At 40.4% G+C, this 121,896-nt stretch overlaps 2 protein-coding genes across 2 annotated transcripts; one reads left to right on the top strand and one right to left on the bottom strand.

Annotated features, from left to right (window-relative positions):
• Positions 1 to 60,238: 60,238 nt before the first annotated feature.
• On the bottom strand, positions 60,239 to 102,276 carry LOC128971993 (protein FAM169B-like). Its single transcript, XM_054387753.1, has 9 exons — positions 102,201 to 102,276; positions 90,034 to 90,167; positions 86,053 to 86,152; positions 78,477 to 78,562; positions 75,485 to 75,659; positions 67,890 to 68,072; positions 65,393 to 65,521; positions 61,440 to 61,516; positions 60,239 to 60,463 (listed from the first exon to the last, which is right to left on the bottom strand). Exons 1-9 carry the CDS (start codon positions 102,274 to 102,276, stop codon positions 60,239 to 60,241), a joined length of 1,185 nt encoding a protein of 394 aa, XP_054243728.1.
• A 6,135-nt stretch (positions 102,277 to 108,411) lies between these two features.
• PGPEP1L (pyroglutamyl-peptidase I like) lies at positions 108,412 to 121,160 on the top strand. The gene is given in 8 exon segments (XM_054387754.1): positions 108,412 to 108,441; positions 108,444 to 108,486; positions 110,167 to 110,219; positions 116,180 to 116,296; positions 116,788 to 116,963; positions 116,965 to 117,015; positions 117,968 to 118,142; positions 121,095 to 121,160. Coding segments are annotated over 8 exon segments (711 nt in total).
• The last annotated feature ends 736 nt before the right edge of the window (positions 121,161 to 121,896 follow it).

Consider the following 121,896-nt stretch of genomic DNA (forward strand, 5'->3'; position numbering starts at 1 on the left):
CTGATTTTTCTTTGTGCCCACCTTATACCACTGTCTCCCCTGTCAGGCAGGACATCACACATCTGGTCCATACTGCCTAAGGTTGCAGGGAAGATGCTCCAAGCTGGGGGCACAGAAAAGCCACATAGTGGGTTTGTAGCTGATCCTTGTGAACTTGCATCATTTCAGCCACCAAGGTATCTGCTACTGCAAACCATCCTTAGAGATCCCCACATGCCATCTTCCCTGCCAGCCACAGCACAGCCTCTGTTTACTATTGCAACCCACAGCCAGATCTGGAACGCAGCTTGCTAAATCACAGTCTTGGTCCAAGGTATTCCATGGCTTGGACTAAACCAGCACATACACATCCTTTTTGTTATTCTCTCTAAGCTCAGTTCTGGGGTTTTCTGCATACATTAAACTGGAGGGGAAGAGAAAGCTGAACACAGTGTCTGTACCAGATTTTTTTCACTCTGTCAAATTGTGCTGAGAGAAGGAGGAAGGCAGATCCTTAAGTCCCAGCAGGAGTGCACTGCTGAAACTAGCTTTGCAACCTTCTCTTGCTTGCCAGTGTTTCTGTGAAGATCCTCTAGGTAATCTGCATGGAGCAGGCTATGGATCACCTGCAGTCACTTGTATCTGAGGAAGCAGCCGCTTAGCGGCATCTCACAGCTGTGAAGGGCCAGAGTTGCTTCATCGCAGCTCCTGATGAGTTCTGAGGTCAGCAGAAGTTGAGTGTCTGCTATACGGGGAAGCAGAACACTGCTTTGCAAGTAGCAGGGTCTCACAGCCTCTGCTCAGCATGAAATGCAGCCTGATATGTAAGCCAGGAGCATCTATTACCAGAGGTAGGATTCTGCTTGCATGAAAGGCAGATACTCCTCCTTCCCACCTCCTGCTTCACTAGGAACCATACTGCTTTCTTTCTGTAGTGTTTATACCTACAGCCTTTTCACTGCCTTCTAATTATGGTCACAGCTACCAGGCTGTGCTACTCATGCTGAACCCCACTGAACATTAACCATGTTGTACAGGGTCAAGGAAAGAGCATAGAAAGCGTCTTTACATATCATGGATACTACTTGCAAGAGGAGAGACCAAGTGAGGACCAAAATCAGCCTTCAGGATTTCAGTCGGTGCACTGACAAGAGGGATTCTGAATCAACTTTTGCACTCTAGAAAGATTTTCTTTGCAGCCAAAAGAGCTTTTTAGAGCCTGTACATAAGCTACAGTGCCCCATGATTTTTTCAAGAGGAAAACTGTGCTTCAAGATATTTCTTCGCATTTCTGAGCCAAAGCACACCTGCCTTTTATTGATCTACTGTACAACTGGAAGAGAGCCAACACACTCCTGCAGAGCAGGCCCCCACCAGCATGATGCTCCATCAAACACTGGCCACCTATCCATTGTCACGTAGCCTGTATTTGTCACTAGCCAGATCAATCCCATGCTGTTCAGCACATTTTAGGAACTCAGGCTAATAAATCATTCAAGTGCCTCTCACTTCACAGATGGTAAGTGCAGTTCAATGAAGGTAATTATAAAAAAAATTACTTCTGGAGCAAAAAAATCAAAACATGGGAATATCTGTCTAATAGAAAAGGCCTGCAAAGAGATTTGGGAGTTCTAATAATTCTGAAGAGCAGGTTAAAGGTCTGAGAGTCTGACAGTAGGTTTTCCCTCTGATTGACTGAATCGATCCTGTCCTCATGTAACAGCTCTGGGCTCCTGTATCTGTGAGATTTCAGGTCCTGAAAACAGTGGTGAGGAAAAAAAAATACATATACTGAGCCTCCTTATCTCATGATAATGTAGTGGGGTTTTCTTTTTTCAAACACAATATCCGTCATTAAGAAAAGATGATGAAAAGGTGGAAGTCCTACAGGGAGCAGGGCAAATACTAAAGCAAGATCTGAACTCTGCTAACAGTGGCAGATTCAAAGTGAACTCCCAAATTTCCATTTGATTTTTGTTCTTGGATTTTGACACAACATGCTGTGACTGTGTCATTGCAAACTATCACTTACATTGACCTTTCTACCATGCCAGAATAAAACTCCGTGGTTTTTAGATGATACACACAAAGGGAAGAGGCCCTTCTCAGCCAACGGCCCCCAAAGGTAAATTTACAAATGGCCAAACAACTCTCTCCAGCTAAGAGGCCACAGCCAGGAAAGTTATCTTTGTGCAGCCATCGAGGCCACAGCTACTGCCAGCTCTGCAATGCAAAACCAAGGGAGAGAAGCAAGACAAACTGGAGACAGCAGTTGTTCTGAAGCATCTTTTGTTCCAGGAGAAGCTGAGATCTGTGACTGTTCAGACCCCTGTCCTGACACCTCATTTCTGTTCTGACTTGTACCTCTAAATTCTGACCACCTCTTCATGTCTCCTAGTTCCAGCTTCAGCTCTAGACAGAGATATGGCCTGCCTTGCTTTTTCCAGTCTCCTTTATCTAGCAGAACCAGTTCAGCCAAATTTGGGGTTGTTACAGAATTAGTGGCCCAAATAATACAGAGATATAGAACCCAACAATATGTTTTTTATTTTTTCCTGTGTAGCATGGCAAAAACTAATTCAGTGACTGACAAAATTCCTGCACAGTTCAAAGCAAATTCAAAACAAAGATCTGGAGTCATTCGTTCACCATTTTCAATTTCACCTCAGTGAAAGATAAATTCATGTCCCTTAAGCAGTTTATGAAGTTAGTCTTCAAACTCCACCTACATGCAATTTCACACCTCTACACCCAATTTTAACAAACCCACTCATCAGAAAAACAAAAATCATACAAAAAGTCTTCAGAGGTTAGGGTGTTCACCTGATCCTCTTAGTACCTAGTAAATTATCATCTCCATCCTGACCTAAAGGCATTATGTTGACTATCCCAAGGGTAAAGCTTTGTTTACAAAGCACTAGATAAATAGAAGTGGCTGTGTCCCCTCCTTACATCTTTCAGAACAAATAAGACTTTTTTGATTGCAATCACAATTTGAGGAGCATGACATTCAGTGATGCATGCCATGTGACCTTAAATTGTTACATAAAGTAAGATGTACAGACCAAATGTGAAATAAGATTCCTGGAACTGTCAGGAGATGAGAAATATGCATAAATAAATTTGTTGAATGAATACTTTCCACAGAGCTTAGAAGTTCAACCTCAAGATCCTGCTTGTTATGAAGAGTCCTAACAGCAGTTAGGACATGCAATGCAACCACAAAAGAGAAGAGTTAAGATGAGGACAGTTTGGGTGAAAGCTGTCACTGTGCTGAAGGCTGGAAGAACTAGCTCTATCTCCCAGACCTTGGAACTTCTATTTTTTTGACACACTCTTAGAGACTCAAGAGATCTTACCTCAGATGCATCCTTGACGTTTGACTACACATCCAAACAGAATCAATACAGTTTAGAGAGCTACCAAATATGAGTTAGCATAAGTTTTGAAATTTTGTGTCTGAAGCTTTCCTGTTTAGTTTCACTAAAGACCTCAACTAAACTGCTGTATAAGCTGGGTAGCCTGAACTCTTAATTCTTTTGCCACTTCGACAACTTCCATTTAGTTAGCACCTTATCAGGCAAAGACATCTCAAGGGACTTCATGAAAGATGTACAGTCCTACAATCTGCAGTGCCAAGGCAACAAATGAAATTGAGGAAAAACAAACAAACAAAAAACCAAAACCACCAAAAAAAAACACAAACCAAGAAAAGCCTCAATTCAGATTTATAGAGCAAATGACAAAATGGGCTGGAGTCTCAGCAGGCATATGTCAGTGCCCAGGTTCTGTTCTCCATCTGCTTATACTTGAGTACACTAACATCAGGAAAACATTATCTTTTTAAGTAATGTTTCCTATTCACATTTCTACACATCAGAATTTTTTTTTTAATATTCAAGAAATAAAATCTGGAAACAAAGGTTTTATACTGCCGACTTTTAACTCCTTACTCCACTTTCAAGCGATCTCCAGAAGACTATGTGTAGTAAAAATCATTTAGCATTGCTCACATTGCCTCTATTTAATGTATTGCCCATCACATCCCACAGCAAGATGTACACAACTGCTTATATCTGGTGAAGCATTATGGTGAGTGGCACCCTTCAAATGAGAAATTAAACACTCAACCAGTCTGGATTTCTCCTGATTGTCCACATGGATATTAAAGATCTCATGACACTCTTCACAAAGCATGGGCGATAATGCTGGTATCTTGATCAATATTCACTACTCAAAACAGCAGGACTTTATGTCTTAGACCATGAAGAGCCATGGTCTAAGATGCTGGTTTCCCTCAAAGCATTATCAACATCATTAGTCTGGATTACAGGCACATTCTGATGCTTCTACTCGGGTTGTGTTCAGTTGAAACGCTCAGTAAAGGTTAAGGATTTCCCTTTGCCCTTGCCTGATTCATTATCTTACTAATGGTTCTGTTCAAGCAATGCCTTCAGGAAGGTAGCTAAAGCTGATAGGATACCAAAAAAATATTAGGACTAAGGTTTAAATTCAGGAGTCCCCTCAAGCTTGTCTGTTGGGCCAAACTGTTATTTAGAAGCACTGGTAAGAAAATAGACACTTCTAAAAATCACATTTTAAATGCCTTCTCTCATAAAATTATTTGCTAGGCATTGACCTCACAGCATTTTATTACACTCTTCATCCAGCTACATTAATAAAAATAATGCCTAATGTAGTAAATTCATGTGAAACATAAATGATAACTTTAAGAAAATCTTTTTCTAAGGGAGAAATGAAATTTTAATGACATCAAAGCACAGATTTGTAAAAAAAGATCTTGTGCTCTGATTTGATGAAAAAAAAAAAAGTAAAAAAAAAAAAGAAAACCCAAAAGCTAAGGCATCTCCCTGATTCATAACAAGGAGCCAAATAAATTCTACATTTGAAAAAACAAAACAAATCAAAAGAAAACCCAGAACTACCCTAAACCAAAACCAAAACAAAGCAACCACAAAACAAAAGGAAGACAGATTAGAAAATTAAAACCACAGTCTCATCTCACTAGTCTGAATAGCCCAGGTTAGTGAGTGCACGCTACTGGAAAAGATTCCAAGGCAACAGGGAAATAACAGTTAAAAAGCAATAAATAAAAATCTCTTAGCTTTCAATATATGGAATATGTAGAGAACAAAAAAAAGCTACAGAAAAAGGGAAGCTCGAGTTACATTTTCAACAGAGTTTCGCTGGTGTTATCTGAAGAACTATGCTTTTGCACCCAGATTTCCCCTCTCTCCAAAGATAACATGGAAAAGCTCATGGTTGTTGCTGTAGAAAACAATATCCTTGAACACGATTTCACATTATTCCCTTATTTTCCTCTTGGTTTATGTGATGCTGCTAAACCTACAATATATTTTAGCTCAGAACGATCTACTGGCCTGTCAACTTTCCAAATATCCATCAAGACATTTTTGTAACACATTGGGGCAAGGAAAGGGGGAAACAAATTTGAAGGACTTGTCAAAGCTCATAGTAATTTATGGAGTGAATGGAAAGTGCCTTTGACAGTAAGAAACTACTTGCCATGACACTACTTTGCTGTGAAATAAATAATACAAACTACACTGGATAGCAAACCTCTTGCTAGTGCCCTACCAGAGGGCTGTGGAATGTGTTGCCCAATTTGAACTTAATTTACACCACCTCTGAAAGAAGACTGCAAGAATCCTCTGAAAACCTCATTAACATTAATCAGTGAAAGTCTCCAGGAAAGGTAAGAGCCATCTTTACTCTCACCCTCTACTGAAGACACACATCATGTCCTACATTATTTAAGTATTACTCAGGTTGTTATAGCTCAGAGAACTACCAACAGAGGTCCTGTTCAGTTTGGCACCATACACACATATAAGGAGATATGAGAGTGATAAAACCTTCAGAAATTATGATCTGATCTCACAAGATGACACAGGAAGTGTTTCTGTCCCCCTGTTTCAAGGTCAAGAACTGAGAGTACTCAAGATTTCTAGCAAAGGTGGAAGTCAAGTCCAAGTCTCCCAAGTACCTCAATTATAATTTGAACTAAGTCAGACTAAAATGTCACACAGAGCAACAACTATTAGTAGGCAAATAAAGGCTACAGAAATCAAGAAAAACTAGGTCTGGCTAAAAATTTCTCATGTTGTCTAGGAGTGTAAAAGCTCTGCGGAGATTTGGGGTTTAATAAAAGAAGGCTTTGATAGAAATGTCCTTTTTCTGGGAAAAAAAATAAAAAAGATGGTGTGGATAACATCTCCCTGATAAATGTCTAGTCACAACACCACGTTGGGCAAAGTTCCTGCAGAGTACACACTACTTTAGTACTGTTATTATTTCTACAAAAACAGATTTGCAGCAGTATTGTCATGGAGCAGCCTAATCTTCCCCAGACTTTTTTGGGTCAGAAGTGAATATATACTACAGAGGTCCCAGCAAGCATTGCTGGGCAAGTTGGTGATGTGATGCAGGGGAAACACAAGGCTGTGATGCAAGGTGAGAGCACTTCAAAGATACAGGTAAGGACAAGTCAACATGGACAGAACAACCAAGGAACTTAGAGCCAGTCTAGTGAGATAATTGAGAGTGGCTCTGAAGAAGCACTCTTGTGGGCAGGCACAGACTGAAAAGGACAGCTGACTACAGTGTTTTGGGGACTTATGCCTCACAGAGTTTCTAATAACAAGCAATCATTTTAGCACAATGTTTAGAGCATTTAGAACAAACAAGACAGCTAATGCCTTTTCCACTCTTACACTGAGACTGAGGAATGTTGGAGGAAACTGAAACACCTCCATACCCGGTGAAGTGGAAAAGGGGTTACAAGTAGCTGCTATAGCTCAATGCAAGTATTACCCTGCTAGCACTGAAAAGAATTCAAGAGAGTCAAGATTAGGTGGCTCACAGAGCAGCCTGAATTACCAGTTTGTGGATTGTTTCTGAACACAGCTGAGGCTGGGATAAAAAAAAAAAAAAAAGAAAGTCAGCTGTAAGAAAAGAGTCAGAGATTCCTTTTGTAGGACCAGTGGCATGTGGCTGATTAGAATTGCAGGCAGCAGTTTTGGTCATTGTTTGCTCATGTTTTGTCTGTAAATCTGAAAACTGTAATAGCATTTCACACTCTTAATGAAGATTCAGAAGGAGGGGGGAAAAAAGAAAGAGTTTGAATGGCCCATTTAGAATGACCTCCACTTCTGAATCCCTTTATTCCTTATCTCTCTCATTCAATCAGTGAAGGCTATTAATGGAAACAACCCCATGTTTTATTGGTCCTTAATGTCAGGGTTGCTTTTGAAAATTATTCAAGAGATGCCAGTATGCAAGTCTTCTTCCTAGGAAAGTAACAGCCAGACTTGACTTCCAGTGCTAGTACTAAAGCTAAAAAACTGACTTCATCACTTCATCATGAAACCTCTGAGGGTTTCAAATCAGTTACAGTGACCCTAGGCTATGTTTTTATTTTCAAGCTTCAGCTATGTATCTTTTTAATTGTTCAAAAATTCATTGTTTAAACTGAGGTTTGATTGGGTTTGGACTATGTTTTGCATCTGTCAGCCTGAGGTCAGAGTTTTCATGAGTGCCTTTATTAGCTTGAAGGTTCAAAAAGTCACACAGGAACTGGAGATTCCATTAGTAGCAGGCAAACCAGTCTTTTAATATTTAGGATGCTGCTTGGGATCCAATTGTGTTTTGGTTTCTATGGAAGAGATTCAAGTCCAGAGATTCTGAATTGATCCACCTCTTTCCATGACTTTCAGATGTACTACCAGCCAATGCACCTTTCCCAGTATGTAGCGTATCATCCACCTCCAAACAGCTTTCCTTGTTCTCAACTTTAAGTGCAAAATGACAAAGCCTGTGCTTATCAAGGAAAGAGATCAGATAAAGTTCCTTCTCCTCCTCACTTTTGACTCTTATAAGCAGCTCCAATGCTTATAATGCACAAAGAGGTCACATACTGGTAAAATAAATAAGGAGTTCAAAATTAATTTCAGCAACTTTGAGTAGATTATTAGTATTCAACCATGAGAAGGAGGCTTAAGCAAAACAAAAATTACCTGGGAGACAAATTAATTCTCTGCACAGATGTGCATAGAAGTAGCATGGTTATGAAGCAACACACAAATATTAGGGAGAAGCAATTCTGAAGTCTGATAAATTATTGCCCATTTCTAATAAAAGCTCCTGTTTACAAGCTAAAAGCCAATTCAGGTAATATAACAAATAGGTAGAATTCTCTGCTAAGCTTAAGATTTATCCCTGTAGATGCAGAATGCAGAAGCTATGGGTCTTGTATTTCTTACGCACACACACTCAAAGCAGATACTCCCAGGACAATTTCCTGTACAAGAGTTCATGATCAAAATGGTGCATAACCCAGGACTGCTCATAACTGAGAGACTCCAGGCAGGTTACTCAAGGCTTTCTATGATAAGATTAATAACAGGGATCATACTGAGCCTGAAGCAATACAAGCAGGACCACTTTCAGTCTGCCACAATAGCTTCCTGAACTTTGGAAAAACCGAACTAGATGCAGAGAGGTACAGGAAATGTCAAAGTTGTCAACAGTTCATCAACACAGCATGTATTTTCAAGTGTTTAGGAATTCACCAGGCCATTTTCATATTAGGTCTCAGGGAAAATGGCTTATTGTTCACTTCTAGTAGCAGCAAGAAGAACATTGTGCACCGATTATTGAAAGGTACCTTTTGTTGCACAGAACGTCTCGGTAATGCAGGGTCAGAGAGGGGATGTTCAGTAGATCACAGAAGGGAAAAAATTCTGTCACTGAAGAAACACCAGTAGGTTTTGGATGTCACATCACATTCCTCCCACTTTCTGCTCCTGGAGGGGCATGAAGTCTGTTGACCTGCCTTCTAGAGCAACTCATGCCTCAAGTTTCAGAACAAAATTAATGACTCCTACCATATGTTGTGCTACACAATACAGTAAATGTGCTGAGGAAGGAGGTAAGATCAAGAAGCAGCAGCAGAAGAGACAGAGATATTCCTGTCTGCATAACTTTTCCCAAAGATCAGCAGTCTCATTAAACAGTTCAGTCTTGATACTCACTCACAGCATTTATTTCTGTGACAATAAGTTCCTGTGTTGCATGAGAAAACATTTATTTTTTCTGCCCCTATTCATTGTCATTGATTTATTGATTGACCCCCTTTAAATCAGTCAGTGAAAAATTATCAAGGGCGTTGGAAAGGGTTCCAGAGTGAAATAACTTGACATAATACAGCCTAATGTGACAAACTACTAAAGTCTGAAGAAGATGATATTCCTAATTCCAGGCAGGTATCAAGGGTGAACTGAGACAAACTCAGGTCCTTCATTCACACCTCTGTGACAGAGCACCATCCTGTCAGCTCATCTCCCGCTTCTGTCCCTCAGTAACATTTCGGTGTAAGGTGAACAAGGGAATTGATCACTTTAATGTTTACCTTGAATGAGAGGTTCTTTGCTGGTACACACTCCTGCTGAAAACCTGTAGTGAGGAAGCTACAACACAGCAGAGTTTACACAAGCTTTCTCCTGTGGCATTCAGAGCACCCACATCTAGGAGCTGGAGGACATTAAATGGTTACATTTGCCATCAGAGTAGAGGTGTAATGATCACTGCTTTTTAAGCACAGGCACATGATGCTCTATAGATTTTCACAGCTCCTCCAGCATATGGAGCATGTGCTGCTGCTCTCTCCAAGCTGCAATTGCTGACAGGAGCTGATGTTTTCACAGGTTGTTTTCTTCCTGGAATGAGGTCAAGATTTGAAGGGCCGCCAGGAAATAAAAAAGATCCTGCCTTTCATGCAGAACTTTTCATGCTTTTCTTAAATACCATGTCATACATTACAGCTCAGCAGAGCCTGTGATTGCATGTGCAAAGGTGGCTTCGTTATTTGACAGAGTATACTCAGCAAGGCAGATAGTGAGAAGCACACTGCTGTGCTGTGCCACTGTGAGAGCTTAACAACTTCAAACAAAGCCCAATGCTCGCTTGTCATTGAAACTCCTGATTCTCTTCACAGGATCCTCTTCATAATTAGATGAATGTTTCAGTCTCTTCAGACAGATGTGGAGGGGATAGCTACAACTGAAAGCAACAGGGTCATGCATACCACTTAAATGTAGCATGAATCAGAATTCATTACACAACAGTGTAAAGGGATAGGAATCTCCAAAGAGTGACTCAAAACCTGATATTAAGAGGCAATACAGATTTCTCCATAGGTTATGTAGGAAGCAAAGATGAACTGGCCTTCTAACCTATCATAGAATAGCCATGGACAGGGGGACCTCCCACTATATCAGGTTGCTCAAAGCCTCACCCCTTTCTCACCCCTTCCGTCACACTTCCAGGGATGAGGCTTTCACAACTTCTCTGGGCAACCTGTTCCAGTGTCTCACCATCCTCACAGTAAATGTCATAAATACGCTAGCCAAAAAATGTCTCTTAAAACAACTTCTTCCTAATGTCCAGTCTGACTCTACCCTGCTCTAGGGTCAAACCATTGCCCCTTGTCCTGTCACCACATGCCCTTATAAATAGTCCCTCCCCAGTTTTCCTCTAGGCCCCCTTCTGGTACCGGAAGGTGCCTATAAGGTCTCCCTGTAGCCTTCTTTTCTCCAGGCTGAACAGACCCGACTCCCTCAGACTGTCCTAGTAGGAGAAGTGCTCCAGCCTTCTGATTTTGGGCCTCTTCTGGACCCTCTCCAACAGATCCATATAATGTTTCACAATATTATAGTAGCAATTTGTGTTTGTTTGTAAGAGTGATTTCCTGCACAGAAAAGAAAGAGGAAGGTGTAGAACTGTTTGCGTAACACAGGGTTAGAGATTGCAATGGATTATCACCAGTTACATGCACTCGTACAGCACCGCATGACAAAGTGAGGACAAGGGAAAGCAGGTTTTATCACCTTGCCAAAAGTTGCAAGAAAATTCTCTGTGTCAAGGAAAAGTGCATACCTACAACTTATGTTTTAGCAACACTTAAGGATGGAGACATGAAAGAAGTAATTAGAAAGCAAGTTCAAGTACACACCAAGTCAGATAGCTTCTTTTACATGAGCTGTACAGGTTGTCAAGGTTCCTAGAAAATCCTCATATGAAAACTTCAGAAGAAAGAAAAGTCACAACTAGACAATCCTGCTGATGCAGGGGACAAAGTAGTTCAGTATTCCTGAAACCAAAGGCTCCATGTAAGACAATGAAATCCCCTATGTAAAATCCCTTTCCATCTGCAGGGAAGCAAGAGAGTGAAGGGACCATTCCATCTCACACATCTTATCCTCCCTGCATTAACACATGCAGAGTATACCCGAATACCCTTCAGTCCTTGTGGTTTCTAGTCCTGGAGTTAAACCTGCAATTGTAGCATTCCAGCAACAAAAAGGAACCCAATCTCCTTCCTATTCATTTGTAACACACATTACAAGAATGAAAATAGGTACTTGAAATCTAACCTGTCCTTCACCCTCATTCTTTCACAGCCATATGAAAAACTTTCCCACCACCCAAGCACTCACACAGTGTAGTAGTTTTAGACTATGCCTTTAAATTTTTCACAGATGTTGAGCAGAAAGTAGTAAAAATGTAAATAAATCACTATTGGGTGTACAAAGGAAAATAATGATTATTATAATCAGTTCTATTGGAGGGATACCTCCCATAGGATTTGGTTCCCAAAACAATCTTTTTCTCTCTCTTCTTGCTTCTTCACTGGGGAGATACTAACAGGCTTTGCTGACCTTGGCTGCATCGCTTTTATTTTGGTTATAAGTACCTTGGTAACCCAGGTGCTGCTCTCATGGTTTAAAGGGACTTTTGGAGACCAAGGATTTTTCCTTTAAATAGTAAAATTATGATTTTATTTCCATGTGCTTTGCATGTATAGAACTTCTGGGGTTTTGACTTGTAGCCTGAAGAAACAGCACATACTGAGTTTATTTTAAATGGTTTCCTTTTCAAACCCTCAACCCACTCTATCTAGGAGAGGGGCTAAATTGTACCCTTCAGAATAAACAAGCCTTGAAGCTTTCATTTCTTTCTGACTTATCTCTGATCTGTTTGAAAAACCTGACCAGATCTTTCTTCAGGTCTCACAAAAATTCACACCAAGAGAAGTAACATTGTCACAGCCTGTCAACACATAGACGCTAAACAAAGAACAGAACAGATCAAGAGAACAGAGATGAAAAGCTTTTGTGCCCCTCTTCCCAAACTAATACTCCCAAAATGTGTTTGGAGAGACGGGGAAGAAGCCATTGTTTAAGCTAACACATCAGCCAATGTGATTATTTAACTAACTATCTCCATCCCCAGACATATCAAAGGAAACACAATGCCAGCTGAAAGTATTATGTAGCCTCCAGTGATGTGAAACACATAAGCTCTAAGGCATACAGTTTGGCTGAAGACTCCAGCTGGCACTGGTAGTTTTATTGTACTGTGAAAAACATGAAAGTCCTCAGATGCCCTGCTGATTGTGGGATCTGAGAAACTTTCCTGTATCTGTGTGACATGGATCATTCTGCAATGAACACACTCCTCTTTCTTTTCCCCTCCCTGCGGACGCAGACACAAGTGCATGCACACTGCCCACAGGCTTCAGTCCAAGAACACTTGGGTTAGGAGCCCATGTGCCCTTGTGCTTGGCCAGGGGAGGCATTCTTTGCCCAAGCCCTACAAAATCTGGTACCTCAACTTTCACTTGAAGGTGCCTGCAGCACATGTCAAGACCATTAAAGGCTGTGTTTTGTTTCCTAACTTTTCACACCTTTTCCTCCCTTTATGACATGTTTATTGGCCTTGAAGGGTGAGGAGGGATAACATAGGAAACCAAAGTCTTCCATTCAGCCCTGAATCAACTATTGTGCCTGTCAGCCTTATTTAAAGGCCGGTTGCACTCGGCATGGTGGCTAGCCTGTGTGAGCAACTGGAACCATTAATCCTTGTTCACATCTGATTTTCAGTAAAATCTAAGCCACTGGGCCCAGGGTAGTTAAATGCAGCTTGGGCAATTAGAAAAGAAATAATAAAAATTACAGATTAATATTATTTCATCTGAAAATAAATCTGCAAGGGGTTTTAGAGACTAGTGCCTAGAGGATTACAGCTTATTTGTGGAGCTTTAGCAGGAAACTGCTAATTATGACACCTGCACAACTTTCCTTGCATTAGACCCTGGGGATGTGTTGCCTTGCCTATAGAACTAGCCAAAGCCTCGGGCTCTGAATCCACAGCCATCACCTAAAGTGAGAACAGAACAGCCACAAGGCATTTGCACCCAGTTGAGAAAGGCTATCACACAGTTTAAACTGGACTTTTCCTTCCCAGACAAACTACTTCAGTTTTGAATACCCTTCCAAGGAGTTTTACCCTTCAGGCTCTTGTGAAATCAGCAATCTGATCCATCACAACGGCTTCCAGTTGAAGGGAAATCCTATATGCAGCACTAGAACATTGCAGGGAAAACAGATTCAAACTTATGGGAATCAAAGCAAATCATCTAATAGATGTGCTTGTAAACCAAGGGAATTTCACACAGAACCAACATGTCACTGACTATTTCAGATTAAAAGGGACATGTGTTGCTCAACTCTTGCCTTGATCCTCTGGGTGAGATGAATACTCATCTCCAGACCTTAATCAATACAGTTTTAGAAGTATTTTCTAAAGCTGCTGTGCTTGCATAGTTCAGTTCATGCTTTCCAGAACAGTGTTCACTTTGGCAATGTAAGAAACAGGATATTGTTCAAGAAAGCTGCATTTGAGGGTTTAAGTCAGGCAGTGGTTTAATTAAGATAGACTTGCAAAATCAGATAAGCTTGTATGTCTTGCAAAAATTAAAAATTCTAAAGTTCTAAAAATTGCATGGACAGGTACATTCTGGTTAAGACTTTGAGAAGAATCTGCCTGAACAGGTTTTTCTACACTGCCCACTGGTGATACAGTAACGAAGCTGGTGCCGAGCACTGGTGTGTCTACATAGCAGGATCAGTACCTCCTGAGCCACATTTATGTATTAGCCCTCCTCCTCCTCAGCAATTATTATCCTTTCAGCTTGTGTAGGGCTCTTGAATACAGCAACAGGCTGTTGTATGTTCCTGTTCCAGAGGTGCACTGGGGTATTTCTGCATGGTACTTTACACCACAAAAAGATATTCTGACCACCAACATCAAGCGTGCGGTATTATAGGAGGTAGCTACATTACGAATCCTATCATGGCACATTCCCCACAGCACTGAGAAAGCCTCCTTCACAGTTCTTACACTGAAAAGCTATCCTGATGGCAAATAACGACTGACTACTATGCTTCTTTTGGTTTGTTTGTTGTTTTGGAGTTTTTGTTTGGTTGTTGTTGTTTGGGTTTGGTTGGTTTCAGTTTTGTTATATTTAAATCTGCCCTCATCCCAGAGAATGCAACAGGCACTCTTTGGAGCCTCTGAGGCAGGCTCTCATTTTATTAACAGAAACATGTCCAAGGTCATAACTGGTCCTGAGGTCTCACACAGTACCACGTTCAGCAGACTGTGAAGTTGTCTCCAAACAAAAACCTGCCAGTGCCATGCACAGACAGCAAAGTCTGAGCCAGAACCAAAGCTCTCATCTCCTGAGGTCCTGACACTCCTGTGTAATGTCATAAGGTGTCTCACTCTCTGACTAGTGGATTTGCGGCAAGTCTGCTCTGACCTTATTGAAAGAGCAGTATTCAAACAATGATGAAGCAGTGCAACATTTTTTTCCTGCTGGGGCAGCCAGAGTTGACAAACAGGTGGCAGGACAAGGTTAAGCAATGCATTTGTAGGAGAAAGCTCTCCTGGGTTTATTTTCTTGTCTCTATCAATGACTTTTTGCAAATGTCTTAGCTGCTTTTTATCTCAAACTGCTTAAAACATGGGAGCTTTCCAAGTAATAATAAACTCCTTGTCTTCAGTTTATAACTCCTAAAATTGACAGAAGCCTAAAACACTTTTTTCAAGCCTGAAAAGGTGGCAGAGACACATATTGTGTTCTCAGCTCAAGAACTTCTGTGGCTGCAAGAAGAGGGAGCTGCCAATGTGCTCGCAGAAATAGCAGCAGTATTTTATTTATCCCTGGAATGCTTGGCCAGTATATTTTGCACTGAAGGAGCCAATTTATCATAAGAAGAAGAAACTGCTACCTCCACCCCTTTTAACATTGCCCATTGCAGAGCATGTCCCAGCCCCAGGCTGTGAGCCCTGCCTTCCCAGCATTTATCTGACTCATGGCCACATCTACTGTAGGAGCACAGCAAAGGGCTGATACATCAGGTGCTCTGAATCCTTCAGCTCAAGTTTATAGAGCCTGTGCCTCCTCTTCTCTCCTGCTTTCCTATCACAAAACCTAGGAACCAAATACCAGTCAGTCCTATTGCACCCTCTCATCCTTCCACAGCGTGCAGTCACTGGGTTTCTGAGCATCTATGTTGTAACAGAGGCATGGGAAGCAGGGGGTTAGGAGTGGGGGAAATGTGTACACCAAATCCCCCATCTGCATCCCAAAACAACAACTTTGGGGGGTGGGAGAGGGAGTGTGGTGCACACAGCAATACAAAAAGTGGGTTTGTGCCAGGCTCATCAGTGTGGCAGGGTAATAAGGTCAATATGAAAACAACTGGAAGGCACATTCCCCAGTAAACATGTGCTGAGTGAAAACGGCCCGACCTTATGTTGTAGAATCCAAACCCATTGAGTCAATTGCCAGAAAACATGACATGACCTTTCAGATTCACTGAGCATCAGTTCCAAGAGCAGGCTGCCGTGCTCTTTTCCATTTCACTGCTGCCCCCGGAGGGCCTCAAGTCACCTGAAATAATAGCTTGGGCTCAAAATCTGCACTCCTTTAATGAAAAAAAAAAATGCACATGGCATCAAGTTTGACCCTGGTGGCAGATTTTTTATAAGCTTAGCTCAATTTCTTTAAACTTAACAACTGTGGGGGTTTATTTATTTATTTTGGTTTTTAACATCTTCCCAGAGCTCAGGTTTCCCCACAGGCAACGCACTTTTGGCAATGGAGGAAACTTCCTGGTTTTGTGAACGAGGAAAATAATTAACAGCTAATGAGGTGCTCATTCCAATCCACAGTTTCCCTCCCCAAACAAGAAAGGAAAAAAGCTATTCCAGTTGGAACACAATTTGCTTCACTTTCAAGACTGAGAAAAATATAAAAATGTATTTTTGCCCACAAACCTCCAAAATCTTACTTTAATCCACAGAACTCAGCCATCTAGGAAGGGAGTGAAGGTGTACAACATTCCAAGCATTAGCAAGATGAGAGTTTGTGATATTAAGTGCAATTCAAAAATGTACTTTCCCTCCCACTGAATTACTTTCCTTGCTAAATCCTCATTATAATTTTTCTCCCCTTTTTACTGTCTCCCTGACAGACTGGTGGGGCTGAGATCTGAAATCAACTTCAGCTTTTAGGTGAAATATTTATTTAGGGAGCCAAACAAGAAGCTTTTTTGGATACTATTCAGACTTCCCCCTCTTCTGTCAAAAAAGCAGAGAGGAGAGGCAAGGATCTGTGCCGTCTGGAAATTGTATTTATTTTGACTTGAGCTGTGCCAACCTGCAGTATACAAATACTCAGTCAAAACTGCCTACCATCTGTGTTTATTGCAGAGGAATAGCAACATCCAATGGCCAGTTAAATGCAGGTTAATTGCAGGATGTGGTGAATTCCCTGGAGAGCCAAGTACATAGTTAGCTCCCCTAGTGTAATCTCTTTCCATTACATAAAGGAAAGCAAAAAGAGAAAGAACAACAATGCCAACCCACAGAAGAGCTGGATGCCTCTCTGCACGGAGAGGAGGTATCTGCAGGGAACAATAAGGGTCTATTAAATCCTTTCATTGGCAGCGGAGAAGTAAAATTAATCAGCTACAAAAGGTGGGACAAGTGTTGCTGCAACTCTATTGAAGTTCATGGAATCGTGGAAGGGATAAATTTAACCCAGGATCTTTCAGCGTCTGCATATTTGAAAGTGCCTTGTTGAAAAAACTGTGCATTCTTAGAAAAGAAAAAAGGAATGCTAGAGACTCCCTGTGAAATGCCATCCTTTTAATATCCTTCAACAGTCATACGTTCACAAGAGCCATATTGACATTCAACATTTTATTTCCTTGCATTTATAAAGCCATCTGGCCAAGATTTTCAAAGCACTGATGAATTGTGGGCAGCAAACTTCTGATCTTAAAAGACCCAGACTGACAAAGGCAGCACTAAAATCAGTGCTCTGCAGAGGTGTCTCAGGTTGGGCAGGACAAGATGCAGATGCTGTAGTTCATTCTGGAAGAAGGAGAGGAACAGCCTCTGGCCCATATGAGCCAGAGCAAACATAGCATATCTGGAGAAGGAGCAAGGAAAAGGGATCTACAGCTTCCTTACAGTCACAGCCTGGGATATACAGACCAAAAAAGGTACACAAATTTAAGGTCTTTAGGTTAACCTTAGTCTCCTCACAGCTGCAGTTCTATACTCTGCATTACATGTGGCCTAAAAAGAGCCACAAAACCCTTGGGAAAAAAAAATAGGAAAAAGAAAAATATGGGGTATGTGGTGTATGCAGAAGCCAGAAACTCTGGGTGGTGCTAGAAGAGGAGCTGAGAGCTCCCGAGGCCTTTCCAGAGAAAGTCCTTCCCACGTGCATGCTCCCAGTGCCCACAGCGCACGGTTTGATGCTGCACGGGGATGTGGATCTCTCTCAAAGTACAAAATCACAGGAAGGCTTAGCAATTGCAAACTAGGACCACATTTAACTGGGAGGGCTGAAGAGAACAGAAAGGAGGAACTCGAGGAACTGAAGCAACCTATTCAATAGAGGAAAGGCTGAGCTTTGGCATAGCTTCTCCATGAATGCTGCAGCCACACCCAGCCCAGAAAGGCAGCAGCCTGCTTCCACGCGGACCAGGCCTTACTTAGCCAGGCTACAAAAAACTCCAGAGCAGAGCCTTGGGTGAGATAAGGGCAAAGGATGAGACACAACACTTCAGGTGTACTCTGCAGGAGATTGGTATCACAAAAAGCCACATTATGTCCCTGGCATCCCTTTTTGCTCCGGGAGAAGCAATTCACTTCAGCCTTAAAACACCTACTTCCCACCTCTCTTGCAAGCTCTGCAGCTGGCACACTGGACTGGCAGAAGCGTGACCCCTTCCTTCCACTGAAGGAGAAGAGAAGCTATGCACCACCCATGCACCACACGAGACTCAGAGGGGCTTAATGGGGCAGTGGGTCCTTGCTTCCCCCACCTACTTGTGTGCACTCAGAATTTCAGCCTCTGAACTGTTAGCCTTTGGGGGGGATTAATGTGTTTTCTCCTTCCTTTCCACATTGCCAGTGGCGATGTCCTTCTCTGAGACTCATATTTTTAGAGCATTTTTAGCTCTTCCTCCCTCTTCTCCCAGATGTCAAAGCTGCCATTAAACCTGCCTGCCCAATTTATAAAGCTGAAGGCCTTTCAGCCAAGGCTTAGTCATCTCACGCCTCATCTCACTGAAGCTTTCTCCCCTCCAGGCTTCTGCCCTCATCCCCTCCAGTGCATTTATCCAGAGTCACCTACCTTCTATGCCATCCTCAGATCCTTCTGCTTCCCAGCCAATGCTCATCACATCAAAGTTTATTGTTTTCACATTCAGCACCTTGCACTTCTTTTTTCTTTTTTTTTTTCCTCTCTCCACTTCCCCCTCTTTTCACTTTCATCCTGGCTCTCCTCAGCTCTCCCAGGAGGCAATTTGTTCATTACTTTCTTCCCATCTCATACCAGAGTTTCGTCTATATGCCAGAAACCTGACCAGGCTTCGGTACTCTACCAGGTTAGATAGTTCTTCTTCACTTTGAAACATTAAAATAACCATTACCACCACGAAAAATAAAATTAATGTTACACTTCTTTCCTTCAGCTACATCCCTGCCTCGTGTGCTCACACTAGCTTCAGGTGGCAAGCTGTTCTTCTCAGGCCTCAAACCTTTTGGGCATAACGTTAAGATTATACATGATGCTTACTATGTAATAATGGCTGTGCATGGTCTGCCTGGAAACTCCTTTCTCTTGTACTCATCCAAAACCATTCTAGCTCCCTGTTTCAAAACCAAATCTTAAAATAGCTTTCCATATTATACCATTTATAATGAAATCTATGTAAGAGGTATAGGGCTGGATTCTTAAAAAAGCATAAAGCAGTATGGCTTTGCTGAATATGACTGGTTTTATTATGTTGAGTAATCAGCTGGGAAGTTGGCCCTACAACCTAATGCTTGAACAGAATCAAGTCACTCATTCTGAGTTTAATTCAAAAAGCACCACTGCACCCTTAGGATTTTACATTGTCAAATCTCTTTCAGAAGCTGAAGAGTCAGAGAACGTTTCTCTTCGTACCAGTTTCTCTGTTCAGAACAAGCAGTAGTCAGAGGCTCCACATATGCTGGTATTTAAACTGCTGAGTCAACGAGCCCAGCTTTTTGGCCTGAAGCTGACACCTATCACCATGACCCATGGTGCCCTCAATTACCTCTTGAATTAAAATGGAGCATAGCAACATGTTTCCTGTCTGACTCCTTGGGTAGTCTCTCACACAAGGTTCCCAACTGCAAAGTTCAATATTAAACGCAGAAAGTTCCAGAGGCCCAGAGAAAGATGCTACAAGCTTGAGTTCCTACAGTGGATTCAGTTACAGTGTGCAAGGGACGCTTAAGCACGGATCCCTGGGATAAATGAGAGAAAAGGGCCAGTACACTCAGCATGAGTGAAATGAAAAGCAGTCTCCAGCCTGTGCCGGCCACGCATATTTTGAAAAGCATCCCCTTCAGCCATTACCAACAAAAAGTCAGCAGAAACTTATTTTAGAGTCTGAAAAGAGAGAAATTTAAAGCATTTGGTGGCACAATCTGTTACTTAAGGACAAGCTCATTAAAAATGCAACATCATTTACTGAAGGCAAAATGCAGACATGCACTTTTGCATGTAAAGCAAGCACTTATTGAATGACAGGAACACCTTTCCTCCTGACTGGAATGGGAAGGAGTGTGGCTTTAATTGTGCTGATGGATGGCTGGCTCTCTGAAAAAAACGTAATAATTGGAGAAATCAGTCCAAAACCTCACACAAACCCATAAGACCAATGACTAAGAGATTGAATTCAACAAGCTACAGGGAGCTAAAGCAAACTTAGGAAGAACTGTATAATGGACCCTAGGCTGCAGATACACCAGGGGAGAACAAGGGTGGATAGTCTCTAGGTAGCAGTCTGAGCAGCACAACTCTGTGTCTTTAGGAAGCAGTAAACTTGTGAAGGGAGAAGAGGGACCAGACAAACTGAGTTGCAAAGACCAATGTCAAGAAATACAGAAACAGGAGTGGGGGAAATTAGAAATCAAGAGAAGCAACATAATGGGAAGATGAGACTGAAGAATGCCACTGTGATTGTCAATCCAAATCAGAGGGAAAGGAAGGGAGAAGGATCTGCAGCAGAGGAGATTCATTATTCTCCTTCTTCCATCAAAAATACTTCTTTTGCCTGACCAACTTCTTCAGAGTGAAGTTGAAATGTGCTAGAGAAACTCAGCTATGTGAGCCAGCAGTTGATCTTGCCATGTATTTATACTGTAAATAAATTTCTGACTTAAATCAAGTAGTTACTCCTCATTTTGATAGATCAGGAGCAAGCCCTTGAAAGTGAAAAGTGCTATAGAAGCATGAAGCATTTTCTTAAAACACAAAGAATAGACCCTGAACACAAACACTTGAAGCTCACAGCTATCAGTTGCCTTGCTACAAAGAGCCATACACCAAGTCACTTGAAATGTTCACACATATTGTATATGCTCTGTAAAACCTCTGAAAGTAAATGCAATAACCATTAAAATAATCATTACCAGACTAATACACTCTGTACCTTCCTAGATCTTTTGTAAGATGGTTTTAATCTGGCCTTCAGAGCCCTGGGTGTCCATGGGTCTCTCTAAAATGAGGCTCTGAAATTTAACAGTAAAAATATAAAAACCAAGAGAGCTGTCAAAAGGCTTAAATCCAAGAGTGCCTTTCCAAGATGAAAAAAGGGGCAGGGGAAGACTGGTAAGTTGCAAAGGGTTGAAAGTTTGAGAGGCTTGCAAAAGTGAGTAGTCCAGTCCTGCTACAACTCCATGGCAACAGCATACAACCACTGCATGCATGGAAAAGGAGGGGTGACAGACAGCTTCTCAGTCACATAATATCATTTGCTGGTCAAAGAATTTACTGCACAGTATCTCCAATATCACACAAGATTCAACAGACTGAACATCATTCCTAACTGCTCTGGCTTCACTGAATACATCTCCAGAAAAATGAGATCTGCCAACCCAAGTCCTAGCCCACCTGGCTCCTTAACAGTGCTTCCAAGCTTTTCATCTGGCAGCTAGAGAAGCATCCTCTCTGTTGGCTAACTGGAGACACATACTAGTATTAATTCATTCAATGCAAGCCTAATAACAAAGTAGAGGTTTATAAAGAAGTCACAATCTCTTCCAGATTGTTTTGCTCCTTTAAATTGTCCCAATGTAGCGAATATAAGGCAACAATAGAGGAAAGTTAATAAAGGGAAGAAAAAAATGTCCTATTTCAACACAAAAAATAGAGTTACATTTTTAAGATAATACAAGAGGCCCATATTTCTATTTCTTTGTTTTGTGTCTTATCCCCCACTCCCTGTTCTGCTTCCCTTATATAAAAAAATTGAAAAAGTGTTCAACACAGACTGTGTGGAAAGGGAATGGAAAGGAAATAAAAGAATCAGTATTCCTGGTGAATAATTTGGCTAGAGGAAAAAGACAGATACAGATCAGATTCTTTTGATATGTTAAAAGCATCCCAAAATGCCTATGAACTGGATGCTTTTACACAAATTATCTTTCATCATAAAAGTACAAAATACATATAATGGACAGCTCATCTCTCTCCAATGAATATGTAGCCACTAGCTGATAAGATAATAGACTAAACAGTGACCTGTCACAGACTTGACAATCATAAAAGTAGAGTTTAAAAAGTTGGTTCTCACGTCTCAAGAATTTAATGGGGAGGCACTAAGATATTCTTCCAGCCTTCAAACTCTGTTCATACTGTTCTGCCTTAAGTACAGCCACAGCCCGCAAACCTGCTCTATTTGGAGAAAGATACTGTTTGTACATACACCTCTCCTACAGCCTCAGCTCCCAGGAATGACTTCCCACTTAACTTTAGAATGACATTAGCATTACATAGTTCCTCTGAAGACAAAAAGAAGAGGGGAAAAAAAAAAGAGACGAAAACTCTTTTTATTGAGTGCAGCAGCCCAATTTGTTTTATACCCCAATCACAAGAGGCACCCGAGGCATCAGTGGATGGATAGGCTCCTAATAAACAATAACTATTATTGCAATGTGCAAACCAGATGAACTGTTGAGAAAAGAGCCTCAGAACTGGAAACTCTTTTACTGACACCCTTCTCTGAGTCACCCCCAGGATCCAGCCCCCCATGGGTTCCGCATCTTTTCAGTGTGGCATGGTACCCATGAGGACCAAGCATATTCCTACATCTCCTTCCTCAGGCACTTTCTTCCAAGGCAGGAAAGACAATGTACTTTTGGCCTTAATAATTAATCTAGCAGCATCTTCATTCTTGTACATGCATCACACATTTCTGCTACTTTTCCCCCCTAAACTGCAAAAGAGGCTGTATCTGATAGCTTGATTCTTCTCTTTTCTCAGTATTTCCCTTTGGGATCTGGCAGGGGTCACATGCAGATAGAAAATACTTCTGTAAACAATGCAGTAGGTGAATTTTTTTGAACACTACAGATTGTTTTTACATAGCTCACTGTCCTACAAGATGTCATGTTAGGATTGTGTAGTTATTGGTAAATATTATCTTTCAAATCAACAGCCACATGAAAATTAACAGTGCATGGTGCTCAGCCCTCAGTACTGATGGGTCTAGGGTCTGGGTACTTCCCACAGGCTTCTACTACCAACTTCAGGATCTCTGAAAAATTCACTGATCCTCACGATCGCTATTTTAAACCCTGAAAAACAGGAAGATTAGCTAAAAAATTATCACATTAATGAGGATCTAGCAGCAGCCTCATACAGGTACTAGCATCTCTTCTTATTAAATTAATAGAAGCTCAGCTTTTAAAAGGCATTTACATGCTTATTTCCACTACAGAAGTAAAAGTAAGGAAAATAAATACACTTGGGGGCACAGACCTGCATCTCCCAAGCCTTCTCTTTTTCTCCCCAATTCTCACCTCTTATTGTTCAGCCATTCTGCCAGGCCAGCAGCTCTCCTCCAGAGCTATTAAGGGCTCTGTTCAGATCAGGTAAAGTCATACCTTGTTTTGAGACAATAGAGTCACTGGGTTCTCACACACTCTAGGAGCACAAAACCAATGTTTTAACTATTTTGTGGCAAATTAGCAGAAAGCACTATATGTCTGAAACCCCCTTTTACCAGTCTTCTGGAATATACAAGAATCTGGTCAAGCTTAGGCTGCCTGGGAGCTAGGTGAGAGCTTACGTGATCACACCCCTGGCTCGTTAAGACACTTTCACAAAGGCTTTTTGATTTCAATTGCACCAGCAGCCTCATGCTGAAGGGTTACTTTTAGAATCAAAGGTTACTTTTACAATCTATGAGCTCAATGCAACATGAGCCATTTCTTAGTCACAGAAGGAAAAAGACATAGTTTCCCCCCCAGAACCAGTGGGGTATCATTCAACATGGGATCAGAACCTGAATACAGCATTAACGAGCGTACCAGGTACACTGCTCTATAGTTGGGGTTGTGGAGCTTTGTGAAGTCCTAGCCCAAGAGAAATAAAAAGGCAGACAAAGGGATGAAGCTGTGGCCTTTCGCAGCTGAATATGAAGAGATATATTCATCCTTGGGAACCAGTTGGTTGGAAGGACAGAGGATTTGCTAGATTGTTGTGCAAGAATGCAATGCTGAGGTAGCAGTTGCCTCTGTATCTCCTACGACTGTAACTGATGCTGCTTACTACTATCAGCAGAGCCATGGCAGGGGCCACTTCCTGGTGTTCTTCATTGCTCAGGGACATTATTCCAGCAAAGTCTCTCTGGCTTAATTTAGATGGCTCCACAGATGAATTAAGATAATCCAGAGGTTTCCACAACTGGAAATTATGAGAGGCAAAGTCCAGTCTAAAAATGCAGCACTTTACAATGGTGCTAGGCAGGCTGGACAGAGTGTCACCAGTGACTTTTAATCTGAAAGAGGCTTAAAAGGATAAAGTTCTACTGGTAAGTACTTCAGAATTCATTCCCTCCCTTTTTCTGCCAGACCCTTGATTGTCTGACTTTCTGTAGGTCATGAAGTGTCAATCTTTCCCACTCATCCATGTGAGTAGGGATGGCGATGTGGAACCTGTGTGTTTTGCCACAGGGTTAATTATGGTGGCTTACGCATTAGTGTCACCAAAGTAGGTTGTGACTTTATGCTTTCTATTGCATAATTAAACTACCATCAGACATCAAGTCTCCAAAATATAACACAGCCCTGTAAGGAAAGGGAATTAAATATGAAATACGAGCAATACTTAAGAAAGGATAAATAAAAGCCCAAAAGGCACCATCTTCCATCCAGGCCTAAAACCCGCACTAAATGGTTACTCAAAGAAAGAACAGAAGCTTGTCAGGCCTAGAGTGATGCTTCCTCCATCTTCCAGTTTGTGGCAATCTGCCATTTAGGGGTTTCCTGAGCAAAAGGCTTCCTCTGCATCAGTGTGTTTAATAGCCCTTGCTGGACCTATTTTACATGAATTTGTCTAATTGCTTCTTGAATCCATATCTGTCAGCAATAAGTTCCACAACTGAATTATGCACTGTGTGAAAAAGCACTTCTCTTTGTTCTGGTCTAAAGTAGCTATCTGAAAACTCCCTTCCTTGCCCCTTTAGTCCTGTGTTATAGTAGGGAACAGTCATTCCCAATTCCATTTTTCCTGTCCCATTTATGACTTTGCACACACCTGTGTTACTTGTCTCTCCTCCAAGCTGAACTGCTCTATTTTATTTAATTTCTTCTAGGAAAAGTCATTTTATACTCTGCTCATCCTCGTTGCCTTCCTCAGGATCTTCTCTTTTCCTGTCATCTCTTTTTTAGGAGAAGATGATCAGGACTATAAGCTGATGACATGGGTGGATCATAAGTCTGTACGTTCCATAATGCCACTTTCTCTTTTGTCCTACTTAATCATACCTTATGTATTTTCCCTTTTGTTCTCTTCCTGCAGGCAGGTCACTTTTCTCTAGCTATGCTGTAAGCTCTTTGGGCTGAAACTGGCTTCTGATCGTGTGTTTGTACAGGACCTACTGCACAACTGGGAGCATCATAACAGACCTTCTCAAGGTAGATACTGCAAAGCGATTTTTATGCAGGTTGCCAGTCAAACTTAAACTTGCTCACCTCAGTACTTGCTGTTGGTGACTTACAGGCCACATGCTTGTGGGCTTAATCCCCAAACTGCATTCTGCATACAAATGATGGGTAGGTAATACAAATGGCATAGACCATAGAGACAATAGTAAATACTTAGGTTTTAGGCACAGCAATGTACAGGAAAAATCCATGATGAGCAATTAATATGCTCCAAACACGTCTTCCTTGCTATGGAACTGCGCTCACCAGAATTATACTTCTCTTCCAGCATGCCCCAGCCAAGCACAGTGTCTTCTATTCAAGTCAAGAAACTTTGTGGGCCAAAACTCAACCCTTTATGTTCTCAAATGCTTTCAGAGTGAGCACCATCTCTCCCGCTTACTCTTTTCCTCCAGCATCCACAGGCTCTGTGTCTGTACTTTGAAGAACACTTGCAAAGAATCTGAATAAATGTTTAGAACAGATTAGCTGTTGAGTATCTGTGTGGACATACTTATTCAGAATTAAAGGTGCCCTAATTCAATTTAACTTACTTCACTTCTGAAGTGAATTAAGGCAAATGTAATTGAGGCTACTTAAATTCTGATTAAGAGTCTTGACATCTGCCGCAAGTGAAGCTATATTATCCCCAGGGAGTTAATTCACCACCATAAGTGTAGAAACACAACCAACTGCCTAGTAGGAAAGCCAGAGAAAAAGGAAGTCATTAGTCCCTGAATTGGAATAATCACCACAGTGTATCTATGTTAAATGGGTAGCTAATTTGGGAGGCAACATTCTTGCATAGCAAAAAGGAAGAGAGACCTGCCTTGCTTAGAAGAACAGTCCTATAAAATTTTCCAGTTAAATTTGTATCTGTTTGTAACAGAGTTACCCTTGTGTCAGAATTCCAGAGAAGCTGGTTAAGGGAAAAAAAGAGATGAAGGGCAACACCAATCGAATTTTCCTTGCTAACTCATGGTTGTGTGAGGGTCCATCTTTATGTGGACATAGTAGAAAATGGTTTAGAGATAATCAGTTCACACAACAGATCACAGAAAACCCACGTGTGCCTAACTGTGCTTTTCTTCTCCGTATCAATCTCATGGGTAATGCACTTGTTTTCACCTGACTGCAGAACCAGAGAACCCTCAGACTTCTGCTGCCTTGATGCTGTACCTGTTCCAGGCCACATCTACGAATAACTATACTGCTAGTGACAGCAAGAAGCAAAAGCAGCAAACACTGTGTGAGAGTGAAACAAGACAGTAGCAGCCAAAGGTACCTTCTTTAGACCGCTACACAGCCTAGAAATCCTCCTCAATTCTCTCCCTATACCTGCAGTGAAGTCCTTGTGATCTTTAGTGAAAGCTTTCATTGTCCAAGTCCTAACTCATACTGTTCTACACTCAGACTGGAGGGGCATGCATGATTCTAGAGACAAATGAGAAGGAAAGCTGTTTAAGAAATCTAAGACCTCTTCTGCAACAGCTTCAAATCCAGTAATGAAAAACTAAAGCGCACTTTCTGTCCCATACAGTTTTCTAACTATATCTTCTAAAATTTTACAAGGTTTGACACTTATTCCTTCCTGTGCATCTCACTCCAACAACTGAATGGCCAGTGGAAATTTCTTCAGTCTTTAATATTCATGCTGTAAAAGTAGAGAATGTGGGCTCTGGCCAAGAAGTTTGCTTTTTCTCACTTCCTTCTTCTAGATTTCAGTCAGTTAGAATTGCACTGTAGAATCAAAGGTAATTTCAGAGGTTTTGTAAGAAATTTTCAGAAAAATCTGAAGGCTTCTTGCCTTCCCTGCAGAATTTCTCCTCAGAAAGACACTACAAATTTCCCAACACCTTTCAGCTTACTATCAGGTAGTACTGGAACCTTCCAACTTCTTAACTCATTTTAACTGCCTTTTTCTAACAATCAGATTTTTTTTCAATTAAAACCAAACAAGCAAAAAACAAAACAAAACAACCCAGGCATTTAAAAAATAGATATGCAACGAAGTTTGATAACATGGTAGGAGAAAAAAAAAATCCATGTCTGAAACCCAAACATTCCATTCCGAAAATTCCCTAACAATGAAAGTCCACTTTAACACCAAGTGAAAAGAGAGCAAAAGATGCTACATGGTATTTCTGAGAGATTTACTCCTCTGAGATAATGTTTGCTGACAAAGGAACAAAAGGAAAAGAGAAAACCCCACACAAAACCCCCAAAATCTAGAAAGAAATGGGGGAGAATACTGAAGAGACATAAATATATAAGTGATACAAGACCTTCCTACCTCATGCCCAGAACATTTCAGAGCAAGGCTAAGAATATGATTTTAATGATACCCATGTAGGAGTCAGTTTTCCTACTGGGAATTTCTTGCCTGACAAAGTGATCAAGGCTTCAGCCTCAGGTAACTCATGAAGAAATAACATGTGAGAAAAATATAATTTTAATGCCTTCTACCAAAACTGATGACCGGCTGTGCCCTCTATACTGCTGTCCTTAGTTCATTACTTTCAGATAATGGGGAAGTAGCTTTGCTGTGTGGTTGTGAGTGAAGTAGAGTGGAGTAGTGAGCTCAAAAGTGAGTTTAACAAAATTTTCCTAGAGCTCAACTGAGAAGCTTACTGGAAAAGCAGGGCTGAGGATCTAAATGCAGGAGGTGGATGATTCAGTAATGAATGGAAGGTTCATTTTGACAGCTTGGGCTTCCATCCAAGCTAATTTGTTTCCAAGCCTTCAGTTTGCCAACTGAAGTGGATGAGAAATAATAGGCTCCCAAAAATATTTCTAAGGAAACACAATGCCCATTATCACTGAGGGAGAAAGGATCTGCACGTTTCAAAGAGTGAAAAGAAATTTGAGATCTGCCAACTTCGGCCAGTTCCAAGTGACAGAGGAAGGAGCACTTACAATGTAGTGAAAGGAAAGAAGTAGAGTATTGTTAAATAAAATAAATTCAAAGTCATCTCAAAAAATAGACACAATAAATAGAAGGATGTTTCTTCCACAGAGAGATGATTTTATAGCTGAGCCCATGCAAGCAGGCCACGATAAGGAAAAAAGTTAGGGGCATAGGGAAAAATGAAAAAGAAATCAGTAAAGAGACAGTACACAATAAAATAAAAAATAACGAGATAATCTCTTTATGTTTGACTTGATCATCACAGAACTTCATATAACTGGTTTGGCTATTTCATAAACATTAGAGACTTACAGAATTCACACACACACAAACATTTTGTAGCTGTCACTGAAGTCAACAACAGCAAGGGATGCCTTGCAATTGTGGCTGGAGGCTATGCCTGGGCTTTCTTGTCCTGCCAGTCACAAAGCACCTGTATGGTCTTAGCCAAGACACTTAAACATATCTGCATCCAGTACTGGGCAGAAATCCCCAGCTTACCAGTAAGGCCACATAGCACAGCACAGTGTTGTGTTGGTTTAGCACCTCAAGTCAGGAAATGGAAAAGCCACGTTCTGTCCATGGATCAGCCAGATGCAAAGACCAGACCTGCTGAACAGGAGCCGCCTGTCTGCGCATCAGAGTTAACAACATATCCGTAGCTGCTTTCTGCCTTCCTATTCTGTTTCTTCATGTTTACTAAGGTGACACCTGATCTGGAAACAGAAGAGAAATAATGGATTTGATAAATACTTTCCAAAAAGTGGAAGTTTTTTTCAGAGTGGAGCAATGAAGAAGCTAGTTGTATGTGCAGTTAAGCAGAATAAGAGATTTTAAAGTGCTGAGATACCACTTCATGGTTCCAAGAAATACCTGTGGAAGCTGAGTACTCTTTATCACTTTTATGAAGAGGCTAGACATGGCCAGCACATATATAAAAAGCCTTTTGGGTTTGGTTTTTTAATTTATGAGAATACATTTTTAAATGGTTATAATTTGAAAAAATATTCCCTTATTATATTTTTTTTCCTACCCAAGGACACAAAATTCCAGCTTTCTGGAATAGTGGGGCCTCAGCTGCTTCAAGTCCTGCTCAGCAAAATGCTGAAGGTGCTTGTTAACCTTTAGCTTAGGTTTTCCTGACATTCAACAGCTGCAAAACGCACCTTCCTCACTTGTTACACACTTGATGCTATGAAAATCTTCTCTTCTTGCCAGTATTGTGCACAAAAGCAAACTAACATTTGCTAGGAAACTTGACAGCTTTTTGCTTGACACCATCTCTGTGATGTCCCAACAATAGATGACTACAGAATTGGTTTTCTTGGCCTCCTAAACATCTTCCTGATTTGAAACCTCCCTTTTAATGTAAGATTCTGATTTAAAGCCTCCTTTTAAATATGACGTACACTCAGCCTATATTTTGAATGAAGAACAAAACTACTAACTACTGTAATCCTTCCACTAGACAGAATTCTACATCTCAAATTGATTTAGATGCACTTTTCATGGTAGATGGTATTGAGGACCATTCCTAACAGATTTATACAAGTGCCCACTGTCTCAATTTCCACTGAGAAGGGAATCTAGCACTACAAGACATTTTTTTCTATTTCTAATACAATTGCACTATGAAGTTACTTAATTAAATGGGCACTCAAAGTTAACATGCTCCCTGAAGGTAAATCTAAGCTACAATGGGAAGGTATGACTATAGCTTCTGCAGGCATACCAAACCAATCTTCCACCTCATGAGCATCAGTAGTAACAAAACTACACCTGAGCAGGCTTCATTTCAGACTGTGTCACTGCACACACACTCACACAACCATGTCTTCTCTGTGTTTTTCACAGTAGATACATTAAAACCACTTACAGCAAACTCAGGGCTAGCATTGGACTATATTAAACATTTGAGAAGATAAGATATAGAGTCCCTTTCCCTCCCAATCACCCAGTGAATTTCTACCTAACTTAATCTCAGAGCCTTTACAACTGTGCCCTTGCTTGCCCCTAAAGCCGGCATCACATTTGTGTGCTCACTGGCAGCAGAGTTTCACTTTTAATAAGCGTGCATTGTCATACCTTACGTTTTTTTCATGCCAGTTGTTTCCATGGGTGATCACCCCTCCACAGCAGAGCCCAAGGGTTTATTCAATAGCTTGCAAATTGATTCTTCCTCAAGAAAAGGTACTGGCTGGATGCTACTGAAAAGGAAATAACACGTTTCCAGAGGTGAGATCATTTGTGTTTATTCAATAAGCTGCATTTTGACAATATTTGGTGATTGGAAATCCACATATTTTAAGAAATTAACCTTTTGGCAGAATTCTGACAGGGCAGGATGTTTTGCTCATAGATGAACAGTACCCTGACACACTTAAACAGATTAATATTTGTGAATTTTGACATAATTACTGATTTCCTCAACAGATTTAAAGTCTATCTTCATGTTAATCCAATTTCATGCCTAGCACAGAGCAAGCACAACAGAATGTCTTTTGTAACCTTCTGATACCATTAATTATTGCTACATTGGGAGTTACAGCATGGAACAAACAGTTTTTTAAATGGAAATCATTTGTCTCTCAGCAGGGAGACTCAACAGTTTTATTTCCTTCAACACCAAGCTGCATTCGAGTAATCTTGTTTCATGATGATCCTCCCTCAACAGCCTGAGAGTTAGTGGTGAAATCTCATCTGTTTTGTCCCTGGATTGGTCAAGTATGCTACCCATAAGGAGAGGTGTCTATTTCCTCTCCTAATTGTGGAGGAAGGGTTTTCTATATGTTAGGGCCATGCTTTCCCCAAGCTGTGGGCATTTGGTCAGGTTTCCTGGTGATTTTCCACAAAAGGAAATCCCCTAACTCATTAAAAAAAAAAAAAAATAGATTAATTGACCGGTTCAGTAACAAGCTGCCCCAGGACCCAATAAACTTTACAAAGGGTACATTCCAATTATGGCTGGGCTCAGCATGAACCTGATAAGTAAGCCAGCATAATATTTCTCTTTTGCCCCATTAATTTAACTCTTTCTCAGCACTTGTGGATTGACTAACTGCTTTTTTTCCCTTTGCCAGTTAGTTTGGACCCTATAGGAGCATCTCACAGCAATGTGATCTAACAAGTTCAATAAAACCAACCACTGACCTACAGTTACTTTCTTGGCACTGCAGTGGCCTTGTAAGAAGAGTTAGCACAGTGCTGCATTCTTCCACGCTTTACCTGGTGTGATGAAATTAATCCAGATCACAGACTGAGACAGGGGAGAGGAAAGCTGAACTTCTCACAGCAGAAACGTGATGGAGCAAGTGGAATAGCTTGCTAGCAGAGTACAGCTACAAGCCTGCCTTCACTAAGTGAGCCAGTTGGGAGGGAGTCTTTGGTAACAAGCATAACTGCAACAGTGGCAGAAGGAAACAGAGGGCAGACCAGTTAGGGAGACAAACCCAAAGTTATATTTGTTGGTTTATATTCTCATATGTTAGCCCACCACAGCATTAGGCAATAGAGACACATAAGAAAGAGTATCTAAGACTCAAATGTGTGACCCTTCCACACACATCCCTTTTTCAAGGCACTGTCTAGAAAACCCTGATGTTTGGTAACACATACAGGTCACATGTGACTAGACCTGGTTGGCCAAAAAGAAGAGCTCCAAGTGGTATGCATCTAGAGAAGGCCACATGCTTCAACTCTGTCTCTTCTTTGCCTATGAGGAGCATTGTGGAAGTTCAGGCCGAGCACTGGGTTGCCCTCAGCTACAAAAGCTACAAACCCTCTTTTGACCACACTGGCAGAATCTGGATATCGCTCAAAAAATCATCAGGTGTCTCCTCCAAAGTAAGGACACAAAGGCTAGGTGGAAGCATCCAGTGAATTGCATTGGCTCTGCAGAATCCTCAGCCTGACCCTGCTGCCACTCAGCCTGGCCTTGGTACTGAATCTAAGTGGTCCCCACAAATTGAAGACTACTAATACAAGACAGTCTTTAGTCAGAGAGGCTTGTTGGGAGAACATTCAGTGACTTGCTGACTAGTCATGTAAAGCCAATTTACACTACTGCTACTTTTAACACCTAAAAAAGCACAGAAATTTGTACAGAAGACACTTAAAACTGTTTGGACCTACGTCTATTTCTGCTGGGATTTAGAATAACATTTTCAGACATTTATTATGCCTAGCTTACACTGTATTTCTTATAGGAACAAGAATAGCTGCAATTATTGTTGTCAATCAAAGTTCCTCTGAAGTCCTCAGCTTTACTGTTTCAATAACTCATTTTTACCTGTGGCAAACGTCTCCAATAAACACTGGAAGCCTAATTTGCTGTTTGGTTCCCTTGTCATTTTCTGAGTCATCTTGGTGGAATGCTGTGAGGCAAGAGATTAGTTTTAGGACTTTTTTTCATCTTCCCTTTCTTTACATCTGAGAGGTGTTAAGAAGTTTGATTTCAGTAGCTCAGACATATTCGAGGCGTACTGCAGGTACCGAAGGTGCAATGAAATACAAAGTTTGTTCTACTTCACTACAAAGAGAATCCCTGAAAAACTGTTCCAAAGTCAGCCTTAGCACATGCAGGTGTGACTGTTATTGGTTTCACTGGAATTATAGCTGCTTACCACTGGTACCTGATTTAGCCACTTACAAGTAAATTCCTCAGCATCTTAGAGGGCTCAACTGTGATTGCACACCCATTGGTGTAAATCAGAAGTAATTCTACCAGTGATGCACAAACCTCAACATAAACATTAGCCTCCTAAAATAGCTAAGATGCCAAAAATAAACATGATACAATGCTGATGGATTTATAGGCAACTGACAGATTCCTCCTCAGATTCTTAACCAGGTGTCATGAAGAGGTGCTAATATAATTAAGGATGAGAAATGGATTAATAGGAAGAAAATATCATAACCTCATTCTCACAATAAAAGAGTCCATGCACTGTACTTACCCACAAACAGCACCATTCTTCTGGTAGCATGACATTTGCTAAAGCAAAAGTGTGTTGATAATTCTCCATAGTCCTATAGAGCACTCTGCCATGACTGCTCTTCAAAAGGCCATATTTATCTCCTGGGAAATATAGCTGTATTAATATGACATTTTGTCACAAATTAATCTTAAACAGGGGCAATATTTTTGACACTGAGTTGAAACTGGAACTGAAAAGCAGTTCAGGTGGTTAAAGTGGCAATATCCTAGCAGACTTATATTCCCTGAGACAATACTGTTATGGTGTAAGTACCAATGTACTGGGATGTGCCAAGAGGGAAAACTCCACAAACCTTCCTTCATTTTAACAACAGACATTCAGGATCATTGGCCTTCTACTTTTCATTACAGCTGATAGTACAGTAGTGCCCACTGATCCCAAACATCAGAGCCTATGGTGCCAGGTGCAGTACAGAAGAACAAACTTGTGCTCAAAAAAGCAGCCAAGAGAGACAATTAGCACCTCATCTACCATTACGGTGGCCTGCACTGTTCAACAGCAGACAAACAGCTTAAAAAAAACAGAAAAAATTAAAGTCATTTCTCATTAAAGCAATTTAAAGTGGCCTGGTCTGGTTTTTAATTGAAGTCCCATGGCACAAGTCAGTCCTGATGGAAGGGAATCTTTGTGAGAGGTGCTCCCTTTCCTCCAGTGGAAGTTCCCAGGCTTTGTGCACTTCGTTAGTACCAGGCCAATTAACACAATGTAATCTCACCACTCACACCCATTTCCCAACTCATTTGCACATAGCTTCCACCCTACAGGAATCTGGGTGAATTCATCAGAGGGATTTCCTCAGGAGCTGTTATACCAAGGCTGCTGTTAACCTTCTCTTTCGTATTCCTCCAAACTACAGGGTGCTGGTGGTCAAGGAAGATGACTGGTGATTTGGTTTAGCCCAGTAACACCTTATGGGTATTTCAGTGCATATCTTAGCTGCTCTTCACCAACTGTGTGTCATTTGCCTTTAATGGGATCATTTTCATTAAGACCAATGTCTCTTCCCTCGCTGTTTAACTTAATTCCCTCCTGAACCTGAAGGCTGCAGCCAGGGGCCATCCAGAAATATTTGTGTGATATGAAAGACTGAAATACCTTCCCTTCTGATCTGCTTAATATCTATCTCTGAGGTGTGATGTGAAGCCTGCTGGCCACTAGCAGTCATTAAAGATCTTACAGCACTTTTTGCAAGAGCAGAGGGTATTATTAACTCTAGGATCCTGGCCCTATTCCAGTTGGGATAATTACATTCTACCAAACTAAACTTCCCCCTGCAGTTTCAGATGGGGAACTTCTGTTCTTCACTTCCTCTTTTAATAATCAGTCACTTAGGATGAACTGCCTACACGTTCCAGCCCTGAGCCGAGCTGTGGGACTCAGCCCGTGGGTACACATGCTGGAAAATGCTCTGGGACTCGTTAGTAAGGAGGTACACAACATGTGACCTAGAAAACCATAAAAACACAGCTCCAAACTCGGTGTTACTGCAGGTTGATCGTAACACATGGTGCTGGATTTTATTTCTGGCAAATGCAATCAACATGAAAGGTCTGGGTATCTATCAGTGCTGGCCTCAAACTCCCTGGGCTAGCAAAGAGGTTTTGCTGATGAGCATTTTATCAGCTGCTCAAGCCAGCACAAGAATTGATCTGAGATCTAAAACCCAGGCCTTTCTACACCTGAGTGATCACTTGGCTGTATGGAGCATCCTTAAGTTTTTAGTAACAAGTGGATCTTCTGGAAATAGATAGCAAATACAATCACCCCTCATTTCTGTATTGGGAACCAGCAGCAAATATTGACCTGAGGGAAGGGGTTTTCACTTGAACAGCGAACCATGCTTTTTATCTAGCTGAGTTGCTTGCTCCCTCTAAGCACTATTAAATGAATGAAATGCATCTGTAGCAAGTGAAGGAGTCACAGGGGTAGCATTTTAATGTCCTAAAGAGGCAGAGGGACCAGAAAGAGACAATGTAAGAGTGGGAAGCACTTGTGCAACTTTTTTGAGAGGCAGCCCACCATGTATTCAGTTTTAAATGCTGATGGATTTTCATATTAAAAACATTCCCAGGAAATCTAAGTCTGGGACTCAGAAATTGAAGGCTAAATGGACTGACTCACTGAACTGTTAAAGAAACCTTGAAAATACTTTTTCTGTGTTCATTTGAGAGCAAACACACAAAATTCTCTTCTCTGAATTCCTCCAGCTTAGCATAAGAAAGATAATACACTGTAGATTCTGTTGCTCCAGGCAACTGATGAGGAACCGCTTTGATGTGCTTTGATTAATGCTGGCTTCTTTGATTCAATGATATTTGGTTACAGCTGCACTTTAAAAAAATATAAATCCTTACTACAACAGGGAAAAACATTAAGGACACTTGCTTGGAAAACACTTGGGCTTATGTTAAGACTTCTTATTCAAGATCAGAAAGTTTTGTTGCCAGTATTGCTCTCTCTCCTTTGAGCTCGTGACCTTGACTGCAAACCTGGACACCAGGTATGCTCTCCTCTGGCAGCATTTTCCATCTTTTAGAATGACACAAAAACAGAAGTGAAAGGGACTTTCCCTCACAAGCCAACTGAATGATTTTAGCACACATCTATCTACCTACCTACCTACCTACCTATCTCACTCTCTCTATACATATATATGATCTCTGGAATAGAGGTTTCATTGCTCCCTGGAATGATTTATTCTGGAATAATAAAACACTGTCAGACAAAGAGATCCTTTCAGGAAACATAAGGCCTCCAGAGAAATGCAGCCACTTCTGTAGTAAGCTGTGAAAGTTGTATAAAAATATATAGAGCACATCAGTAATGTTTGATTTAAAAATTAAAATGGATTATGTATCCAGTTGCTGTGGAAAGGGAATCAGAGTCAGAACAGCTGGAACCCACCAGGATTCCCAGACTATTCCACAACTTTGGGATTTTATCATGGTTAATACGAAGTCTAGCAGTTTTGTATTAATCAGACCAGATCACAATACCAAGGCATCTTAGTCTGAAGTCCATTTAAGAGTAGAAGAATCAGAGCCTGCAATCAGAAGGAGGAAAAGAGGACCACCTATTGTGTCTCATTCGCAGGACAGGCATGCTCAAGCTCTCAATCCAAGAAAACTCCCACATGTTTTTGAACCAGCTGTTGAAAAGTAGCATTTTCCTGAATGGATCAGTACAGCTGATAGATTAAAGGCTATTCTAGGATGAGCCAATCCCACTTTTATACTGCTCTGGGTTCCTCTCAGACTACACTGCAATGTGTCTATTGACAGTGGTTTCAGCTAAGATTTTTTCACATTTTTGTTGAGAAATACAAATTCCCGTATGCCCTACTTTGGTAGATTAAAGATTGTAGGAGGTCAGAAAAAAATAGGTCAGTGAAAATAACATTGCAACAAGAAATTAATTGCAAAGAACGTTTAATATGACAGGGGACTACATAAAATCCTATTATATTTCCTCACTATCTTACTCAGTAGTCTGTACTATTGCTATACTCAAAGGCCAGGGCAGTCTCCCAGGGTAAATTGCTACATTAGTTTGACATTTCTGGCTCCAATTAACCTTATATTTGAGCTATTTTCTGATTTTTTTTTTTTTTAATCTGTGATAAGGTTATGTTTTTTCTATTAGAGTATCAATTGCTTAATGGCCTGCTCCTGGTGCCAATCCCTCTTTAAACACACCCCAGGTAAGAAAATTAGGCCATAGTTTGACAATATATTGCTTTTGGCAGCAGGACCAGCCTAAGGTGTTCCAAACTCTCCTTCCTTACCCCTGTCCTCACAGAACAGCACAGTGTCTTTTCCTTTGCACCCACTCAACTAACTGCTGCACTGCAATCCAGGCTTCACAAGTTTGCCAAACTCCCTATTCTATCAAGCCTGGACTGTGAAGGAAACAGAAGAACAGAGAGGATCTCTGACTTGACAAGAAAAGCAGAATCCCAGCCTGCCCCCTTGGACACTGCAGTTAGTCTTGCTGTAAATGTTAAGTATGGACATCACAAAGGCAGGTACAGAGAGGATGTGTAGCCAGGTGAAGGTCCCTGAGCAGGATCTCATAGCAATGTTCCACAGAAGAGATCAAGGCCAATAAACTACAACTGTTGTGGCTCTCATCTGATTACCTTTTGTAGATAGCAGTACAGGGACTTACAGAAACAAAACACTGCAGCTTCCCCTGTGGGATGGGCACTGCCAGAGCCTGCTCTGTTTCCTCAACCTTTAAAGTGCAGTTTCACTACACTCCTGATGTGGTACCACGTTACTATGAGGGACGAAGACTGCCACTCCTTCCTAACATACCTTAACATTTGCATCCTAGGGGATCATGCAGGAATGGCATAAATTGGATTAGAGGACTTTCATGTGCAAAATAACCTTGACCAAGAAGAAACAAGATTTATCTCCTAGTCCATGTATTAGTTCCCAATAATGCAGAAACAAGCAACGTAAAAAACTCTCAACAAGGAAGAAGCAGGACTAAGGTCTTGTTTATACCTTGAGCATGGTGTATAAGCATGTTGACTCTGATACTACTTGCAGCTATTACTAGCATTTTGAACACATACCTCCAATTCAGAAAATACTGCCAGGAACACACAAAAATTTGTTGAGAACCAACGAACCCTGCCCACAGCTATAGATCCAGAGAGACTGGTATCTTCTGGGGGCAAATCAAAGAGAAACAAGATGAAATTCAAGCAGCTTTCTCTGTGGCCACTTGCCCTAATAATGTTCAGTCAGAAACACCAGGAGTGAAATTAGCTTCCTCCCTCTCTGCAGACACAAGCGTATATTCATTATTTCTACTTCACCAGAAAGTAATTCTTGGGAACAAATCTTGGCCTTTAATTTGCTGGCAAGTATGAAATTTTGAAAGCATAAAATTCAAGCTAGGTGACCTACAGTTTGGCAGAAGAGTCGGTTTTAATGCTTTAATCCCAACTCTGATGTAAACACTTACATTGATGAATGCAAATTTGTTAGCAAGGAGCATTTGCCCAAAACCCATCTCTCTCAAACATTCCCAATGTCAAGCCTGTTTATTTTAATATTTCCGGAATAGAATCACTCAGGAAGTGAAAGATCTTAGATTTTATTTTTATATTCATATTAATGTATTTCAGATGGAAAGAATAATAGCTAGATTTTGCAGATCCATCCAGCTCCAGTACGAGGCGAGGGGTAATAAGACTGCAGAAAGCATCATAGAGACAACTATAGAAGTGTGAGAGCCGAGATATGGTTGGCAAGGAAACCACAATTTACAATAGCCTGGATTTTCATATGCAGAATCCACAGCACTGTAATGTTAATTACCTACAGCAAGGCAACACTCTGCTTCTGAAGTCACTCCATTGACTACTACATGAGCCAAACTAGACAAACACCATGTACTTCATCACCACACAGAATTTCTCTGATAGATCCAGTGACAAAATTCTCCTCCTTTATTTCAGTGGGCAAGCATCAGGACCTTGAGCTTTATTTTATTTATTTTAATCCATTTGTAATACCATTCAAAACTAAACACTGCGGCAAAATCCACATCATGAAATACAGTCCTCTATTAAAAACCACAGATTTTGGAGATCCACAGTGAGAAAACAATCCCTGCAAAAGACAGATAAATATCTGTATTTAAGTTAGATGACTTAGTAAGTCACAGTGTGGTCTTTAAAAGCATGGGAGCTCTTGAAATCATGTAACAAAAATGAGGACACTTACTAAGGTGCCTAGAGAAAGTTCAAGTTGGAAGTGAAATTTTAGTCATCAAAAGTCCCAACAAAAATGATACTCCCGAGCTACAAAAATCATTCACTCCAATCCTGAAACCCTGGTCAATACCATACTAAAATGGAGCCATGAGGATGATTAGAGGACTTGAGCATCTCCCCTATGAAGAGAGACTGAGAGCCCTGGGGCTATTTAGTCTTGAGAAGAGAAGACTGAGGGGATCTGATCAATACCTGAGGGGTGGGTGTCAAGTGGAGGGGGCCAGGCTCTTTTCAGTGGTTCACAGTGATAAGACAAGGAACAATGGGTTCAGACTTGAACATAGAAGATTTCACCTCAACATGAGGAGAAACTTCTTTACAGTGAGGGTGACAGAGCACTGCAACAGGCTCCCCAGGGGGGTTGTGAAGTCTCCTTCTCTGGAGATTTCCAAAACCCACCTGGATGCATTCCTGTGTGGACTATCCTAGGTGATCTTGCTCTGGCAGGGGGTTGGACCTGATGACCTTTTGAGGTCCCTTCCAACCTCTGATACACTGTGATACTGTGAAAATAAGGCATACAGAGAAATTATTGAATCCCATTAAAGCTATTGTTGAAACCTGAAGCACAAGTGAGACTCACAGCCTGTGTGGAGATGTACAAACTTAGAGCAGCCTGCAGGCAAATTTCAGCTACAGTTGCTCAGAGCAACTGGCTGTTGCTCTCTCCCTGCCTCTCAGGACCTCAGAATCAGAGAGCTGAATCCCCAAATAAATAAGTTCAAATTTGGAGAAACCTTTCCAGAACTTGAGTCTACACCACATACCAACAGTGCATTTTGAACCTAGCAGCCTGAGACAGAGACCCTGCTAGCACATCTAAAGTCACAAGACCCTGCCCCCCGTGAAATCTTGCTGTAGCTGACCCCTGACCGAGCAAGTTACTCCTGCCAGGACACAAGGACTCTGTTGGGCTGTGAAACCCAGTGCCAGAGCCAGAAGGCTCCTCGGCCCTCCCTGCTCACCACTGCCCAAGATCAACAGAGCCAAGCATTATGTAATCTTCTGCCAATTTGCATTGTAAATGCTGTAAGAGCACCACTTCATCCATCTGGAGGTTACTGGCATATCATTTATTTATTGTGTTGTCAAAAAATTACCTTCAGAAATATAAATGCTAATCTGACTGTAAAAAGATTGCATCAATGCAGAGATTCAGACTGGGGGATGTTTTCTACATTCATTAATGCAAAATAAACTGCTGTGTTTTTCAGGAGCTAAGGATCAAGGACTGTCTTTTACATAATTAAAACTCTGAAATTTTAGTATTATCTTCCCTACACAAGATTCAGATTCAACAAACACCTCTATGATTCTTAATTGTGCAGAATAATATGGCTGTCCGTCAGTATGATCTCTCTATCCTTTGATGTTTAAATGGATCCTAGTATTCTGAAGGCAGTTTCTGCAGAACTGATTTCCTTGGCTTTATTTTAGCTAGGTTCATTTAAAGGGCAAAATATTTAAGCATTCAGCTTTTGACCCAACTAGCAAATATTTAATGTATGAATTAAACTGGACAGGGCTTTGCCAGAAGCTCTCTTCATGTTTTATTTCTGAAGCTATTTTTACCAACATTTAATTGCTTAAATGTAAGGAGATAAAGACATCTCTGACAAACTGTGTTTATTGAGCTAAATGCCATCAAGGAAAGCCCTTTGATTTTTTATAATGGGTTCGATGCACTTTGCATCTCTGGCTTTATTCTGAAACACACGGTTACAACTCTTGAGGATGATACAGTAGTTAATATTACCACTAAAGAAATGTACAAGTGGATGGACACAGGAGGCAACTTGACAAAGAGGTGGATTGATAAACTGGAGGCAACCTTCAATAGGCTCTGAGGAAGTAAAAGAGTGTTCTACACTTTCCAGTTACTCTCCTGGCCTTTCTGTATATATTTACAGAGGACCATTCTGCAAAAACCATCAGCAAGCAAAGAACAGCCAGATACCTGCTTAAAGGTCAAGCCAGAAGTAACAAAACACAAATTAAAAGGGAAGCCCCTGAGTTTCAGTCTCCCTTCCCTGCCCCCACCAACCAGGGGGCATTGGAGACCAGATTGCTGAGAGCCAACAAAGTAAAAAAAAAAATCTGGATAGCCAAAATGCCCAAATAATTTGAGATACTAACGAGGAACTTTGGGAAGAAGAGGAAGGTAGTGAGAAGGAGAGGATTTTAGAGAGAGATTTTAAGAACAAGTAGCCAAAGCCTGGAGACAGCAGCAGTAGAATGACAAAACCAGGCCACCACTGGGTGGAAAGGACATTGGGAGACAACATGATCAAGCAATTAGCAGGTGGAAGGGGAAGTTAAGGGTCAAAATCAATCTATCAAGGGGCAGCAGGGAGGTATTAGCACTCTTCATTAACCAATGCAAGAGGAAACTCACAGTCTGCTGTTAGAAAATTGCTGCCAAACATTTGCCTAAACCCTGTACTACCTGCAGCATGCTCCAGAATGGCCCAAAATTTTACTGTGTGCCAAACATTGCTGCTTCTGCTACACTTGCACATTTTTGAAGGGCAGCAGTCTTCTTTTCCCCCAGTGGGTGGAAAACAGACAGGCAGTCTGCTGTGATAACTGGCTTTGTGATTAGATAAACAGGGAGACAGACATTCCCCAACTATTTTCAGTCTGCAGACCATTTTAATTAAACATAATGGTCCTTACACTACCCAGCCATCTTGAACCACAATTTCTTTCTTTTAAATTGTTTTTATCAAGATTTGTCAAGGCAAAAGGAGCAACACATACAAACAGTAAGCTTGAACTAGACCCATGGGGCAGGGGTTTTCCCCCAAAGAGATAAGAGGAATTTATACACTCTTCTGATTTTAAGAACACAACTGCGTCTCTGTCTTTCTGAACTACCCATCCTTTGATGTTCAAATCCATCCTCAAGTACTGGACAGAGCACTGCAAAACTGATTTTCTTGTCTGTTTTTTGTGGGGTTCATTCAAAGGTCAAAACCCCAAGTATTCAGCTTTTGACCCTAACTAATCTGACAGGCAGTATTACAGACAGGAAAACTCTGGCTATAGTAAAAAGACAGAACAGCATGTGCTGAGCTAAACTTCTACACTGTGTGTCCTACAAAACAGACTGCTGACCAATTTCTATATACTATCAGGGAGAGAGCAGTGTGGTAACAGGTGAATTCCTCCACCACTGCCCAGTCACTCTATGGTGCCCCTGCGGAGGCTGAGAATACTGGTGATTTTTGTTGTGGGTTAGTGATCTGTAATTTAACTGGAGACATTCATCATTCAGAAGTCACAGTTGAACAAGCTGCTCAATGATGACCTGAGGGCACTCCCAGTCATGAAACCAGACTCAAGACAGCAAGCTGAAGATTTAAACACCCATGTTTAGTTTACATCCTGTCTCTCTCTCTCTCACTGCTTCCATTGTTTAATGAATGGGTTGAGACCTCATGCAATGTCCTTCAAGAATCTATAAAGAGCTACATGAGTTGAGCCATCAAAAAAGAGATTATTAAATACAGTCCACACTGAGGATCCACTCACATTCATCATAAATGGACAAAAAAAAAACAGTGCCCAAAAATTGAAGACCAAATACAGTGATTTATTGCACAGTGCTGCATTAATCAACTGTTCTCCTGACTCCTTAACAGGCCAGTTCTCAAATACTATCATTTCAATAGCAATTGCAGAGCTATGTGCTGTCTCCAGCAAAAAGGAAAAGGGGGTGGGGAGAGAAGCAAAAGCTTTTCTCCAAGAGGCTTCTAAATCCATTTTCAGGCAGGTCCCATCAAGACTGCTGAGAGTTTTCATGGAGAAGGGCTGGAAGTCAATAAAATTCTGAGAACATTTCATGTCCAGCACACCATATGAGGGACTTTTGTGAGTAGACGATCAGGCATCTTTACAACTATCTAGTTACCATGCCCATCTAATTACCTATTGGAAAAATCCAATTCATCATCTGTCGTCTGCTTTCAGCAGGAACAACACTGCTGTCCACTCCAGCTTCCCAGTCAGAGCAGACTGCCAGGAACAGCAGCAATAATGACACCTCTCCCCGCCCTCACAGGAACTCAACACAGAAATACAGCTGCTGGGATTCTTCTGCATGCTTTTGCCAGCTCTCTTGCCAAGATCTAGCTGCAAGACAGAGTGGACCCAGAGATGGCTTCATTAAGTGAAGAAAAGTCCAACCAGAAACACCACCAAAAAACCCCAACAACAAGACGTGCCCTTTCTCTCACACAGTTATGCAAAATTTACAGCACTATGCCAGAAAAGCTTTAGTCAAAATATAAAATAAGGCATCAGAACTCTTAGGATTATGCTCCTGCCACTGACCCTTGTGCAATTCACTCATCTATGCCTTGGTATCCCTTGTCTAAATGGGGGTGACCAGTACTTTCCCAAGGCTTGGTGGTTTTGTGAGGCTTAACCCTTATTAATATTTGCAAAGTAGATTGGGATCATTGAATGGAAGGCTGAAAGGAATTTTCAAAGCTTTATTACTGGAAAGAAATATACTGGGGGGAGGGGGGGGAAATATCCCAGTTAGGAGCAGAAGACTCTGTTACCCTTCTTGATGTGGCAGTATTCAACTTGCTGGGACCAGTTTAACCCTGTTCCATAAGGCTGTTCTCTAGCTTGGCTGACTGAACAATTATGCTCTACAACCACCTCTTTTCATACCCACTACAAAAGGTGAGCAATATTTATTGGTTCAAGCAGGGCCAAGGGCTGACATTAAGCAAATTTCAAGGGTTATTTGAAGTTAATTGAGTTTAATCATGTAATGATTTTATAATTAGTCATAGTTCCCAGTGTTGTACTGAAAAAGTCACACTTAAAAATTATTTAAAAGAAAATTAAAGCAAATTTAGAATAAGCAGAAGGAAACTACATCAGTGATTGGTGGCACTGGGTGAGCAGGTCAGAAAGTGTGCTGGATAAATGCACTAACTGCTTTTGAGTGCAATGAGCTGAAGTCCCAGCTGGGGACTTGCACTAAGGGTAAGGACAGCAGTAAGTTTCCAAAAGTTAGTTCTGCTGACTTGGTGGCATTTGTCACAGGCAATGAGTTAGATGAATCCTGCCCCAGGGAAAAAGAAGCTTCAGAGTCTTTCCACCTTGCTGGAGCCAGGTCCACTTAGTTGATCTAAAAGCAAAGGGCAGGAAATTGTGTTTATAATTCCTTCATATAGGACTTGCCAATGGAAAAGTATACTCCTGAGTTACACAGGAGAAAGTAAGTTCTACAATGTAGTTACTCTAGAATTTCAAATAGGTACTTGGAAGTTGAACCTGAAATTCTATTTTATTTTTTATTTCTAAAGATTCCTGTGAAAATGCCGTGCACAGCATAAATGAGGCATAAACAAGTTCAGTATCAGAGAGTTCAGTGATGTTATGACAACAATCTGTCATCCATTCTATCCTCAACTCTGCAAGACATAGGCATATAACCACCTGTGGAAGAGAGCACTTCAAAAAGCAAAACTAAATCTCTGCTTAGGGACAAAGGACCTGGTCAGGCATAAAGAAATCATTGGTCATACAGCTGACTACCTGCTTGGGAACAAGTCCCACTGCTCCTCACTTGCTGCTCATCCAGGACAGCCTTTACAGCAGCATTACCTGGACTTGGTGAGCTGGGTTTCACCAGTGATATTAAAGCACAGCATGTAAGGGTGGGAGTTTGCTGGGGGATTAAACACCGTGTTTCTCTCTTAAGGGTAGAGGCAACATGCAAGTCAGCCTCATATAGTTTCATATGGTGTGACTCTCTGAGTCTCTGCATACCATGAAAATCCAGTCACTGAAAGTTAGCACATTCCTAGAAAAGAAAGCCCATTGTTTTCCAGAGAACTGGTATGGCTGCTGCCAAAGTTGGCCTAAAGGGCATAAAAATTAGGCAGCAGCATGGGTATCACCTGCACATGTGACTTTTGGGGTTCAGGAGAAGGTCAAAACATAAGACTCTTAGAGAAGCAATAAAGTGTTTCCCAACAAAAGAAACTGTGCTCTGGCCCACCTCATCTCACCATGGCAAAAGACTCCTCCTAATGTCCCTTTTGGTTCTGCACTACTTCTCTCTAAATCCACCTCCCAGGACAGCTTCTAAAATCCAGTGTCTTAACTCCATAAGGCAGTCTTTAAAATGATGAGGCTAACAAAGGCATCTTTTCATTTTAAACACAATCTTATCCACAGCATTCTTCATCTCTCCCTATAACCATAAATAATACTAGTTTATTACTTAATGATATAACTTATTTACTATTTAAATGATTTATGTAGAGCCTATAGCCTTATCAACTATTACGACAACGATTCAAAAGCCAGAAGCAACAAGAAAAGGAGATGCTTAAATAATTAAAAGCCTCCTTCCTTTCATGAGAGGGTGTTTTTCTTTCTTTAGGTTTTTAGCTCTCCTACAAGTGAAAGGGCAGAGTGCCATTGGCTAAATACTGGCTTAGGAAAGGAAAAACAATAAATCAGAATAACCACTGTTACTGCAGCTCTTGTCTAGCCTTTCCCATCCATGCATCTATCAGGAGGTTAAGTACCACAGGACCTATTTTACAGAACGTGAAACTGAGGACAAGAAGGTGATACAAATGATCTATGGTCACCCAGAAGTTCACTTGCAAAGTTGGGCATGAACCTCTTTCTTCCATCTGCTAGCCCAGAGCTCATCCACCAAGCCACCCTGCTTTCATATTCTTTTCTTCCTGATGTTTCTCCTTTCAGGATTCTCTGCCTTTTCAGCATTTACCAAGTTACTTCTTTACATTCATCTCTCTTTGAATGCCTCTGTTCTCAACTTCAAGTATTCCTCTTCTCCCTGGTAGCCTTTCACTTCAGGTTTACCTGCCCTGGCATTCACTTTTTTATCCACCTTTTCCAACAGGTTTTATCCTCTACAACCAGGCAAATACTTGTCAGTTCATGGAACAAGTGGGTAATTGAGCAGTTTTAAGTGGATTATCATTGAAATGACTGATTCTGCACAATGCAGAAAGCTCAAGGCAGCATCAGGGCGCTTTGCAATTTAAGCACTGTAAAGAGAGAGAAAATATTTTCAGATTTCACTTTAAAACTTTCTAAATGCAAAGATGGAAGCTGATTCCCCAATGGCAAGGCATAAATACATGTTGTAAACTCAAATCACCAAATGTTTGCCTAGTTCTATTAAGGGGAACAGATGAATTATCAGAAACAGGCTTTAAAGAGCAGCTGGAGCAATAAAAAGATAATATAAAAATTTAAAAGATATTCTGGACTACTCTTCAAACAAGCCAAAAAGGCAGAAGTTCCTTGACACCACTCTTGAAGTGCAATGAATGAAGTAGATGGACAAGTATCTCCAAGAGAAAACACTAAATACTTAAACTCTGAGACCTCAAAGTTTACACCTGTGTAGTGGAATATTCACAAAGACAGCACTAAGAACTCATGGTCCTAGCTGGAAATTCCTAAAGCCAAACCAAACAACTCTTTAATCTAGGGATCCTCTCTGTCAATTTAATACAATTTAAAACCAAGTCTTTAGAAAGGATTTTTTTTTTAACTTGTCACTGATTTCATTGGGAGTACAGAAAGTTAAATGCTTATGGACATTTCAAAGTCTTTTTAAAAGTTATATATATTCAGGACACATGACTGAGATTTGGTAAACATTCAATATCCAGCTCTGCCACAAACTTTGTGTGACCGTTGAAAAGGCATTTAGGTCTAAGCATCTACATTAGGAAGCTAATCCAGCTAGATAATGCAGACAGGCAGAGACAGGCATCAAACAAGTGGGGATGCAGACCACCTAAATAATACATAAAGATATTATTTTCTCCTACCTTTTGTCTCCTCTATTGAATATTGCTCGTTCAATGATGCATTATCTTTATGGCATAGACCTTTCTTCCACCCCAATAGGATGCCAATTTCATATACCATCTTGAAATACTGCATTAATACAAATAAAAATGCAAACTCCAAATTGTTGTATTTATCTCATCAGAGCTGCTTACATTCAAAAGATCTAGCTGTCACAGTGAACAGCTCACAAGCAATCTGCAAATTGAAAAGGCAAATAAATGTTTTGTTAAAAGTTATTTGAAAAATGATTCTAAAAACCACGGTCAACACAAGAAAACCACAGTCTGTTCAGTGACCCATTGAGAATATAAAGAGATATGAAGTTTGAACAAGAAATCCACAACTTCATCTGGCAAACTACCTTCTTTATTCTGAGATATAGCAAATAAAGGAAAGCATTTGTGAATAAGGACTGTTCATGACTGGAAGCAGGTACATTCGATATGGTGGACTGAGAAAGCAGACTCAGTCTGCTGGAGACAGACAGTCGCAACAATTGCCGGTGTCAAAGAAAAATCTGGCACCTTGTTAAATATTAATAAGCTTTCAGGGTCAAAATGTTTAGGTCCTCCCATCTCAATCACTTTCATTTCTACTTCTCAGAAACCATTCAATTGGAAATACTTTTTCCTGTCTTGCCCCTCCCCATCCAGCGTTCTTACCATGCAGAATCAGATGAAAATGGACAGTAAATGAACTGGCAGCCAAATGATGTTTTTCGTCTTCCCTGCCTTTGCTGGTGTGCATCCTGTTAGCAGGGCACAGAAAACTTAAATACAAGAAAAAGAACAATGTGAAGAGTTGGGTTAGCAAAACTCTGCTGCATTTTCTGCAGGTTAGTGTTATTGATTACTGACACCTAAGGGTCTGACACATAATCGATAGACCTCATGACCCACATATGTGACATGGCCTGTGGGGGCTTTAGGAACAAGAATGAACATGGCAGCTCGGTCCAAAGCTTTTCATATAATATTTATTTATTTGCAGGCAAAGTTGTTTCTACTCAAATTACTGTCATGGTGAAAACTGGTGTCAGAGGGGTTTGCTCATTTCTTGTCCTGGTACCTGAAGACCAAAGAAAAAACAAAGCAAAAACAAAACAAAAACAAACAAACAAACAAAAACACACAAAAAAAACCCCACCCAAAACTTAGTGAAACAAAAATCTAACTCCACATCAGCAATCTAGGAGCTGAAACTCCTTTTCCCTCACAAATTTAGTTACTCACAATGAGAACCAGCCATGTGAAGGAGAAAGAACTGCTTGAATAAGAGAAAGAGGCAGAAGGTGTTTCATTAGCTTACCTTTAACTTTCTGTAAGGTGCTAGAGTAGCACAGACTGGCGTGGAAAGCACCATTTTGATTTCAGAAGACTGGAGGGACTCTTTTCTGGTGCACAGTCCTCAGAGGTAGATGGTGTAAAAAGCTTCTGTGCTGCAGTTGGCAGACCGAAGTCTTCTTCAAACATAATTCATTGTTTCATTGCTGTCTTCTCTCAATACAACCTGGTCACTCAGGATTATTGCTGGGTCTCAAGGAGCTACATCAGATGTGCTCATTTTTCTATTTTTTTTTTCCAGCTGGGATTTTACTCTCCCAGAGCTTTCCTTTTTCTTGCAGGTCACTATCTTTGCAGTTTCTGTACAAGTGTTGTCTCTTCTCAACATTGTTTACTTTGTTTGTGGAGTCACTTCTATCTATGCAGTTTTCAAAGAAGGCAAGTATCAGAAATTCTCCATCTGGATTTTCAGATATTGCTAAAGTTTTTCCTTACCTCTGCAAATCTTCTAGTTCATTCTTTTACTGCCTGAGGGGCACTTGCCATAAATTAGTCATTGCATTGTTGTTGCACTATTTCAAGACCAGCCCATACACATAGGCCATATGCAGGCTACTTATGATGGTACCTACAATAAATGGAGGCATGCAACTGCATGAGCACAATGAACAATAGAAAGCACTCATTATACAATTGGTGAATCCTGGCTAGAAGAAGACAGAAAAACAAGGAAAGTTAAACACAATCAGATGGTCTGAGTATGGCTGTGGGTATGCATCTTCATACACATAAACTGATGCTATCACACAGCAGGGTTGACATCATGGCTGAAGATCAGCATTAAGGCTTAGCCTAGTCTCATGTTACTGGAGTGCTCTGCTGCACAGGGGCCTGATTCTTCACTGCTTTGAAAACTTCACCATGTAGAGCAGGTAACATCCTGCTACAACTAGGCACCCTGCCCAATCACAGAAAATTAATTCTTCCCTGGATATGCAAATCCATGCCAGAACATCCTAGAGTTTTTCCACAAGTGAGTAGTGGCTTACCTACAGTATCTGCTTCTTTTCAAGCCAGGCCCCAGGAATCACTTGGTGGGGCTCTCTGAGGCCACAGAACGCATCCTTGCTGTTCTCTTCCCTGTAGACTTTTCACCCCACTTCTGTCACATTGACACTTTCCTGGCATGTTTTCTGACCCAAAGCTTTGTGGGCTTTCAATTTTTCTTCCAAATTTCTGGATCCAAAGAGTTCCCACCAATAGCAAATAGCCAGGACAGAAGCTAAGATGCCACAGCAGTCCTTTCTTACATTAAATGCACTACAATAGCACCTAATCTTGAAATACCAGTCAGTAAAAGTCAATTGAGAGACTTGTCAACAGCCTCTCCACAACCTTGTTCTCTGTGCCTGCTTCTCTGTAATGCTGGAAAGATTTCAGTTCTAATAAATTCTTTGTCAACATGAGCAAAGTTTTTATAGGGCAGTGAAGCATGTGTTCTGTAATGCTTGTAGTGTACTGCACTGTGTGTTGCAGAGAGGCAAATGCAGCTTAAGATAAAGATAAAAATGAAGCGTGGGGAGGGGGACATACAACTCACTCACCTGGTGGCATTTGAGCAGCCACAGTCCTACAGCTGTTAACTACAGTTCTCAGGATATTAACCATTCCAAATGCTCACTAGAGAGCAAAGCTTGGCAGTTCAACCCTTTCCACTGGGATTCTTTCCTGAACATCTAACTCCAGCGGTTTTTTGCCCCCCATTAACAAAAATCATCGATTCTTGATGCTGGGCAGCTTCACCTCTACGTTGTGCTCCACTCCAAGCTGGCCACATTAAGGGAGGGTGGCATGCAGCATTCTTAGTCTGTGAAGTGTTCTGAATCCTTCAGGACAATTTAGCCCCACACATCTCACATGCAAACTATCTAGTGGTTTTTCACCTCTAGTTTTCAATTTCTTGCTAGAAACTGTCATTTTATGGAGAGACGAAAAACACCCCTAAGTAAGTCAGAGGCAAATAATAACACCCATTCAGTTCACCCCTAGAAACTTGATGAAGATTTTCTCTTTCCACAAGACCTAGCAATACCCTGCATGAGAGATGGCCTGCTGCTATTATTTTGGAGGTGGAATCTCTCTGTTATTTGTGTGGTTGGGGTTTTTTTTCAGCCTTCCTGCTGTAGAAAATTTTCCATCAGCTCCTGGTAAACACTGTTCCTGTTTTACCCTGTTGTGCCACATGGGGAAACTCACTGCTGGGTGCAGGATCTTCCTGGTATCTATTTTGCACCTCTGTGAGTTTTCCAGCAGCCAGCAATAATATAAAAGATCACTACGGACTGTGATATGACCAATTACAGCAGACAGCAGTTATTTATAGAAAAGTCAGCAGCACTGAAGCTTTAACACCAACCAGCACACCCCTCTGCTTCCTATCACTTAATGTGCATGCTAGCATCCTGCAACGCCCAGCATAGCAAAGAGTTTGAAGGCAATTACCTTGGTACCTCACAAAACTGTGGAGACATGTGGCATATGCCCACAGGACCAGAAAGCAGTAGCATTTTACATACACCATCTCCTCGAGCTGCCACAGGGTATTTCATTTTCATAAATCACTGACCCCAGATGACACCTCCATTCTGAAATCCTTGTCTGCCCACTCAGCAGCACAGCACATTAGGGCACGGCACAGTCAATGTGTGTAAGACCCTGCAACACGCAGCTTCTTGACTCCTAGCTTTGTGCAAAGAGTCTCTTCTCATCTTCTCCAGGACCTGCTACAAGCTCTGTCCAAATATTACAATGCAAAGAAGACAACATGTTAGCTAGGTACCTTTCTGAACTTCACCAATAAAATAGAAACTAGTTGATACAACTTTCACTCTGGAAAATTCACAGTGGTGAAGTAGGAGATGTTACTTCCAGGTCCTGTACTGCCTCATTGAATCCCTGCTTCAAGACAGATAATGCTGATGGGCCCCATCATGCAAATGACCATTCTCGGAGCTGATATGGAGGATTAGGGCTGTTTGAGTCCCGCAGTTTGTAACTCGGGCACCTGACACCAGTCAACGAAGAAATCTGGATTCAAAATGGAATTTTGAATTACTTTGCTTGTGGGATATTTTATACACTAAGAAAGTGCAAACCCACCCTTGGAAGCGGAGGGGAAGAGTTCATGGACCCTTTCTGAGGTGAGCATTTATAGCAGAGTGGAATGAAATGCAATACTGCCATCTACTGCCAGACATGAGAGCATCCCCTCCGCATCTGATACATGATGAGATCAATGTTTCAGGACAAGGAATCTGTTAATCATAATGAAAATGTGATCTTGGCTGATCCGAGGTCACATTACATTAATACAGTCTTCAAAGCTTTTTTAATAATACAATTAACGATTTCTGCCTTACCATTACAAGAATTAAAGACCAAAATGCTTAAGGGGTATTGACCTATTCAGTTTCAGTTTTTAAAATAACCTCAAAGCAACATGGACTTTTTCCCTTTTTTTTTTTACCCTTCCCTCCCCTTTAAACTCCCAGAAACATAATTCTTGGATGTGTTGTTCTATTTGTGTTCATGAATATCACACTTTAGAAAAGACTTGGACAAGCCAGTAGAGGGGATCTCTATTCTGATTATCCATCCCCTTTTATCTTGTGAACCAATAGGACAGCTCACACTACAGTAAGAAGACAAACAACATTAATTAGGAAGGTTGAAACTACGGTTTGATGCAGAAAGAGACTCACTTCCACAGAGGCACTTTAATTCCTTACTTCCCTTTCTCCAAGCTAACAGTCTCATTCTCCTCCTTAACTTACCATCTCACTTAAGCTCTCATCCATGCCTCTGCAAATGACTTGGAAAGCTTTGAAAGAATTTAATAAAGCCCAGAATACACCCTGGCTAATTTTTGCTCATAATGCATTCAACTCAGCACCAGAAGTCACATAATTCAAATGTCATTTCTCAACAAGTCATGCTATCAGTCAGCTACTAAATTTGGCCTGAGCATCCCTGGCTTCAATATGCTCCCTTTGCAGCAGCATACAGCATGGGATGTTGGCTCCCATCGCTACCCACCATCAGGGGTAGCCCACCAGCAGGGCTCACACTAAGCAGAGGCTGTGGCCAGAAAGGCAGGAATGATGTGTACTGAAATGGTTGCTGTATGAGTGAGGTCAGCATCAGAAAGCAGTGACTTGGTGAGTTTCACCCTAGATGAGTTTGTGTTCAGGAAATATTTTAGCCAAACTGGCATTATATCATGTGTCTCTGTATCAGCTGAGTTCTCTGCTGTGCTTTGGTGCTTTCTTCCAGTTTCTTACCTTTTTTCAGGCATTATATATAAAACCTGGCAGTCCATGTTTATTTTTAAGTAAGGATGAGGTGATCCAGGGTAAGTCGTTTGGAATCGATTGCAGATCCTGGCAGGATTTTGTGAGGGAAAGCAGAATGGTCTACACCTCCATTCTACTCTGGGCAGAACCACGCCTGTGCATGGAAAACTGCAGATGAAACAAGGGGACTGTGAAAAAATTGGTAACAGCAATTAAGAACAAAACTCAGCCCATGTCATCCTATATGAGCTTATTGTCCTGGGAAGGGATTTGGCAAAGGTGATTCTTTCTGATCAGCTACACCAGACCACTGCTACAAACATAAAGAATCGGAGTGGCTGTAGCATTTCTGGCTAATACCAGTGGTTTTTTTCTCTTAGCTAGGGCAGGAGATCCTGCTTGTCCTGATCCTGCTAAATTGAGAGGTGAATTATCAGCATAAGTCTTACCTCCCCTTCAGATCCCATTGCTAGACAGGGAGGGGACAGGGAATCATCTGTGTCACTGTAATTATGCTGCATCCAAGAGACTGGCTGGTCTAGGACACTGCAAGGCAAAAATCCAGAGTCAAAAATCAAGCACATCTATCGCTTGCACCTGGTGTTAGCTCTGTCTGTGGTAGAAATCTGCCTTCCCATTCCCCTGCAGGACAGCAGCACACTCTGTGAGCTTAGGCCTGCAAGTCAAAAGCCAGGCAAGGACAGAGCACAGCATGGTACATCCATGTTGGAAGCCAAAGGCTCTCTGAAGCTCTTGGTCTCAGTGACTAGAAAGACTTGAGGTCCCTCCCTCCCATCCCCAGCATGGCAGAGCAATGTGCTTTGCTACATATTTGACAGCTCACGAGGATATTACCCATCGAAGTGCTACTGTCTTTGATACCTTAACTGTTCAGGCAGGACATGCTAAATATCATCTTGCAGAAACTTCTGATGTCTACAGGGAGCAAGACCCCTTCTTGACCTTTTCTCTTGCTATTGGTTTTGTTCTGTGCTTCTGAGAGCTGCTCCTCCATTCCAGATGCACAAAAGAGGTCAAACTAGCAGAGGTGGCTTGTGCCAAAGGCTTTGGCTTCTACCAAGAGACACTTTTAAAAGAAAGATATTTGTGCTTGTGACATAGAGCGAAGAGGGATAATGCGTCTTTCACTCCAATTGATTTACCCACCAACCTTCTACCCAAACAAGGATAAAAGCAGCATTTCAGTCTGCATGACAGCAGATGGGCTCTGCATGTACCACAAGAGAAATAAATTTTAAAAAGATTGAACCAGCCCCAAGATCTGGAGTGGGTGGGGGAATCAGAAGGCTCTTTTACATCATGGAGCTTGAAGCTTTTACATCATGGAGCATTTACTTAAAATGCATCTTAGTTAAGATACTTATCATAGGCTTGGAGGAGAGGGGATTTGCCAAGCAAGGAGAAACTCAAACAATTAGCTGAACTAATCCTTTTAGGAAGGGTTTTTCTCTTCTCCCTCCCCACTTCTTGCAGAAAGCTGGGACACAATTACTGGTTTCAGGTAGAAGGACTGAGGTTATTCTGCACATCTGTTTCTTTTAAAAGCAGCATGAAATTAATGCTGTTAAGCCAAGCCATTCCTGTTGATCAGAGGGCACACATAGCTCTGAAGTGTTTCTGTTCTCATGGTCACTGACCTTTAACATACCACAGTCCAGAGAGGGTGAGCTATTAATTTACAAATCAGATGCTGGTGAATGAATATCAACATCCCCAAATGTATTCATCAATCTCTGATCATCAACCTTCAGAATTAAAGAAAAATAAAAAAAGTTCAACTTCTAAGTGTCAGGTGGCTGGGAGAAAAGAATTCAAGAATTCTTCCAGATGGAGTTTATTGATCTTACCAAAATGAAGCCTGCAGTTTAAATTAAAACTCTAAAGATTTTTTCAAAAAAGCACTACCAAAAAAAAAAAAAAACCAAAAAACCAAAACAACCCAACCAACCACTAAAGAACCCAACAACCTTCAAGAGAGAAAAATTCAATAAAGCAAGGATAAAGCCCAAGACAAATAGAGAAGATTAAACTGAAATTTTACCATGGAGTTAGATTGCAAGAAGAAACAAATTGAAAAGCAGGCTAATTACAAACTCCTGATTTTGTCTCCTATACACTTAAATTTTATTGCATGCTCACCTGTAACAAGGAATATATAAAGGGAGGCCTAAGCCAATACCAAACAACCACAGCTGGATGCATTCTTTGTTTATGCAGTCAAGCAGTAAATTGAACAAAGCAGAAATTCTATTTGGACATGTTAATTTTGTCTTGTTCTGTAACATCCTTACATGCAAATGTAAAGAAGAATCTAACTAGGAACTGAGGTTTAGACTGCTCTTTACTGAGGTTTAAACTGTTCCCTTCTTTATCCATAGGAAAGGACACTAAAATGTGGATTTTAACACCTCTAAATGACTCCAAATCACCTCTTGTGCTTTACTGACTTGCTAAGGCTTTTTATATGAACACAGAATAAACCTCAATTATGTCAGCTAGGCACTCAGCTCTGAGGATACCACTGAACCTTTGTTTTGGACACAGTCAAGTTAGCCAAGTTAGTCTCGTTTTCACACTGAGTTCAGACAAGTTAGCTGTTATTCCTACTTCAGCATCTACTTATAAGGCAGTCTCTTGGATAGCTCACTTCTTGTAATCAAATAATACAAAAGAAAATTGGTTATTTAGAAGTGTTTATTTTCCATAAGTGCCATAGTAGAAAGAAGACATCAGAAGTCTCACAATATGACCTATAGCAGATCCTCCAAGACTTGTCCATGACTGTCCAAACTCACTCCATAATGCATTCAAGTCATCACAGAGATAGAGGGAAGAATATTGGTCCAAGTTACTGATACTCTAACCTCTAAGACTTGCACAGAACTTCTACCATTTAGCAGACATGTATCGTGGCACACTGATTGGAGTGTGATACTGTAGGCCTGGAGAAATGGAAAACAACCCCAAAAGTAGAGTTATCATTGGGTTTATAAAGAACAAGTGACAGAACAGAGAATTACTTCTTTGAAACGTTTGTATCACAATCTTTGATTAGGATGAAGAGTTGCCTTTAATATACAACTTAATCTTTGCAATGAAATCTTGTTTTATAATTAAATGAAACATTAAGCTTACTTAATCTGCTCTTCTCTCCTTCGGAATGGTCACATATAAAACACAGTAGCAAAGCAAGAAACTCTGCTCCAGGGCAAATATAGACCACCCTTGCTTCTCTAATGCTGCAAATATTAAGGGTATATTACATGGCAGCTGTCAGTACATGAAAAAAAAGTCAAAGAAAATGCTCAGGAGTACTCGGAAGCAAAGTATGTAATAGGCAGGCAACGGACAGAAATGGGAAATTAGATGCTCATTATTCGTTGAACAACTGCAACAGAATCATCTCTGGGAAGCTATGAAATACAACATTGAAAAATCAAGCTCAGGCTTCCTGACAAGAGGGCAGGAGCATGAAGAGGCAATCTAGGTGCAGTGTGCCCTTTGTGCTACTCTATGGTTTCATATTGGCCTCACAAATGTTTGGAGAAAAAAAAAAAAAAAATCCATCCAGGGCCCACTGGAGAGAAACTCCACAGATGCAGTGAGACTGAATGGCAAACACAAGACAAGCTTTACCACATCCTCATCCTCTTTTCACTGAATTGGTAACCTTTCTGTGAAGAAGTCAGCTAACCAGTGAGCTTTCTGTGAAGAAGTCAGCCAACCTGGGATGTATTTCAAACCCGGGCACAATCCTGGAGCAGCCAGGAGATGACGACAACGTTCAGCTATGTAATGGTGCCATCTGGTGGTAATAGTAAAGATGACGCCGGATCAACATTTTCAGTAGTACGATGCGACCATTGTGGCCATTAAAGACAACACATTAGAACAGGTATCTATCAGTTCCTCCGCATTGTTTGAGTTTTACGGGTGGGGTTGGGTGTGTGCACGCACGTGTGTGTGTGTGTGTGTGTGTGTGTGTGTGTGTTCAACATTAAGATGTCCACAAGCACAAAAGAATCCTGTGATAATTTGCACCCACTGGTCACAGCAGCTAACCTGTAAAGATCAGTGTGATTTTAACTGCAACTGAGTCTCTGATGACGTTTGGGCTTCTTAGAGGAATGTGGACAACTGAAAATCTCTGAAAGGACAAGAGGAGTGAATCAAGGTCAGGAAAAATCTGCTTCACTGAGACAGATCCAAAAACCAGTGCTATTCATTGATGTCAGGATGGACCACAGGGTATTCATCTCCACACTGAAAGAATGTTGATTGTACCAGAGCCATAGCTCAGCATCAAACAGAAAAGCAAAACCCATCACAGGAGACTAGAACAAAATTAATTCAGACTAAAAAAATTTGGTGCACTTGTAAACACAAAACTTCAGAACAACTTGCCAATGAATGTGGAAGATTTCCCACTGCCCAACATCTGAAAAGCAAAACCGTCAAATCAAAACAATCTTTCTAAAAAATTAATTGTTTTAACCAAAACCAATGGCCTGTGATACAGCAACCACGCATGAAATTGTCTGGCTTACTTTACATGTGAAACATCATGACAGATTAATGTAATGAAGTTTCTTGCCTTAAAATCCGTATGTTTACTTGTCCTGAGAGCCATTCAAATATTTTCTTCAGCTGGCACACACCCAGATCACTGCTAGCACTAATGCTGATGTCTAACATCTTGCTGGTAGGCCTGACTTGAGTATCTGTGCTTATGAGAACAATAATAGCTACAGACTTCCTTTCAGCAGGTCAGCCACCTCACGCACACACACACTTACCTCCTCGTCTCCTGAGCAGAAACACCGTTCTGTTGAGCCACAGCCATCAGAGTATAGATTCAGAGATTAAATCCAAGGCTTTAAAAACTTGACTCAAAAAATTGGAACGCTCTTTCAAGCTTTTGCCAACTTCTCCAGCAGTCTGAAATCATCCTATCCTGCAGTAAATGCAGATTTCTTTTATATAAAAGATCTCCCACTGTGAGAAGAAAAGTCTGTGCTGTTGGGAGGGTGTTTTTTTCTACCATGTTCTATTAGGACAATGAAGATATGGATCTGTTCCTGCTTCAGACCCTCTCAGGATTCTCGTGATTTCATTTAAGAAGCACTTCAGACTGCCAAGAATGAGTTGCAAGTCCAAGCTTCAAAATTAATCACATACCTTAAAGTGCTAAATGAAAACAACAACAAACAATAAAAAGAAAATCCATCACTATTCAAACTAATGCTGTAAGCCAGCATTTCTGAACTAATATGGAGTGACTTTGTGTCTTCCTGCAACATGGAGCCCAGGAGTTTAATATTATTAAGTAAGACCTCAGAACTTCTGGCTCTGGTTCTTTACTGGATATTTACAATGGGCAAATGACCATATCCTCTTATTCTACTGTTTCTGCTCAGTGTGTTTCATGTGCCAGGCAAGGCAGATGAACTGAATGTAGAAAACCCCTAATTGTCACAAGTTTTGATTAGAAAGATGATGTGATCACTTTTTTTGATGAGCAGTACCAAGCCATCTGCCAATACCACCTCATCAAATGCACCATTGGCTTACTTCTAGAACATGCCCAGTTGCTATCATGAGCATTACCTAAAAATAATCAAAGATGACAATTCTTATAGAGAGGAAAGAGGCAACTTTTCTATGGGAACAGCAAGAAACATGACTGTTAATGCAGCCAGCGGATTGCTGGATAATAGAGAGTGAAAACAGAAACATAGTCTGAGAATATTGAAAAGTGTCCCCAGATATAGAATCAATTTAATCAAACTGAGTATCTGCCCATTCCACACAGTACCTATGACCCCTTTTTATTCTAATACAAAGTCATGCAGAGTTTCCTGAGACCGCCTTAGATAAAATTTTGCTGAAAGACTTAAATCAGATTAAATTTCTTAATAGTCTCCACTTGCTGGAACAACTCCAGTTTACCTTACCCTGACAATCACAATGTAGGCTGTTACGTGTATACTAGGCCTGAGGCCAGTTTGCTAGGCTGCTGCAACTCAGGAATCAGCTTTTGTGAGGAGAGATACAATCATTTTCAGTCATGCTTAGGAGCTGCTGGTATTGCAACTATTCATAAATATTGTTGGGTTTTTTTATTATTTAATCATATATTAAGTAGGAAAATAACAGGAGAACACACAATTTCTAGAAGTCTTTATAGCATGCCCTTTGTGACTTGATTAAACAACAACCTGAAGATAACTGATTATAAAGTTAGTCCTAAAGGCATTCTCTTTGAGACAAGAGAACCATAGCAACATGATTAAGGCTGGCACAAGATTCAGTGTTTGAATTCTCTTGGCAAACTCTTTTAAGTTCCAATTATAGCTTTTTTTATTATCATTTAAAAGAGATGCCTAGAAAGGTCTGATTTCGATGTGTGTCAGGCATATGGATTACTGAGCAGCTCAACAGGGGAGGAGTTACTTGGATACATGAGTAAATGCCATGTTAAATCACAACCTTAAACAAAACAAGGGTGACAGAGCTATGTGTGAGCCATTATGCCAAGCGGGGGGGAACATACGTCCCTACAGTGTACCTACAATGCCTACCCACAGAACTGTCTCCTGGGAAATGCTGGGTTCGTTTCTGGAAAGAAATAGCTACCTCTCCTTGTTCCAAGGTATCCACTTCAGAATTGCAGGCTGCTGGATCTGTTCAGGTTTATCAAGTCCCTCCTGCTGTTCACGGCTGAGCCTACCTCTTTGCAAAGTCTCCTCTGCCACTGGACTAAAGAGCTGACCCTACAGCGTTTCACCTGGTATCATTAATACAACATTACAGCTTTAAAAATTCCCCACTTAAAAAAAAAATAAAAATTCTAATACAGAACCAGCCTGTGTTGAAACAACAAAATTTCTTTACCAAACCATATAATGAGTAATCTAATTAAATATGTTATACATCCAAGGTGATTAAGTGCAAAACATTAGGAAAGAGCCTACAGAAAATAAATCATGGAATATGTAATCTACACAAAGTTCTACAGCCTGAATTTACGCACAGCACCATCACAGTGCCTGAATTTAAAGGCTGTTTAAAGCCTGTAGCTTGCTCACTCTTCTCTGTATCAAACTTCTGTGTTAATGGAGTTTATATGCCAGCCTATCCACCATAGGGTTTAAGGCAGATTTTTCTGCTAGAAAAACTCAAAGGAAAGTAACTCATGATCAATTGTTCTCTCTGAAAGGAAGGTTACAGCTGTCATTCCGATACCAACACGTGTCGCAGCATCTCTCTTCCATAATGCAGGATGTGGTTTCCATAGAAATATCTTCATACATCAGTATCTACACACTCTCCAATTATTCCCTTTTGGACATCTCATGCAATCCAATAAAATCTTTTCAGAGCAGGGAAATAACTAGGCTCAACTACAACTTAATTACTTGCTGAGAAGAAAAAGAAAAGGCCAATTAGGAAACAAAAACTTTATTTAAAACAAAACACAAAATGGAGAACATGAGTCTTGCAAAAATATTATATCTTACCTGAAGAAATGCCTCCAGTATTACAAATTATGAACAGTCACAATTTTTGAGAACACACTGAGATTTTGCCGATTTTTATAAGTACAGTTATGGTATCATTTTAACTTGTTTGGCAGCCTTGTCTCCCACTAAGCCCCCAGGGCCTGCTCTTTTTCTGAATCCTTTTCTGAATCGCTGAGTATTGCCTGCACCATGTTCTAAGTCCTCTTGATCAGGACATGGTGAGTTTAGAGTCTGTGCTGCTGCTGTGTTGTCTTTTTTTTCTGTAGCATCTCCTGCCACTTTCTCAACACCATGAATGCATTCAACATCCTGAAATAAGAAGCAAGACAGAGGGAACACCAAATTATACACAACCAACATAAACAGTGACTCGATCCCAACAGAAAATGCCTCTGTCAACCAAGGCCACCATAACCATGCAAGGCAAGAAACTGAGCTGCATTGTTTGTATAGAACAGCTTCATTCCCGCTGCCCCTTCTGAGTTCCCAGAAGTGTCAGCACAAAGAAAACCGGGAGTACATGGAGCCTTGATCTGGCTGGGTGGGCTCTGCAGCCATGACCACAGCACATAACGCAAGAGTGTGCACCACAGGGGCCAGTGCTGTCACAGCTTCCCCAGGAGACCTATGTCTGAAGAAAACAAACTGATTTAATTGTGTGGCAACCCAAATGTGCCAGGGAAACAACCCCTACAGCTCTTTGTTTTGCTTCCACTCCTCTCTCCTCTTTCTTTGTTACTTGAAAAATCTTCATTACTGTGATTTGTTTTCTCAGATACATGTATCCCCTAACTAGATTTAGGCTTCATTCAAACATCTTGGCCTGCAAAAAGCTAAGTGCAGTCAGATCTGCAGCTCAGTAGTGGGATGGAATAATTAGAACCATAGAGATCTTGGCTTAACCATTCTAAAGGTGTCACACTCAAGCCCCTGTGCAGGCACAGGAAAAGCCACAGTTCAGTTCAGAAAGCCACTGCATTGGTAAACCTTGGAATTCATTGTATGCCAGCTTGGTTACAGTTCCTTCATCTCAGTAAGGATCAAAGTAAAACATTTAGCAAAAACAATCCTGTAGTCTTTACCCTCTCAAACAACTATAGTTGTATAAATTAGCTACACAAACCAATTACATGTGTGTGTATAAATATTACCTTCATAAACCTGTGAGTAGTAAAATAAAATCACCTATAGCTGTCTTTGATGGTCTCATATTTAAACCTCACGATGACTAAAAAGGGAAAAGGCCACTAATTAAAGTGACAAAATAACAAATTAATCACTTTACCTTATTCACCTGGTCCACAGATGGTTCTCTGGGCTTACTGCTTTGAGCATTCTCCATCTGAGAGCCCTCTTCAGCCTCTGGAGAAATGGGGTGAATAATTTTGTCCCAGAAGAGATTAAATGGTAAAAAATGTTAGCAGACTTCCATGGCAATTTTAGGAAACACAGCAGAAAAAAGCTCTTGCCTCACTTTTGTCAATTAACCAAACCAGGGTGGCCAATGACACTACCACAAAAGACTAATATGAACAACTAAAATGCCTCTGGGTTGTTATTAGCCTGAGTGTTGTGATAAATCGATCATCTATTCATCTCTTACAGCCAGAAAACCTATACTGCTTCCTGCCTTTCAGAAACACAGATACTCTGATGAATTCAGGTAGAGGATTAGGAGCAATCATTTGAAATTGATTCTAATTCTTGGTCAGTCCACTTTTTCTTTTTTTTTTTCATTAGTTCATATTTCCATGCTTCATGATTATGACTAAACTACTTCAAAACAGCTCCATTTACTGTTTGGTCGATTTAGCACCTAGGACCAAATCAGTTAAGTTATTTCTGTTCCCAGAAGAGAAATGTTACTGTGCTCAAGTGACTAAGATTATTTGCTGTAAATAAATGTCTCCATTTTGCAAACAATGAGAATTAATTCAGAAATAATGATGGCAGCAATGTGTGACAACATGCTAGAGAGCTTGATTTTTATAACCCTGTGAATGCATGCAGGCAGAAACGTGTGTGCAACATCCAAAGAGCCTGATCTTTATAGCCCTAAGTATACATGCAGGAGAAGTGTGTGTGCATCTCTATGTCTATATATGAACATCAGCTGCAGCAAGCAGCACTGCAGTTTAGCTGTACGGCCACTAGATGCAGCCACATAACCTTGCAAAATTTAAAATTCTGACCTCAGGATTACAGACACCTTTTCTGGAATATTCATGATTGCAGAAATCTTAAACATTAATAGGATTAAATCCTGAATACTGGCCTCCTGAAAAAAATAAGTATAAGCAGAATTTTCAATTTTTCTTCTCAATTATTTTGCTCCAAAATATAGCATTGCAAATGTCAACAGGGATCTAAGAAATCAGAGCAGAGTAAGACTTGTCTGTTTTCATGGTGGTTGCCATAGATCAGACTGGGGCTGACAATATTGAATTACATTGTGTTTTGCTTTCTACATAACAGAGTAAGCAGGAATGAAGCACTATGTTTCCAAGTGACACCCTAAAGATAGAATCGTAGACTGGTTTGAGTTGGAAGGGACCTTTAAAAGGCTGTCTAGTCCAACCCCCTGCAGTGAGCAGGGGCATCTTCAAATACAACAGGCTGTTCAGACCCCCATCTGACCTGACCTTGAACGCTTCCAGGGAACCCTACCACCTCTCTAGGTAACCTGTGGCTGTGTTTTACTGCCCTCAGGGTAAAACATTTCTCCTTTTATCTAGTCTAAATCTCTCCTCTTTTAGTCTAAGACCATTGCTTCTTGTTTTATTGCAACAGGCCCTGCTAAAACCTGTCTCCATCTCTCTCACAGGCCCCCTTTAAGTACTGAAAGGCTGCAATAAGGTCTCCTGGAGCCTTCTCTTCTCCAGGATGAAGAATCACAACTCTGTCAGCCTGCCCTCACAGGCGAGTTGTTCCAGCCCTCTGATCTTTTTTGTGGCATTTTCTGGGCCCACTCCAACACATCTATGACATTCCTGTGCTGAGGACCCCAGAGCTGGACACAGCACTCTAGGTGAGGTGTCACCAGAGCAGAGGGGCAGAATCACTTTCCTCAACCTGCTGGTCATGCTGCTTTTGATACAGCCCAGGATACAGTTGGCCTTCTGGGCTTCAAACACATACTGCAGCTCATGTCCAATTTTTCATACACCAATATCCCTAGGTCCTTCATAGTAGAGCTACTCACAATGCTTTCACCCCTCAGCCTGCATTGATACCTGTGATTGACCCTCATGAGGTTCACATGGGTCCATTTCTCTCTAGTTTGCCCAGGTCCCTCCGGACAGCCATCTCATTCCTCAGGCACGGCCTGGTGTCATCTGCAAACTTGCAGAAGACCTAAATGACCATGTGTGTTGGAACATGTAAGTGTACAGCTCCAGTGGTTTCCATTCTGTGCCACATCCTCTTCCTCTCTGTGTCCCCACACCACAGCTCTGGAACACGAGTTTCTCTTTACACATACAGTAAGCAGCATGCTACATCAGACAATAGTGGATTCCTTCACTCAGAAAATGATTCTGCTTTATGAACTATTAAGAAATATCAAGAAACCCTGGAAAATTCTCTTATTTCCTCATCAGCTATCAGACAGAGCTATGCAGGAGTGATGCTGCCTTTAGCTCAAAGCAAAACCAGGAAAAAAACCCTAATTTTAGCAGGCACTATCTGTCCTGTGCTCTCCCTTGGTATTTCCCTGGGTACATGATACGCACAGCACTGGGATAACACAAGCACAAGAAGCACACGAGTAGATATCATTTGTAAAACAGATATACTAAAGGTATTACAAACTGTTTTAAATACTGAATTTATAGTGGATTTACTTTCCAGTGAAGATGGGTGGAAAAAAGCCTGTTCAGTACACTCAGTGTAAATGAAAGTGATGCCCAGTGTATTGCACACCAAAGTGGAGAAGGTAAGTTAAAAAGCTGGGGTTTATTATATATTTCAGTGCCCGACAAACTTGATTCTGCTCCCTTCCACTGCAATTCACAATTCATATAAATTGAAAAAACACACATACCCATTTCTGGCTGATACTTTCCTTCCTTCCTCTTTTAGTAGGTATCAGATACCTCATTTACATGAAAAAGAACTGGTCAAAGCAGTTCCCAGGCCTTACATATAGTTTTTAGTGACAGCCACTCTGGTGAAATTATATTTACCCACAATTTGGGTTGTCTTGGTTATTTTTGTAGAAGATGGCAAAAAGAAGAAAGAAAAAAATGAAGGCTCCTCCCCTCCAGAATCCACATTCTGTTTGCTGATCTGCTTATAGTTTTCTTCAATTGCCGTTAATAAGCTGAATTTAGCAAGACAGATTAAAGGAAAGAGCAACACACCAGTTTCTGTTGGTTTAAAGCACGGGGAAGATAAATATAATGGCATCAGAGGCACCCAGCCTAGGGCTAAATTCTGACTCAAGTCTCCTGCGGGGTGCTGCAGACAAGATGAAACACAGTGTCTCAACTGAAGGTCCCCAAGCCAATACAAAGCAGGACAGATGTGGGAAGGCATGTGAGCAATTTGCTCTGCAGCACTCCTTGCTGCTCTCCCAGTAAGAGAAAATGTGTCCCCTTCTTTAGGAACCCAGTGCTTATCACAGCTTGTGTCCACGCAGCAGAGGGGCCTGTCTGCATCTCCAGGCTAGATTACATCAGTAAGACCCCCACGTGAACTGCCAAAAGGTTTTCCTACTCTGTCACTACCTTTCATGAGTACATTCCCAGCAAGAAGGATTTACCCCATAGGAGAGTACTTTAAATCTTCCAAAAACCGTAATGAAAATGTTTGTGTTTTCATTTAAGCATTGGTAGCAAAATTGAAGGCAATTAAACACATTGCCGATTTGCCATACAAATTTCTTCTTTGTAACAATTTCAGAGAAATAAACCTCCCTCTATAACCCAAACACTGTTGTGCAACAGGAACTTCTGGGGCTAACTTCTGCCCTGCTGAAAGTGCACTGTAATGCGAGTTAGGGCCATTTTAAGCCAAGACTCTTTGTTCAGTATCTCTCAGATGTTCTCTAGTTCAATTTCATTACCTCATAATTTCTAAGCAGTGTCCTGTTTACTGGGAAGAAAGCCATGAACTGGACTGCAGACTCAGTAGTTTCTCCATGTGCAAATAAACCACCTATCTACTATCACCCTTGGGTTTATCCCTTATCTTTATATAACTAACATGGCCAAGTTCACACTGTTTATTTTAACTCACTTCCCAAAGGGGATGACTCCATCTGAATTTTTAACCAGATATTCATTCGCTGGCTCCAGTCTCCTGGTGCTTCCACCTCCCACAGTCGCTTCTGCTCCTCAGGATAAGTCTGCAAGAATTTCTGAAAAACTGAACAGGAGAAACCAAGGCATGAATGAACGCAAAACACAGTGGAAGGAGGAGTGTATTCTAGCCTGGAAGTTCTCTCAGACATACTTTCATTAGTTCCCTTGGAAGTCTTTTTATCTCTTTTCCCATTTTGCCCCCCCTCCTTTTTTAATTCTTTTTCTTTTTTCTTTTCTTTTAGCTGGGGCTTTTAGGAAAAGTCTGTGTGAAATGACCTAAACAGGAACAAGTGGATCCTGTCCATCTCTTTCAGTCTATATTACTTCCTTGTGGGCACAAATATACAGGACTTGAAATTACTTAGCCCTCATCTTCTGACACTGCATTACAGAACTATCTCCAGACACTAAGCAGGTTTTAGACTAACAGCAGTGCAGGTTTTTTCACCCTCCTACCCTGAAATGAAAGCTCTTTCAGTATTTTCCAGCTTTAACCATTAAGAATGCTACTCTAATTTCTAGTTACAAAAAAAACCTTTGTATCAGTTAGTTCTTGGGCAAATACTTCCCTCCATTTTACCACCTCTACCCTATACCCCATTGCTGGAGTTTCTTTCCCTCTTTCAGTGTGCAAAACCGGAAATAGGAAGAACTAAGAGAAGTAACAGGAGTACCTAGGTCAGACGTATGATTACCTACAGAAAACATATTCCCACAGATTATCACTGTCAGTACAGGCTGATCATTTGGATAAATGATCAAATTCAGCCTTGCTTACATTCTCAAACTGAAATCTGTCTTATTTAAAGGTTTCCTTAGGATGTCTCCAGAGCCAAGAGGAGGCATATATTTATAATTAACAGTTCAAAAAATTGAAGGAGCATTCTTGTATTTTCCTTAATCATCATTCTATCAGTTCCATCAGCTATACTAAGACACTGATATGTACACAAAAAAGTTATTTCCATGCTTCCTCTGTCTGTTGTAGCTCATCATAGTATTGAATGGAATGGGCAATTTATCTTCAACATTCAGGTGAGTTTAGCAGTGGGATGTCAAAACAAAACCCCTAATTTTGGTATGTAAACAGTTGCCTTACAGTAATGAGCAGATCACTGTCATTCATTTCATCCAAGGAAATCCAAAATCAATTATTTCAAGAAAAGCTACTTAAAGTAACAAACATACCAAATGAGAAATATCTGACAAATGTGGGTTTGCTTCCTTTTAAGCCCCTATAGCACATACTAACGAAAACCGCACATTTAGTACACAGATTTAGAGGAAAAGTTTGCTTCCTTTTGTCAAAGTATGCGATGGTGGTTGTAATGAAATTAAAAATAGGCAGTGACTTCACAATACTCAAAACTTAACTTGCAGTATTAGCATTTTATAAAAGTAGGACCCTGAAATCCTAATTGGAACATGTTACAAGTCAAATTTATTCACTCTAAACTCAACTGAGATGACAGCACAGTCTTGCAATGTACTCCTAGTGTTAACAGATAAACAATGCAGCTTTCTGATCCAGAGTATCTAAACCATTGATGCCTGCCATAGGGAAAATGGAAATTATCAAGAGAAGAGAAAGATTGTCGCCAATACTATTCCTTCCAGAATTTAGAAACAGCAGTACCTTAGAAACTCCAAGAGTACATTTGTATGTATTGGGGTACATCTGTATACATTCAATGGCACACACTGAACAAGAGAAAAAACAGAAAACAATCCAATTCTGCTGACACCTGTAGGAAAAAGTCTGTGAAGCCAAAAATCAATAGAAACATCTCCCAAGAAATGATAGTAAATATTGTCATGCAGAGAATAACTTTAGGTAAAAATGCTTTTATAAAGAGAACAGTTTTATAAATAATATGAGCACAGATATTTTCTGTAAATTTTACTAGCAAAACCAGAAATTCAGCCTGAATACAGAGAAGACAGATAACTACTTAGTGATCTTTTAGAAGTGCCAGATGCTCCGACAGTAAATAAAAAACAAGTGCCTGGACGACTGAGCAGAGCCTAGGTATTTGCCTTATCAAATATAATTTCTTACAAATGCAGTATCTACAAGAGCATTGTGTGCATGGTGTAGGTTTGACAACATCTTTTGAGTCTTTTTCCTCTCTGTCATAAAATGGTAAGGCACTGTCTAGGGCAATGACATAGTTCTATTTTTAAGAGAGAGCAAGACAAGAATGCAAAGTGTCAGGCAGTATGAGGTTTATGCTTCTCATTGTATTACATAAATATTGGCCTACCTTTCCATAGGATATTGCAAGAAAAGTAACTGCTTGCATGCTAACAATGGTCCAGTCCAGATGAGTGCACTGAACTCTTACACAGTTAAGAAAATTCTACCAAGACCATATTGAAATTCATACATTATGCATGACCCTTACCTAACATTTCCACATCAAATGATTTACCTTGATACATGGCAGCAGAAATAGGGCAGCTGATCCCCAAGGCATCCTCAGCCATGAAAGATTGGCAGAAATCATGCAGCATTTTCATCCCTAGGCCACCTCTTCTGTACTTTTTCCGGACAAATATAGTATCCAAAACTGGCAGCAAGTAACACTGACTGGTTGTGCCATCACAAAGGCTCCCTGAAAGCAGACAAGTGAAAAACAGATGAATTTGAAAACACAATTGGTACTGTTGCACTAACTGCTGTGTGATTCTAGCCACAAATACTGTCCTGATATCTTTCCCCAGACTATGAGGATGACCTCAACTGAGACAGTAAAACACCTTGCAGGAGGATGATTTGTGCAATTAAACTGAGAAGATATCCATAATGTCACTTCCAGGACTCATCATGGTATTGTCCAGACTCCAACTCTTCATAAACAGGCCACCCAGGTACACAGGCAACCTACACAGACAAGTTCACTAGAAGATGTAACTGGGCTACAGCCAACGAGGCATAAATATTCTGAATTTAATCTCAGTATATTCCTTTAGCTTTTGGCTATTCTGGTAAATCATCCCACAAACTCCTTTTATGAAATCCACTGAACTATACAATGTAGTATGACCTAAAAGCTCAGAAGATCCAAACTGTCAGATGTAGCCAGATGGTGGGGAAGGCTTTCCAATAACATTCAGGCTAGCAATTTAATGACCACAGGGAGAGAAGAGAAGCTTTCTTGGCCTCTGCATACCTTGCTGTTATGCCTTTTCAAATGGTATGATAATAGTCTTAAGTAAGACTTGACTGGCCCCATCATTTATACCTCCTTTTGACTTCTACTGTTTAGAAAGTTATACAACCCTTGTACTTGCGTATTCAGTCTTTGATCTCCTAGTTCAGTAAATTCTGTAGAGAATTGTATAAATTAATATTTCTCTTTCAGTTATCTGCCAACACATATCCAGGAGTGATCTTCAAACCTTTATTGGTAAAAGAATTATAGAAAGTGTTTGGGTTGCTGCACCTGAAACTGAAAACAGATCCTTAACTGCTCATGCTCACAGTGCTCTAGAACAGAAGAAAGGAAGTCCAGCACTTGCCTCCTTCAGAAATCAGAGCAGAAGCTGGGCAGCCCCAGCAACTCAGCACATAACAGGAAAGCAAATGACCACCGAAAGAGGAAAAACTGTATCTGAGAAAGCACCAAGTAGAATCCAAGTGACAGCTAAACTCATGGCAGCAGCTTAGGTTCAACCTTACACTGCAGCACACAAAAGTCACACCTCTGCAGGAAGATGAGCATAGACGTTAATTAAGGCATTTTGGTATAAAGCCATAAACTACTGAGTGGTGCATTTTAAGGAAGTACTGTAAGAGCTCCTTTGTAAGTGGCTCAGTTTCTCCCGAGTGGTAATTTATCACATTGGTAACGTGACTCTAATCCATTGCTTGAACTACTACTGTCAATGTTAAACTCAGGTTTTCACTCAAGGATGGTCTTTGCTAGTAAACACATTCAGTCACTTGAAATTACGGGGACATGACATAATGCTCAACATGTGGACAAAATACAGACTCAAGTATAAACCTCCAAACTATTAAACCTCAGTTCTCAGTGAGAACTGTCAAAACAAAATTAGAACCAATGGATTAATTTTGCAATCGGGTATGGTAAACTTAAACTGGAATTAAGGAAAAGTTGATTAAGAACAGATACTTGGGGTCCAAAGATGTCCTAAACAACTTAGGGTCCTGTGGCAGAAGGTACGTTAGCAATTCACTGTACAACTTCCATTCAGTGCAGAATACCTTGAAAACAGAACCTCAGACTATTTGACAGTACAAGCATTCAGCCCTGAAATGAATGACCAACATCAGTTCACCAACTTCCTACATATAGGAGAAGGTCACCACGGAAACATCTTACTGATATATTTTCATTTCTAGAAAATAATTATTTTAGCAGCATATGCTGTTTCTGTCTAGGTATATGAATGTTTAAACAGAAATGGATATGCAGGCCTTTATAAAAGAAAAAGATTACATTTTCTTACTTTGTTGCTTAAATCCCATCGAGACCTTCTCACTTTTCCGCCTTACCACTTACTATTCAGTCCAGTTTTCAGTGTCTTGAGACATGAAACTTCCATCACTTCACTTAGACCTATTTCCGAGTTTCACAGATCTCCCACTAAATGGCTCTTCCTCAATTTCAGTGTAAGACTTTTACTTAATAGGTTAATTTTTTCTTTATCACATCCTTGCCACTATCCTAAACTGAGGGCTACTTCTGTTCCTTGAGTTAGTGTCCAGTACATTCTGTGGATAGTTGCCAGGCCTGACTTTAATTACTCTTTTTTCTAGGATGCCAATTCAGCAAAGTGTACATGACTAGACCCTTATTTGTCAACGCTGGAGCTCTACATTTAGCAAAAATCCATATCACACATACTCAGCCATACAACAAGAGTATGTAGCTATGTAACCAATCCATTCAGATCCAGGCTCGGTCTGCTCCTGCTTAATCAGAGCACATGCTTAACTTCAAACACATGTTCAAGCACGTTGTTAGAACAGGATAGGTTTGTGGTGGTGTTTATAACCTTTTGATATTTGTAACACATGATATGTAGTTACTTTCTTTTAAGGAGCCAAAAAAATGAGTATATCCCCAGTCCCAGTGTAGGCTGCCAGCCCAAAAGAGATGTTGGATTCCAGCAGTGTTGCGCCATACACTTTAAGAAAGGGACAAAGCTTTAAGGATTTCTGCATGCTGCAAGTGTCCTTGTAAGTTTATTATTACCTCATATAGTCTGTCACCTATAAATCCTGATGAGACTGCTGCGCAGCAATCCCAGGAGCTGAGTGATTTATGTTTGCACTCCTAATTTTGCGTTGAGAAGACAACAAAAGCTTGTAATGTCTAAAGGCACTGTAAATAAAAAAAAGCATGAAACCATTCTTCACCTTATCCCTGGGAAACATATTAGAGGAGTCATAGCCTATGGCCATTTGAAATAAATAAAATAAACAAACAAACCTTTGAAACAAAGGCCATTTTGCCTCTGGTTCCCATCCAATAGCAAAGAAGTTACCATAAGCTAATGGTGGCCCAGAACTGACCACTCGTCTCTCACACATTTGGTTCAGAGGTTTGGTTCATTGTTGAAACCCACAAACAGATGAGTTTGAGGTGAGGGAGGAGACAGGGGAAATAAGGGCATTGGCAATGGAGATGGAAGTACTCATACAGTCTGCCCTTTGAAAGCCTTTGATCTGTTTGGTTAGGTCATGAGTGCCAAATGACCAACTTATGAGCCAGCAAAATGGTAAACAGATATTACAAGGGCAGGAAAGCAGACAGTCATTAGCATTCCCAAAGAGCCACAAACCATTAAAAAACAACAATCCAGTCCCCACATCCAACACACCCAAACAAAACAAGGTTGTGCATACTGACTATTTCCCTGCTGAACAAGGTGGCTTGGCACACACATGTTTGGACAGGCCTTAAGCAGGCTGAGTGCTTATGTAAAGGGTGGGGAATATTTCTGCTGAATAGATCCCAAGGTCAACCCATTGTGTGAGTTTGTATGTGAGAAGGGGAACAAAGGTTCTGGCTTCAATAAAATGTAATGAATTCATGTCTCGACTGGTATGTAGTCATTTAATTTTTATTATAGCCAGAACCTTCAGTCTGCCTCAGAAATGCACATTAAAAACATTATTGCTAGAAAACAGAGACAAAAGCAATTACCCAACAAGATTTCAGCTAATTTTCTTTCAGGTTAGCTTCAATTTGGATTTAATTTTTTTTTCTCAAATAAATGTACGTAATCGGTGAAAAATAAAATCCTATTACATTTTAGTGATTATTTGCAGAGAATACCACCAGGCCTACTAAGGTATTAAAAGCAATTTGCAAAGGCTGGTATTAAGAAAGGCGTGAAATGAATTACAGCTTGGACAGCCACTTCCAAACACCACCTCTAAGGCTTTGGGGCAGCAGAAAGCAGAGACTGGGCCAGGGTTGCTTTGCTGCCTACTTTGTATCAGCATTGAAGGTTTGCAGTCAAATCATGTTGTGGAGCACCTCTGAAGAGTAAATGAGAAGCCAACAATGCATTTACTCCTGGTTCAACTGCATGTTTTACAGCCTACAATTTTGTTAAGGCTGGTTTGACGCACAGCACAAAGACCACCACTTCTGTCCAAGTTTTCACTACTACAGATTGACAAAAAGGGCACAACAAGCTTGGGAACGGACAAGCCTTGCCAATCTGACTCTTGCTTTTTGTACAGCAAGTGGGCAGCTCCTCTGTTCTAGAAATTGTAACAGAACACAAACCGTAGGATAGTAAATGTTATGAAGCTGTATATAAAAGAGGGGGCTTGATTTGTTTTATTCTTGAAGGAATTAAGACACTCTTGGCTCATAGCACCCTCCAACTTCTTTACTGATTTATTTGCATTTTGAATCTTTTGCATTCTCCTGACATTTATGTGCAGGTGCTACAAGTCCACTTCCAGTAATTACTAGTCCTCAGTAAATAAAAAAAGAAAAACTTTCAGGAAATTACATGGTCTCATTGTATTAAAAACAGTGTCAGTAACTGTGGTCATCAATCCTACATCACAACACGAAAGACCTTCTTTTGAGGTTTTCACATAGATTTAGAGCACACCAAGAAAAAAAAATCTGAAAGAAACTCTTAAAAGAATATAAACTATATATCAAACCTGAAGTATCTATACGACTGGTTTCTGCAAAATATTTCATTTTCAGGTTGCTGTCTGCAAAGAAAGGCACAGGGAAGGTCACTTCCTGTGGTACCTTCAAGTAGCTACATTCAGTGAGGTCTAACTCCTCAGCTATCTAATATGAAAGCTGCTGACATAGATAAAATTGGAGACATTTATCTTGGCATGTGACAAAGTGTCTCATCAGCCTCATTAGTGCCTTAGTACATCTCATCAATCTTTATTATACCCAGTGGTAAATGCTGCATGCCTATCATTGGACAGGAACAGGCACATACCAGAGAGGCTAGGTTGGTGATCTGTGTAGTCATGAATAAATTTTTGGTTTAATAAAGGTGTCTAATGCTCATGAAAAGTGATAGCCTTGAAGAAGAGTCTTCTGTTTATCTACACAACAGGTGCAGGATGGCCAGTGTCACTAGCTGCCAAATTGTCTTGACAGCTTGACTTGCAGTTACTGCATCTTCAAGCAAAGCAGGAGCACAAGCCTATCTGTCCTTTAACTAAAAAATCAGAAGAGATCCAGTTCAGAATGTTCACAAGATAGATGTGTGGAACTGGACCAGAATTACAAACTTTACTTTGTACAGGCCACCTAGGAACTGGCAAATGGAAATGACTTTACAATATTGCCAAGATAGTTAATTGGAATCACTGAAGTCCACTGAAAATCGAGTTTGCGTAACAGCATGCTAAATCTGTAGCAAAGCTACAACAGGCTCTCTCTGCCTTGGTCACCATCCCTATGATTCACCCAGATGACTTATGTTTGAAATAGCCACGCTCCACAGAGCAGTTCTGGATTATTTGGCTCCACTGAAGCACGTTTATTGTCATACTGCAGATAATGGAAAATTCACAGATGAGAGTCTCAATTACCTAGTGAAAATAAATCTATAAAGAATGGCCAGGTAATTGCAGAGCATGGAAAAAGACAGTCAGAATCCCATAGTAGGCACAGAGGAAAAGAATTTCTTCCTAGGACCGGAAGCTGTAACAGCACAATATAAAGTCCTGTACTTAAAGCTGCCCCTACTAAATATTCTGATCAGGAAAGTAAGAGGAAAAAAACTTACATTATGATAAAAAATAAGTTTTAAAAAATATCTAGAACAACCATGTGAAATACAACTTCTAAGAGATTTATCTCATTCTGTTTGAGGTCTAATAAATCCATGGCTCTTCTAGAACATAGAGAGAACCAGAGCACGACTGATATGAAATGGAAATCACAGAACTTCAGAAAGAGGAATTATTTTCTAAACACATACAGAAAATATCAAAAGGAGGCAAAAACATCAGTTTCAAGCTTCCCGAAAAGGTTCTGGCAAAGGACTGCAGTTATTTGTGACCCATGCCCAGAAAACAAAACCACTGGCAAGAAAAGACAGATGCTGACAGAGCTGGACTTGAAGAATTTCTGTTTTATGTGGACCTGGTTTAAACCAAATTTGACTCTCAGCTTACTCAGGAACAGTTTCAACTTGGCTAATTCTCCACCTATAACAGACTACTGTGCAAATTTATTTTACTGAAGCACGAATCATTAGAGCCCATGTAAATGTTTCTTTCCAAAAACTTTGCTCAGAAATATTTATGGACTTAAAGGAAAATGTACTATGGCAATTGAAGTGTTTGCCAGTTACAGCACATGTTCACCAGCACGTGCATAGACATATACAAGATTCCTTTATCATAGGCGGAGACTTAATAGTTGAGTAGCACTGTACCAGTACAGTGGTGTACAAGCTACACCCCAGCATGAAAAAGGATTTGCACATACCAAGGCAGCAAAAGAGCAGAATATTATTGGTACTGGTCTTTGAGACCCTATCAGAGAAGGCATCATCAGACTGTTCCCTGGAATCCAAAGCAATCTGTATCTGTACAGTTCCCAACATATTTCTTCATCTGTCCTTCATCCACCTTTTTTGGACAAGTGACAGCTGATGGATGACTTGAACAAAGCATTTATCTCCAAAGATACAACCTTCTCTACATTTAAGTTGCTGGAATCAAGATGTGTGATGGTTTGAAACTGTCTCTTTAATTTTTCTTTGCAATGTTGAAGCAGAGAAAGTGAAAGATTGTAAATAAGTCACTATTGGGTGTAGGAAACCAAACATACACAAATCTTAAACACAGATGCTATATGGGTTATGTACTCAACTGCATCCCCGGAGGTATTCTAAGGAAGCCTTTTCCCCTCTAGACCGGTTAATAGCAATGTACCTGCACTAATACAAACTTGTACCAGTGCAGATATTCCTAAAGAATCAAATACATTTTGTTTCTTCTCTATGTTATGTTAATCAATTAATTATCATCCTTTAAACGAGTAGTGCCACAAGTGGACAAAGCACGTCAGGACTGACCTAGTTCATACATCTTCCTCTACACAACACAGCCACTGCTCTTCACTCATTCAAGGATATCATCACTTCTCACCACCAGCCTCTCCTGATAAAGTGTTTTTTTCACTGTGATCTGCTCTCCTTTTTTCAGGAGATGCAGCCTTCCATTCTGTGGGTAGGCCCCACATTCTTTGTTCCTAGATGTATGTCCTTCCCCTTGACTGCACTGAAACATACTTTATTGGAACAAGCCAGTACCTCAGATCACTCAGTGTAACCAAGAATAGAGTTTGGAGCCATCGTGTTTAAATGAAAATAATATGGATGACTTCCAGATTCTGGGAAGGTCTGTTCCCCAGATTCATTCTGAGACAGCCTTGATATAAAAATGTAAATGAGAGACAGAATTATTTATACTGAAAGATAAACAAAAGGATTACATTTCTAGCTATTAGGAACCAATGGAAACGCATCTCTAAAATGACCTTACCTTTCCTCTTGACCGAGTAAAAGGCGACAGCTTCGCCATTTCTCCAGAGTATCTTGGCACACTCAGTGGCAGAGTGAGGTAGAAAGAACGCATCATTAGCTGAACTCCCTTCCAGCATTCCAAAAATAATGTAGTTCAGGACAAAGAGAACAACCCTTTCTTCAAATGTCTGGACCTTAGAGAACAAACAAAAACAGACCAAATAAAAATGAAGCAGAGAACAGTATTTTGTGTTTCATAAAAGGCTTCAAAATTAAAAAGGGTTGGGAAGGAAGAGGTCAGAAAACAAGTACATTTAATTGGGGGAAAACACCTCATGAATTAGTTCAAATATAGTAACGAAACCAGGTTTTCCCAGTATTCCACCCTGTAACCAGAAGGCATAGAATAACTTAGAAACAATTTATAAAGCTTGATATATCTCCTGTTGTCACACAGAAATTCTAAAGCAGCAGGAATTATCTTGATTGCAGTCACAACCAACTGGTCACAGGTTTGCAAACAGGATCAAGGCAATCTAATCCTACCCAGAAGTGAAATAAAGAGACGATTCACTATGTTATGCTGGTTATCTCTCCCCTGCTACCTCTCTCTTCAGGGCCAAGACCCCACCAAGACACTATAAAAACAAAGAATAAATACAGCCTGTCCCGAGCCCCTCACAACCTAGGTGTAAGACAACAAATTAATTTTTGTGCTGTGCTTCTTTACTAGAGGACCAACAAGACAGGATGATAGAGGAATATAAAGGAATAAGACTATATTAGTTATCAAGATGAAAAGTGGTACCAACAAGGTATAATACAAATGCTGAAAAAGAAAATGAGAGTTTCCACACACAATGACAACTTACCACCTAGCAATGAGTTAGAAAGGGCAAGTTTCGTATTTTCAGATACTTTTTTTATTCCCTGTTGACACAGGAAATGCTTGAAACCCTGTGTTTCTGCTCTAAATTCTTGTATTTGTACCTCAAAATCCCTCCAGTTCAATTATTCACAAAAAGTCTAGTCAATTCAGTGACTAATTAAATTCTATGCATGGCAGATATTCAGGGAAAATAAAGGAACTGAATAATTATGGACCAAAGGGGACACAGAACAGAGGGTTGGGTAGGAAACAGAACTGACTTAAGGACCTCATGGCAACAGAAAGCTCACATGCAGTAGGCATCTGATTTCCTAGTTGAAAACAGATTACAGGCTACCTAGATCCCTCAGATTATGAAAAAGTACTTGTATCCTAGTAAAATAATTTTTCTGGGAAAAGAATTACAGATTTATAAACAGATTGTCTTGGGGGGCAATCACTGCACACCTGAAGGATGGCCAAGGAATCAGGCCCAGCCAACATGGATTTAGGAAGGGCAGGTCCTGCCTCACCAACCTGATCTCCTTCTATGATCAGGTGACAGCCTGGTGGACGTGGGAAAGGCTGTGGATGTAGTCTACCTGGACTTCAGCAAGGCCTTTGACACTGTCCCCCACAGCAAACTCCTGGCCAAGCTGGCAGCCTGTGGCTTGGACAGCAGCACTCTGCATTGGGTTAGGAACTGGCAGGAGGGCCGAGCCCAGAGAGTGGTGGTGAATGGTGCCACATCCAGCTGGCAGCCTGTCACTAGTGCTGTCCCCCAGGGATCAGTGCTGGGCCCCATCCTGTTCAATATCTTTATTGATGATCTGGATGAGGGGATTGAGTCCATCATCAGTAAATTTGCAGATGACACCAAGCTGGGAGCAGGTGTTGATCTGTTAGAAGGTAGAAGGGCTCTGCAGAGGGACCTTGACAGGCTGGACAGATGGGCTGGACAGATTATAGCATTCAACAAATCCAAGTGCTGGGTGCTCCATTTTGGCCACAAGAATCCCATGCAGAGCTACAGGCTGGGGTCAGAGTAGCTGGAGAGCAGCCAGGCAGAAAGGGACCTGGGGGTACTGGTTGACAGCCACCTGAACATGAGCCAGCAGTGTGCCCAGGTGGCCAAGAGAGCCAATGGCATCCTGGCCTGCATCAGGAATAGTGTGGCCAGCAGGAGCAGGGAGGTCATTGTACCCCTGTACACAGCACTGGTTAGGCCACACCTTGAGTACTGTGTCCAGTTCTGGGCCCCTCAGTTTAGGAAAGATGTTGAATTGCTGGAGCATGTCCAGAGAAGGGCAACGAGGCTGGGGAGAGGCCTTGAGCACAAGCCCTATGAGGAGAGGCTGAGGGAGCTGGGACTGTTTAGCCTGGAGAAGAGGAGGCTCAGGGGAGACCTCATTGCTGTCTACAACTACCTGAAGGGAGGTTGTAGCCAGGAAGGGGTTGGTCTCTTCTCCCAGGCAACCAGCACCAGAACAAGAGGACACAGTCTCAAGCTGCACCAGGGGAGGTTTAGGCTGGAGGTGAGGAGAAAGTTCTTCACAGAGAGAGTGGTTGGCCATTGGAATGTGCTGCCCAGGGAGGTGGTGGAGTCACCATCCCTGGAGGTGTTCAAGAGGGGACTGGACGTGGCACTTGGTGCCATGGTTTAGATAGTTATGAGGTTTAGGGTGACAGGTTGGACTCGATGATCTTTGAGGTCTCTTCCAGCCTTCTTGATTCTATGATTCTATGATTCTATATTAATTTCATGAAATAAACAGAATATCACATCTAGTTAGATGAGACACTGTTCCAAAGGGTGCTAACACCTCCCATCAGACAATTAAGTAACATTAATGTGAGGAGTTAATGCAAACGCAGTAATTCCTTTAGTAGGCAGTAAGGGGAAACTAAAAACAAAGCAAAATAAATTTCACAGGTGAATCAAATTGCACACAGAAAATTGTTTAGAGAGGGTTAATGTGCATGTCATTGTGCAATGGGAGATATGTGAAGTACTTGGCAAGCCACATAGGCTAGAACCCCCAGGTTATAAAGCGCGAGCTATAAGAGACCAGAGACAATTACACATGATTGTTCTAGCTGGGAAGTTCCAGGTTAAGGTAAGTGTTTAAAATAGCATCCTTACCGAAACCAGCCCATCTCTAGACAGATCAGCTGTCTTTACAACATCTTCAACAGGCCACCAACGCTGGTTCAGATAAACGGCCAAAACTACAAAAAGACAGCGGAACACATTACCTGCAAATAAACACAAACTTGGTTCCCAACCTTTCTACAAGCAGCCTCAGATCTACTTCTGCCTCCATCTGACTCCAGTTTGTTCTACTGTGAGACAGTAGAACAACAATTGTATTACCATTTCACCTCTGTGTCCCTTGATCCTCATTTTCAGTACCACAGGCGGCATCAAGTGAAAGTAATTTTGCTCCGCAATTGGTGTGACAACCTGGGTGTGACAGCCTGGGTGTCATATGAATGAAGCACTTCCTACATAACATCTGTCCAGTAGCACAGTAAGTTTCAGTGGCATCTGGACAGAGAGTGGTACAGGCTTTCCCTTGTCCACATGCACACATGCCTGTATTTCCACCCATGCAAATCAAACACAAAAGTTTTCCTATCTGCTTTATGAAATCACTTTTCAACTGCCTTTGTGATTGAATTTCTATATATCTGTACCTTTATAGAGTACAGACTCACAAATCTCTGCATGGACAGATATTGACAGAAGTTCAAATGCACACAGAGAGGTTTCTATCAACAAAGGACAGATACACACCCACAAAAGTAAGATATACTTTGCCCTGAAGCAAAAATGTTTGATAAGCCTACACGTAAGTCAAGTCCTTGTGTAGGTGCTATGCAAAACTTGCACCCCACTTCTTCCCATCCTTCCTGATTTTTTTACGTATGCAGAAACAAGTATTTAAGCCCTGCTCCTACATGTTCATCTACAGAATTCATTGCTTGCCATTAGATTTACAAGGGAAATTTCAAAGGCTATAGAACAGATTTTAAGGTCTTATATCATGTTTTTGAATAAACACAGAAATTTGATCATTTATGACCACCAATGCATCAAATAGCAAAATATTCCAGTAAAAAGAACTTTTATTGTCTGTACAGTGGTGACATCCACCTAAAGTACATGGCCACAGTTTCAGGATTGCCTAAGAACACCAGTGACTTTACTATCTTCAAATAGGGCAGCTAGTATCCCCATTTTTAGACAAAAAGAGAAGTGTGCTGCAAAGAACAGCAGACATTCATGACTCTTAATTCTATGAGAGTGCACAGTCTACTGGTTTTCTAAGCCACCCAACTAGGGACAAATCTAAGTTAAAAACCATCTATGAGTTAGAGACAAACTCACACACAAGGAAGTGAAATGGCTTTAACAGGATTCATCATTTACCTGCTTTAGCCTCAGGTTATATAAATGACACTGGTATGCACAGTTTATGCATAGGATAGTTTCGCTTTTTGCTCCAGCCTCAACCAGCTCCCACTGGCTTTAAGGCTGGAGATTCTGCTTAGCTAACTTATACTTCAAATAAATTATTAAAGCATGTACCAAAAAGCTTTGTATACTAGGTTAACAACAAAGAAAGTATTGCACGCAAGGGCAGATGCCTGTTTATAGCACCAGATTCAATTAATTAAATGTTATGCACTTACTTGCATGACATTTTCATAATTTCTGTGATGGATTCCATTTTTTCCCTCAGTCCCTTCACCCTCTGCTTTCAAACAAGCAGTGGCTGCTCTGTTACACATCCATGAAACACACAGTGACAAAGGGAGCCGAGTCAGACACTAACAGGGTATAATGGGCTGACTTTAACAGGAGCTGCAGAGAGGTTTAGCACATAGATCAGACACACATAACACCCTTAGTAAAGGTCAGAGAAGTTTTTTTAAACTTTGAGGAAAATAGGAAGATGCACAACCATCTTCTAAGGAGCTACTTTATAGAACGTTTACTGTGCTATTCAATAATTTAAATGTGTGGAAGGGAACACTAGTTGACATAGCAACAGTCACATCACATTACTTGAGCAACCTTATCTATATGGATGCCTTCCTTGAGGCAAAAACATTCCTCCAGATTTCACACAAACATATGTACTTTGCTTTGTGTTATAATTTTTCAAGTCAACATCTGGTCTGCAGTTAAATCCATCCATGCTTCCCCATATTCTCATTTTCGTTCTATAATCAACTTTGAGGAACACTTTTTCAAATGCAATCGTATTTGGTAAGACCACATGTTCCTTCACTCTCCGTACCCAGTCTTGTTCCTTCCAAGACTTTCAGTTTTGTTCATTTCATAAGAGATCAACTTATAGCCAACAGTAAGTTACACACACCACCTAAACCCTGTGAATCGTGATGTAGATGATTACAACGATCGTAGGACTGCAAGACTTGATGTGCTTGATCTTGCAATTGCACACCTGTGTGCAATGCATCAAGTCCAATACATTTCAGATCACAATTAATGGTGTTCATCCATGCTCAGCTGAGTGGCTTGCCCTGGAAGCTCTAGCTTGCTAAACCTCAGCACTTTGATTGATTGAAGTCAGGCAAACATTCAGAGTGCTGCAAGAAGTTGAGAGGCTGTGAAGCACACGATTCTATACCACTATGGATATTTGGAATGCAGCACCAAGAAACACCAAGTTGAATTAGGCACTAAGCATAATGCAATTATGATTACGAAATGTCTCCTTTTGCTAGGCAAACATGGATCCCTTCCCAGCACAGGTCTGGTTTATATTTGTATTTTCTAGGCTGTGCTGGCCAAATGTTCCCACACTGGTGTGCAACTATTTGAATGAAATGTGCACATCATGACTCTACACATAAAGAAACAACAACAAAAATCCCAACAAGCAAACCAGCATTAAGCTTGGTACTTCATTTTCCCCAGCCTTTGTCTGAATCGCTGGAATGGCATCCCTCAGTCACAAGCTAAAGGCAATACTATATATGAGAGAGGCCAGTTAAGTTCGTTCAATAAATATAGAATGTACTAGGTTCTTTACCTTAGAAAAAATCACCTTTACTTTAATTGTAGCAGTATTTCAGATGGATGGCACACTTAGAGAGCCTACTTTTGCCAGATTTCCAACTTGGAAAATGGTAAATTACTCCAACAAGCAGTTCCGTGTAACAGAGCAGGCTCAGAGATCCTACACTGAACTGCGTTCTGCAGCACTGGGCATACCCTGAAGAGTTGTGTTCCCCACATTCCTGTCTTTAAGATGGAATAGGAGCATTTCTCCCTCCTAACAGTCTTATCAAAATAAATACATTAAAGCTGTGGAGGCATGCAGATGCTGCAGCAATGGCAGCCATTCAGGTATCTAAGACAGATATCTTTCCTGCAGCCAATTACACTTTCTTCTACAATTCGAGTTTTACTCAGTGATTTGTAGCAAATGTCTTGTGATAAATGTTCCATGGTATCTAACAGTTATTGTAAATTGTTATATACAGCACACAGAAACCGGCACAATAAGGTATGTTTATTTAGTGTTATAAAGACGTTAATCACCCATGCTATGCTCTGTAAGCCTTTACAACACAATTTACATGCTCGTAAAAATATCTGTACAGATATACTAACAGAACAGAATACTCAGCCCATCAAAAATAAATTAAAAATGCACCCAACCAAGACCAAGTTCTAAGGAAAAGCTACCATATCCATTTTCTCTTTGAAATATGCAGGTCATTTCAAACTACAAGCTACACATTACTTCTGGACAGCCCATCTGATCAAGATTAGATATAAATCTCAGTGCTGGAATCAACCCCTTTAACCTATATTAAATACTAATGAAATATCATCAAACTTTAAAGCCTTTCACAGGCAAACTTGTAGCTAAGATGCTAAATTAAGTATTTTTCCAGAGTCTGTATTATCAGAATTTCAAACAAAAATTAACAGATAGACAGTATTTTCTTTAGGAATTGAGGGGAAAATAAATACATTACAGTGGGTATTATTTCATAAGTATTACATACATCATTTTATCTATGTAACACTTGACCATTACAGATGTAAACAGAAATGAGGCTGAAAGGGGAAATCCCATCACATGTGAGCAGAAGACATAAAAGATATACAGAGCTTTCTCACTGAGATTAAGGTACTGCTCAGGTGTGTGGTTAACTCCAGCAACTGACAAGGCTTTGTACAGACTTCATTTTAGGGGGTAAGGGATGCCTGGGAGCCACCAGGAGCAAAAGTGGAAATGTTGGACCACATCTGAAGGAACTAATCATGTCAGGGATAGAACTGGAAAAGAGAAACATTCACAATTTGTAGCCTGGTGTTGAAAACTAAAAGCCCATTAGAGGCTGGAGCACATCAATGTGCTTCTGGACCGCTCCTAATTTCATTTCAGCCCAAAGTAATCCAGTTCATCCACTCTGAGACCACTCTTTGACATGAACTGAAGCATGGGACATGGGGATAACCAGAAAATTTACTCCTAAGAGGACCCCTGGTGTGAAGTAAAACTAAAATGCAGACGTCCCTGGCAGCACATGAGTAAAGGAAGACATCAGCTACAGCAGGATTATTTGCCTCTCCTGTCTGCATGAAACTCATGTTCATAAGAAAAGTTTTTTCCTCAAGAGAGGAAAAAAAAATCATGCAACCCATTCAGTGTTTTAACTTTCTGTCCATCTCCTTCAGTGACTAAGTTAATAAATATTTTTTTTCTGTGAAGTAACTGGTTTTGAAACAATTCCATCTGTTCACTAGTCACAACAAAAGGTCATACAGGTAAGCAAATCCAGACAGACTCACCACATTAAGACAGTCTACTGCTTTAAAAGTCAATTCCCAATCTCTTGAACTGTGGGAAAAATATTTGGACAAACTCTTCAAATATATATATCCATATGTCTAGGTATGCACACACACACACACACCCCCCAGCAGATTTTAGAGAACTAATAAAAACTATTAAAACTGATCTAAAGAAAAAAAACATCACATCAGATTCATTGTGTGTAGGAAGGCTGGCCACATGTTTATAGCATATAAAACCCAGAACAAAGAACTTCCAGTAAAATCCTTTAAATCGTACCTTTAGAAGGAAATATTAAAAGCCAGATGATGTAGGCCTTACTTAAATAGACTCACTGATCCCTGTGACTGCTTCTGTGACTATGGACTGGTGACTCAAGCTGAAGTTTTGCAAGGGGGTAGTCTTGACTGACAGTAGTCAGTCAGTCTACTGCTTATAACATAATAAGGTGTTTATTCTGCTAGGTTTAACCTTTTAATGTAGATAGCTATCATGTAATTTAGGCTTCATTTCGCACTTCCTTGAGATGTTCCTGTGGGAAATTATTTTTTCCTTGTGTACCTGTATCTTATTAATCCTTGTTCTTCCTAATACTATTAGATAATTTAGCTGAAGTTGTGTGCTAAATGCACTGCTTTCACCTGCATTATTTAATAATTCTTTCCTTTTGCCTTGCCCTTGTCAGATTTCCATTCTTGTCATGTAGCTTAAACTAACTTACTGCTGTTTTCAAGCACATTTTTTGCACGACTCACTAGCTACATACACACAACTGCACTCAGAGAGCAAGTCAGCTGTCCCACACAGACACTTCTCTCCTTTGTCACACCAGTGCCTATCTCCCTTTAGAAAATTGTTAATGTAATACATAAACTAGTGGAAAGAAAACAACTCTCTATCAAGAGTTTTAGAGGGACCAGAAAGTCTCTTGACTAGATTTATAACTTGTAAAGGTCTCCTACATTCACCTATGTGAATCACAACCCATTAGCAAATGTCCAATCAAAATCATATGTAAAAGGAGCAGGAAAACATTGCAGAATCTACCTCTAACCACAGATGATTTGAATCCAGGCTTTGTCCTTACAAAGAAATTTCCCGGTTACAGGGTTTGGACTGAAAAATGAACACTCACTTATTCTAATAGTAACTGTTCTAGGAGTGTAAGATTGTTACATGACACATTTTAGAACTTTACATAGAGTACGAAACATGTTTGCTTTGCCTTTGTTGGATTAAGAATACTGGCTATTAAAGCCTTTCAAGCATAGTTTATAGCTTATCCTTTTAGAAAAGGAAAAAACAACTATGCTTTTAATGACAGACATCATAAGTTTGCTGCCACATTTGGAAGCTGAAAGTTTAACAGATTTCATGTGTTCTGTACCCCCTAAATGACACAACTAGTCATTTCATAGGTTCCTGTCTTTGCTGTAGAGGTTTCAAAAATTCTGCACCCTTTTGCTTCACAACAGCTCCAACGCTCCTCATTTAATCTAGGTGGGTCACAACCTGGGCTTTAGATACTATGCAACTTGGAGTTTGCTGTTAATGACAGTGGTATCAAGAGTTGCTACTTATTTTACATTTGCATTTTTTGACATTCCGTACTCAAACACATTTACTTAAGAGAGTAAGTAGGAAGAAATCAGTTTGTGTCTGAAGATACTGTAGGAAAGCATGAAGAATTCTTAATGAAATACATAACTAAGGATGCTTCTAGGGATGCTTGCTAGGCTGAACAGATAAGTACTGCTGAGCTTGACAAGTCCTTGAGCAATCAAGAATGTAAGGACAGGAAGATAGAGGGAAGCAAATTGGTCAAGGCTGGCCTTGGAGCCGATGAGGTAGGAGAATCATGCTAAACAAGCTAAGGGGCAAGAGCAAGGTGTCAGCTGCATACATCAACGAGTTCCAGGAAAACGCGAATATGTTAATTATTTCTTGGAAAATTAGTGAATGTGCACAAAATGTCAACATACATTCTCTGTACAATGCTCATTCAACACACGCTTGGGTGAATTGATCTTCCTGTGTCTCTGGCATGACACAGAATTCATGCCAGATGAATTCAGAGAAATGCTGCATTGGCCGTAGAGAGTTTCTTTGCGTATTTGGTAACACTGTGATCCCAACAACAGCAAGATAAAACATAGCTACAGTTATTGATCAAATCTTAATAACCTGTTGATACTCTAAGCAGTGACTCATGCAACACCAGTAAGTACATGCTGACTTCTACTGCCTGTCACACAGTTGTAGTGCATCCCTGACACATGGCTGTAACAGGAAAACACCGGCACTACTAGCAGTGAGCAAGACAAAGCTGGCAGAGTTTAAAGACAATTGCCAAATAAAACTGATTTAACTAAATTCCTGAGTATGGTTTCACTCCAAATTTACTCCTCACACATCAGTACTGGTAACAGGAGTCAATTAAACCTAGGACTGAAGATACCATAAAGTGAAGATACCATAAAGTAAAAATAATAGGATTAAGAGACAGTAAGACCTACATTTGCTCTTGTTTAAGGATTTCAGAATTCTATTCAAACTATAATGCACGGAATTTCACATTCAGTGAAATTAGAATTAGAAAAAAAACAAATCACAAGCCCTGAAAGAATAACATTTACCTAGGGCACTTTTTCAAGAATCAGTAGTTAAGCAGAGAACTTAAAAGCCCTGATTGTCAGTTTTCCCCCCCCCCCCCACCAATCAGTAGCCCACCCACACAAACCCCTGACAGGTAAATCACAACTATTTTGTATTCAAAACAAACCCCAAAATATTTCAATATATAAACTAGCAGACCATCTTTAAAATAATGAAGTACAACTACTCAAATATCAAAATATTTTGACTAATTCTAACCTGTCTCTTTATCCTTTGGATCAGCTAACAGCAACACTTTGCAAGCAGGATTATTTCGGTAGAGAGGGACAAAACACACACAGGAATCTTCAAGTTTAACCTAAAAAACAAACAAGCCCTGTAGCCGTTTGCACTGCAAAGTTCACAAGAAGTAACATTTAATGTGTTAGAATCCATTTACAATACATTTTACTAACATTTATAGTATAAGCTTAGCACAACAGCCTCTCAATCCTGAACTTCAAGGCACGGAAACATACATAATGTGTTAAGTAAAGTTAATTTAAAAGAAATCAAGCTACCCAAGTTAGGGAAGACCTTAGCGCTGACTTATTATAACTAGTTCAGGACCTGGCTTTGAACAATGTTACATGCAGACAAATGGTGTTATGAAAGACCAGACACATCAAATAAAAGCAAATACAACTTGTGTTTCTTACAGCATCGTTCAGCTGAGTATTTGTGGTGTTTTGCAAACAATGAATTAAGCCTTAGGGTACAAGGAGTATCAAAGCATTAGGGCAGTGCTTCGGCAGTTTATCTGCAAGGCACAGGGAGGGTAGATAATTGGCACAAGGTGGTTATGTTGTAGGCAAAGCTAAAATAAAAATGCAGCTCTCAAGCTCTCAGTCTTAGACCAAACTTCTAAATGATGTGGCACATAAACACAAAATTACTGTGCTCAAACAGCTCTATATGCATGGAGACGATGATTTCCATATGAATATTGCAAATGCTCTCATGTAAGTTTAGGTACAGGCAAAGAGCGTGTATAATTTAGCACAGTATGTACTGTACTTTCAAAAATCTGGTCCATTGTGTGTATGTGGGTGTGCCTCTCTCTAATTGCACCCATTTGTCAGTTTGCTATGAAACTCAAATCAGTCACGTGACACATTTAATATTTCTCAGTGCATGGAAGGAATACTATGAATATGGATTTTTCAAGATAACAACTTCAAGCTGAAAGCAGTGTTCAATAGATTATGAGTGCTTGAATATTGGGATCATCTATACAAACACTGGACTGCAAGAAAAAACACTTGAAAACTGCCTGAAATCTGTATTTATGAGTTTTATGAAATCTCAGTCTCTTCTGGGGGTTCAGCCACGTTTTGCAGGCCTCAAATATAACAGCATCAACGCCATTACGGCACCTAGGAGCACTGCCGGAACAAAAAGGCCAGCACTATTTCCAATTCTGCTATGGCTGTCATTTTGGTTTGTAAGGTAACTTGCTCTTTTGCAGGTGCAAACACCACCAGCATGAGCCAAGCATAGCCTTCCGTGTATGAAAGCTGCCAAGAGGCTTCCACCCTGACTTGCAATAATCCTTGCTATTTGTGTACTGAATGCTTGACTGAAGACCATGCCATACCAAAAAGAAGTTCTGTGACCTGAGCAAGTAGGCTGACAGCCACTTAACACTTGCTAAATAATTATTCATGGTTGCCACTCCTGCCACTTGAAACCCGCTCTAATTCAGGTGCACAGAGGGAAGAAAAAGCTGGTAACTGCAGCCATTATTCAGACACCAAAATCATCCTCCTTCACATTATAGTTATATAATAGAGATTGTTAGCTGAGATGTTCTCTGGGGATAGGAGCTTTACCTTATTGCATTTATTTTTAATTACAAAATATCAACATTCTTTGAACTATTTATTATAGAGTATAAGAAAAAAAATAGTACAGAAAGAACATTACCCTTACTCATGTCCTTGACTAGCTGTCTGACTGCAGATTAGATTAGACCTGAATTAAATGAATGCAAAGAGAAATGTGTTGCTATGAGACTCAAAGCAGTCATGTGATTTATTTAAGGTCTGATGACAAGCCACAAAAATCAAGACAGTTCTGAATCAAAAGACAGTACTTAATCACACAGAACCTACAAGATGGTACAGGGAACAGGCCAGCATGGATTTAGGAGGGGCAGGTCCTGCCTGACCAACGTGATCTTTTACAATCAGGTTACCATCTGCTGAATGCAGGGCAGGCTGTGGCTGTAGTCTGCCTGGACACCAGCAAAGCCTTTGACACTGTCTGCCACAAGAAGCTCCTGGCAAAGCTGGCAGCTCATGGCTTGGATAGATTCACTCTGAAATGGGTCAAGAACTGGCTGGAGGGTGATGCCCAGAGAGTGGTGGTGAATGGCGCCACATCCAATTGGTAGCCAGTCACTAGTGGTGTCCCCCAGGGATCAGTGCTGGGCCCCATCCTGTTCAATATCTTTGATGATCTGGACAAGGGAATTGAGTCCATCATCAGTAAGTTTGCAGATGACACCAAGATGGGAGCAGGTGTCGATCTGTTGGAGGGTAAGAGGGCCCTGCAGAGGGACCTTGACAGGCTGGGCAGAGGCCAATGGGATGAGATTTAACAAGGCTAAGTGCAGGGTTCTACGCTTTGGCCACAACAACCCCAAGCAGTGCTACAGGCTGGGGACAGAGTGGCTGGAGAGCAGCCAGACAGAGAGGGACCTGGGGATGCTGGTTGATAGTAGGCTGAACATGAGCCAGGAGTGTGCCCAGGTGGCCAGGAGAGCCAATGGCATCCTGGCCTGGATCAGGAATAGTGTGGCCAGCAGGAGTAGGGAGGTTATTCTTCCCCTGTACTCAGCACCGGTCAGGCCACACCTTGAGTGCTGTGTCCAGTTCTGGGCTCCTCAATTCAAGAGAGATGTTGAGGTACTGGAACGTGTCCAGAGAAGGGCAACGAAGCTGGGGAGGGGCCTGGAACACAAACCCTATGAGAGGCTGAGGGAGCTGGGGTTGTTGGGGGAGAAGAAGAGGCTCAGGTGTCACCTCATTGCTCTCTACACAGTCTCAAGCTGTGCCAGGGGAGGTATAGGCTGGATATTAGGAGGAAGTTCTTCACAGAGTGAGAGATTTGCCATTGGAATGTGCTGCCCAGGGAGGTGGTGGAGTTGCCGTCCCTGGAGATGTTCAAGAGAAGACTGGATGAGGCACTTAGTGCCATGGTCTAGTTGATTGGATAGGGCTGGGTGAGCAGTTTTACTGGATGATCTTGGAGGTCTCTTCCAACCTGGTTGATTCTATGATAAGCCAAAACTCCACCTTTAACTGATCTCACTGTGTTCCTATTGCAGGAACATACACAGCACTGCCTGGGATTTGGATATGGAGGGATCTGGAATCTTTGCATATTCAGGTTTGTTTGTATTTAACCCTACACGGTCCACTAGAGGGCATTAAAAGAGTATTAAAAGCTGGTTGCGATCCCTCTCAAAGACGAAGCCGCCCACCTCAGTGTTTTTCTGGAAAATACTGCATATTATTTCCTAAATTGTAGAAAAGCCAACATATTCCAAACAATTATTTCAACTCATCCTCTTACTGGTTTGATAGCCCAGTAACAGTTAGCTCAGAACATCTTTTATGATCTAGAAAATGCCCAGAAGGAAAGGTTTCCTAGTTCAGAATTTTTAATAGGTCTGCTCAGTCCTCTCCAGTGCACTCCCCTCATGTGGCTCAGGAATGAATCTTAAAGCATTAGCACCTAAGCTGTTAATACCATCTATCAAAGGCATCTGATCAGAACTCCTTTGGGAGAATCTTTATTTAAAATTATCAATATAAGTATTGGAAAGACTAGAAACAAAAGCCAGACTGTATCACAATGGCTGTGTAAACTGGACAGTGGAGGCAGAATACAGAGCTGCGCCATGGTATAAACATCTACCAAGTACACTTTAGATTCAGACCTTCAGGTCAATATGCAAAGCTCAGCTAAGTACTTGACACCCTCAGCCACACTCAGAGGGTTTTAGACTTGCAGGTTAAGTTTCTCTCTCATTTGCAGCACGTAAACTACTTGAAATAATGCAGAATTTGCTGATTTTAAGAGATTTGTAGTCTGGCCACATCAATTTACCCTTATTCAGAGACAGACTGAGTACAACCAACAAATTAGTTTGCAAGCATCTAACTTGCAGCACGAAAAACATTAGCTTACTACCTCTTCTCCTCCTGGGATCAGAAAAACATCATGAGTGGATGATGATTTCTTCAAGAGTTTTTCATAGTAGATTTCAGCATCTGCTTGCAGAACCTCTGGGTCTCCTGCTAACGTATCTACCAAGTAAAGGCAACCTGTAGTTAAAATAAAATGCAAAGTATTTTTACTTTTTAAATTAACTAAGAAACATGCATTTTAAAACCTGTTTCCTCAGCAGCTGATTGGTGTAGCTGGGCTCTTATTGTTCCCATTGAAGCCTTTTGTGTAAAACAGTAAGGCTGGAATAAAAACCTATCTATATGTTATTTACCTCTTGACAAGCAATTTTACGAGGTAGAACCACAACAGCATCAAACCACATTTGTTTCCTTTGAATTCAACAAACATAGCCTCAAATTTCTCTAGGTGTAAGTTACTTCAAAGTTGGAAGAGAAAAAAAAAAAATCTTCAAAATACAGCCTGAGTTTTATTACTGTCCAAAAATATAACAGGAAAAGAATTCCAAAGCTTCCACTCTTTCTTGGAAGCCTGCCCCTTTATGGGTCAGTCCATGATCTGCTGTTTATCACTAGTTTTCTCTTTCTCTTCTTTTAGTAACTTCAGTTAGATACTTTCACAACAATGAAATAGTGTCAAAAAACATTTACTTACATAAGAGTTGCCAAAATAGTAACCATCACATTTTGTGCAAGGTAACTTTTAATCCATGTGACTCAATGTTAAAGGGTATTCATGCAAGGTATGTGTTAATTGCATGCAAACAAAAATTACATACACCTGATGCCTGTTAGCTAAATGTGAGGTCTAACTTGGTGCTGCTGAGAAACAAACCAGACTGATAGGTGGTTCATCACCAGCCCAAGATAAAGAACATCAGAAGATAGGTAACAGTATTCTGCCAGTCTTCTATCACAGGCAGGAAATAGTTTCAATTTAAGAGGCTTTCAATCACCAATTTACACCTGCAACTCCTGTAAGCCCCAAAGTGAAGACAAAATCTTCTACCATACTGCTATAGTTGGAGTCTTAGTTCTGAATCCTCCATTTTTAATCATGGTTTGTTCTCCCACAGCAGCTTCTGTGACCCACGTTTAACGTGAAACAACCACACCAATATTAAGCACAAAGTAAATGACTGCAACAATGAACAGTCTTATAAGGAACACTGCAAGAACTGTCTGTATTAAGATTCAGAAAACATAAATTATAGAAGTACCATGTTGAAAATGATACCTTTCAATGTAAAAATGGGAGCAGGGGATTTGCAGTACTAGGTCAAACTATTCACCCACAGTCCCACCATCCCCCCTCTGGTAGCGATCCAGCAAAAAGGTAAGAAACTACAACTGATCATTCACCACCACCCAGCACTGTTTAAAATGCTTTAAACACTATTTTCCTGCCCTTTGCAAGCAATCAGCTTACATCTTGAAGCTCAACACCAAAGCTATGTAGTCAGAATGCTAAACAGCTATTCTGTAAATGGTTTTCATATTACATTTGTATGTGACAAAATGGGAAAGAAACCAGTATTGCTTACACTGGCAAGTTGAGTTACATTATAAAATTCCAGCCAGTACTTAGCAGTGGCTATTATGTTCTGCAGCAGTCTTCCCCAGTGCTCTGTGTAACATTATCAAGAAAAACAGCCATATAAAGTAAAGAAATTAAAGATTATTATTAAAAACTTCAGTAATTTTCTGAAGTAAATTTACCAGTAAATTAGTTCATTGCCAAAGAGCAGCATATAAGGCTTCAGCTTAGCACAAAGCAAAATATTAGCCATGCTAATAAATACTATTCATGAGATGCTGCTTACAAGACTACATCCTGACAAAGCAACTTATTAATCACAATAATGTTTTGTCTTCACTGAACCAAACAACTAATACCTTCAAAGTTACCCTAACTTTCTGGTACATCATATGCTTGTATTCTAAGCTAATAGTGACCATTTGAAGGATAAAATAACGTCACAGATTAAATAACAATGGATTAGGGAGAACTACTGAGCAATTCCATTAATACAGCTTTCCCTGGAAGTACTTTTTTCTATTAAAAAAATAAACAAGCTTTTAGACTTTCATTGAATTTGTCTAAATCTAACTATTTTTCATGAAGAAAATAAAGCTGTCATGGTTTCTGTATACAAGGGAACAGGCAAAGACAGTGAGCAAGACTGAGGTTCCATTACGGACAATACAGAGCAGAAGTCTAACTTTAGGTACCTTGGAGTGTCCTTGAGAAGCCAGTTGTGCTGAGGCTGGTGTTTGTGAACATCCTCCCCAAACCTGTTCATGCATGTACATACCACTAATGCTGCTCAACTGCCATAGGCAGGAGAAAAATCACTAGTTTGATTTGGGGCTTTGGGTTCTTTCTAGTTAACTAACGTGTTTCTCAGTTTTTCCCAGTATGAAGTGAAGAAATTGTATTTGCCCTCCTGTCCTTTTTGTGCTCTTTTTGCTTATATGGAAAATCAAAACAAAACAAAAAAACTCTCTGCAAAATCTAACCATAACTGTTGCTATTAGGCATTTGAATACAAGAATTATTGCTAGCTAACAGAATGTTACAAAGGTTCCAAAATCAAAGGCAAATAATTTAACTTTGCTTTAAAAGCAATGCAGCACTACTCTCCTGTGACTGCTTCCATCTGAGGCCCTTTATCAGCATCTTGGGATACCAAAATTGTGACATTCCAAGGACAGCTTTTTAACCTTTTTAAACCTGAATTACAGGATTTCTTTCAAACTTGGTCTTGGTAGACTGTGGCAGTCAATCTGCTAGGCACCCAGCAAGCCCTTCTTTCAGACAGGTGATGTGCACAAAGGGTTACCATCTGGGGAGGGAGGGAGCGAGGAAGGGGAGAGTGAAGGGGAGCAGAAGTGGCAGTCATAAAAAGGGGGCCTCTTACTGCAGCCGCAGAGGAGGGACCATAAACCATAAGGAAAGTAAATTTAGACCCTGAGGCCTGCTGAGCTAGAGGGATTCCTGCCATCAGTGCTGAAGTGGCTGCCATCTTAAATAGCCAATGCTACCAAACAAGGTCAAGGCCTCACCTAGGGCAGGTTCTACACTGCACTGACAACAAAGGTTTACAAACAGGTACCAGACCTTGGCTTTTACAGGGCACCAGCACTGAGGGTAAAGAAGGAGGAGGTGAATGCAATTCCACTGAAAAAAACTCCTTATCTAGAGAAAAATAAATGAGATCTGAATGGGCACATTTCCATTTCAAGCACATAAAACAGATTTTAAAGCAAAACCTAACACTGCTTCCGCTTTTCCTCTCTGTTGTTTCCATGGAGCAGTCTGGGCCACATTCGCAAGTGAGGATGTGTAAGTGCATCTCCTCTCACTCTAGTGATCTGCCATCAGTTTTCACTAAGAATATGATTTTAAAGTGAAAAACTACAGCTAAAACCAGCTATAGAAACAAATAGGCAATGCCCATATCGCATCTTTATGAGATATTAACCTCCAGCAACTGTAGGTACCTCAGCCTAAAATACTAGCAACTCTGCCAGTGAGGCATAAACTAAGGCTCTTGCTTCAGTCCTGATCCCTGAACTCAGCTTCTTCAAACCCCACTGCTATTCCACCTCTGATCTTCTCCAGAAGAGAGATGAATTTTATGATAGTTTCATGACATGGACAAATACCCTTCTTGAGAGGTTCGAGTTCATTTCACTTATGATCCTAAAAGATCAATACGTGGGAATCCAGCCAGATAAGGTTAACACGCTTATGTTGTGTGTCAAGTAGACAAATAATAAATGCAATCATAAAATGTTCCACCTTAAACTGGAAATTAGTTTTTGCAGATTAAAGTCAGACCCTCATCATTACAGATTCAGCAAGACTTTCATTCTATCAGTTAAAGTAAGCAGGAAATATTTTTCCATGGGCAAAAGAATTTACTTTCAATACAACAGAAAACACATGGTGCCCATGCACTTGTATGTGGAATTCCACAAGCAAAACTACAGATTGCTCTAACGCCTGAAGGTGAATGACATGCTTCAACCTAATCAGATATTCTGAAGATTCTTTGTGTGATGATCCTTCTATATCCTCTGACACTAAATCTTGCACTGTAATAGAAATAATTTAACTGGAATATAGATAACCACAGGCTTATCTCATTCATATAATGCTACAGCAATTTAAATCACCATTATACCCCTCAAGCTCTCTTTCATTAGAGCAGTCATTTTAATAAACGTATTAATTTTACTATTTTGCCACTAGCTAACTAATCAGCTACAACTCTGTCTCTTTGTAAATACGTTTTAAGGTTCCATTAGTATGCATTGCCAAAATATTTAAGTCCTTTTTGACCATGATTAGGTATTTGCTTTCACTTTTAAGAAATTTCTATTCCTGCATTCATATGTAGCTTATTGTTTCCTTACACCAACAAAGTTCATGACGCAGTTTTTTTCAGCCTAGACACACCACTGGGTTGATTAAGATGCATTGAGGTAGTGCTGGTACTCCCAGAAAGACTTACTTGTTGAAAAGCCCATTTCAGAGATTTGTAAGACCATTTAGGATGCAGCCAGATTGTAAAGCAAAATACATCAACCTCACTGTAGATGAAACATGAAAAGTGTTATGTCTGAAGTGAATTAATCATTTATCCTACAACTACTTTTTCGTGTTCAACAAACACAGAGGATGATACTACACGCATCCATTAAGAATTGTGTGTTTACAAAAGAGCCATCAGCCACTGCAGAATTTGTATTTGGACCATGCGTCTTTGCACATTTGTACAAAATTTTACAGGTAAAAAAATACGTAAAATACTTGTCTGATCTCTAGTGGTGCAGAAACAAGACAAATGAAAAAAGAACTTAACATTTCTAACTTTCAAGTTTGATTATTTTGTATCCATTTTTGCAATTTCTAGTGCTTGTAAGTAGCAGTACTGGTTTAATTTTTTACTTCATTTTCAATTTATTTCACAACAAAATAATTTAAGACTCTTCACCAAGTTTTAAGTGTTTCTGACAGTTTTGTCCAAGAAATATTTTCCTTTTTTTAAAAACAAACAAAACAAAACAAAACAAAACAAAAAAAACACTTTGAGACAAACGGGCACCAACATAAACTACCAGTATATCATGTCACTATTTAGGAGTGAGTGTTCTTGTAATTAAACCAGGCAACCCAGACCAAAACTTGAAAGATTTATTCTTAACACAGGTGTGTTTCTGCAGCCCCCAACAAATCACTTCACTTTCTCTCTGGCTTCTTATCAGTTAAGTGTATGTCTTATCTACCACTTCAAAAGGGTGTTTCCCTTATCAGTACCTCTAAGTCACAACATAAAAAGTCCAAGAACTCATATAACATAAATCGTTCTCTGCTCTCCTGTGTCTGTCACTGCCACACTACAGCAGCAGGAACCATGACAGTGTCTAGGATCTAAAAAGAATTTTTTTTTGCCTTTCTAAAGCATGTACATATTAAAAAAGTGCTTTCCTGACTCCCAGAGGAGTCAGAGCTGTGTGTCAAACAGCAGTGCTTGACATCAACTCTTCTCCTTTCCTTCTTATGAGCTTGAACGTCTCTATGCATGTGGTTATCATTAGACTATCATATTTGTTTAACCTTTCAGAGGAAGGAAGAGGTCTTTGGCACATTCCCGCAAGAACAGACAGAACCTGACTCTCATATCCTGAATGTAATTGAGCAAGTGTATGTCAAAATCCCAAGTTCTAATGTAAGTGAAACTTCAGTATCATAACAACATGTGGTGGCAATGGAACTAGTGGGCAAGTACCATGGTGTGATGTCTGTCCAAAATGGTGAGGCAGCTCTTAACCACATGCTGTACATCACTAATTAAAACAATGTTCTTCCCCACTGTACTGCTTTTCACCATTACTAATAGAGAAATCACTCCTGGAACATCTAAGGATGAAAAAAAAATATCCATTGGCATTAATTTCTGTTTCAATTCAAAAATGCCATTTATATGTTACTTGCTCTTCTATCACAATGGCAAGTGCCAATGGCAAGGAGGGTTTCAGAAGACAAACTAAACAAGTTTCTGTCTGCAAATCATTTTCTGTTGTGGAATCAATAAATGAAGGCAGAAGGGAAATAAATAACTTAATCCCATTCCCAGTTAAGTAACCAGACAAATTAAGTAGATCAGTTCACCTGTAGCCATACATATCTCTACTGCAAACTGCCACTCAACTGCAGGGCATGCCAAATGCAGGATGCTATCGTATTGGCTATCCCAGTACTGCTAGCACATTTTTACTACTGATTTCAGAAAAGGGGAGAAAAAAACCTTTAAATATATACATATATATATATAGCAGATTGTAGATAAGCAAAGGCAGAGACTAGATAAACCTAACTGAAAAATATCAAACACCTTCAATTTCCAACTTCAGTGAGTTCTGAAGGCCCTCAGAACCTCATGTCGAGGATCTATAAAACACATTATTTTACTTATCAAAACTTAATCTGCAATTTATGAAATGGGGAACAAGCAATTAAACAATTGATGTAATTTTTTAGCTCTCTTTGAAACAAATACTCAGATGAAACATTATGACGTTTTCAAAGCTAGAAAAGCAAGTGCATATTGAAGGGATCACACAATGGCAAGTGCATATTGAAGGGGTATTTGCTCCACTCTAATCTGCATCTCACCCATACTGAAAGGTCCAGCAAACAAGTTCCAGCAATATCTATTTTTCCTCAAATGGATCTCTAGCAGTGTTATCAAAATAAAGCCACACCCAGCTCATAGTACAGATAAATTAACATACATCTGTGCAAACAGGCTACCCTCTGTCATATTACACACAGAATGCACATCTGGACTGGCATGAGTTGCACAAAGTTCTAACCTAATGTAATTGAAAAAAAGCTGAGGTATTATGGCCCAGAAACGGGGTTTATAAATAAAAACTGTAGCATGCTGTTAAACCATGGAAGCGCTACCAGCTGTAAGTATGACATACCAGGAATTCATACTGCTGCACATTTAACTCTCTTCTTCACAGAGCTTAGATGCAAAAAAAATAAAATAAAGAAGCAGCAGCTTACAGAAAAACTCAGAAAAGATGAAGTCTTGAAGAAAAGGGACATTCAGGATTGCAATTAATTAAGGTTTGTGGTCACATCAGGTTTTCCTCGAGGAAATTCTATGGATTCAGTGGGAATGCTGCTAATACCTCTGAACCTGTGAACATCAGATTTAAGTTCTTACTATGTACTGTTTATCATACAAACAAGAAATGGGCAGAAATGTTCCTGGAAAACTCTTACTCCAACTACTAAGGGCAGTGGTATGAATTTCCTTACATATGTAAGGAAAAAAAAAGAAGAAAAAAACAACCTAAATTTTTCAACTGTTTGTCTAGTTCCAAAATGAAATAAAATATAGAAGAAAAATAAAAAATCTTTCCAGAAGGACTGTGTCCATATCAGTGACTTTTTTCCAGCAGTTATATCAGCGCTATATCTTATTTTATCGTATCCATAGCCAAAGTAGCTTTGTCAGCAGAAGTTAATAGTCCAGGCCCGACCTCAAATTAAGGTCTGAAACTTGAAATTGAAGCAAAGAAGAAATGGGAATGACACCGAAACACATCACTGGAGTGCTTTCATTATTCAAAGAAGCTGATTTGAAAGGAAAATGACAGAAAAGATTCCGTGACCAGCAGTAGAACTTTTATGAGTGACAAGTTCAAATATAGGAGTAGTAATGCAATCTTCTACAAAGATGGAATTCAGAAAGGAGGATGCATTGGTCAAAAAAATATCATCCTATAACTGAAGGGAAAAGAAGAAGATAACATTTCCCATAGTGATAAACAAGAAATAGTGAAACAGCAGGAAATGACAATTCATTTTGGCAAACAATTGCTTCACTTCTGACCCAAAGCAAAGATCACTTGGATCCTCATATGAAGATGATTTCATCCCACAGGGAGAAGCCAGACAGACTGACAGGACAGTTTCAGGAAACAGCCATATTTTAAGACCAGGGAACATTTAAAATTGTTACTGAAACACTTACTGTCACAATCAGGGCTACTACTGAAATGTCACTTTAAATATGTATCCCTATTATCACCATTATTCAAAGCAGGTACGGGAAACTGAAGGTCACCCTACACACATCTTCATGTCACACCACCTATGGCAGTAGGTGTGGCATACCAAGAGCACCTGGAAATCTTGGTTTGATGTCATAAAGGACAATGTTCCCCAAAACAAAGTAGCAATGAAAATGAGACAACTGCCTAGATTTTCAGGGGTACCAGTTTCAGATACATCATTTGAGTTGCTAATGCATTCCATCTCCCAAATCTACTGCTCCTACCAGCAGAGTGTTTAAGTCTGCCTAAGAAAACCCAGCAGCCTTTCTCCAAATTACTTGCAAGGAACAATTTATACAGCCAGAATAATCTCAAAATAATGCAATTAATTCAAGAGGAAAAAAGGAAAGAAGAAAAAAAAAAATCCCTTCCCACAGTAATTTCCACTCTGCTAAATTTACTATACGGCTGCAAATTAATCACCTGCCCTAGCTATCACAAGCCTCTTAGCCTCTCTCAGAATTTGCTTTAATAAACAGCTGCAAGTACTGGGGGAAATATGTAAACGTCTCTCTTGTGCCATTGTGTCAGCTATTCTACATGCCCTTGAAGGTGCTCCAAAATCAGCATGGCTCTGCTTTTCCCTTTTTCTCCTTTTGAGAGGAGGAAGAAGCAGAGAAGGGAAGACTGGTTGGCAACAGAGGGCTAACTCTGTGCTTGCTGTGCTCTTGACAGTAAGGCTGAGAATGTTCGAATTCAGTTTATACAGGCTCTTCTGTAAGAACAAAAGAAACCACTGCTGGTGGTTAAAAATTCAAAAGGTTTTGATTGCAATGGCTTGACAATCAGCCAAAGATATGACTAGGGGGAAAAACACAGCAAGGCAGCTATGACCAGAATGGAAGAAACAAGGAAAAACACATGGCTTGACTTCAGAGCAGAAAATTGACTTAGGCTTTGCATAAACGACAGCATACCTCCAAGCTTGCCTGATCTATCGTCTGCCTGGAATGAGAACATGCAGTCTAAAAGCAGGGCCTATTAAAAGGCATAATGTTTCTAAACAGCATCTGTTACGTACTAATAAGCATTACTTAAAGGACACAGGCCTTAAATTGCTACCAAACGTGCATTTATCTGGAACTGCTGCAAGGCAATCACTACCAAAATGCCACATGACACCATGGGAATCTGAATAATATAAAATGTTTTAATTTTGTTTGGCTTGAAATCATTACACAGAAAAAAATATGGAGGCACTTTCTGAGATTTTGAAACCGTGCAGCTTCACAGGAATGAAACACTATCAAGAATTACATCAGCGAAGCCATTTGCCATCTGTTGTCAGTAATACTATAAAGACCAGCAATCAGCCAGCAGTTCCAAAGGTTACAAACACAGTATTTTTAAGCATCTACAGACCTCTCAATAACTGAGCAGGACAAAGTTTACTTCAGCTATGTGCAACCTGAGGGTCTGCCAATCACTTTCCAAGGACAACACAGAAGAACTGAAAATTGACACAGAAAGCATTTGGGAGTCTCTCAGTACACAACCTTTATACTATGTGGAAAATACACAGCAGCCTGTTCCACATAGGTTTTTACAACATGCCCACAATCACAATGTCTGCACACCTCCCACTTGCAAATTTAAACCAGCTAGACTTTCTCTTATGTTTGTTTTCTCTTACTTTCCCCCAAGGGAAGGAGTGTATTCACTGCAGCACTATTATGGAAAGGGACTGATGTTTGTTAGCTGGGGTTTGGACTGATTTTTTTTTTTTCTTCAAGAAAGGTAGTTAGGATTTTGTTTCCTGTTTTCTTGCCTTCTAGACCATAACTACATATTTATGTTATGTAACTTGCCTTACCTGTGGCATGGAAAGCATACGGGTTATGACAGCCCTTACATCTGAGACACATTTTCCTCAGTCTGAGTAAAATTCTACCTGTTCCACACATGAGATTTTAGTTATACTTGAAGGAGTACCATTGTTGATTAGTCTCATCTTTGAGTAGCTTTTCTAGACTTGGGGGCCACATTCATGATATGTAGTGCATATATGCTACCTGAACACCATAGTTTCACCTTCCAGACTGCTGGTCTCCTGCCTGCAAACTGATTAAAACGGATTTAATGGAAGGTAGGAAGATTTCCATCTTCCTAGAGAAATAGAGGGAAATTTAAGGCTTCATTAATGCAATTGTTAAACTAGACATACAGGTTTCTCATCCAGTAACTCACTATTTCTCAGGCTCCAGAGTTGTACATACCTATACATTGTTACTCACTGAATGTCCTTCCCAGTCTTACTGTTACATGGCTAACACACAGAAATCAGACTTCCACAGTGTTCTAAAAATCAAAAGATTTTGTGACGAGGCTGAATTCAAAACAAAAGCCTCAAGTTCTAGGTCAACAGCTGGACTGCCTCTCAATAGCAAGGTCTGCCTAGGACCTGTAAATGAGCTTAAAAAGCCAGAAGTGTGATCAATCTTACCATGTGAAAACCAGGTACAGGAACAGTCCTGGAGACCTAGTTGTAGCATCTTAATTACAGCATAACATAAACTGAAAAGCCCAATTTGCACAAGAAGAGCTAATGGCTCACTTCGTTATGCTCTTACAGTGTATTGTATACTCAACCTACTGCCAATTACTTTAAACATAAGTATATAAAATTAAATAAGTCAAAACTCAGATGATACCTAAAATTAATAACAGCTGTCCCAAAGGAGGAAGGAGGTGGAAGAAGAACTACTCTAAATATTTTATTTGAGAGAAATTAAAAGTCGGGGGGAAATGTAAACATCAGCTGAAGTAACACAACAGTATAACATTTGCTTGGACATGAAAAACCAAGTCCCATTCATATAGAGATATTTTATTTAAAGACATCAGCAGAACTGAGTATTAAAAAAAAAAAAAAACACCCTACAAGCCTGTAACATTGCTACAAATATTTTACTTTCATAAGTGGCTGATAGAAGGGAGAAAAATAGAGCAATCTGACTATGGTGCATTTAGCCATGAGGAGGTAGAGGAACTAATGAACAACATTATTTTACTAAAGGGGATGAAGGAGGCACTTTAGATAAATGGCAGCAACTCAACGAGTTTCAGAACATAAATTCACTTTGCATTTACCTGCTAGTGTGACAAATAAAGAAGAGTATAAAAACAGAGCAGGAGGGAAAGCAATGCAAAAGCTAACTGAGGTGATGCAATGGGCTCTTATCCAAACAAGTGCATCAAATACAAATCAAAAACAGTACCACACACCAGATTCCTTGGGAAATACGTGGTGGGGCATGTGCAGTAGATCCACCTGTCCTAAAATCGGCTTCCTTACCAAGCACTAAGAGCACTGCCATTTGGGAACCAACATAGTGTTTGTTCATTTCTAAGTCCACCATGTACTGAGTAGCAGAGTAGCCTCTATTGGCCTCTGCTAGGCAAGCTCCTCTTTGCCTAATGCCACAAACAAGTAAATTAACTCCTGCTGAAAGGAAATGAGGATTGAGTTGCTTTTTTCCCCAAACAAACAAACAAAAATCATTAGAAACCAGGTATTTCCTGGTTTACAGTCAGCTCATGGCCAGCACATAAAGTTTTTACTGAATACATTTCAAGAAAGGGTAAAGAGTCTGCAGAAGAGAAAGCCTTTCGTATCTCCACACCAAAATAATCCAATTCTTCTTCTGTGCTTCGTTAAACCACGCTTTTGCTCAATTTGGGTAAACACTTGCTGATGCTGCCTGAGATTTGGCCTTAAAAATGTGTGTTTCTTGTGCTATATTCTCTCTGCTCTTCAACAGATCTCAAGTACGTAGCCATTAAAGCCTTAAACTCGTGCACCTATGCTGAGACCTCCAAGCACATACTGGAAACAGGAGTCTGGAGACGAGCGTATCACAGGCATCACGTGTGGAACTAAAGCTGACAGAAATCATCAGGCCAGCTCCTCTCTGCTTCAGAACAGGTTTGGACTAGCCTAAAACCTAGAAAAGTTCCCTGTATGGCTGGAGAAAGAGCAAGAAAACCTGTAGCAGGGGATTAGTCTGCTTTGTGCAGCGTGCTCCTGACTGTCTCCCTCAAGCGATCCTATGAAAAGCAGGACGCAGGGAGCACGGCCATGAAGAGCCGGGGTTCCTCCGGTCATGACCGCAGGCGACCAAGCAAAGTTTTCCCAGAAAGGCCGAGAGTTTTGCGGCGCTTTGGCCGCTTTCGGAAAGCCTGCCCGCGGGGAGCCCGCCATTTCGCGCCGCGGGCTCCTCACAAGAGGCGCGAGTTGGCGCCGGCGGCGCCCCGAGACAGGACAGCCCGAGCGGGCGGTGCGTCAGCGAGGCACCATCGTCCAGCCTCTGCGGGTGGGCAGCCCGCCCGGCAAAAGAGCAGGAACGGGAAGCAGCGAAAACGAGCGGGACGGCCGCCGTGAGAGGAGAGACGGGGCGGGAGCGAAAGAGGCCAGGCCGTGGGGCAGCTCCCTAGCGCTCTCCCTCCCCTCTTACCAGCGGCGGCTCTTCCTCCTCCCTCGGCCTCCATCACTTCCTGTGAGGCGGATTGCTACCGCCGCGGCCCGTGTCCGCCTCGGAGCGCGTAGCGGTGCGGCCCCATCGCGCCGCAGGCAGCCGTGGAGGGCGGGCCTATGAGGGGTGGGGAGCAGCTGCCGGGTGGGCCAAGGTTCGGCTGACAGGAAAAGCGGCGGTCGTGGGATGTCTGGGGAAACAAAAGGACGGGGGAGGTGACAGCAAACAGTCTGGCGAAGTTTGTGTAGGAGCCAAGGCGGGAGAGGCGAGGGGAGGCTAGCTGCAAACTCCCAGCAGAGCGGCCGCGGGCTGAGGCGGCAGCCCTCTTCCTCCGCGATCACGGCCCAGCGGGTGGCAAGTGCCAGCCCAGGGCTACAACTTCACTTGATCCAACTCTGAACACAAGTTCCAGCTTCTTCATTTAAAAGGCACAGAATCACAAACCGTAGACCGAGCTCCAGCTTTTTTAAACTTAGACGGCAGAAGCAGAAGGTTTACGAGGGAAAACAAGTACAAACCCGGCCTTTTTATAGCATTCTTCAGCCACATACAATAGTGAGCATTGTCACTGTGAAGGAGGCTTTTAAAATACCTGGGAGAGAAACCTGCTATTCGTTATTGCAAATCGTAAAAACAAGGTACAGAGATGAAAACAAACACGCAGTCTAATTTTCAAAATTAGAAAGCAGAATGCAGTCGTTTGACTTCTGGATCCTTCCTACACCAAGTGTATGATCCCTTAATTAATATTAAAATAGCAGATACAATATCAAGTCAAAGAGGTGAAAAGTTCATGGAAATAACAGTACATTTTTACAGAGAAACAAACTAACCGTTGTGCTTTGGCGATCCAGGAACACTTGAGTGTCAGCACAGTGATCAAATACTCCCTAGGGTTGCTCCTTCTTTCAAAAGGTTTAAAACACACAATGAAGTAGATTTGTATTTTCTTATATTGGTGGATGTCTCATGACCACTTGAAGCTTTGTAGCTCCCACCACTCCCTGTATCACCCTCACCCAGAAGTTTAGCTGTGCCAGGCCTAGTTTGATGCAGTATTGCTATGTAACATTGTCTGGGTTTTACAGAGAAAATTGTTAAGCTGTGAGAAAGTACAAGGGCTAAAACCATGGAAGATTAGAAGCTAAAGTGACAGAAGTGCTGTTGTTGGGATAACAGTAGTTAGATAGTGAAAGAATGAAGATAAAAGATACAGAAGGAAAGAAAAATAGAAACTGGAAAGATAACTCAGTAATGCCAAGGATCAGCTCATGCTAACAAATGTCAGAGACCAACTTTCCCCAGCATATAGGAAACTTCCTGGCCAACTAAGACTCATCAGTTTTCTTATCAGGAGTGGTAAGCATGTTACTGTTTAGCCTAGTAATCTGTTAGTCCTAGCTATCTATTTTGCATGTTAGGTGATACATAATTGCTTACATTGTGTGACTTTGGCCTGTTTATGCATGGTAAATGACACCTGAACAGAAGCAACCCATTGATCCTGATTTGCATGCTCTCCTGTTTGTATGCTTTCTACCTGTTTTAATTATAAACAGTTGAAAATTAAATATCAAAAATCTGTCCACACAGAGCAGTGGATTGCTAATACTGCAAGACAACCAGAGCTGAAATTATAACAGCCACCCATCAGCCTGGCTATGTTTAAATTATATACTATTTCAAATTTTCCCCATTATTGCTAAGCAGTTATACAAGGAAGGTATAAATTGCAGAAGAACAACATAAGGCAGCAACATAAAATATAGAACACTATCTGACACCACCCCCTCCCCCCCAAAGGTAAGCTAAACTGCTGTAACATTTTTCCATTTACCATTTCAACGGAGTTTGTTACAGAAGAGGCATTGGTCCAGAGGGAATAGTGAACTTTACACTGAAATGTTTGTCTCCTCTCTTTCTGTGACATTGCATTCCATCTGCCTAAAGACCAGCTTCGGTCTTTCCTGAGAATCGTTTATTTTTATTAGAATGGAAAAGAAATACAGTGTTAGATCCTGAATTTTCTACTTAAAATCCCATTACAGTTAAATGTTAAATAGCATAATAGCATAATGGCTTGATCTCTTCCTCATTAAATGTTGAGCAGCTGAGAAAAAAATTGGAATATATTAAACACTTTCACTTGACAGTTTAAAACATCGGTCAATGCCTGCCAATAACAAGGAATAAAAAAAAATCTATATGTAAGTAATAATAAAGGAGATAAAAATTAAAGAGCCATTTCTAAATGAAGGCCATATTCAGTTCTGGTTACTGTCAGTAAAAAGCTATTCAAGCAGTGTTCTGGCAGTTCTGCAATGTGGTCAGAATGCATTTGCAGAAAATCTATTTTCTCTTGCTCAGCAGTTCAGATGATTTTTAAATGTATCAGACAACTGTACAGAAAAATATTCAAGGTGATAACCAGGACTTTCATAGCTGAGTTGTTACCATTTCTTCTTTACCTCAAGATGACTGCCCTCCCAGTCACGTTTGTGTATAGCAAGAAGAAAAACAACTGGTGTTTAGCTGAGTCAGCTGTGTCTGTGACTTGCCTTCAACTATCCGGGGCCTGGTTTCTTAATTATGGATGGGGAGATTAATTTACACAGACGTCAAATATTCAGTGACTTGTGTATCTATTGTCATGGGCACACATGCACATGAGAGTGCTAATACTAAAGCCACAACCATAATGTCACAAAAATTTCAGAAGTAATTTTGAATTCAGCTAAAGAATTGTTAGAAGAAATAAAAGGTTTCATTATTTAGGCCTAGCCAGAAGATTTTTTTTCTTCTTTCTTCAACTACCATATTCTTTACTTTCTGCTTGTTGCAAAAATGTAACACAGCTGCAATATGTGTGTTATTCCTCCAAGTGGAATACTATACACATAAAACTTGGGAACAGAAACAATCAGTTAAATCAGTGCAAAAAAATAATTTCAGTGCACTCCGTCAAATTCCTGGTTTACTCAAACCACTTGCACTTGCATAAGCATATAGCAACTCTGGAAAAGTCTTGAAATTTTTACTGTCACATTAGCAAACCCCTGCTTATGGAAAAGGACTAAACTGTTGAAGACAATACCTAATCAGTCAGTTGTGGGATGTTTCCCATACCCCCCATTTCAATCAGCTCCTTCATAAACGTTTAGGGAAGTAATCTTCCTTTATCTGTATTTTTCTACTCTTTTGCCAGTTGTGAAAACTTTCAAAACTAGTGCTACAGTCCAAATATGTTTCAGATGGCATGGATCTAGCACTTAGATCTACAAAATACAAGAACAGCTAATAAAATACCTAGTATTTTATTCAAGCAGTCAAGCAATATGCTTCATATATTTATCTATGAAGCAGGTATAATGTCCCAAACAAAATGCATAATTTCTCATGTAAGAAATTAATTGAGTAAATATAGATCTTAAATCTTGCTTTATTCTTAGCATATGCTTTGTTCATTAGGGCACCTTGTTCAACAGAGTCCAAATTGGCAATAACTAAGAGAAGGCTGGTATGTTGTTGTCCAGTATCATAGGAATTTTACTAACCGGTCACGTAGAAAAATTAATAAATAAAAATCTTAACTGACACAGAATTTTAGATGTAATTCACAGATGTCAGTGGCAGATTTTTCCCTGTTGAAGGCTGCAGACAGTTCTGTGCTCACTGTATTATCTGCTCCTTCCAGAGCTAGCAAAAGTTAGTTTTACAAGTTGCATTAGTCAGGAGAAGAAACGGATGGTGGAATCTCAGGGTCTTTTCATTAAAAAAAAAAAAAAAATCCACACATTTCTTTGTGTTTTAGCACAGGAGGATTTAAATGACAGACATAGGCCATTGCTCCCAACCTCATTCAGCCACTGCCTCATCCAAGAGATTTCTTCAGAGATTTTTTTTCCTTAAGGTCTCACAATCACCAGCTCTCTTGAGATTGTATAGTGGCTTTCTATTCTTAGCGTATTTCTCCCCTCCCTCCCTCATACACACACACACATACACTTCCTACTCAAAACAAGACCCAGAAAAACCCTCTGCCCACATAGTTACAATTCTCAGGAGAACTTTCATATGCTTTTGTTTTGGGCAGTGACAATGGGCATATGTTTTGATTTCAGGGCCCCCCTGCTGCTTCTCATGCTTGAGTTTAATGAAGACAGACCAGCTATTGAACTTACAAGTTTCAGCAAGCTATAACCCAGGGTCTAGAGTCCCTTTGACCTTGCAAGTTGGAGTGAGATTTTTTTTCACTTGCTGCTTATTCAAGGATATCACTGAGTAAATGTTTTGGTTTAGCAAATACACACATTTTCTTGCTGGTGTTTGGTTTTAAAGTGGAAGATGCTTGGCCACTTTTATAAAGAGCTTAAGATAAAGATTAGTACATCAGATAACTGCTACGAAGAGGCAGTTACCTCTGAGTAACCAGTTAGCCCAGAACAAAATTACCACTGAGTTTAAGTCAGTAAGAAAAAGTCCAAGAACAGTGGAAATGGACAGATATGTTTTTGTAGCTAAGTCATTCCTCATGATTAAAGTGAATTACACTGTGCTAAAAATAGAACAGCCACAGAGATAGGGAAAAACATGACTCAATTAATTTTCTGTTTACTTGTACATAAACAGGTTTATGATGCAAAATATTGCTGGCAAGAAGTTTGAGCAGTTCCAGACAGGCAGCTGATCAGTCAGCCTTCTATCTTTGATACAGAGACATAATTTTTGCTCTGAAAGTTACATGAATCACAAATCATCTCTGTCCTGTGAATCCAGGCACATTACAGTTTGAAGAAAAAAGAAGTGCCCCCAGTGAAGAAGTCTGCCACAGATAAAAGAATTGTAATACTGGTTGGAACTGAAAGACAGCAAGATTTCACTTTCTGGAGCATAGATTTTTATGGATTCAAATTCCAGCACTGTGGTTGACTGGTAAGATTTTTATTTTATTCTTCTTTTAGCTAGAGGTGGTATGCACACATGCTTGATCTCTGTCATAAACAGTTCCCTGGAGGGAAAACCAGTAGCAAATGGTCATACTAACAATTCCAAATGGAAAAATAACTTGCTGCTGTGCCTTCCTAAGAAAAATCAGATGAATGTCAGAGGAAACAGACTGCAGTCTGCCCTCTTTACTGCCATCCAGTTTGGTTTGTTGTTCATTCTCTCCATGTTTTAATCTTTGTTGACATTCTCTCTGATCCAAACCACACAGCTCAAGGCAGTGCAGGCTAGTATTAGATAAAGCTTACCCAAAAGGAGCTCTGAAGCAAGAAAACCAGGTTGCATCACAATGTCACATAGTCAGTTTCCAAAATTAGAGCAACACATGACAAGTTTCAGGGTCTCAGTTTCATGGCAAGGTAAGGTAGATTTAAACAGGAAATGCTGCCTCATCACTGCTCACCTAGACCATTCAATTTAAACATACCAAAGAAGCATGCCTGAACATGCAGTACAAGGGACCAAATGTGGAGTTTCTCTTGCTGGCTAAATCTACTGCTGAACACAGTGGCAGAACCACCAGCTAGAGACTCCTGGGCTTTAGAAGGTTAAAGTTCTTAAGGAATACTGCTACTTGTGACTGTTCTTGTTGGCACTGGCTCATCTGAAGGCAATCATTACACATATCTTGACATGTGAGTTGTTGGATAATTTTCCACTACAGGTCATCTGAGGACAGAAGAATGAAGGTGAAGCTACTTCAAAGAGATTTGCATCTTGCTGTTTTCAATTAAACACTGTTTTTTTCTTTTAATAGCTGTGAGATGGGCAGAACTAGTTTGGCTTGCTCTAGACAGAACTGCAGTTGAACTGAATGGGAGTGCAGAACAGAGCAAGAGGTGTTTGTTAACCTATTAAAAGGCTGACAATCTGGTTCTTTCCTATAATATTTATGGCACATACCCTTGATGGACAATATTTCTTAGCACCCTATTAGCCTTTTCCTCTCCTTAGATAGCCATTTAGGTGCAGAAATCTACTTGTTCCAACAGTTTTAGACTGCTGTGTCCCGTTAAAGGTATAGGTGCATCTTTAAGATATTACAGATTATCGCAGCATGCCTCTGTCCCATTTTCACCTGCTCATAGTAGAAACCCACTGGCAGTGGGCCCATTTTATTATGTAGTGCTTAATGATATTCAGCCAGTTAGCTCTGTGAGTTGCTGCAGGTATTTTAGTACTGTAAATCTCTTTTACATTTAGTCATTTCTTTTCAAAGAACAATTTCTTCCTGAGGTAGTTTCTTATGGGCACCACTGAGGTGCATTTATTTCACTGTGAGCTATTGAATAACTTCATTATAATTCTAGAGTTCTGCACACACAGGTAAACAAACATACACAGCAACTCCAGTTCCAAAATGGAGTAGGTGTCACCCTGGTTTTGTTCTGAAAACAGAGTGGGACTAGTGAGGTTTTATGTTCCCTGTTAATGTAGTTAAGTACCATTTCCCTTGTTCTTTTCCTGTAATACAAACTTAAACCTGGGGAAAACATTGTCAAAAATATTAGCACCACCAGACTTTTAATGATGTTAAAAAGATTAAAAAATTATGAAGTATTAACACAATAAGAAATGCTTAAAGTCTAGCATTAATTAGCTGTCATAAATCTGCATTTAGGTTTAATTGTCCCTACATACAAATGCCTTTCACTGTGCAAACTAGCAATTGCATGTTGTCAAGTGTTATCCATTTAAGGTTTTTTAAATATTTAAAAGGTAGAGCATTAAAATCAGTTTACAAACTTGTTTTCCTGCCACCCAGTATCTAAGATGTAGCAACAGTCTGGATTGAGAACAGTATTTGAGATCAATAAAGATAGTGGGAGTTTTCCATTAAACTTTTTTGCGACAAAATGCCCATCTAGCTCAGATTGAGAGTGTTTCCTTTTTGTTTAAAAAAGGTATTTGACCAAAAATACAGATGTATAAAATTAAATTTAGTACTTTGGATTCAACAAGCCCTCTCTCTTTCCTCCTCTCTTTTTCCTGTGGGGAAAAAGTGAAGGAAGAGATTTAGCCCAGCACCATAAAAAAGCACATTTTCCGTGACAGAAAACTTGTTTCCATTATTTGAAAATTAAAAAAAAAATATACAGGTGATATAAAATTCTACTCTTTCAAACATTTTCAATAAATATACATCTTTTCTTGAGCTCTAATAGTAAGAATGGTACATTGACTGCAACCTGGGAGTATTTAACACCAGAGCTTTTAGTCATGGTATTTCTATGGATGATGATCCTTGCCCAAAATCATTATTTACATGATCTGTCCTCTTGGCTCCAGTACATTTACCAGCTTCCGTTAAGATTATCTTGTAATAGCATGAATAAAGATTGCAGGATTAGTTCTTATGTCAGTGCATGTACAAAATGAAAATACTTTTCCATTAAGTGTGATAAAGGCTAAATCCTATCTTAAAAATCTCAACCTCCATAACCAAAAATATGTAGATAAAGAATAAATATGTCTGTGCATACATATCTGCACCTACCCACACCTTTTTTTCTTTTCAGGTTTTGTCCCCTTTAGACAATATCTGGTTAATTCCAGCTGGGAAACAGTGAAGGTAAGAATGAAAAAAGGGGTCAGAGGTGTTTTATTTGTATCATTGTGATACAAACTGTTTTCAGGTTTTCCATTGTGATATTTAAGCCCTTTTCAAATTATTATTCTTGATTTTGAAAAGGGAATTTTTCACCCATGGTGCTTTCTCTGCAACTAGTGCATATGGTACAGGTTATCTCTGTCTTCAGTAAACAGGCCATCTCATGCCACAACTCATTTTAACATGTCTGTGTGAGGTGTAGCTTATTGAGTTCTTATAGACTCCTTCGGGTACACAAAATCTAAAGCATGAGTATGTTTTCACATTTCAGCTTTGGCTTCCACTTTCACATGACAGTGAAGTCTACAGTTACATTGCAAACAAAGTAATTCAGATTTCTCCTTTCCCTTTTCCCCCCTACACCTTGACTAGTAGTAATAGGTGTAAGACAGAGCCTTGAAAATTCCTGCTTATTTCCTAAATATGTGTGTTAAAACAAGTTTAGCTGGGTGCTACAAAGACATGGTTTGGATACCTGGCTTTCAGCATGAACTTTTCTGCTAAGATGTTTTCTTTTTAAGTTAATTTGTGTGAACTCACATTTCGTGGAACACACCAAAAATAGGCACAGACACATTATTTTTTGGGAACAGAATTACTATTTTTTAAAATATAATCTAAGTTTTAATAATGACATAACTTCTGTCTTTAAATATGTCTTACAAAGTAAACACCCCAACCATTGTATGCAAAAGAATGTCTGCCACAATTAAATAATTTACTGGTTTGGTGCTTTAGGACTCTATCTCAATCTAAAGGGTGAAATGTCATTATATACACAGTCAAACAGTAGGCGCAGCTGCAGAGATTTGCTGAGTCTATGTACAAGTTGCATGCAAGGTTCATTCATCCTCTCTAGCACAACAGCTTTTCTCAAGTTCAATTATTCTTACAATGTTATTTATGAACAGAGTTATTTTGAGAGGGTCTTCCACACAAGTTCTTAGCAAGTCCAAGTTAGAAAGAAGGTTTACACAATGAAACTGGAAACTAGTTGGGGACCAGTCAGGATAGTAAAACTGAATTGAAAAACTGCTCCAGTATCTGCTAGAAATGGCAGAAAAAAATGGCAAAAATGGAAAGCATGACATGTAAAAAACTCAGGTTGCTATGTTATATTACAGAGATGAAAAATAAGCCTACAAATTCTTTTAATTCTTCTGGACACTGAAATGATAAAGGTGGTTGTAAGAAAGTATTCATAGCGAAAGGAAGATGATGACTTCAGGACTACAACTGCATTACAAGTTTGGTGAGAGGTACTGAAGATCTGTATTGAAAATGAAGTACAGTCAGGCCAAATGATTGAAAAACAAGGAGCTGGTACATTTTTTCAAAGACCAAAGCTACAGCAATGCCACCAACCAATGCATATCATCTATTCTAGCATTGTTAACAAGCTGAAGAATGCTGAGTGCAACTTGGTGCTCGGTAGAATAAATCTATTACCCACTCTAAGTCGTGAGGGATGTTAGCCCTGCAGTCTAACGGGAACAAAAATACTTCTGTGATACCTTCACATGAGACTCATAAATTGCCTTAACTCCAGCTTGACATTACCCTAAACCACAAATATTTGTCTGTTCACAATGTTCTTGCTCATTATTTCCTGATGCCTATTGGTTCTAATTTTGGGTGTAAGATCATCCTCTTCTGGCTGAAAATAAAACATGTTTTTTTATCTGCAAGAAAAACAGCCTAAAGCGAGAAGACACCAATGAGATGAGTTTGCTGTGAAACGCCATGTGCTGGCTACACCGGGAAGTTATATAACAAGGGATACAGCATTCCATAATGAAACAGATGTCAGTCCTTCTCTATAGAGAACAAACCCATCTTCCCCTGATGTGACACCCTCTGCATGGAATTAATTTGTAATCACGCTGTGGCTGCTGCTTTGGTTTCCTATTCTCTGGCAAAGGTGGCTAATCCAGGCAATCCAGAGAAATTTGCTGTAAATCTGGAAGTACTTTGAATTTTGATAGGCTTCTCCATGCTAAATAACAATCTCATAGTATTGTTCCATTGGCCTTGTTCACCAGAGTAGCCCTATGGTCTTCAGCAAGCTCATGCACATATTAAAGATAGCAAAATTTAGTATTTACATCTGGAAGTAATCTTGGCTTCGCTTGGGGCTCCTGCATGGATCACTGAAGTGACATAAAGCCCTGCGTCTCTTTTCTGAGAACCAAGCAAAAGTACACTCAAACTCAACCTCAGGAAAGTTTTGAGCAGCTAGAGCTGTTCAAACATGATTGTGCAGGTTTAATGCCTTTGTAGCATTATCCAGAGCCATCCTAATTACTGCCTCAAAATGAACCAGGTTCTTATCCAAAGCCTGGACGCAATAGTACCCTCAGTGATGTTTTAACACTGGTACATGGTCAGATCCCAGAAGGGTCTGAATGCATCAAAAATCCCATGAGATGACAAGTAACAGGAGTTCCAGGGTCCTGATTCTCAAAGCATAGCCTCACTATTCATGCTTTCTTGAAGTCGATTCTTCGCTGAAGAGCAATGGCTTCATTCTGTGAGCACTATGTGTTCTTACACAAAACTGCTTCCTTAAAATCCTTCTTACCAGATCCTCTGTAAGATGATGTTGCACTCTGTCATGCTGATGGGATCAGCTGTTTTCCTGTACCTCTTTTCTTGCCATAGGGAGGATCAGAGATTGATCCAGTGAGCACACAACCTATTCCAGTAGTTACATCCCTTCCATGCCTTCATTGAGCACTCAGAAAAATGGATGTGTGATATTATTTCTCTTTCAAATTAACTATTCACTACCTTTTTTTGGTAAATAAGTCCATTGTCATTTGCTGAAATCTCTAGGAATTGGCTGGTAAAGATTAATAAAACTTTCCAAATCTCTATTTTTGCTGGTCTAGAAAGAGCTTTTCTTCTGGGTTCTTGGATTTCTTACTGATACTATGCAGCGGTGCATGGTCTTGTATTACCTGTTTTATAATATGAAAAAATAATTTCCCAAGAATGTGAGTAGCACCCTGCTGTTTGGACAACTTCTCATCACAGCACAGGAAGACTCACACACAAGGCATTGGTCAGCAATTGCATCCACGAAGTTCTCATTCTTCAGCAAGTACAACTTGAGTGTTCAGGGAAAAGGACAGTCAAATGGATCTGAAAGTACAGGTGTACCTATCAATTCAGAGTCATGGAGAAAAGCTTCAAAGCCTTTATAGACACTGTCACATGGCCCAACATAGTTGTCTAGCATTAGAAAGACAGCTTCTCTTTTAGAAACCTGTCTCACTAAGTTTTTCATGGTTCTCATAACTCCATTCACCTGAAACACCCTCCTAAAATATGCACGAAAGCTCCACCAGCAGCACTTTTAACTCTGGAAGTGCAGGACATTCTCTCTAAAGGAAAACACCACCAAGTATTTACCTCACATTTGCTGACAGGTCACACTGAGTCTCCGTGATGTGTTAGTTCTTCAGCACCACATGGGATCCTCCAAATCCCAGATCCCCGGAATTATTTGTTCTATATTACAGATTGATGGGCCCACCCAATAACTTTTGGGCTGACCCTGTTTCTGTCTCCTCCAGAAACTCCTGTATGGAGCTTGGCAGCTTAACAACTTATCAAGGCAGTCTACCACCAGGGTCAAAGTCCCCAGTTAATGGGGTGCAAACATAAGTTGAGTGACAACATTCATAGTAATTAAACTGTTAGTGAAAAGAACAGGTCTCTTTCTAACTGCTCTTGGGAACTAGGTTTGCTATCAGGAGATGAGGATCAGATCTCTGGGTGCAGTTTTTCATCCTGCCACTGACCATTCATTCTGTGGAAATTTGTCATTCAGTCTCTCTGTCTCTCTCCCTCTCTGCTGTAATTTCATCATCTGTGAAAGTAAGAAGACACTGCTATTTACTGCCTTCATTTCTGTTCTGGAACTTTCTTACATCCCCAAACCTCCAAAGAGGTGTCTGTAGGATTAAAAATAAAATACACAAAAATACCCAGCAAATAACCAAATGAACGAACAAAAAAAAAAAAAAATCAAGTTCCCAAGGGCTGTCATCCTCCTCTAACCGTCTTCACTCTCTCACCTTAAAATGCAAAAATGGTTTTGGTTAAGACTGAGACAAGGAACAACCTTTTTTGTTGTTTTTTTCCCATGGTTGCACAACATCTGGTCCAATGGGATATGAACCCATGGTTAGGATTCTTAGACAACAAAGTAACATGTATTATTGATAACATTCCGAAATCACTTAGGACAAAGGAACTATCTTCCTTTGACACATGTTCTCAGCACTTTACTACTGGCCAGATTCTGGTTTTGTCCTACACAAAAATACTACATGGCAGATGGTGACAACAGAACTGTCACTCCAGAGAACACGAGGAGAACAGCCTAACAACTTACTTTGGGTCTCCACATTCTGTACCAAAGTTCTGGGCAGTCCAGCCCTCTAATCCTTACAGTTAAAAAGGAAGAATCTCATTAAATGTTAAAGATGCTTTAGAAAAGAAAATGTTAATTGTGAACCATCTGGGCTTTTCTCTTTTGGAAGCCAAGACACAGTCCAACATTCTTTCCCAAGATGATGCAATGGTCTCTCAAAAGACTGTCAGCGCCCAGAGGAAAAAAGACTGGAACCGTTCTCTAAATCTGTTTGCTTCCCTGCAGGCACTGTTTCCTTGCTTGTGTCAAATAGTTTATTAAGCACAGCTAATCAATGTTTCTGCTGACAAGAAAATTGGAACAGTTTATATAGGAAGCCAGTGTTGAAGGGCAAATTTCCCAGTTAGCATGGCATAGAACTGTAAGCCTCATCTGCACAAGTATCCTCAGTGAGAAAGGAGAACTTGAGAAGACAATGACCTTTAACAAAAAAAAAAAAACAACACAAGTTTCTTGGGCTAATCAGATACCTTCCGCTGCTGTTTCCCTTGGAAACTTCATCTATACCCTCATCTAGTAGTGGTCTACTCAAATGCAACAGGCATTTTTCCACCACAACCGTACTTTCCATGAACAGCTTTCTACCTCTGATGCATTCCTTCTGCATCTTGCCATTGCAGCTGCCTACCTTCCACTTAAGAGGCTTATGCCTTGTTTGATAGTGCTGTTCACCTGACAAAATAATTTCAAATCCTTTCTACATGACATTTATTCTCTAGACCATCTTCCAACCATCTGGCCAATCTGCTGCTTTGAAGGGTGTCTTTGTTTCTTTCACCTCAATTCTGGGCATCCTTTTTGTTTCCTTCAGGAAAAGGTCCCATGTGGAAATTCACCTCTACATAAATGACAGAGAAGCAACTTCCCAGTAAGTGACATTTCCTTTTACTAGAAAAGCATATTCTAGACCAAGAAAAAAAAAAGAAATTAAATGCCTTCAAAAAGAGACTTTCCTAATGTTGACAGTCACCTCTCGCAGAGCTCACATGAACCAGTTCAAGACATCAGATCATGTCACTTGAGTGGACAGCTAATGTGAATTCTCCTTCATTTGTGCCTCTTCATAGTGCAGGTTTATCTCCTATATCATTCAGAGGAATAGGACTTACCTCTATCAAAGTCTGTTTAGATGCTTTCAAGCGTAGTCTTTTTCTGAGATGCTGTATTTCATGGTTCCCTATGGACCAGTCCCTAAGCAATAACCTCTCCTACCCACTGCAGACTGAACATCCCTTTGGAAACATGATGGCTCCACATGGATGTGAAGTTAGGAAATTGTTTAGCACTTTTTTTGTCTCTTCCAGCTAAAAAGGGAGGAGGCATCACAAATTAATCTTATTGCAGTCCAATGGTAAGAAATCATGGGTTTAGACAGCGCTACATTGCTCTTGAAGCTGGATCAGCTTGATTTCTTTACCATAGTCTTAGAAATCCAATGCTCTTACAAGTCCATGGTGGGTTTTTTTTTTGGTAAACACAGGAACTGTCCAAGACAGGCCTTGGTGAAAACATCAACCTCCGTATCATGCAACTGCCAGTGGTTTACCAGAAAGCAAAAAAGCAAGTCTTCAAGATATGGATAACTCTTCAGCCACTGGTGAGTAATTAGAAGGTAACACAATTTTCCCTTTAATTTATGAGTATTATTATTCTGAATGGATCTTTAAAACAGATCTCCATAGAATATTGCACAATCTGTGCATCAGACAAAGCTAGAAAGTAACTATTGGAAGTATGATAAAGGTTTCAAGCTGCATAGTGGAGCAATTAGCACACTTTGAACCCTGTGCCACTTACCTAGAATAATTCCATGCTGAACAAAGGAAACAAAACAACTTACCAGAAACTGCTATAAAGGTATTGCAGCTCTGCAGTCCTGAGTTGAGAAGACACCACAAAAACAAACTAAAGCACAGTTTGGTTCTCATTTATAATCTCTTATGGAAGTTTTCTTTAGGCATAAGCTGCAGCAAGACTCCCTACCTTGAAGCTAGTATTTCACATGCTGCTTGGCACTATTGCATGACGTGTTTTAAAAACAGGTCTCATTTTTAATTTCCTGTTATTCACTCTGGTGGGAAAATACAGCTTACTGTTCATGTAGGGCTGGCTTCATCTGCCAAAGCACTCATCATTCTTGAGCAGTGTGGGAAGAACAAAGGCTACCAACAGATGGATGTTTGTGGGTTTCACCCAGAAGGTGGCTCTTGCATGCTAGATGGCCCAGAAAATATTGAATCTACGATTAATATGAAGACTTTCTGGACATATCTCACTGGAAGGCATTGATATAATCTTCTCCAGAGATGCAGGAAGGTAAACATTGCATATCAGGGTCTCGCAGTAAGAGTAGAAGTAACTCATACAGCTCATTTAACCGTGGAGAATCTTTGCAATGAGTCTTCTTTACTCCAGCCAAAATCACTTGGAAGCAAAGCCTTCAGAGGGGCACATGTATGAAACTGGATCAATTTAAACTTTATGTAAAGCAGCCTTCATGAAAAACTACAGCCAGTAGATATTTTTCTATGGATTTGCAAATTCCAAAAGAAACAAGTTTCAACATGGCACACCCTGTGAACCTGGGTTATTAAGAGAATCTGAAAGCAACACTGACTAGTAGCAGATTTTAATCTGTTTATCCCTGCTGGGAGGGATACAAAATGTAAATACAGACCGAAGCGCAGAGCAATTAGAGGTACCTTTAGAAGGATGTCTGTGATCTCATTATGTGTTTCAGCAGTACTGAAGCAGTTTTCTATTAGCTTTCATTTTAAAGAAAAACAAAGAAAACAGTAAATGATCTTGTTCTTAAAAAAAAAAAAAATCAGCTAATCTTGGCCCTTCATTTCAGGATTGGCACCTGCAACTTAAAACGTTGGGTGGCAAGAAAAAAAACAAATTCTCCAGGTGGCGAGATGGTGTGACTGACACCAAAAACTGTCTTACGTGGTTGTCGTTCCAGTGGGCTGTGGTACCTTTCCCATCTAACACAGCTTCCAGCAGCCTAGAAAAGAACCCATCTTGTGATTTTTTTAATTTAAAGTTCCACCAGGGTGGGTGCCTGAGAAACCAAACAATCAGATAAGGAATATTTGTTTCTGAGACCTGGTTTACTTCAGCATTTCCTTCATTCACCAAGTAAATATAGTTTTAGTAATTTCATAAACCAGATCTGGCTTAGCTACTTAGAGAATATTTACAATTAATCAAAGTTGCCTGTTTCTGAATCCAGGTTTCTGGTTTTGTTTTGCTCTGGATATTGCAGGTACATCTGTGATTACACCTACTACACCTCTCTCTAATATGGCAATGGCAGAGCTGCTTTCATCCATGTGCCTCCATTATCCACATCAGCAACAGCAGACTTTCTAGGAAAAGCATTACAGACAATTATTTTAGAAATGTTAAAGCAGTGTGGGGATCAGCAGAAGATGGATCATGTAGGGAAAAACATGAGGATTTCTTAGAATACAATTACCTCTTAAATGAAGTAATCTAAAGATTATTTAAGACCTCTACATAAAGCACTTTACATCCAATGAAATCTCCTTACAAAACTGAAAAAGTATTTACATCTCTCAGTGTAAAAAGCCTGAGAGAAAAACCAAGCAATTGGCAGGCTGTATTGCTAACAATGATAAGGCTGCTTCAGATTTAGGAAGCGTAAAACTGGAATTAAAACATTTTAGATGCTTAACCCTAGTTAGGGTGGTTAGAAAGACAGTAATGAAGACTTGCTAAACCAAGACTGATGTTTGGGCTGTAAGGCCATTCAGCACTGGATGGATGTATCAAAGGTTCCCCTAAGTTCTTGTCCAAGTCCAGAGAAGGAGAGAGAGAGAGTTTAGCCATGCAAAGTGCCCACATGGGAAATACATAAATATGGGAGGAAAAACACAAAGGGATCCTGTTAATGTCATGTGTTACAGTTATCAAAGTGACCTACTGTGAAGGCTGGTTTCCCCATCAGAAACAGGCTATGAGCCCAGGGTGACTTAAAAGAAAGTAAAGAAAAGGCTAGAATCCAGCAGGAACTGGAATCATAGGATGGTTTGGGTTGGCAGGGACCTCCAAAGGTCATCTAGTCCAACACCCCTGCAGTGAGCAAGGACATCTTCCACTAGATCAGGCTGTTCAGGGCGTTGTTGAGCCCATGGAGAGGGCCTCAACTACCTCCCAGGGCAACCTGTTTCAGTGTTCCACCACCCTCGTGGTGCAGAACTCATTCCTAACATTCAATCTAAATCTCCTCTTCTCTAATTTCAAACCATTGCCCCTCATCCTATCGCTACAGGTCTTTGTAAACAATCTCTCTCTCCATCCTTCTTGTAGGCCCCCATCAGGTACTGGAAGACTGCTATTAGGTCTTCCCAAAGCTGCCTTTTCTCTAGGCTGAACAAACCAAGCTCCCTCAGCCTGTCCTCCCAAGAAAGGTGTTGCAGCCCCCACTCCATCAGGTCCACGTCCTTCCTGTACCAAGGGCTCCAGAGCTGGATGCAGTATTCCAGGTGAGGTCTTACCAGAGCAGAGTCAAGTGGCAGAATCACCTCTCTGGATCTGCTGGCCATGCTTCTTTTGATGCCACCTAGAATGCCCTCGGCCTTCTGGGCTGCAAGCACACACTGTCGACTCATCTCTCTGTAAATACCCACTACCACGTCCTTGCTTTTCACGTGTCTCCAAACACTTCCCAGTCTCATTTATCTGGCAGCCCCTGAAGCCCCAGAGCAAGGCAGGATAAAGGAAGAATTTTCCTTGGTTGATGAGGACTGGGTTAGGGATCAACCAAACAATTTGGACATCCATAAATCCATGGGTCCTGATGGGGATGCACCTGGAGGTGCCGAGGGAGCTGGTGGCTCTTTAGCTTGGAGAAGACTAAACATGTAAAGGGCAAGTGTTGGGAATGACAGAGACAGGCTCTCCTCAGTGATGTCCAATGACAGGACAAGGGGCAATGGGTGTAAGCTGGAGCAGAGGAGCTTCCATGTGAACATAAGATGAAGATGACAGAGCCCTGAAACAGGCTGCCCAGACAGGTTGTGGAGTCTTCTTCTTTGGAGACATTCCAAACCCACCTGGATGTGTTCATGTGTGACCTACTCTAGATTACTCTAGATGTTCCTGCTTTGGCAGGGGTGTTGGACTCTATGATCTTTTGAGGTCCCTTACAACCCCTAACGTTCTGTGATTCTATGATATCAGTTTTGATGACAAGAGTCAACGTAACTGCAAACACCATGGTAATTTTAGTTTTCCTGCCACGGTCTTTTCCAGCAGCTGTTATGGAAAACTGGTAACTCTGCTGGGCAGCTGAATGCCCCATCTGTGCACGGCAGTGAGGGGAGTAAGCAAGGTTCCTTCAAATAACAAAATACATAAAAACGCTTGCCTCCTTCAAGGGAACTACCTACTGCAAAACAGGACTCAAGCACCCATTAAGAAAGGGTCCCTGAGCTCAGTGTCAGTGGATGAAAACACTTTTGGTTTCAACACAACATAAAGGCAGTAGTGACCTCTACCAATATTTCCTCAGAGCAGCTCAATGAAATGCAGCCAAAAATGGCAGAAGAAAAATGAGACTCTGAGTTTTCAAACCTGTACTTGCTTTGCAGAAGGAGCCACACATTGAGAAACAGGCAAATGCATACAGAATTCTTTTATTTAACTTAAATCATGTAGTACTGAAACTACTAGAAAAAAGCAGAGTAAGAGAAACTAAAGGAGCCTTCGCTTCAGCCATTCAAAATAGACAAAGTTTCTTCTTTTCATAATGTAAAGAATCCCGAGTATATCGCAGTAACAGGAATAAATTCTTACAACAGAATATACAAAAACATTTTGATTTTTTTTTTAATCTACTGATTCATTTTAATATAAACACAGGAATTTCTTTAGGAATAATTTATACACAGCAAGTCTTTTTTATGTAATAAATTGGCCATGTTATTGTTTAATTTTCTCTTTAAAAAAATTGAAACAAGAAAAATTGGAAAATATTGTTATTTGCAACTGCATCCATTCCTTAGCACTTTCTAGTTTTGTTTTTGTCCCAGAGGTAGAAAAACTCTGGTCAATCATTTCATCTCAAACCTCACTGGTTCAGAAAACAGAAGAGTTGATTTTTAAACAGTATCTAAATCATCAGAACCCTTCAGCAATGTGGTTGGTCAAATTTTGGGGGAGGGAGGGCAGAGTGAAGGGAAAGGAAGGGATCATTAATATTGTTAAATAAAAATAAATAGAGACCCTGCCTTGCTCATCTCAACAAAGCTTCAACTGGTGCTCAGTGTCTTCAGAGGCTGCACACAAACTTTTAAAGGGATGGGCAATCTGCAAATAGTTCCTCAATAGTCATTATGAAAACTGTCTTCCCTCTTTCTCTTGCGCAGTTGCATCCTTCAAACCACACGGCCACTGTGAAGCAGGTACCGAACAGCACAAGTGAGATGGGGTAGCAGCAAAACCCAATCTGTTTCCCTGACCAGTGAGGTTATTGTAATCCATTAAGTTAACTGCCCTAGACAGCAAAGTGAAATGACCAGTTAAGATGATCCCACCCCAACCAGAGGGCTCTGGAAGACCAGGATACTGAAGATACAGAACATTTCCCCAACTCCTTTAACTCATTCACTGTATACTGGGACACAAAGATTGGGTGGGTAGGGAAGAGGGACACGCCATGACTTGGACAAGTTAGCGATCCTTTTTGGCATATTGTAAAGCTAGCTAGTAAACTGGTACCATCAAAAACCCTGATCACACACAGATACACCCACACACAGACACAGCAAAGTGCCCTTAAATTATACCTTAGGCATTTATAAACTACAAACATTTTATAAAATTATTCTATGTACTTACAAAATGCAATGAAACATTTAATTAGTTCTTGTAAACCAGATCTTCGTCAACTGACTACCCGTAATCTACTGGACTTAAAAGCCCTATTGAAAATGCTAATGGGTTGCTAACCAACAGAACACACACAAAGGAAAAGAATAGCACACGCGCACATGCACGCACACCAACTACTGACGGTCTTAAGGTACCTGCAAAGCAGAGCAGCTCTAAGCTGAGACCAATTCACACAGACTGATAGCAACAACCACGCAGCTGGTGATGGATGTACCACTCCAGCTGCAAACTCCAGAGGTTCATTTACAAGTACCAATGATCAGAATTGTGATACCT

This window comes from Indicator indicator, chromosome 16 (assembly GCF_027791375.1).
Source record: "Indicator indicator isolate 239-I01 chromosome 16, UM_Iind_1.1, whole genome shotgun sequence".
In the NCBI taxonomy this organism is placed as follows: Eukaryota; Metazoa; Chordata; class Aves; order Piciformes; family Indicatoridae; genus Indicator; species Indicator indicator.

Bases quoted from the DNA above. Each gene is read 5' to 3' on its own strand.
- LOC128971993 (XM_054387753.1), bottom strand. From the start codon at position 102,276: ATGACCGGAGGAACCCCGGCTCTTCATGGCCGTGCTCCCTGCGTCCTG. The intron at 78,563-86,052 runs GTTAGAATTAGT...GTCTTTTTGTAG, and splicing joins TCCAAAGGATAAAGAGACAG to TTTTGGCCGTTTATCTGAAC. The intron at 68,073-75,484 runs GTAAGGTCATTT...GTCTGCTTTCAG, and splicing joins TTACTCGGTCAAGAGGAAAG to GGAGCCTTTGTGATGGCACA.